The sequence below is a fragment of the Perna viridis genome, chromosome 15, assembly GCF_037379345.1.
Source record: "Perna viridis isolate PV_CMFRI_1.1 ecotype Kerala chromosome 15, ASM3737934v1, whole genome shotgun sequence".
In the NCBI taxonomy this organism is placed as follows: Eukaryota; Metazoa; Mollusca; class Bivalvia; order Mytilida; family Mytilidae; genus Perna; species Perna viridis.
In genome coordinates, this window is record NC_142459.1 from 18,665,675 (window position 1) to 18,785,752 (window position 120,078).

Here is a 120,078-nt window from a genome sequence, read left to right on the forward strand (position 1 = left end):
TATAACTTTTAAGTTCTTATGGATGCCGTCGAGGACTTTTCAAGAAAATAGATAAAACGAGAACAAAAAGACATTGATTCTCTGTCAGAGTGGTTAAAGGCCTTGGGGGCTTTAATTTTGAAACGAATGAAATATTTAAGCAGTTCAATGAGAGCTAAGGCTACATCGATTTACAAAGACCCGATGTAGCAAAGACATTGTTTACTATACATGACAAGCATGTAGTCGTACCAGCAGACATAGCTCAAAACAACATTGCTTATTGTCTGCAAAACATGTTATATCCAATGTTCATATCAGAGGTAGACGTAGACAATAATAGCAGTGATAAGACCTATACTGCTACCACACTCTCCAAGGAGCAGATTGTGGAAAACCATAAATCCATACAAACAACTTTTTATGGTTGGATCTGCAAAATGAACCACCAAAACTCTTTCAAAACTTTCAACTTCTATACTCACAATTGTCGAACAGGGTCTCCTGTCCTACCACAACACTAGTTACAGCGTAGTGGTATTAATTCAATGTGGATCCTGAAAAAAATATTCGAAAGATATTTTGGAGACTATCAGTTCAAGATTATTATCTGAATATATTAAAACCTATGATAATTACGGGGATTTGATACATCGCATCTACCCAAAACAACTTGAGATAATGGATACTACAGACACTGTGAAGTCAGCCTCATATCTTGACCTACACTTAGAAATCGATGGTAGAGGATAACTATTGACCAAACTTTACGACAAACGTGATTACTTTTCATTTAGGATTGTCAACTTTCCTTTCATTTGTGGCAACACCCCTTCGGCTCCTACGTACGGAGTGTTCGTATAACAACTCATACGCTATGCAAGAGCTTGCCGAAACTACTTTTTGTATCGCGCTAGAACTCTAACAAATAGACTTCCGGAACAAGGTTATGTTGCTACAAGATTGAAGTCATCACTACAGAAGTTGTATGGTCGTCATCATGAACTCGTGGATTGTTATGGTGTGTCCATCAGCACCATGAAATCTGATTTATTCAATGGGTCAAAGTTTTTTTTCCTCGTTTTTCTACCCCAGACTTGACTTTTTATGAGCAACTCGGCGGATGTTTCTAGAAAAGCAGAGGACGCTTACCCTACCGATGCACCTGGTCCATGCTCCAAAAATGCACCAAAACTTATTTCTTGAAGAGAAGTATTATAAAACTATATATCTATAACTATCATTAGAATAAATTATTAGTACATTATTCACGTAGAAATCAAAACCCTGATGTATTTGAAGTGGTTTTACCGAGCGTCTGATAAAGTGCCATTATAGTTTACCTATTTTATCACAATTATTTGTTAATTTTGATGAAAAAATGTACTGTAGCTACATCTCCCCCTTTTACATTTATTTTTCTTTGGGATTTGACACCACCCACATCCCCTCCCCCGCCGATCTGACCCTGAGTCATTACAATTGGAAGAGACTATATTATTGTATACCCTCTGAAATACTTTTTGCTTAGGTCAAATTAAAAAAAAAAAGATGTGCGTTTTCTAGTACCTTACTCACCCCTATTATTTCAGCTATATATAGAATAGCCTAATTTTTCAATATTAGAGGTCAGAATGTTTCTCCCATGGACACAATATAAAAAAGGTAAAAATAGATCCGTACTTGTTTACCTTTATGTTAAAGTTTAATACTGGAAACACACATATTTTGCTTGCCTTGATACAATTTACTTGTACATGTATTAAATGCAGTTAATATACACCCACCTTTTTTCTGGAAAGAGAGGGAAGATGGGTACTACTACCCAAAACTTAAGATAAGTAACGTGCATTTTGACTGATGACCGTATCAAAACAAATTACACGGATAAAAGCCACTTTGGAATATTTTATGCATACATTGTTTAAAAATAGAATATTTTGATTGCCCTAAACCGGCATATGTTTGGTATCTTTAAAATGATAGCACATGATTATAAAGAGTTCTTATCATATGTTTACCATGGAATTACCCAAAGTTCTTATAAATAAACATACAGCGGGACCATCTTTTACTGTATATAGATACATAGTCATTTTCTCCGTTGTAGTCTAGCATTTAACGAGCAAGTGTTCCATCTCACACGGTACAGAATGAGAAAATCATTGGCCCTGCTTCAGCCTCAGCTTAACTTACACCACCATCTAAGCAGTCTGAGGTATTGATCCTATACCCTTACTTTCTTAAACAAATTGAATGTGGCTTTAAAAATGACCTTTATATGTCTATTCTGATGCACGATATTGCATATACTATCAGCAACTTAAATTGTAGTTTCTCCATGTCTTCACCAAAGTAATAATAAGATAGCATTGCTTCGGTTTAATACTTTAAATACAAAGTAGGGGGTATATAGGGATCTCCCCGTCTGTCTATCGTGCCGTCCGTCCGTCTATCCATATTTCTTGGAAGCACATCTCGGACCTCCTAAATCATTCAAGGGAGTTTGATAAAAATGTTTGGAGAAATCCAAAGGGAGATAATTAAACTTATGGGTTATTTATTTAACTTCATTTGCGCGGGGCATTCTCTTTAATTTGTCTTATTATTTATCTTCTGAAGGTAACAAAAATATAAGAAAACTTCAAGAATAGTGTAATTTATTTTGGTATGGAGGCAGAAGGATTTAGTTTTGACAGTGTTGGGTACACGTGGAGACACAGTGACTCCACTCCCATATTCACATCTTTCTAGAGTGGAGACATTAAAACTAGTGTTGACACTAGTGTACATTTACAATGTGCATGTTTATCTATTTATGTAACATTAAATAAAATATTGAATATGTTTCCTTAGGCATTATGACCTTACTAACAATAGCATTGAAACATACAAAAATGTTGAATATGTAAAGTTACATGTATATTACAGCTTAATTAGTTCATTTACATACGTCGGCTCGGTGGAAAGTATTATATTGAATACATGGGAGTTAAAATTTCTGAAAGAGTGAACTAATATGAACGTGAGTAGCACACCAGTTTTGTAAATTACTAAAACCAATTTTAAGGCAATCAATCATAAGGTCTTGAAACAAAAGTTATTAGAAAAAAAAAACTTGCTTTGTCAGCATTGAGAGGTACATCAGCAATTTGTGTGTACACTAACCAACACAATGAAAAAATTGTGTCTAGAACTATACATTATCATGTACATGTATCTCAAAGCTTTATCAAATTACATATATTAACTTCTGTCTTTTGGGAACATGAGATGCCCCAAGACTTGTTAAGTCAAAATATGACCAGATATTGCTTTTGAAAAAGAAGCTGTAGAAGGATACTAAAGCAAGACTAATTAACTGTCAGGGGCGGATTACGGCGGTGGTGTGGCAGGCGTGCGCCTCTCCCTAAAATTTGCATAGAATGGGTTGTCAGTGGGAGATTTAGGCGGTTATAGTTTGAAACTTTAACTTCTCGCTTATTTTACCACAAAAGATATTTACAGTGCACCCACTCTAGAAGGATATTTTGAAAATTTAGCCTAATGAAAAGCTCCGCTCGGCAAAACTTTAACTATAACTCCCCATCCCCAATCTCAAATCCTGGATAAGCTCGTGACTGTGACCTTACATATTATACAGTTGAATAAATTATACATCTAGATCAAATTAAACATTAATCAGGGAATACCATGATCAAATTTTCAGTTTCCTTTCCTCACAAATGCATTGTCCAATGTAAATGCAAATTACCCTGAAATATCTTCAATTTGTTCTAAAACATATTTATATAATAAGAAACATCCAATTAGTTTTGACGGCCTGTACAGATATATTAATCAATGTTTCATTTTAAAAGAGAATACACCCCGTAAGTAGCCATTTTAATCAAGTCGACTAAACAGTTTGTATGGAGACAGATACTTTTATTAGCAGTCAAGGATCAGCTTGAATGAAAAATGAAATATCAAATCCTCGTTGTGACTCATCCAACACAATTCAGAAAAGATGTGCTGTAAAATCCTTTCAATGCATGGCTGCTGTGTGTGAAACCATTTGTCCAGGGAAGTGTGACATTTCAGAACAGTTCAAATCTATCATTTCAATGGCGCTACCCATCTACTCTATTGACAAAACAGGTCTTGTTTTGAAAGATACCAACAATGAAGCAGAGAAATGGACTCTGACTCTTCAAAACTTGTCAATCTTATCAAATATTTACACACAACTGCAAGTTTAAGAGGCTTGTCTTTTGAGAAGCAATAAATGGAATATATTCAGCATTTTGTTTGGAAACAAATTGGCAAGGTCTCTCTTTATCATTTGATCTTGACCGTCAACCTTGAACCTAGGAACATTAAACCTAATTGGAATATATACCATTTAAATTCAATACCTATTGATAATTTACAATTTAGGGAAAAGAAATTTTCAATATTTGAAACCTTGACTATGACCTTGACCCTTGACCTTGAACTTTATTTTTTTCTATTTTAACCTCCATATTGATAGTTCTTTCTCTTGGTAATTTTAATAAGAACACTCAAATCAATCTTGATCAATCAAATGTGAAAACTATTGACAAAAGTAATCATTATTCTTCACCAATTTTTAGAAAAATAATGGTCTCTTTCGTTTTATTTTTTTTTTTTCGGTTCGGATATAAAGAAAACCTTTTTCCCCATTGATTTCTTATTGATTTTGGTTTGGGTAATGATTAAGTATATTAAAAACATTGACGATTTTTTCCTATATCGGTGCTTTTTCAACTTTAACTCCTTAATAAAAACACTAAAATGGGAGGTTTTTTTATTTTTTTTTTGAAAATGAGAAAAGGGGGATGGGTAACATAACAGAAAACATATCAAGATGTATATTTCATGCGTATGTCTGAATAATTCGACTGATATTATTCTGATAAATGTTGATCCACCGCGTATAAGAATATGTTAAAAATCACCATGATTTTAGCAGTCAACTGAGTTTTTTTTCTGATCATCTACTTGCCACAATTTCAAGTCGTCTTTTATTACTTTATACCAACAAAGTATTGTCTTCCGTAAAATGTATGTCATACGATTTGTAATGAAATACATATAATCATCAGACTTTTATGGAAGCATAACATTATAAAAGAATTATAACTACATGATTTAATAAGTATTACTGAAGTTAGACAGAATCAATCAAGATAAAAATTAGTACTCAGACGTAATAACGTCGATTGTTTAAATTCAAATGATTCAAAATTAAGGCTTTGATTAAGAAACAAATCAAAATTTTAATTGTAATCAATATCTTTAAATTATCAGGATTATTTCTAACTTTTGACCAAGTAATGCTGTTTCTCAAACAAGAAATGGTACACCTTGATTCTTGGAAGGGATTCATCATACTTTGTAAAACATAATTCCAAATCATCTTCCAAAAATACAAAAGAAGATGTTTTAAAATGCTGCATTTTTTTATCGACAACATATTTGTCCACTGTGTTGGACGCGGTTTCAACAAACGCTCGGTATTCAAATGAAAACAAATTGTGCTCCTGTACTTGTTGACCTATTGTTGTACCTTTATGAGGCAGACTTTATGGCTGATCCGATCCCAAGGAAATAATATCGTTAAGCTAGATCTTATAGTATCACTTTCCGTTATATAGATGACGTATTATCTTTACACAATCATAATTTCGGGGATTTGACACAACGCATCTAACCCAAAGAACACAAGATAGAGGATACTACAGACACTGTGATGTCAGCTTCATATATGTCTACACTTATAGAGATCGATCGTAGAAGAAAACTATTGGCAAAACTTTCAGATTGCCAACTTTCCTTTCATTTTTGGCAACATCCCTTCAGCGCCTGCTTATGGAGTTTTCATATCAATACTCATACGTTATTTCAGACCTTGCCCTAACTACTCAGGCTTTTTACAATTAGACTTCCGGAACAGGATTATGTTGCTACAAGATTAAAGTCATCACTAAGTTGACTTCATCATGAACTCGAGGAACGTTACTGTTTATCCATCTGCACCATGCAAACTGAGTCTTCATATCCTCTTCCGTCTAATCCGTACTTCATTTTTTATGAGCAACTTTGCGGGTGTGTCTGGAAAAGCCGAGGACGCTTATCCTGCCGGTTCACTTGTTCCATGCTCCCAGTTGTAAATGGAGTCCGAGTTATTCATTTACTTTTTTTACTTTGTATGTATTATTTTTATTATTTTATTTTTGTGATTGTCTTTTTTTCCAAGTCTGGACTTTGTCCCTTGATTAGACTTTTTTATTTCCACTGGAATATTGCTTTCCGGGAATACTCTGTATTGAAGTCGTTTTTATACTTGAAAAAAATATCAAAAATTCAATTCAACATAAAAATAATACAAAAACAAAGAAGATAAAAGCAAAATAAAAAACAAACAAACAAAAATAAAATGCCAAACAGACGAATACAATTTTAGAACTAGTAGTGCAACTGTAAAGTTTTCAGGGAATGTGTTTTTAAGAACTTGAACACAATAAGTTAAACCTCTAGGAATGTTTTAGCGATATTCATTATCTTTGAATGCAAACAAGAGATATGGCTATTCAGCGGGGGAAAACAACTAAAAACAACACAAAACAAATGATGTTTTGGTTTCATTGATGAAATAGTTTGAAACAGTACAACATCATATAGAAGTTATCAGTGCAACTTTTTTTAAAAGTGTGTTATTGATAACTAAAACTTACTTAAACCACATAATATAGTAAAACAGGATTTTGTTGATTATAACAGAAAGTAAATTCTTATACATTACTTCTGTTTGTGCTTACGGCTCTTGATTGCTTACTTAAGTTTTGTTACAAAGAAATCATATTGATCACGAATCATTATTTTTCGCGGTTTCTGGCCACCGCGCAATTTGCAAAAAATATTACACCGCAAAAATTAGTACTGAATGATTTGAATGATATTATTCTAATAAATGTTGACCCACTGCGTAAACGAATATGCTCAAGATCATGATGATTTTAAGGGTTACAGTACCTGTATGGGATACATTTCCCATTTTATGGGGTATTGGGCAATTGGGCATGGGGAATAGGAATGTGGAATTAAGAATGAGGTATATGAATAGGGCAATTGGGAATGGGGCGAGGGAATAATTTTGATTGGTCAATCCAACAAATTGTTCTGCTTTTTTTTTCGCAAGCAACGTACCTATCATAGTTTTATGACAGCAATTAATTTGGTTTTTTTTTGGGTTTAAACAAGCTTGTTTCTAAATCATTTTTAATGATTACAGGTGTCGCAGTTCATGATTCATTGACATATTTTGAATATAATCCGAAAGTACATTTGTACATTATTTAATTTATGGCATTATATATTGACAGAGTAATTAAGGGAACCAAGATTATTGCGGTAATCAAAAGAATGTAATCCAGGGACAAAGACCAGACATGGAAAACAGACATACACAACAAAGAACATAAAGTAACTAAAATCATACATACAAAGTAATACAAGTAAATGAGCAACTCGGACTCCACTAAAAACTGAGAGCATGGATCAGGTGCACAGGTAGGGTAAGCGTCCTCTGCTTTTCTAGAAACACCCGCCGAGTTCCTCACAAAAAGTCAAGTCCGGGGTAGACAAACGAGGAATGTTTATACGATTTCTATCATTTTTGAAAATTTGTACTGAAATAATGTGTCGGAGACACTCGTATGATTTTAATATTAACAAATTAAACACATTGAGCAATAATAACAAGACCGTTTAAGAGAAAAAAAAATAAAATGCTAATTTTCTTTCAATTGGCAGAAATATGTCATTCGCCGCAACCTCGAAAGGGATAAAAAGGATAATGATATTGCCATTTTTGATATTTTAAACAAGAACTTTAGACCATTATTAAAATTAACATTGTTCCCATCCTTACAGTCTGCAGAACTATGTCATTTTTTTTGAAAAATTGAACTGATATCAATCTGTCACAGCCAAACATATGATGCTTAGTTTGACAATTTTAACAATTTAAACAACAATATAAGACCATTAAGGTAATTTCAAGTGTTTGTTATCATTCAATTTGTAAAAAAAATATCTCAATTTCAGGAATTTGGACTGAAATACGTGTATCACAGCCATCAACATAATAATGATATAGACAATTTTAACATTGTCTTTACAAAAAATGAAGACTAATAGGTATATTAGAAGTGTTTGCAAAAATATGTCATTTCGAAGATTTGTGAGTTTGGTTAATGCTTTTTTATGTAGCGGTCAAGGGAGTTTTTTTTAATTTGATCATTCTACTTTCAAAATTTAAAATCGTTTTTAATTACTTTATACCAACAAAGTATTGTCTTCCGTAAAATGTATGTCATACGATTTGTGATAAAAAAAAAAAATCATCAGATTTTTATGGAAGCATAAAATTATAAAAAAAAAGAATTATGAATACACGGTTTGATCATTATTACTGAAGTTAGTCAATATCAAACAAGATTAAAATTAGTACTATGACGTCATTACTTCGATTGTTACAGTATGCTATTCAAATGTTTCAAAACTAAATGAGGCTTTGATGAAGAGTCTAATCGAAATTTTGATTGTAATCGATTAATTCAAGTTATAACTTTTGACCAAGTTATGACATTTGGTCAGTTTTTGCTTCATTAATATCTGGCCCAAAAATTAAAAACAATCTTTAATATATTCGGTGACGATTATCTACCTACGCATCACCTTATTATCATATTTTATGCAAAAACAATCAAAATTTAATTGTCCAACTTTAAGATGTTGATATTTTATTGCATTCGGTTATTTTTATTTCCGTCTTGATAACGTATTGGCAATGGACCGTTTTTATTATTCAGAAGTGACAATACCATCCCATACCCCACCCTAAAAATAAATACACATAACTGAATAACTGTCAAAATCTTGTAACAGTGCAAAGGGGTATTAGATTTCGCTAAATGTATGAAAGGTTATTATTATCATGAGAAATAAACAACATACCCTATATTAAAAGTGTTTAGTTCTGTTATTTCGTCACGAAAAAGAAAAAAAAAGACATCGTCATTTCAAATGTTACAGTGATCTGAAATCATGACAAGGTTTTGACTATTTTCACGTTGTATAATGTTAGATTTTTTTTTTATTTTACACATGTTTGTCATGAATCCATTGGAAATTATCTTTCCATGTTTTTGATGATGACTTTTTCTTCCTTCGTAATACTGAAATATTCTAAAAGTCTTTAAACCGAAGGCCGTTCATGTAATGTTTGGGAGTCGAGAGATCAGTTCATACATGCATGAAGAACCGAACCTAGCTGTTCAATCCTTATAATTCAATCCGACAGTCAAAGTTACCCTCTGAGAGCCTCAGTCGGTTATATTGATACACTGTATTTATGTTTTCGCTTCAATACAAGCGCATTCCTTTGCACACGTATGGGAGCGCGAACGAATATTTACACATAATTGTCTACACAACGACAGTGAAGGCGGCATAGACGAAGTGATAGTTGGCATTGGAAAAATACGAGATGTGAACAATTCAACAAGAATATAATTATTAAGTAAATATAAGAAAGAAGGAAATTTACAAGAAGGTTTCTTCAAGGGTTTAGTCAGACTCAGTTATAAGTTTCTGTCCCCAAGCTGAAAATTTACTCTCTGTAAACAAACTTGACCGTTAAAATCATTGTGCATGTAATAAACTATTTTACGGCTATATAATGCCGTTCAGTACGTTGCCACCCTCTTTGGAAGTACACGGCCGCCATATTGCTTTCAAGTTGACTGGCGTTTATGCATTTATGAACGATCTGGCAAAGTTCATGCGTGTATGGACTTTCTGGCAACGACGTTCTCGACCAATCAAAAACGGCTATAAGCATGGAGAATCCCATGATTAGAATTATAATCATGAATGATGTTAAAAAAAGCTATTGTTTTATATATCAATGCACCCACAATATGTATTTTTTTTTCATTTCAAGCACTAAATTCGCACTTTTAAGGTTTCAAAATTTCTAATTTTAATCCATCTCACCAGTGATTGACATATTAAAAAAAACAACCATACTTAGATAAGTTTTTGCACATTCATAAATATATATTAAAAGTTTATAAAACATCTGAACTTGGTAATGGGTAAACAAATGAACCCCAGAACTTTTACGTGAACTATATAGGTGACAGAATAATACCCTAACATCTAAAATAAGCGTCGACATGAACAAGAAAATGGCGCGTATAGCAAGTACTAACGGTACATAATGCCATTATAGCATTTATATAAAAGCGAGTAGTAATTATTTTTTCTGCATTAGGATGTAAAACCGTATGCCTTATTCTTATGAAAGTCGAACATTAAAATGAACCGTATACTGACATAGTTTGTATTAATTATTTATCTCTCGGATCATTAAAGTATTGGCTTTTATTTTTAAATCAAGTTGATTTTCTCTACCTTAAAATATACATTTAATAATTTTCTTCTTTAAAAAGATGCACAATACTGTTGATTACGGAACAACAGCATAATTATCAAGCTTCAAACATTTGATTGTGATTAGAAAACAAATGGTCAACCCCCATCACCATGATGATACGACGATGTCTGTATGAAAGTACTACAACTACAAAAAAAAACAGTTTTCAGGTCTTAATTTAACTGGAAATGACTGAAAAACTAATAAAAGGTTAGTATTATCGGCTATTGGAAAATAAATAATACCGTTTTCCTTATACTGTAAAGGAGTTATTCATTTTTTTATACTTGCAATGCAACATTTCGATACTTACATATAGTATCACTATATTAAAACTTGAAAGAAAAACTAAAGAGGTGTATAAGTGTGTTACTGTGGATACAGATAAGAGGATAATGTTTTGCAGACATCGGTTTATGGCTTAATCACACAAGTACACTTGCTAGACTTGATATATAAATTTTCAATATGTGTTTCTACATTCAGACTTATTACGTATATTGCAATGTATGAATCACTACCTAGATGTATATTGGTTACTTTCAATTAAAATGTTTTAAAAATATATATATTTTGCAGTTCATAAGGAACAGTTGATTCCTCTTATAGATAGTTAGTCAATATCTGATTTATCCATGCTGACCATATATTTGCGCAGTTTGTGAGCACATTACTGTTACGATAAACACTGTAGTTCACGACAAGTCTAGAATATTAATTCTTTATCATATATAAAACCTTTACTTCTATTTTAAACTTTAAAATGTCACTCAGTCTGAGGCTTTATTTCCATATCATATTATTTTCTTCCATTGTGGTTATATGGTGGGGAATTGTTTTGTTTATGTATTAAATGCACTTCATAGGCTTAAGAATTGAAGTTTATTTGTTTTGTCGATATTTCTGATTTTGTGTAAACGAATGATCTTACTGATATCATTCCCATTGAATGTGAACAATATTAATATAGCGAAATTTATAACGTTAATGGTTTGTTATTGTTTTTATTATTATTATTATTTTTGTTCTGATAACTCGAAATGAATGAACCGTTGTATTTAATCAAAAGTGACCCCCCCCACCAAAAAAAAAAAAAACAAAACAAAACAAAACAAAACAAAAAAAACAAAACAAAACAAAACAAAACAAACAAACAAAAATAACCATATAAAACAAAAACAACAAACAAAATAAAAAAAAATATGAAAAAAACATTTGGAGGTACTTGTTTTTGTACAAAGGTTAATAACATCAGATTTACCTATCTAAATGTACGAGAGGTTATTACTATCATTGGTAATAAACACTGTATCTGGGGTGTTCATCTAAACATCAAAAATAATATGAGAACATTGTATGGTGTGTTAAAGCATTCTGTTTCTACCTCATAAAATTAGAATTATACCACATTATGTATATAAAAAAAATCTATTTGTACTTTTTAATCGTGCAATGATGACACGACGTAAGAAGGTGTTACATATTTAAAGGTGATGCGTTTTAATACAGTTAAAATTGTTTTATTCCTATCGAAAATGTAGTTAACAACAATTCATACTATAGTATTGATCACAATGCAATGTAAACATATAACATCAATGTGTTTTTTTTATCTTTGAGTTGAAGAAATGTTCTAAATAGTTAAAATTCTTAATGTTAAATTTTATGCAGTCATATAAACTTGTAAATGTCAGTTAAATATTGTAGACCATTGGCGATTAATTAATGAATTAGTGTAGACCTGTATATAATACATTATGTTTTTATTCGATAAACAGTTTTGTCTGTTTGTCACAAGGGTAGTACAGAGCTAGATTATGGCTAGATAGATGGCGAAGGCCGTGACGGACATATTAGTAATTATCCTACAAACTAAGTTATCTAGACATGATTCATTAATGTTAATGAAATAGAACAACAAATTATTTTAAACTTATTGATATTTAAACTGAGAAATTTGCAGTTTTTTGTAGTACGTTGAAGACGAATTTGTATATGTAGATATGTATATGCAAGGGATTGACAAATCCTCGAATACACCTTATCTTAGCAAGATAATAGTTCTGAAATACTAAGTAATGTTAGCGCAAATGTAAAGACTAGACAGGGAATAATGAATTGTTCGGTTATTTTGAAAGGTTTCATATGAATGCTCAAAAGAATGAGTCCAAATGTCTTTAATCAGAGATGATTTTAAAATGCTGTAAAACTATGAACAAAATGTCTACATTATACAAAACAAAAATGACCGAAATAAACTAAAGATGCTAACTAACTAGAACTGGAGAATATCACGGTATGTGTTTGTAAAAAATTAACACATCGTAAATTCAATTTCTGAGAATGTTTTATCGGTTTACATTGAAAGCAAATAGTAGATATAGTGTATCAAGGTATAACACTTATTATATGTCTGTGTCGTAATCATGGCTAATGCAGTTGTATTATGAAATCATAACTCCTTGTTTGACAATGTAAAACATTATCCTTATGTTAATCAAAACATCAAAGTATCAAAAATACACGCCTACATAATAATATGAAAGAAAAAACATTGGATATCACCAATTAACTTTTGTTTTCAGTTTCTTTAATCAGGTATTTTTTTACAATACAAAACCGTTAGAAAGTTATCAGTGGAGTTTATTTTAAAAGTGTGATTTGATAACCAAAACTTATATACAATACATAGTATAATATAATTTTCTTGCTTATAACGGAATGTAAACATTTGGACGTTTATGCTTACGGCTTTTTGTTTGCTTATCTAATCAATGTGACAAAGATGTTTTCATATGAATAGCATCACACAAATATTATGCAACACAAGTTATACATAGTCCAATACAATTGATATATTACTACCGAAAAAAATAGTGTTAGAATATTACAAATTTGAACGTAAAGATGATGTTCATATGCAATAAACAAAACAATGCAACACAAGTTGAGTATAGCCCGATAAATGTATTAAATGTATTAAATGAAATGTATTATCTCTAAAAGAAAATACAGCGTTAGAGTAATACAAATTTACAAATTAGAGCGTAAATATAAAGGTAGCGGTTGTATTAAAAGCACGGACAACAGAGTTTGGACTTGACTTGATTAGGAATCGGATCAGTAGTAGTTTTGTTGTCACCTTTGTATACTACAACCATGACATTACTACTGCTGGTGGAAATGTGGTTTCCCAGCACGGTAATGCAACTTGGTAGCTTTTTTTCTTATTTAAAGCATGAATGACAAAAGTCCAAACTCTGTCATCCGTGCTTTTGTATTAAAAGCACGGATGAGAAAGTTTGGACTTGACTTGATTATGAATCGAATTAGTGTTTGGTAATTTTGTTGTTAACCTTGTTTACTACAATCATGACAATAAATGTCGCGAATCAACGTAAAAACTTAATGAAGTATTTTTAAGATGCAAGAGGAGCATCTGGTTAAATTATGTCTTTCAAGGGCAATAAATTTATCAAGGAGTCAATTAACAATTAACTCAAGAAACCTTTGGTCTGACTGATCATAAGGATTATTTCAGTACTTGAAATTTGCCATCTATCTATCATAGTTTTCAAGATAAAGAAAAACAGAAAAAGGTAAGAAAAAAAGAGATGCCGTGATTTTCATCTTTCCAGGACAATAACCCTCACAAACAGTCGTATGACGACTTTGATCCGTGGAGACTTTTGTAGCCTCTATAATAAAGATCATTTCAGCTATTTCAAGAATTTGGCTGAACATTACAGTTCTAAGGATAAAATATGCGAAAGAAAAGCCGTTTGAGACTATGTTCTATTTTTAGTAACGAAGGTCATGTTTTTTGACGGATCAAAATTCTAAAAAGTTGTATTTTGATGCAGAGATTTTTAGGAAAAAAATTGTCAAGGTCTCTCTTTTACATTTGATCATGACCATCGACCTTGAACTTTGTGATTCATTCCAAGCATAGTAGAGGAACCTTAAACCTAATTGGCATATATACCATTTTAATTTAAGTCCTATTCATCAACTTTTTTTTTTTTGGGGGGGGGGTGTTTCTGTAAATATAGTAAAAAAAATATCCCACTGATTTTTTTTATTGGTTTTGGTTTGGGTAATGATTAAGTATTTAAAAAAAAACAATGACGATTTATTCCGATATGGATGCATGTTTAGCTTTAAATCCTTAATAAAAACAATAAGGATTTTTTTCTAAATTAAGAATAGGGGATAGGTTACATTACCGTCATGGTATCAAGTTATAAATTTAATCCTATACATTAATTTGTAATCATAAAGGTTTGGTTTTATAATGTTTGTAATATGATAATTATATTATTATTATATAATTCATAACGAATGATAGAAAAATGAAAAAAAAATAGTGTCTTTTTTCCCTGCATTTTGGCCCAAAATCAAAAAGGTCGGTTGCCATGGGAACCGTCATGATTTCCTTTCACAAATGCAGTCTTCTTAGTTATTATATGGTGGTAATAATCAATGCATTAAAGAATCATCAATTCTGAGACTACGCTTGTCCGTCCCCTATGTAAAATGTAAGGTCCTTACAGAGAATTGAACTGAAATGTTTTTTCGCTGTTAAAACAAGGTGAGTCATGGAAAACGTATTAAAAATGTCATCCTATTTGTACATGTAGCAATAGTATTCAAGTTTGGTCGGTAACTCTTGGTATACATTATTAAATTTATTGCAAATGTAATACTTCAATTCTTAAACAATACCCTGACTAAGAAAATTGTTACATAATCAGATACATGATCAATAAAATCATCTAAATCTAATATGGTTATCAAACATTGTGAAGTGGTGGAATTATAATTTGGATCATTTGTTTTTGACTTTTTATCGTGTTCTCGCCCTGTTTACTGTAATACAAGTAAGTTATAATTGACACACCTCGTAATGCTGTGATTGACCAATATGAAAATAAAAATATAAAGAATCAGATGATTAAAATAATCGTATGACATGTATATACTAATCAATTAATCACAAATAAAACAGATATTACAATTTCATAATGACGTAATGAAAATGTTCTGATTTGTTATTGTTCTTCATTTTTAGTTAAGAATATGAACTGTGCATCTACATGACTTTTCAAAAAATTATCATACTTTCTGGGTTAGAGAATGCACAGAGATTGGAGTTGAATTTTCTTTGTGAATCAATATAGACAACTCTAGAGCATCTGTTATTTTATGTCAATGAACCTTACGCTCTAATTAAAATGATATATTTCAGTTTTATTGATTCAAAACATAAATTCTCTTCATAGAGAGACAATCATTGTATTTTCACGATTGAACAAAATATATATATTGAAAACAAATATATGCATGTATTCGAAATATACTGCTGATGGCCTGTGCACAGATATTAATGTTTCATTTTAAAAGGGTATACACCCCGTAAGTAGTCATTTTGGTCAAGTCGACTAAACAGTATGTACGGAGACAGGTACTTTTATTAGCAGTCAAAGATCAGCTGTATTAGAGGAGAATCGATAGCATGAACTCATTTCTAGCCACGTATGGTTTTGCCACAGTAAATGAAAAATCTTGTTCTCGTTGAGACTCATCCAAAACAATTAAAAAAAAAAGGTGTGCTCCACAATCCTTGCAATGCATGGCTAATATGTGTGAAGCCATTTGTCCAGGGAAGTGTGGCATTTTAGAACAGTTCAAATCTACCATTTCAATGGTGTTACCTATCATAACTATTGACAAAGCAGGTCTTGTTTTGAAAGATACCAACGATGAAGCAGAGAAATGGACTCCGACTCTTCAAAACATGTCAATCTAATCAAATATTTACACATAACTGCAAGTGCAAGAAAGTTGACTTTTGAGAAGCAGTAAATGGAATGTATTCAGCATTTCGTTTGACCTATATGCAAGTGGTTTACAAGTCATTATTTCTTATGTGTAACTATGTTGTAGAATGGAAAATTACTCAAGATACGTACATGACAAAACTCGTACTTTGGTGAAGAGATTTTTGGAAAACAAATTGTCAAGGTCTTTTCTTAACTTTTGACTTTCACCGTCGACCTTGAACTTTGTGATTCATTCCAAAAATGATCTAGAAACCTTAAACCTAATTGGCAGATATACCATTTTAATTCAATACCTATTCATAAACTTAAAATTAATTGAAAAGAAATAATCAATAATTGAAACCTTGACTATGACCTTGACCTTTGAACTTTAAATTTATTTTTTTTCAATTTTAATCTCCATATTGAAAGTTTTTTCCTTTGACATTTTTATAAGAACAATCAAATCAATCTTCATCAATCAAATGTGTAAACTGTTGACAAAAGTAATCCGTATACTTCACCATTTTTTCAAAAAAAAAAAAAAAAATAATGGTCTCTTTGGTTTTTTTCTTTTGGGGGTTCGGAAAGAATAGGAAAAAATAACTTTTTACCCCACTGATTTTTTATTAAGTTTGGTTTGGATAATGATTAAGTGTTATCAAAAAAAAAAAACATTGACGATATTTTCCTAGGTTAGTCCATTTTTAGCTTTAAATCCTGAATAAAAAAAGATACTAAAAATGGGAGTTTTTCTTTTTTTTTTTTTAAATGAGAAAAATAGGATGGGTTACATTACCTTCATGGTATCAACATATAAATTTATTCCTATACATTTATTTGTAATGATAATGATAAAGTATTGCTTTAATTATGTTTGTAATGAGATTATTATATCATTAATGTCTAATATATAACAAATGATAGAAAATTGAAAAAAAATAGTGTCTTTATTTACTGCATTTTGGCCCAAAATCACTAAAGTGGTTTGCCATGGGAACCGTCATGATTTCTTTTACAAATGAAGTCTTCTAAGTTATTACATGGTTATAATCAATGTCTAAAAGAATCATCAATTCTGAGACTATGCATGTCTGAACCCTTATGTAAAATGTAAGGTCCTTATAGGGAATTGAACTTAAGTGTTAATCGCTGTTAAAATAAGGCGAGTTATAGTGAAAAAATGAACACAATCTTTCCATGAAAACTTTTTTAAAATGTCATCCTAATTGTTTATGTAGCAATGACATTCAATTTTGTTTAAAGTGTCAGTATAAATTATTATTTTTTTGGGAATGTATTGCTTCTATTCTGAAACAGTACGCTAAGGAACTTGTCACATAATCAAACACATATTCAGTCTTGAATAAAGTCATCTAAATAGAATATAGTTATCAGACATTGTGTAGAGGTGGAATTATAATTTAAATCATTTGGTGTTCAGTAAATGTGGACGTTTTATATAGTACTCGCCTGGTTTACTCGAATACAAGTCCTGTGATTTACCAATAGAAAATAAAAATAAAAAGAATCAGATGTTTCAAAAAAATCATGTGAAATGTAGAATAATAATAATTAATTAATCACAGATAAAACAGACATTAAAAGTTATAATGACGTAATGGAAAGGTTGTGATTTTTTTTTTTTTTTTTTTTTTGGTTTTAATTTTTAGGTAAGGCTATGAACTGTGCATCTACATGACGTTTCAAAAATAATTTAGAGTTGAATTTCATATGTGAATCAAAATATACAATTCTAGAGTATTTGTTATTAAATGTAAATTACGTCCTAATTAAAACTGATATATTTCAGTTATTTGTTTCAGACATAAATTCTCTTCATAGAGAGACATTCTTAATATTTTCACGAATGAACAATATATATATATTGAAATGGAAAGAAATATATTAATATATTCAATATATACTGCTGATTCGTGAAAAATATCAATTGTCTTCAATATAAAGATCGAATATGGTTAACTTATATTGCAGGATCTTCGTGTGAGGAAGACATTGAGCTACTTTATAAAGATACTAGATAAAAACATAAATGGAAATAAGTTCAGGTCGTATGATGCAGACTTGCAGCGACGATTGAAACAAATCGTTTTTAGACAAGTTATTATGTGGTTCTCCATAAAGCAACTCGGAAATTGCATTTTTTTCTGTATGTAAACAAACTCTAAGAAATGTATGACAAATTATTGAATTTTCAGTTGGGATGGACATTATGAGATGAAATGTGACTGTAAATAAAATGTTTAAAGACACAATCTGATAACCATGATTAATGTTATAACGAAATATTCATCCGTAAATAATCATGTAAATTCGTAATGTATACGTTTCATGCAAATGAATCTAATTAGAATGATCATTGTTTTATCACTGGGAGTATGTTAAATATGAGATGATTAATGTGGGTTAAGTTAATGTTCGTTTTTTGTTGTTTTTGTTTTTATTTATGAACATATTAATGTATTTTATATTTAATTTCAATTTCAAATGTCATATTTCATCTAAGGTTAAATAAAAGTTTAGATACGAAGCAGAAATAGTTTCTTAAATTGTATGTAGATCGTATGAAGGTAATCCATGAATATTGAAATCCAAACAATGCTTCTTACATGAATTTATTGAAATCGGGAAAAATATGAAAAAAGCAATTCATTATCAATAGAAAGTAAAAAATTCAGGAATTATAATTTCTTACTTTAATTCAGTTTCGCTTACTTTTTTTCAGTTTTTGACTAAGAGATCTTCATATTGTTAACAGATCGTGCGAGAATCATGGAATACAAGTATATAATAGTAAGAAAATTGCAATGTATTATTTCTAAAACAAAGTGAAATGTAATGGTATTACATTTTTACAAATTAGAACGAAAAGATAATGTTCATTTGCAGTGAATAGTTTAGTATTCTACAGTTTTATTGTTTGATACCCAAATAAAATTCAAATCCAAGTGATATACCTTTCCCTTATATACAAAAGTCAGGCATACAGTACGATAGATCCGTAAAATATCTTTTAAGTGACAGAAGTAAAGGTATTTATCTGTATTTATAACACGAAAAGAAATACTAATCAATATATTACCAGTACATATAATTATATAATATAATAATATAATATATAATTGTCATTTATCATCCTTGTTATTTTTTATCGTTTCATGTATGTATCATTTGGTCATCATCATTCTTGTACATTAGTAATGCGTTGTAATTTTTTTACCATTTTTATAAACTATACTAAACTTTGTACAACCACATAAAATTGCGTAAACTGTGCATCCGGTTATTTGTATATATAAAGCTTTCTTATATGTCGACAATTATTTTTATTATTATCATTATTATTTTTTAATGTTCATGTTGTTTATGAAACATTCAATTAATGATGTAGGTCTCAGAACTATTAAATTTGATGATAACAATCAGTTGTGAAATGAATTATTTAATATTACAATCGTTTTCCATATACTTTAAATGTGTTTTATTTCAATATTTTTATCACATGCAATGCAACATATTGACACTTGTAGCGTTCGTGTGGACAGTATTACTAAGTTGTAACTTGAAACAAAACAAAATGACAAGAAAAAATGTGTAACTGTAAAAGAAAATAATAATAAGCGGATAATTTTCTGCGTACATCACTTCGTAGCGTAATTACACAGTTACACAGTCACGACTTGATATAGAAATTGTGCAATCAAGGTTCATGCTTACTAGGTACATTGTCATGTAAGAATCACTCGCTAGATGTATTCTTGCTACTTTTATTTTAAATGTTATATATTTGTACAGTCCTTAAGGATACAACAGTTGTTTTTCCTTGGAGATAATCCATCAATATATGATTCATACATGCTGACCATGTAATCCGTTGTTGATGAATGAGGTTATCAACTTTACCCCAGCGACGTATTGCTATAAAATTTAAATTTTGGATAATAAACTTGGACAGTCAGTTATGGTAATAGCGTCAAAAGTGAATTGAATTGAGGATAAAGATTCACTATAGTATATTTAAGTATTATCTTACTACTACATCATAGCAGGAATGAGAACCACAAAATATTTAATGGTACAAAACAACATATACGTCATTTTGATCCTGATCATTTCTGACAATGCGTCGTTCGTTGTTTAAATGTTACAAAGTAGGACGCAGAAAATAAAAGCAGTGATAAGACATATACTGCCACTTTACTCTCTAAAGAAGAGACAGTGGTAAACAATAAATATGTGCTATCCTCTTTTGGTCTCTCTACCAAAGACTTTGTCAATAAAATCGAAACTTTAAAAGCAGAAAGAGATTGTCTGTTGGTATATTTCGATCTAACTAGTATGTATACTAATTTACAGTTCACAGAAATCTTAGACGCCGTTGAAGAAAGTATAAAACTAGAGTAGAATCAGATTACACTATACCACGCCCTTACCCAAAATCTATTCGAACTCGATTGAATTTCGTTTTGGAAAATAATTTCTTTGATTTAAAGAATAATATTACTGACAACTAACAAGAGGAAGAATGGGCTTTATATATGGCCCAGGAATTTGTTATATTACTGCATATAAAATTATTAAGCAAGTATTTAACAGATTTGAAAAAAAAAAGAATATTGTTTCATAGAAGATACAGAGATAACGCATTTGTTTAATTAAAAAGAGGATATTCAGAAAATTTGTATTTCCTGTTCTATTATTTTGTCATGAAGACAAAGAAAAAAAAAGACATGATTATTTTAAATATTTCAGTGATCTGAAATCACGACAAAGTTTCTTAGAGGTTGCAGAATGTGATGATTTTTAATTTATATGTATATGTCAAATATATGAAATTTAATGGTCTCTTCGTTTTTTTTTTCTTTTTCGGGGGCTCAGTAGGAATAGAAAAAAAAACACTTTTTACACCACTGAATTTTTTATTCATTTTTGTTTGGGTAATGATTAAGTATTTTAGAAACATTAAAGATTTTTCAGATATCGGTGCATTTTTAGCTTTAAATCTTTAATAAAAACACTAAAAATTTGAGGTTTTCTTTTTAAATTGAGAAAAGGGGTTTGGGTTTCATTACCGACATGGTATCAACATATAAATTTATTCCTATACATTAATTTGTAATGATAAAATATTGCTTTAATCATGTTTGTAATGAGACAATTATATCATTAATGTAGAATTTATAACCAATGATAGAAAATTGCAAAAAAATAGTGTATTTGTTCCTGCATTTTGGCCCAAAATCACATAGGTCGGTTGCCATGGGAACCGTCATGATTTCCTTATACAAATGAAGTCTTCTAAGTTATTACATGGTGGTAATAATCAATGTCTAAAAAATCATACATTCTGAGACTATGTATGTTTGACCCCCCATGTAAAATGTTAGGTCCTTACAGGGAATTGAACTTAAGTGTTATTCGCTGTTAAAACAAGGTGCGTCATGGTGACAAAAATACATAAATTGATTCCTCGAAAACTTGCGTCATGGTAAAATATATCCAAAAAATCTTTCCATGAAAACTGATTCAAAATGTCATCCTAATTGTAAGCAATGACATACCATTTTGTTTAAAGTGTCAGTAATATTTGGTATAAATTATTAAATTTAATGCAAATGTATTGCTTCTATTCTGAAACAGTACACTGAGTAAGGAACTTGTCACATAAACAAACACATGTCCAATAAAGTCGTCTGAATCTAATATAGTTATCATACACTGTGAAGAGGTGGAATTATAATTCAAATAATTTGGTGTTCAGTAAATGTAGATTTTTTATCGTATACGCGCCCTGTTTACTCTAATACAAGTTAGTTATATTTGACTTACGTTTGATTTCTGTGATTGACCAATATGAAAATAAAAATATAAAGAATCAGATGTTTAAAAAAATCGTATGACATGTATATAATAATCAATTAATGACAGATAAAACAGATATTACAATCTTATAATGACGTAATGGAAATGTTCTGATTTGTTATTGTTATTGTTCCTAATTATTAGTGAAGAATATGAACTGTGCATCTACATGACGTTTTAAACATTTATTATACTTTATGCGTTAGAGAATGCACAGAAATTTTAGAGGAACTTTATTTGTGAATCAATATAGACAACTCTAGAGCATCTGTTGTTCAACGTAAATGAACATTACGCTCTAATTAAAATGGTATATTTCAGTTTAATTGTTTCAAACATAAATTCTCCTGATAGAGAAATATTCATAATGTTTTCAACAATGAACAATATACAGATATTGAAAACAAATATATACATGTATTCGGAACATACTGCTGATGGTCTGTGCAGAGATATTAATCAATGTTTCATTTTAAAAGGGTATACACCCCGTAAGTAGGCATTTTGGTCAAGTCGACTAAACAGTATGTACGGAGACAGAAACTTTTATTAGCAGTCAAGAATCAGCTGTATTAGAGGAAAATCGATATTATGAACTCATTTCTAGCCACGTCTGGTGTTGCCACAGTTAATGCAAAATCTTATTCTCGTTGAGACTCATTCAAAAACAATTCAGAAAAGATGTGCTACAAAATCCTTGCAATGCATGGCAGCTGTGTGTGAAGCCATTTGTCCAAGGAAGTGTGACATTTTAGAACAGTTTAAATCCATCGTTTCAATTGTATTAATTATTTTATCTATTGACAAAACATGTCTTGTCTTGAAAGAAACCAACAATGAAGCAGAGAACCGGACTCCGACTCTTGAAAACTTGTCAATTTTATCAAATATTTACATACAATTGCAAGTGCAAGAGCGTTGTCTTTTGGGAAGCAGTAAATGGAATATATTCAGCATTTCGTTTGACATATATGCAAGTGGTTTATAAGTCGTTATTTCTGATTTGTAACTATGTTTTAGAAAGGAAAATTACTCAAGATACGTACATTACATCAATCGTATTTTGATGTAGAGATTTTTGGAAAAAAAAATTGTCAAGATCTCTCCTAAATATTTGACCTTGACCGTCGACCTTGAACTTTGTGATTCATTCCAAGCATGATCAGGGAACCTTAAACCTAATTGGAATATATACCATTTAAATTCAATACCTATTTATCAACTTACAATTTAGGGAAAAAATATCAATAATCAAAACCTTGGCTATGACCTTGACCTTTGAACGTGAACTTTAATTTTTATCTATTTTAATCTCCATATTGATAGTTTTTTTTCTCTCGACATTTTTGATAAGAACAATTAAATCAATCTAGGTCAATGAAATGTGAAAACTATTGACAAAAGTAATTCTTATTCTTCACCAATTAAAAAAAAAAAAAACGTCTCTTTGGGTTTTTTTTTACGGGGGTGTTTGGTAAGAATAGACAAAAAATATTTTTTTACCCCACTGATTTATTATTGATTTTGGTTTGGGTAATGATATTTTTTTTTAAAAACCATTGACGATTTATTCCTATAATGGTGCATTTTTAGGTTTAAATTCTTATTAAAAACACTAAAAATGGGAGTTTTTTTTTAAACTGAGAAAAGGGGGATGGGTTAAATTACCGTCATGGTATCAATATATAAATTTATTCCTATACATTAATTTGTAATGATAAAGTAATGCTTTAATCATGTTCGTAATAAGACTATTATAGCATTAATGTATAATTCATAACAAATGATAGACAATTGCAAAAAAAAGTGTATTTGTTTTCTGCATTTTGGTCCAAAATCACTAATGTCGGTTGTCATGATTTCCTTTTACAAATGAAGTCAAATTATTACATGGTAAAGGAATCATCAACATTGATACTATGCATGTCTGAACCCCTATGTAAAATATAAGGTCCTGACAAAGAATTGAACTTAAGTGTAATTCGCTGTTAAAACAAGTTGAGTCATAGTGAAAAAAATACACAAATTGATTCCTCCAAAACTTATTTAAAATGTAATCCTATTTGTACATGTAGCATTGACATTCACTTTTGTGTCAGTAATTCTTGGTATAAATTATTAATTGTTATTGTTTTTGGCTTTAATTTTTAGATAAGAATATGAACTGTGCATCTGCATGACTTTTCAAAAATAATTTAGAGTTGAATTTCATATGTGAATCAATATATACAATTCTAGAGTATATGTTATTAAATGTAAATTACGTCCTAATTAAAACTGATATATTTCAGTTTATTGATTCGGACATAAATTCTCTTCATAGAGAAACATTCATAATATTTTCACGAATGAACAATATATATATTGCAATGGATATATATATATATTTATATATTCGATATGTACTGTTGATTCGTGAAAATATCAATTGTTTCCAATATAACGATCGAATATGGTTAACTTATATAGCAGGATCTTCGTGTGAGGAAGACATTGAGCTACTTTATTAACATAAATGGAAATAAGTTCAGGTCGTATGATGCAGACTTGCAGCGACGATTGACACAAATCATTTTTAGACAAGTTATTATGTGGTTCTCCATAAAGCAACTCCGAAATTGCATTTTTTTCTCTGTGTAAACAAACTCTAAGAAATGTATGACAAATTATTGAATTTTCAGTTGGGATGAACATTATGAGATGAAATATACTTGTAAATAAAATGTTAAAAGAAACAATCTGATAACCATGATTAATGTTATAACGAAATATTCATGCGTAAATGATCATGTAAATTAAAACATAAAGATAATGTTCATTTGCAATGAATAGCAAAGTATTCTACATTTTTATTGTTTGATACCCCAATAAAATTCAAATCCAAATGATATACCTTTCACTTATATAAAAAAAGTCAGGCATACAGTACGATAGATCCGTAAAATATCACATAAGTGGCAGAAGTAAAGGCATTAATCTGTATTTATAACAAGAAAGAAATACTAATCAATATATTACCAGTACATATATATAATTGTCATTTATCATCCTTGTTATTTTTTATCGTTTCATGTATGTATCATTTGGTCATCATCATTCTTGTACATCAGTAATGCTTTGTATTTTTTTTGCATTTTTATAAACTATACTAAACTTCGTACAACCAGAAAAAACTGCGTAAAGTGTTCGTCCGGTTATATGTATATATAAAGCTTTCTAATATGTCGACAATTATTATTATTATTATTTTTAATGTTCATGTTGTTTATGAAACATTCAATAAATGATGTAGGTCTCAGAACTATTAAATTTGATGATAGCAATCAGTTGTGGAATGAATTATTTAAAATTACAATCGTTTTCCATATACTTTAAATGTGTTTTTTTTTCAATATTCTCATCACATGCAATGCAACATATTGACACTTGTAGCGTTCGTGTGGACAGTATTACTAAGTTGTAACTTGAAATAAACAAAAATGACAGGAAAAAATGTGTAACTGTAAAAAAAAATAATAATAAGTGGATGATTTTCGGCGTACATCACTTCCTTGCGTAATTACACAGTTACACAGTCACGACTTGATATAGAAATTGTGCAATCAAGGTTCATGCTTACTAGGTACATTGTCATGTAAGAATCACTCGCTAGATGTATTCTTGATACTTTCATTTTAAATGTTATATATTTATACAGTCCTTAAGGATAAAACAGTTGTTTTTCCTTGGAGATAATCAATCAATATATGATTCATACATGCTGACCATGTAATCCGTTGTTCATAAATGAGGTTATCAACTTTACCCCAGCGACGTATTGCTATATTTATTTAAATTTTGGATAATAAACTTGCACAGTCAGTTATGGTAATAGCGTCAAAAGTGAATTGAATTGAGGATAAAGATTCACTATAGTATATTTAAGTATTATCTTACTACTACATCAAAGCAGGAATGAAAAACACAAAATATTTAATGGTACAAAACAACATATACGTCGTTTTGATCCTTATCATTTCTGACAATGCGTCGTTCGTTGTTTAAATGTTACAAAGTAGGACGCAGAAAATAAAAGCAGTGATAAGACATATACTGCCACTTTACTGTCTAAAGAAGAGACAGTGGTAAACAATAAATATGTGCTATCCTCTTTTGGTCTCTCTACCAAAGACTTTGTCAACAAAATCGAAACTTTAAAAGCAGAAAGAGATTGTCTGTTGGTATATTTCGATCTAACTAGTATGTATACTAATTTACAGTTCACAGAAATCTTAGACGCCGTTGAAGAAAGTATAAAACTAGAGTAGAATCAGATTACACTATACCACGCCCTTACCCAAAATCTATTCGAACTCGATTGAATTTCGTTTTGGAAAATAATTTCTTTGATTTAAAGAATGATATTACCGACAACTAACAAGAGCAAGTATGGGCTCTATATATGGCCCAGGAATTTGTTATATTACTGCATATAAAATTATTAAGCAAGTATTTAACAGATTTGAAAAAAAAGAATATTGTTTTATAGAAGATACAGAGATAACGCATTTTTTTTTTAACGAAAAAGAGGATATTCAGAAAATTTGTACTTCCTGTTATGTTATTTTGTCATGAAGACAAAGAAAAAAAAAGACATGATTATTTTAAATATTTCAGTGATCTGAAATCACGACAAAGTTTCTTAGAGGTTGCAGAATGTGATGATTTTTAATTTATATGTATATGTCAAATATATGAAATGTAATGGTCTCTTCGTTTTTCTTCTTTTTCGGGGGCTCAGTAGCAATAGAAAAAAAAACCACTTTTTACACCACTGAATTTTTTATTCATTTTTGTTTTGGTAATGATTAAGTATTTTAGAAACATTAAAGATTTTTCGGATATCGGTGCATTTTTAGCTTTAAATCTTTAATAAAAACACTAAAAATTTGAGGTTTTCTTTTTAAATTGAGAAAAGGGGTTTGGGTTTCATTACCGACATGGTATCAACATATAAATTTATTCCTATACATTAATTTGTAATGATAAAATTTTGCTTTAATCATGTTTGTAATGAGACTATTATATCATTAATGTAGAATTTATAACCAATGATAGAAAATTGCAAAAACATAGTGTATTTGTTCCTGCATTTTTGCCCAAAATCACATAGGTCGGTTGCCATGGGAACCGTCATGATTTCCTTTTACAAATGAAGTCTTCTAAGTTATTACATGGTGGTAATAATCAATGTCTAAAAAATCATACATTCTGAGACTATGTATGTTTGACCCCCCATGTAAAATGTTAGGTCCTTACAGTGAATTGAACTTAAGTGTTATTCGCTGTTAAAACAAGGTGCGTCATGGTGAAATATATCCAAAAAATCTTTCCATGAAAACTTACTCAAAATGTCATCCTAATTGTAAGCAATGACATACCATTTTGTTTGAAGTGTCAGTAATATTTGGTATAAATTATTAAATTTAATGCAAATGTATTGCTTCTATTCTGAAACACTGACTAAGGAACTTGTCACATATACAAACACATGTTCAATAAAGTCGTCTGAATCTAATATAGTTACGCGCCCTGTTTACTATAATACAAGTTAGTTATATTTGACTTACCATATCTTTCTGTGATTGACCAATATGAAAATAAAAATATAAAGAATCAGATGTTTAAAAAAAATCATATGACATGCATATAATAATCTGAGTAAGGAACTTGTCACATAAACAAACACATGTCCAATAATGTCGTCTGAATCTAATATAGTTATCATACACTGTGAAGAGGTGGAATTATAATTCAAATAATTTGGTGTTCAGTAAATGTAGATTTTTTATCGTATACGCGCCCTGTTTACTCTAATACAAGTTAGTTATATTTGACTTACGTTTGATTTCTGTGATTGACCAATATGAAAATAAAAATATAAAGAATCAGATGTTTAAAAAAATCGTATGACATGTATATAATAATCAATTAATGACAGATAAAACAGATATTACAATCTTATAATGACGTAATGGAAGTGTTATGATTTGGTGTTGTTATTGTTCTTAATTATTAGTGAAGAATATGAACTGTACATGTGAATCAATATAGACAATTCTAGAGCATTTGTTATTCTACGTAAATGAACACTACGCTCTAATTGAAATGATATATTTCAGTTTTATTGATTCAAACATAAATTCTCCTGATAGAGAAACATTCATAACGTTTTCAACAATGAACAATATACAAATATATACATGTATTCGAAACATACTGCTGATGGTCTGTGCAGAGATATTAATCAATGTTTCATTTTAAAAGGAAATGTGACATTTAAGAACAGTTCAAATCTATCATTTCAATGGTGTTACCTATCATAACTATTGACAAAGCAGATTTTGTTTTGAAAGATACCAACGATAAAGCAGAGAAATGGACTCCGACTCTTCAAAACATGTCAAACTAATCAAATATTTACACACAACTCCAAGTGCAAGAAAGTTGACTTTTGAGAAGCAGTTAATGGAATATATTCAGCATTTCGTCTGACCTATATGCAAGTGGTTTACAAGTCATTATTTCTTATGTGGAACTATGTAGTAGAATGGAAAATTACTCAAGATACGTACATGAGAAAACTCGTACTTTGGTGTAGAGATTTTTGGAAAACAAATTGTCAAGGTGTCTTCTTAGATTTTGACTTTCACCGTCGACCTTGAACTTTGTGATTAATTCCAAAAATGATCTAGGAACCTTAAACCTAATTGGCAGATATACTATTTTAATTCAATACCTATTCATAAACTTAAAATTAATTGAAAAGAAACAATCAATAATTGAAACCTTGACTATGACCCTGACCTTTGAACTTTAAATTTATTTTTTCTATTTTAATCTCCATATTGATAGTTTTTTTTTTCTCTTGACATTTTTATAAGAACAATCAAATCAATGTTGATCAATCACATATGTAAACTATTGACAAAAGTAATCCTTATTCTTCAACAATTTTTCAAAAAAAAAATAATGGTCTCTTTTGTTTTTTTGTTTTTTTTTTTTTGGGGGGGGGGGGGTTCGGTAAGAATAGGAAAAAATAACTTTTTACCCCACTGATTTTTTATTAATTTTGGTTTGGATATGGATTAAGTGTTATAAAAAAACATTGACGATTTTTTCATAGGTTGGTCCATTTGTAGCTTTAAATCCTGAATAAAAAAAAGACACTAAAAATGGGATTTTTTTTTTTTTTTTTTTAAATGAGAAAAAGGGGATGGGTTACATTCCGTCATGGTATCAACATATGTATTGGAATACATCTATTTGTAATGATAATGATAAAGTATTGCTTTAATCATGTTTGAAATGAGATTATTATATCATTAATGTCTAATACATAACAATGATAAAAAATTGAAAAAAAATAGTGTCTTTATTTACTGCATTTTGGCCCAAAATCACTAGATATACAATATCTTCTAGACTTTAATTCAGTTTGTCCTTACGAATTCGCTTGCAATCACAAAAACGTTACCAACAAAATTCCCCCATATTTCAAAGACAAATCCATACCAATTATTTCATATTTTTATATTTCGCCCTTTGCATTCAAAATTTTCAATTATGAAAGGCTATTGGCAGAACCTCGAGGTTGGTGACTTCAAGGCTCAACCACATGACTGTTCTTGCAAAACCTTTCCATTCAAATATTGTCCTTCCTGTCACGTCGTTACGGGAGATTTAATCATCAGGCAAACCGAACCTTTGCGTAATATCCTTTCTAAAGGACCCAAGTGAACCACGCTCCATAAATTAGAATTATAACTTTTAAGTTCTTATGGATGCCGTCGAGGCCTTTTCAAGAAATAGATAAAACGAGAACAAGAACACATTGATTCTCTGTCAGAGTGGTTAAAGGCCCTAAGGGCTTTAATTTTGAAACGAATGAAAAATTTAAGTACTTCAATGAGTTCCAAGGCTACATCGGTTTTCAAAGACCTGAAGTAGCAAAGACATTGTCTACTATACATGACAAGTATGTAGTTGTTCCAGCAGACATAGCTAAAACAACATTGCTTTTTGTCCGCAAAACGTTTTATATCCAATGTTCATATCATAGGTAGACGTAGACAATAATATCAGTAATAAGACATATACTGCTATAACACTCTCCAAGGAGCAGATTGTGGAAAACCATAAATCCATACAAACAACGTTTCATGGTGGGATCTACAAAATGAACCATCAAACCTCTTTCAAAACTTTTAACTTCTATACTCACAACTGTCAAAGAGGGTCTGCAGTCCTACCACAACACTTACTCACGTAGTGGTATTAGTTCAATGTGGATCCTGAAAAATTCGAAAGATCTTTTGGAGACAATCAGTTCAAGACTTTTATCTGAATATATTAAAACCTATGATTTTTCAACACAATACTCAGTTGAAATCCCGACTTAAAAACATTATACATCGTTGTTTTTCCAAAAAAAATGGTACACCTAGATACAAATATATAGTTCTTGGTAGAGCTTCCTCATATTTTGTAAGAAATAATTCTAAATTATCTTCCAAATATACAGAAGAAGATGTTTACAAAATGCTGAAATTATAATCGACAACATAGTTGTCCAGTGTGGTGGGCGTGTTTTACAACAAACGATTGGCATTCCAATGGGAACAAATTATGCTCCTTTACTTGCTAAACTCTTCCTTAAAACTTATGAGGCTGACTTTATAGCTGACCTGATCCGAAAGAATATCGTTTGGCTAGATCCTTCAATCTCAGTTTCCGCTATATAGATGACGTATTATCTTTAAACAATCCTAATTTCGGGGATTTGATACATCGAATCTACCCAAAATAACTTGAGATAAAGGATACTACAGACACTGTAAAGTCAGCCTCATATCTTGACCTACACTTAGAAATCGATTGTAAAGGAAAACTATTGAACAGGTTTTTCGACAATCGTGGTGACTTTTCATTCAGAATTGTCAACTTTCCTTTCATCTGTGGCAACGTCCCTTCGGCATCTGCGTATGGAATGTTCATATTACAACTCATACGTTATGCCAGAGCTTGCCGAAACTACGCAGACTTCTTTGTATTGCGCTAGAACTGCAACAAATAGGCTTCTGGAACAGGGTTATGTTGCTACAAGATTGCAGTCATTACTACAAAAGTTTTATGGTCGTCATCATGAACTCGTGGATTGTTATGGTGTATCCATCAGCACCATGAAAACTGATTTATTCAATGGGTCATAGTTTTCCTTTCCTCGTTTTTCTATCACGGACTTGACTTTTTATGAGCAACTCGGCGGATGTTTCTAGAAAAACAGAGGACGCTTACCTTACCGGTGCACCTGGTCCATGCTCCCGGTTTTTAGTGGAGTCCGAGTTGGTCATTTGCTTTTGTTACTTTTTATGTATGATTTTAGTTACTGTATGTTCTTTGTTGTATATGTCTGTTTTCCATGTCTGGTCTTTGTCCCTGGATTACATTCTTTTGATTACCGCTATAACCTTGGTTCCCTTGATTACTCTTTCAATAAAATCATCTAACCTAATATAGTTATCAAACATTTTGAATAGGTGGAATTATAATTTCGACCATTTGGTTTTGACATTTTATCGTGTACCCGCCCTGTTTACTGTAATACAAGTTAGTTATATTTGACGTACCTGTCCTTCCTGTGATTGACAAATATGAAAATAAAAAATTAAAGTATCAGATGCTTCAAACAATCATGTGAAATGTAGAATAATATTAATAATCAATTAATCACAGATAAAACAGATATTACGATGTTATAATGACGTAATGGAAGTGTTCTGATTTGTTATTGTTATTGTTCTTAATGTTTAGTTAAGAATATGAACTGTGCATCTACATGACTTTTCTAAAATTTATCTTACTTGATGCATTAGAGATTGGAGTTGAAATTTATTTGTGAATCAATATAAACAACTGTTATTAAACGTAAATGAACATTACGCTTTAATTAAAATGATATATTTCAGTTTTATTGATTCTTCTCATGGAGAGACATTCATAATATTTTCACGAATGAACAATATATACATATATTGAAAACAAATATATACATGTATTCGGATTGTTTATAGGGGGTTCGGTAAGAATAGAAAAAAAAAACTTCTTAGCCCATAGATTTTTTATTGATTTTGGTTTGGGTCATTATTAAGTATTTAAAAAACATTGACGAATTTTTCCTATAGCGGTGCATATTTAGCTCTAAATCCTTTATAAAAAAACACTGAAAATGGGAGTTTTGCTTTTTTGGAAAATGAGAAAAGGGGGATGGGTTACATTACCGTCATGGTATCAACATATAAATTGATTCCTATACATTAATTTGTAATTATAAAGTATTGCTTTAAATATGTTTGTATTTGATCAATCAAATATGAAAACTATTCACCAATTTAAAAAAAAATAATGGTTTCTTTAAGTTTTTTTGGGGGTTGTTCGCTAACAATAGAAAGAAATAACTTTTTACCCCACTGATTTGTTATTGATTTTGGTTTAGGTAATGATTAAGTATTTAAAAAACATTGACGATTTTGTTCCTGTATTGGTGCATTTGTAGCTTTACATCCTTAATAAAACACTTAAATTTGAGTTTTTTTGACAATGAGAAAAGGGGGATGGGTTACATTACTGTCATGGTATCAACATATAAATTGATTCCTATACATTAATTTGTAATGAAAAAGTATTGCTTTAATCATGTTTGTAATAAGACTATTATATCATTAATATACAATTCACAAAAATTGATAGAAAATTGCAAACAAATAATGTCTTTTTTTCCTGCACTTTGGCTAACATCACTAAAGTCGGTTGCCATGGGAACCGTCATGATTTCCTTTTACAAATGCTGTCTTTTAAATTATTACATGTTGGATATAATCAATGTCTAAAATAATCATCAATTCTGAGACTATGCATGGCTGTCCCCTATATAAAATGTAAGGTCCTTATAGAGAAGATAACTTAAGTACATTTCGCAGTTAAAAGAAGTTGAGTCATGGTGAAAAAATACACAAAGTTTTTCCATGAAAACTTGTTTAAAATGTCATCCTAATTTTACATGTAGCAATAACATTCAATTTTGTTCAAGTGTCAGTAATTCTTGGTATAAATTATTAAATTTATTGCAAATGTAATGCTTCTATTATTAAACAGTACATTGACTAAGGAACTTGTTACATAATCAGATACATGTTCAATAAAATCATCTAAATCTAATATAGTTATCAAACATTGTGAAGAGGTGGAATTATAATTTGGATCATTTGGTTTTAACAATTTATCGTGTACTCGCCCTGTTTACTGTAATACAAGTAAGTTATATTTTACTTACTTCTTCCTTCTGTAATTGACCAATATGAAAATAAAAATATAAATAATCAGATGTTTAAAAAAAATCGTATGACATGTATATAATAATCAATTAATGACAGATAAAACAGATATTACAATTTTATAATGACGTAATGGAAGTGTTCTGATTTGTTATTGTTATTGTTCTTAATTATTAGTGAAGAAAATGAACTGTGCATCTACATGACGTTTTAAACATTTATTATACTTTATGCGTTAGAGAATGGACAGAAATTGGAGAGGAACTTTATTTGTGAATCAATATACACAACTTATAATAATAATTGGTAATAATCAATGTCTAAAAAATCATACATTCTGAGACTATGTATGTTTGACCCCCCATGTAAAATGTTAGGTCCTTACAGGGAATTGAACTTAAGTGTTATTCGCTGTTAAAACAAGGTGCGTCATGGTGAAAAAAATGCATAAATTGATTCCTCGAAAACTTGCGTCATGGTAAAATATATCCAAAAAATCTTTCCATGAAAACTTATTCAAAATGTCATCCTAATTGTAAGCAATGACATACCATTTTGTTTAAAGTGTCAGTAATATTTGGTATAAATTATTAAATTTAATGCAAATGTATTGCTTCTATTCTGAACCAGTACACTGAGTAAGGAACTTGTCACATAAACAAACACATGTCCAATAAAGTCGTCTGAATCTAATATAGTTATCATACACTGTGAAGAGGTGGAATTATAATTCAAATAATTTGGTGTTCAGTAAATGTAGATTTTTTATCGTATACGCGCCCTGTTTACTCTAATACAAGTTAGTTATATTTGACTTACTAATCTGTACTGTAATTGACCAATATGAAAATAAAAATATAAAGAATCAGATGTTTAAAAAAAACATATGAGATATATATAATAATCAATTAACCACAGATAAAACAGATATTACAATCTTATAATGACGTAATGAAAGTGTTATGTTTTGTTATTGTTCTTAATTATTAGTGAAGAATATAAACTGTGCATCTACATGACGTTGCAGAAAATTCACATACTTTATGCGTTAGAGAATGCACAGAGATTAGAGTTGAATTGTATATGTGAATCAGTAAAGACAACTCTAGAGCATGTGTTATTAAATGTAAATGAACATTACACTCTAATTAAAATGATATATTTCAGTTTTATCGATTCAAAACAGAAATTCTCCTCTTAGGGAGACATTCATAATATCTTCACGAATGAACAATATATATATTGAAAACAAATATATACATGTATTCGAAATATACTGCTGATGGCCTGTGCACAGATATTAATGTTTCATTTTAAAAGGGTATACACCCCGTAAGTAGCCATTTTGGTTATGTCGACTAAACAGTATGTACGGAGACAGATACTTTTATCAGCAGTCAAAGATCAGCTGTATTAGAGGAGAATCGATAGCATCAAATCATTTCTAGCCACGTCTGGTTTTGCCACAGTAAATGAGAAATTTATTTCTCGTTGAGACTCATCCAAATCAATTTAAAAAAAAGATGTGCTTCACAATCCTTGCAATGCATGGCTAATGTGTGTGAAGCCATTTGTCCAGGGAAGTGTGGGATTTTAGAACAGTTCAAATCTATCATTTCAATGGTGTTACCTATCATAACTATTGACAAAGCAGGTCTTGTTTTGAAAGATACCAACGATGAAGCAGAGAAATGGACTCTGGCTATTCAAAACATGTCAATCTAATCAAATATTTACACATAACTGCAAGTGCAAGAAAGTTGACTCTTGAGAAGCAGTAAATGAAATATATTCAGCATTTCGTTTGACGTATATGCTAGTGGTTTACAAGTAATTATTTCTTATGTGACACTATGTTGTAGAATGGAAAATTACTCAAGATACGTACATGACAAAAATCGTACTTTGGTGTAGAGATTTTTTGAAAAAAAATAATGTCAAGGTCTCTTCTTAACTTTTGACTTTGACCGTCCACCTTGAACTTTGTGATTCATTCCAAAAATGATCTAGGAACCTTAATCCTAATTGGCATATATACCATTTTAATTCAATAGCTACTTATAAACTTACAATTAAGTGAAATGGAATTATCAACAATAGAAACCTTGACTATGACCTTGACCTTTGAACTTCAAATTTCTTTTGTTCTATTTTAATCTCTAAATTGATAGTTTTTTCTCTTGACATTTTTATAAAAAACAATCAAATCAATCTTGATCAATCAAATGAGAAAACTATTAACAAAAGTAATCCTTATTCTTCACCAATTTTTCCAAAAAAAAAATAATGGTCTCTTTTGGTTTTTTTCTTTTGGGGGTTCGGTCAGAATAGGAAAAAATAACTTTTTATTCAACTGATTTTTAATTAATTTTAGTTTGGGTAATGATTAAGTGTTTTAAAAAAATATTGACGATTTTTTTCCTAGGTTGGTCCATTTTTAGCTTTTAATCCTGAATAAATAAAAAAAAAACACTAAAAATGGGAGTTTTTTTTAATGAGAAAAAGGGGATGGGTTACATTACCGTTATGGTATCAACATATAAATGTATTCCTTTACATTTATTTGTAATGATAATGATGAAGTTTTGCTTTAATCATGTTTGTAATGAAACTATAATATCATTAATGTATAATATATAACAAATGTTAGAAAATTGCAAAAAATAGTGTCTGTATTTACTGTATTTTGGCCCAAATTCACTAAAGTCGGTTGCCATGGGAACCGTCATGATTTCTTTTTACAAATGAAGTCTTCTAAGTTATTACATGGTGGTTATAATCAATGTCTAAAAGAATCATCAATTCTGAGACTATGCATGTCTGAACCCTTATGTAAAATGTAAGGTCCTTACAGAGAACTGAACTTTAGTGTTAATCACTGTTAAAATAAGGTGAGTCACGGTGAAAAAATGCACAAAATCTTTTCATGAAAACCTACTTAAAATGTCATCCTAATTGTTCATGTAGCAATGACATTGAATTTTGTTTAAAGTGTCAGTAATTCTTGGTGTAAATTATTAATTTTATTGGGAACGTATTGCTTCTTTCCGAAAAAGTACGCTGACTAGGGAACTTGTCACATAATCAAACACATATTCCGTCTTGAATAAAGTCATCTAAATCGAATATAGTTATCAGGTATTGTGTAGAGGTGGAATTATAATTTAAATCATTTGGTGTTCAGTAAATGTGGACTTTTTATATAGTACTCGCCTTGTTTACTCGAATACAAGTCCTGTGATTTACCAATAGAAAATAAAAATAAAAAGAATCAAATGTTTCAAAAAAATCATGTGAAATGTATAATAATAATAATCAATTAATCACAGATAAAACAGATATTAAAAATTATAATGACGTAATGGAAAGGTTGTGATTTATTTATTTATTTTATTTTGGTTTTAATTTTTAGGTACGGCTATTAACTGCGCATCTGCATTACGTTTCAAAAATAATTTAGAGTTTAAATTATAATGACGTAATGGAAATGTTGTGATATTTTTTTTTTTTTTGGTTTTAATTTTTAGGTAAGGGTATGAACTGTGCATCTACATGACGTTTCAAAAATAATTTAGAGTTGAATTTCATATGTGAATTAATATATACAATTCTAGAGTATTTGTTATTAAATGTAAATTACGTCATAATTAAAACTGATATATTTCAGTTATTTGTTTCAGACATAAATTCTCTTCATAGAGAGACATTCATAATATTTTCACGAATGAACAATATATATATATTGAAATGGAAAGAAATATATTAATATATTCGATATATACTGCTGATTCGTGAAAATATCAATTGTCTTCAATATAACGATCGAATATGGTTAACTTATATTGCAGGATCTTCGTGTGAGGAAGACATTGAGCTACTTTATAAAGATAATAGATAAAAACATAAATGGAAATAAGTTTAGGTCGTATGATGCAGACTTGCAGCGACGATTGAAACAAATCGTTTTTAGACAAGTTATTATGTGGTTCTCTATAAAGCAACTCGGAAGTTGTATTTTTTTCTCTATGTAAACAAACTATAAGAAATGTATGACACATTATGGAATTTTCAGTTGGGATGGACATTAGAGATGAAATATACATGTAAATAAAATGTTAAAAGACACGATGTGATAACCATGATTAATGTTATAACGAAATATTCATGCGTAAATGATTATGTAAATTCGTACTATTGCTTTCGATATACGTTTCATGCAAATGAATATAAATAGAAGGATCATTGTTTTATCACTAGGGAGTATGTTAAATATGAGACAATTAATGTGGGTTAAGTTAATGTTAGTTTCTTTTTTGTTGTTGTTTTTGTTTTTGTTTATGAACATATTAATGTAATTTATATTTAGTTTCGATTTCATATGTCATATTTCATATAAGGTTAAATAAAGGTTTAGATACGAAGTAGAAATAGTTTTTAAATTGTATGTAGATGGCATGAAAGTAATCGATTCATCTAAAAATATAAACAAAAACTTACTAGAATTGTAAAAATTTCAGGAATTATAATTTCTTACTTTAATTCAGTTTCGCTTACTTTTTTCGGTTTTTGACTAAGAGATCTTCATATTGTTAACAGATCGTGCGAGAATCATGGAACACAAGTATATAATAATAAGAAAATTGCAATGTATTATTTCTAAAACAAAGTGAAATGTAATGGTGTTACATTTTTACAAATTAGAACGTTAAGATAAAGTTCATTTGCAATGAATAGCAAAGTATTCTACAGTTCTATTGTTTAATACCCAAATAAAATTCAAATCCAAATGATATACCTTTCCCTTATATAAAAAAAAGTCAGGCATACATTACGATAGATCCCTAAAATATCACATAAGTGGCAGAGGTAAAGGTATTTATCTGTATTTATAACACAAAAGAAATACTAATCAATATATTACCAGTACAAACATATAATTGTCATTTATCATCCTTGTTATTTTTTATCGTTTCATGTATGTATCATTTGGTCATCATCATTCTTGTACATTAGTAATGCGTTGTATTTTTTTTTTTTTTTTTTCATTTTTATAAACTATACTAAACTTCGTACAACCAGAAAAAACTGCGTAAACTGTTCGTCCGGTTATATGTATATATAAAGCTTTCTAATATGTCGACAATTATTATTATTATTATTATTTTTTAATGTTCATGTTGTTTATGAAACATTCAATAAATGATGTAGGTCTCAGAACTATTAAATTTGATGATAACAATCAGTTGTGGAATGAATTATTTAAAATTACAATCGTTTTCCATATACTTTAAATGTATTTTTTTTCAATATTCTTATCACATGCAATGCAACATATTGACACTTGTAGCGTTCGTGTGGACAGTATTACAAAGTTGTAACTTGAAACAAAAAATGACAAGAAAAAAGGTGTAACTGTAAAAAAAAATAATAATGAGCGGATAATTTTCTGCGTACATCACTTCTTAGCGTAATTACACAGTTACACAGTCACGACTGGATAAAGAAATTTTGCAATCTAGGTTCATGTTTATTATGTATATTTTCATGTAAGAATCATTCGCTGGATGTGGTCTCCATAAAGCAACTCGGAAATTGCATTTGTTTCTCTATGTAAACAAACTCTAAGAAATGTTAGACAAATTATTGAATTTTCAGTTGGGATGGACATTATGAGATGAAATGTGCTTGTAAATAAAATGTTTAAAGACACAATCTGATAACCATGATTAATGTTATAACAAAATATTCATCCGTAAATAATCATGTAAATTCGTACTACTGCTTTCGATATACGTTTCATGCAAATGAATCTAATTAGAATGATCATTGTTTTATCACTGGGAGTATGTTAAATATGACAGAATTAATGTGGGTTAAGTTAATGTTCGTTTTTTTTTTGTTGTTTTTGTTTTTGTTTATGAACATATTAATGTCATTTATATTTAGTTTCGATTTCAAAGGTCATATTTCATCTAAGGTTAGATGAAGGATTAGATACGAAGCAGAAATAGTTTATTAAATTATATGTAGATCGTATGGAAGTAATCCATGCAAAAGCAAGAATGAAAAACATAACAAAATATTTAATGGTACAAAACAACATATACGTCGTTTTGATCCTTATCATTTCTGACAATGCGTCTTTCGTTGTTTAAATGTTACAAAGTAGGTCCAAGACGTAAAATATAATGTTATAAGCTATTAAGATTGAAGTGCATATTATAAAGCCTTTTTACACATCTTGAAATTAGGAAACAATCTTTTTATCGAATTGAAAAAAGTCACCTGTCAATTATTTGCAAGTTTTTTTTGTAAAGAAGGGCAACTTACTGTATAAACGACAAAATGACTGACACAATGACAGCTATTTATAAATGTATTTTTTTCTAGAGCTTGAGTAAATCAATTTATGAAAGAAAAGTATTCTTGTCAGAATTTTACTCTCCCTAAGATGATAGTATTGACCTTTGCAGCTACCAGCTTTACTTAAATGTAGTATTGCCAAATGCATCTCAAATTTAGGATTAGCAATGTGGACAGTCTAGAACGATAATAGCAACCCCATTCTCAAAATCTAAAATAAGCTATTGCTTTCTCCCGATTTTACACACAGATGTCACCCCTGTATTTTAATATGAGAACATGAAATGGTAGTTTAAAGTAATTTCATAAGAACAAAATTAAAATGAAAGAGTTCAGGAATTGAGTATTTATATCAAATAACATATCAAAAACATCGATTGGTCGTTATCCTTTCGATCAGTTCGTCAACATTTCGAGTGAATGTTACAAAGGAGTTAAAGGAGTTAAAATACATAAAATATAACGTTATTTGATATAATTTATTTAAGGTCACTTGTCAAACACTTACCAGTTATATGTCGTTACTTTTTTAGTAAAATAGAGCAATATACTGTTTGGATGACACAGTGATTGAGAAATGCCAACATATTGTTTTGATATAGAAATCAAGATAATGAGAGTAACCTATGTTTTATGAAACCTCGATAGCTCGAACTCCAAGGAACTATTGAAATTTGTTTTAGTTACCGGGAGTTCGAGAAATTAAAGTTCGTATATTTTCTTCGTGAAAATGTTTGACTTTTACGTTGGAAATTGCTTACTTTCTTGAGAGTTTTGTAAGTTATCGGACATGTTTAATTCGCTTCCAAAAGGTCATTTTGATTTGTGGACATTAAAAATGCATTGTTTCTTTTCAAAAACATTGTAACTCGTTGGTCAATATTTTTTCTTTTAATTTGCTTTTTATCTATTTTGCTGTGAAGCTTTCTTTATGCCGATTTCGAAACATTTAACTTTGGAACGAATGAAAGTTTTAAGTAGGCCAATGAGTGTCAATGCCAAATCATTTTTTCAAGGACCCCGATGTAGCAAAACTATTGTCTACTATACATGACAAATGTGTTGTCCTCTCAACAGGCAAAGCCCAAAACAGCATATTTTTTTTTTCTACAAAACGTATTACATCCAATGTATATTGTCAGAGGTAGACGCAGAAAATAATAGCAGTGATAAGACATATACTGCCACTATTCTCTCCAAGGAAGAGTCAGTGGAAAACAATAAATATGTGCTATCCTCTTTTGGTCTCTCTACCAAAGACGATGATTGTGATTCACCGTTTATGTACTGGATTCCTGAACTCCACAAAAATCTATACAAAACAACGTTACATTACTGGATCGGCAAAAATGTACCACTAAACCTCTTTCAAAACTTTTAACTTCCATGTTTAAAAGGGTCGCCAGTCCTACCACTACACTTGTTACTCCCGTAGTAGTATTAATTTGATATTGATCCTGAATTAATCGAAAGATCTTCTGGAGACCCTCAATGCAAGATTATTATGAGAATATAATAGAATAAAACTATGATTTTTCAAGACTGTATATTTCTATTCCCCATACTCGGTCAAAGTAGAAATCTCGACTTATAAACATTATAATCGTTGTTTCTCAAAAAAAGATGGTACATCTAGATTCAAATGTATAGTTCATGGTACAGATTCCTCATATCTTGTAAACAAATAATTCCAAGTCATCTTTCAAATATACAGTAGAAGATGTTTTCAAATGCTGGAAATTTTAATCGACAACATATTATTCAGTTTTGTGGACGTGTTTTTCAACAAACGGTCGGCATTCTAATTGGAACAAACTATACTCCTTTACTTGCTGACATATTCCTTCACGTGTATGTGGCTGACTTTATAGCTGATCTGATCCGAAAGAAAGAATATCGTTTAGCTATATCCTTTAAACTTAGTTTCAGCCATAAAGATGACATATTATTTTAAACAATTCTAGTTTCGAGGATTAGATACATCGCATCTACCCGGAAAAACTTGAGATACACGATTCAGCAGACACTGTGAAGTCAGTCTCACACCATGACCTAAACGTAAAGACCAATGGCAAAGAAAAACTCTTGATTAAACGTGACGACAAACCTGATGACTTTTCTTTCAGAATTGTCCATTTTCCTTTCATCTGTGGCAACTTCCCAACAGCAACTGCGTATAGAGTTTTCCAATCACAAGTAATTCGTTATGCTGTAACTACACAAACGTGTTTGTATTGCGCTAGACTTCTTGCAATTAAGTAAGCTTCTGGAACAGGCATATGTTGGTCCAAGGTTGAAGTCATCGATACAGAAGTCATATGGTCGTCATCATGAACTCCTGGATCGTCATGGTGTTTCCATCTGCACCATGAAAGCTGATTTAGCAATTTGTCAAAGTTTTCCTGTACTCTTTCGCATTACCCGGACTTGATTTTTTAATGAGCAGCTCGTCGGGTGTTTCTAGAAAAGTAAAGGACGCTTACCCTACCGATGCACGTATTCCATGCTCCCAGTTTTTTGGTGGAGTCCGAGTTGCTCATTAACGTTTGTTACTTTGTATGTATTGTTTAAGTTACTTGATATTCTTTGTTGTGTATGTCTGTTTTCCATGTCTAGTCCTTGTCTCTGGATTACATTCTTTTGATTTTCCATAGAATATTGGCTACTTTGACTACTCTTTTTGAAGTCGTTTGTATGCGTGAACAATATGTTTTTTAAGAACTTGAAAACAATATATTAAATTTCTAGAAATGTTTTAACGTTAATCATTCTCATTGAAAGCAAACAATAAATATACCACATCAACGTAAGAAAACCACTCGTGTGTTCGTTTCATTGATGAAATAGTTTTAAACGGTACAACAACATTCATAAGTAAATAGTGCAATTCATTGTAAAAGTTATTGATGACCATGACTTACTTAAACTACGAATGTTTGGTTGCTTGATCTTTGTTACAAAGTAAATAACTTTGATTCCGGATCACACGAAGACCATGCAACACAAGTTATACATAGGCCTATAAAATTGAAATGTATTATCCCTAAAAAATAAAATGTTAGTAAATAATTTATAAGTATAACTCATCATCATCAATATCTTAATTATCTCATATCACTTGATTATTATTATTCTCGTACATGAGTAATTTGTTGTTATTTATGTCATTTTTGTGGACGCGTTTTTCAACAAACGGTCGGCATTCTAATTGGAACAAGCTGTACTCCTTTACTTGCTGACATATTCCTTCAGGTGTATGTGGCCGACTTTATAGCTGATCTGATCCGACTGAAAGAATATCGTTTAGCTACATCCTTTTCATTTAATTTCCGCCATAAATATGACATTATTTTAAACAATTCTAGTTTCCAGGATTTGAGTCTCCTTCCTTTCGTACAAAAACCTCTTGGACTTCATCACATTAGAACCAAACTTTATTCTATACCTCTCACTTTACTGCACTCCCTTTACAAAACAAGTCTTGACACTCCTGTTTCTGACCCTACCTCATCATAATACAAACTTGTTGCCATCATTTTGGATATTGGTTTCCACAGACTCTTTAAACCATTTCTCCCACTACCGTTTGTCAACAAAGGTATAGATGCAATTAATGTGGCTAACATCCTCCATCACAAAAACGTTACCAACAAAATTCCCCCATATTTCAAAGACAAAACCATTCCAATTATTTCATATTCCTATACTTCACCCATCGCATCCAAAATTTTCAATTATAAAAAGCTATTGCAGAACCTCGAGATTGAGGACTTCAAGGCTAAACCACCTGACTTTTCTTGCAAAACCTCTCCATTCAAATATGGTCCTTCTGCTCACGTCGTTACGGGAGATTTAACCATTATCGAAAACAAATCTCTCCGTAATGTCCCAAGTACCGTGAAGCACGCTCCATAAATTGGAATTATAACTTTAAAGTTCTTATGAATACCGTCGAGGACTATGCAAGAAAATGGATAAAACGAGAACAAGAAGGCATTGATTCTCTATCAGATTGGTTAAATGCCGTGAGATCTTTAATTTTGAAACGAATGAAAGTTTTAGGTAGGTCAACGAGTGCCAAGGCTACATTAGTTTTCAAAGACCCCGATGTAGTAAAAACATTGTCTACTATACATGACACAAATGTTGTCGTACCAGCAGACAAATCCCAAAACAACATTGTTATTGTCTGCAAAATGTTCTATATCCAATGTTTATTATCAGAGGTAGACGTAGAAAATAATAGCAGTGACAATACCTATACTGCTACCACTCTTTCCATAGGAGAGATTGTGGAAAACCATAAATCTATGCTATCCTCTTTTCGTCTCTCTGCCAGTGGCGATGATTGGGGAAGATAATTGTGATTTACCGTCTATGTACTGGATTCCTAAACTTCACAAGAATCCATACAAACAACGTTTCATAGCTGGATCTGCAAAATGTACTACCAAATCTCTTTCAAAGCTTTTAACTTCTATACTAACAACTGTCAAAGAGGTTCTGCAGTCCTACCACAACACTTGTTACTCCCGTAATGGTATTAATTCAATGTGGATGCTAAAAAATCCGAAAGATCTTTCGGAGACAATCAGTTCAAGACTATTTTCTGAATATAATAGCATTAAATCCTATGATTTTTTCAACACTGTATACTTCTATTCCCCATACTCAGTTAAAATCCCGACTTAAAAACATTATACATCGTTGTTTTTCCAAAAAAGATGGTATGCCTAGATACAAATATATAGTTTTTGGTAAAGGTTCCTCATACTTTGTAAGAAATAATTCCAAATCATCTTCCAAATATACAGAGGAAGATGTTTACAAAATGCTGGAATTTTAAATCGACAACATATTTGTCCAGTGTGGTTGACGTGTTTTTCAACAAACGGTCGGAATCCCTATCGGGACAAATTGTGCTCCTTTAGTTGCTGACCTATTCGTTTACTCTTATGAGGCTGACTTTATAGCTGATCTGATCAAAAAGAAAGTATATCGTTTGGCTAGATCCTTCAATCTCAGTTTCCGCTATATAGATGACGTATTATCTTTAAACAATCCTAATTTCGGGGATTTGATACATCGCATCTACCCGAAACAACTTGAGATAAATGATACTACATACACTGTGAAGTCAGCCTCATATCTTGACTTACACTTAGAAATCGATGGTAAAGGATAACTATTGACCAAACTTTACGACAAACGTGATTACTTTTCATTCAGAATTGTCAACTTGCCTTTCATCTGTGGCAAAATCCCGTTGGCTCCTGCGTATGGAGTGTTCATATCACAACTCATACGTTATGCCAGAGCTTGCCGAAACTACGCACACTTTTTGTTTCGCGCTAGAACCCTAACAAATTGGCTTCTGGAACAGGGTTATGTTGCTACACGATTGAAGTCATCACTACAGAAGTTTTATGGTCGTCATCATGAACTCGTGAATCGTAATGGTGTATCCATCAGCACCATGCAAACTGATTTATTCAACAGGTCATAGTTTTCCTTTCCTCGTTTGTCTACCACGGACTTGACTTTTTATGAGCAACTCGGTGTTTCTAGAAAAGCAGAGGACGCTTGCCCTACCGATGGACCAGGTCCATGCTCCCAGTTTTTAGTGGAGTCCGAGTTGCTCATTTATTTTTGTTACTTTGTATGTATGATTTTAGTTACTTTATGTTCTTTGTTGTGTATGTCTGTTTTCCATGTCTGGTCTTTGTCCCTGGATTACATTCTTTTGATTACCGCTATAACCTCGGCTCCCTTGATTACTCTTCGATACTATACTACTATAAGCCGTATAAAACCAGATAAAACTTCGGAAACTGTCTGTACAGTTTATGTATTTCAGCTTCCAAATATGTCAACAATTATTGATATTCTTTTCAAATGTTCGTGTTGGTTTATAAAACATTCAAAAATTGTAGTGTCTCTCAAAACTATTCAATTTGTCAAAAAAAAAGAACATTAATTGTGACAACGCGTAAAAAATATGTTCAAGATCACGGTGATTTTAGGGCTTATATTTTTTTAACAATTTCATTTGTTGTTGGTGTTTAGGATATTAGGTTGGCGGATAATGAAGCTTTCTTTTTTGATCATTCAGCTATACAAAATTGAAATGGTGTTTTATTACTATAAAGTCACTTGGATTTTTTTCGCAAAATGTATCTTTTCCGATTTGTGATACAATGTAAAATACATGACATTAGTCATTAAGAAATATTTCAGATGTAATCTTCCTAAAAAGGCGATAAAAGCACGACGATCCGCATTTTTGACAGGAATAAATATAAAACATCGTTAAAAGAAGAAAAAGCAAATATAGATCAATTGCCACCATGCAGGCCTAAAAAACCACAAATAAACTGAAAGAATAAGCACATTTATCGATTTTTTTTCTGTTCCACATTGTAAAAAGAAAAAACAGTTACATAAGAGATAGTTTAGACTTTATCAACAACATCGAAACTTTAAAAGCAGATAGAGATTGTCTGTTGGTATATTTCGATCTAACTAGTATGTATACTAATTTACAGTTCACAGAAATCTTAGACGCAGTTGAAGAAAGCTACAAACCTATGGTAGAATCAGATTACACTATACAATGCCTTACCCAAAGTCTATTCGAACTCTATTGAATTTCGTTTTGGAAAATAATTTCTTCGAATTTAATGAAAACATGTTACTGTCAACTAAAAGGAGCAAGTATGTTGCCCAGGAATTTGTGATATTACTGCATATAAATTAAAAAGCAAGTGGTAAACAGATTTGAAACAAAAAAAATATTGTTCTATGGAAGGTACAGAGATAACGGATCTTTTTATATACAATGGACCACAGAATGAAATTGAGTGTTTTTTCGACATTGCGAACTCAATTCATCCATTGTTAAAATTTACTTTCAACATATCAAATTCTAAGGCAATATTCTTGGACACTTGCATCTAGAAATGTGAACGTTTTGAAATAGATGGGATATTTGATATACGCAGCTACATTATATTATAACCACCAAATAATACTCATCAATTCCTCCACTAATCTTCAATGCATCATAGAGGCATTTTATCGGGACTTATAAAAGGTGAAACTATCGGACAAATTAGAAACAACAGTAACATGGAAAAATTCGTCATGATTTTAAGATATTTTTTATCAAAAAGAGGATATTCAGAAAATTTTATCAACAACAACATGGAGTCTGCTGTATAAAACAGACGTTCTGAACTCTCTAGAAAAAAAGGAAAAGGACACTAATGGCATCCCATTTGGTTTTATTACAAAATACAACTTTTGCTTAAGACAAATCGGCAAACTTATTAAACAAGCATTGGAAAGTGTTACTGTTAAGGCAAGTTATACTATCGACAACAAAATACAACTTATAATCTTGGATCATTGTCTGGAATACGATAACTTCCTGTTAAAGCAAGTATATGTCAAAACGTCAAAGAAATATCATCAACAATAACGAGTTAACTTCCAATTACGGCAAGTTGCAACTTTCAACAACAATATTCGTGTTGCATCACTTGTCTCCAAAAACACATTCCTTAACCATATAAAATAAATCCAATCTTTCATTCAGTTTGCAACCGTTTACATCGAATTTCTTATCGCATATCGACCCGTCGTTCCTTTTATTCTTTCCTTCAAAAAGTGAAAGTCAAACTCCTTATATACTGTTCAACTCCAATTTTACACCAATTATGCACCAACTAGCACCCATTTCCAATAAATCAACAACAAAACAATTGAAAACTACTTAAAACAACATCCTACATAGGTAACATGATACTGTACTTCATCACCTTTCAATAGTAAACCACTTAAAATCATCATAAAGATAAACTTCTGGATATTAGACTAAGGGTACAATGACTAAATTAAACTATGCGTATCTAGACTTGTAACTTATTATCATGAAAATATACACCTCTACACTACTCTTGAGGCTGTCTTGATAGCTGATGCGATCCGAAAGAAAGAATAGCGTTAAGGATACTTTTTGAGAATCGGAGTCCGAGTTGATCATTTACTTTTGTTACTTTGTATGTATTATTTTAATTATTTTATGTATTACCGCTAGAATACGGCTTGCCGTGAATACCCTTTATTTGAAATCGTTTTTATACGTGAAAAATGTCAATGTTTTGGTTTCATAAAAACAGTACAACAACATACAGAAGTTATCACTGCAATTTAATTTTAAAAAGTGTGTTATTGGTGACGAAAACTTAAACTACTTCATATAGTAAAATAGAGTTTTATTGATTATAACAGAACGTTAACTTTTAGACATTACTTCGATTTGTGCTTACGGCTCTTATTTGCTTACTTGATTTTTGTTACAAAGAAATCATATTGATTACAGATTACACGAAGATGATGCAACACAAGTTATACATAGACCAATAAAATTGAAATGTATCACTGTAAACGTACTTATTTTACGGTCGCTATTTGTTTTTGCGGATTCTGTGAACATGATCGTGGATATCAATTTTCGAGGTTTCCAAAAATGATAAGCGTTATATTATGTTAACAATCAATTTTGCGTGTACTGTTTTTCGCGGTTTTCTGTCCACCGCGCAAATAGCTAAAATTAGTACATAGCGAAAATTAGTACGTTGACAGTATTCCTAAAATATAAAGTGGAAGAGAATTACAATGGGGACGTAAAGATGAAGTTCATTTGCAATAAATAGAAAAATGTTATATAGCTTAATTGTAAGATGCCCAAACAACAAACAAATCAATATATTACCTACAATTACATCTATACATGTGTCATATAACACTTTTGTTATCTTTGTCTTAATTCACTTGCTTGTCATCATGTAAGTTAATTTGTATAAGAAATTATAAAGTCCACGAAGTCTGCAGAAAAATGAAATAACAATATATAACGTCCGACTAACTTGATGGACGTTAGTCTAATCAGTGTTGGTCCAACGCGGAAAAGAATATATTCAACATCACGGTGAATTGTATTTTAACAATTTCAGGGGTTGTTGGTGTGTAAGATTTTAGCCGTCAATGAAGTTTTATTCAAAATTTAAAGTCGTGTTGTATTACTACAAAACCTCATGGATTTCTGTCCCGAAAAATATATCTCTTACGATTTGTGATACAATGTGAAATACATCTTGTAATTGTGCAAAGAAAGTAGATTTCGCAAAATGTATGAGAGGTTATTATTATCATCAATAATAAACACTATACCCTATATATGAGATGTCTATATAAACTTACCTGGACTCAGTTCTGTTATTTTGACATGAAAAAAGAAGAAGAAAAGACATGGTTATTTTAAATGATTTAGTGATCTGAAATCACGACAGAGTTTTTAAGACGTTGTAGAATGTTATAATTTAATTTTACTTTATACGTTTATGTCATTGATCCATTAGTTAAAATCCCGACTTAAATACATTATACATCGTTGTTTCTCAAAAAAGAGATGGTACACCTTGATACAAATATAGAGTTCTTGGAAGAGATTCCTCACACTTTTTAAAACATAATTCCAAATCATATTCAAAGAAAAACAAAATACAAAACAAATACAAAAATACAAAAACAAAGGATGTTTTCAAAATGCTGGAACTTTTGCTCTACCCTTATGAGGCAGACTTTATAGCTGATCCGACCCGAAAGAAATAATATCGTTAAGCTATATCTTTTAATATCATTGTCCGTTATATAGATGACGTATTATCGTTAAACAATCATAATTTGTGGTATTTGACACATCGCATCTAACCCAAAGAACTTTAGATAAAGGATACTACAGACATCGTGATGTTAGCTTCATATATAAGCCTACAATTAGAGATCGATGGTAGAAGAAAACTATTGGCAAAATTATGAGAAATGTCATTGTTTTATCATCTGTGGCAACATCCCGCCAACACCTGTATATGGAGTTTTCATATCACTACTCATACGTTATGTCAGAGATTGTCGTAACTATGTAATTATTTCTTATTAGAACAAAAAAATACTATAACTAGTAGTGGAACTGTAAAACTTTCAGGGAATATGTTTTTAACTTGAACACAATAAGTTAAGTTTCTAGGAATGTTTTAGCGATATTCATTCTCTTTGAATGCAAACAATAGATATAGCGAATCAGCGGGGGAAAAACAACAAAAAACAACAAAGAAAAAAAACAACTGATGTTTTTGTTGCATTGATGAAATAGTTTTAAACAGTACAACAACATACAGAATTTATCACTGCAACGTTTTTCAAAAGTGTGTTATTGATGAGTAAAACTTACTTAAACTACATAATATAGTAAAACAGAGTTGTTCTTGATTATAACAGAAAGTAAACTCTTAGACATTACTTCTGTTTGTGCTTACGGCTCTTGATCGCTTACTTGATTTTTGTAACAAAGAACTCAAATCATATTGATTACGAATACACGAAGATCACGCAACACATGTTGAACACAGTCCAATAAAATTGAAATGTATCACTGTAAAGGTACTTATTTTGCGGTTGCTATTTTTTTTGCGGATTTTGTGAACTTATTCGCGGATATCAATTTTCACGGTTTCAAATAAATGATTAGCGTTATATAGTGTCAAAAATCAATTTTACCTGTACTATTTGTCGCGGTTTTCTGGCCACCGCGCAATTTGCGAAAATTATTACAGCGCAAAAATTAGTACCGAATGATTTTAATGATATTATTCTAATAAACGTTGACCCAATGAGTAAAAGAATATGCTCAAGATCATGATGATTTTAAGGGTATCAGTACCTGAATGGGATACACTTCCAATTTTATGGAGGTGGGGCAATTGGACATTGGGAATGGGAATGTGGAAATGGGAATGAATAGGGCATTTGGGAATGGGGCAAGGGAATAATTTTGATTGGTCAATCGAACACATTGTTCTGCTTTTTTCCGCAAGCAACATACCCATCATAGTTTTCTGACAGCAATTATTTTTTTTAGTTTGTGTCAGAGTAATTTTTAATGATTACAGGTGTCGCAGTTCATTATTCATTGACACAGTTTGAATATAAACCGAAAGTACATGTGTACATTATTTAATTTATGGTATTATATATTGAAAATGGTCGCGCTCATACGATTTCTATCATTTTTTTAAAATGTGTACTGAAATAACGTGTCGGAGATTTTAATATCGACAAATTGAACACATTGAACAATAATTACAAGACCGTTTAAAAGAAAAAAAAGGATAAAATGTTACTTCCCTTTCAATGGGCAGAAGTATGTATTTGCCGCAGCCTCGAAAAGGATAAAAAGGATAATGATATTGCCATTTTTAATATTTTAAATAAGAATTTTAGACCATTATTAAAATTAAAATTGTTCGCATCCTTACAGTCTGCAGAAATATGTAATTTTTTTTAAGAAATTGAACTGACATCAATCTGTCACAGCCAAACATATGATGCTTAGTTTTAACAATTTAAACACTAATATAAGACCATTAAGGTAATTTCAAGTGTTTGTAATCATTTAATTTGTAAAAAAACTCATTTTCAAGCATTTGGTCTGAAGTACGTGCATCACAGCCATAAACATAATGATGATATAGACAACTTTAACATTTTTTTTACAAAAATGAAAGTCTAATAAGTATATTAAACGTGTTCTCAAAAATATGTCATTTCGAAGATTTTTTACTGAAATATGAGTTTCGCAAACACCAACCAGATACTAATGTTACCATCTTTAGTATTTTAAACAATAATTTTGGACCATTATTAGAATTAAAATTGTTCGCACTCTTACAATTTGCAGAAATATGTCATTTTTGAGAGAAATTTGATTGCAATTAATGTGTCAAGGTCACACACATGATACTTTTTGACAATTTTTACATTTTAAACAATAATATAAGACCATTAAGGATATTTCAAGTATTTGCAATCACACAATTTGCAAAAATATCTCATTTTCAAGAATTTGGTGTGAAATAAATGTGTTACAGCCATCAACAAAAACCTCATCTGAATAATTTTAACATTTTTAAGAATAATTTTAGAAATTAAATATATTCACAATTGATACATACATCAATAGTTTTAAGAATATTTTGCATAATTGCTTCTCATGCAGCTCGGAGTTGCGAAAATACATGTAAAAACAATGCAAATATCGCGTGATATCGGTAATTCTCGAACACGCCGGCGAGATTCTAAAATGAATATTGATTGCACAAAAATTTCTGCACTTTCTGCATCTTAATGCATTATATGTTTGATAAAGCATTTATTTTTCTTTTTCTTTTCGGAATGGCCGGTGGAAAAGGCTTTCGACAACAGAAAATAATCCTATGCAATGAGGGATGGGGTAAACGGGAATGGGGCAATCGGGGACGGGGTTATTGGTATATGGGTCAATGGGGCTATCGGGAATGGGGTATGAGGCAAGGGAGAATTGGGCAATGGGGATGGGGTAAGTGGGTAGTTTATCCCATACAGGGACTGTATAGGTGTTTTTTTAAACAATAACAGGGATTGTTTGGTTAATTCTTTTTTTTCTTATTTTGCGGTCAACGGATTTTTTTTTATTTTGATCATTCTACTTTCAAAATTTAAAATCGTTTTTTATTACTTGATACCAACAAAGTATTTTCTTCCGTAAAATGTATGTCATACGATTTGTGATAAAAACATCAAATCATCAGACTTTTTAAATGTTACAGTGATCTGAAATCATGACAGGGGTTTTGACTATTTTCACGTTGTATACTGTTAGAATTTCTTTTTTTATTTTACACACTTTTGTCATGAATCCATTGGAAATTATCTTTCCATATTTTCGATGATGACTTTTTCTTACTTCGTAATACTGAAATATTCTAAAAGTCTTTAAGCCGAAGGCCGTTCATGTAATGTTTGGGAGTGGAGAGATCCGTTCATACATGCATGAAGGACCGAAAATAGCTGTTCAATCCTTATAATTCTATCCGACAGTCAGTTACCCTCCGAGAGCCTCAGTCGGTTATATTGATACACTGTGTTCATGTTTTCGCTTCAATACAAGCGCATTCCTTTGCATACGTATGGGAGCCTGAACGAATATTTACACATAATTGTCTACACAACGAAGTGATAGTTGGCATTGAAAAAACAATTCAACAGGAATATAATTATTAAGTAAATACAAGAAAGAAGGAAATTTACAAGAAGGTTTCTTCAAGGGTTCAATCACACACAGTTATAAGTTTCTGTCCCCAAGCTGAACATTACTCTCTGTAAACAAACTTGACCGGTAAATTCATTGTGCATGCAATAAACTATTTTACGGCTATATTATGCCGTTCAGAGCGTTGCTACCCTCCTTGGAACTACACGGCCGCCATATTGCTTTCAAGTTGACTGGCGTTCATGCATTTATGAACGATCTGGCAAAGTTCATGCGTGTATGAACTTTCTGGCAACGACGTTCTCGACCAATCAAAAACGGCTATAAGCATGGAGAATCTCATGGTTAGAATAATAATCATGAACGATGTTAAAAAAAGTTTTTATTTTAGAATTCAATGTATCCATAATATATTCCTTATCTGAACGGAGAAATTTCAAAATTTCTAATTTTATTCCATCTCACCAGTGATTGACATATCAAAAAAAAAAAACAATTGTACTTAGAATTGTTTTTGCACATTCATAAATATATATTAGGAGTTTGTAAAGTATCTGACATTGGTAATGGGTAAACAAATGAACCCAGAACTTTTACGTGAACTATATATGTGACAGAATAATACCCTAACATCTAAAATAAGCTTCGACATGAACAAAAAATGGCGTGTATAGGAAGTACTAACGGCACATAATGCCGTTATAGCATTTATATAAAAAACGAGTAGTAATTATTTTCCTGCATTAAGTTGTCAACTCGTATACCTTATTCTTATGAAAGAAAGTCGAACATTCAAAGGAACCGTATACTGACATAGTTTGTATTAATCATTTATCTCTCGGATCATTAAAGTATTGGCTTTTATTTTTAAATCAAGTTGATTTTTTCTACCTTAAAATATACATTTTATATTTTTTGAAAAAGATACATATTACTGTTTATTACGGAACAACATCATAATTATCAACCTTCAAACATTTGATTGTGATTAGAAAACAAATGATTAACCCCTATCGCCATGATGATTCGACGATTTCTGGATGAAAGTACTACAACAACAAAACAAAAAGTTTTCAGGTCTTAATTTAACATGAGATGACTGAAAAAATAATAAAAGGTTAGTATTATCGGCTATTGGAAAATAAATAATACTGTTTTTCCTATACTGTAAAGGGATGATTCATTTTTGATACTTGCAATGCAACATTTTGACACTTACATATAGTATCAATATGTTAAAACTTGAAAGGAATACTCAAAAGGAGAATAAGTGTGTTCCTGTGAAAGTAGATAAGTGGATAATTTTCTGCGGACATCAGTTTGTTTTTTGAAGGAGTGTCATCGTTCTGTTAAAGATGATTTTATTACTATTGTTGTTGGGACCTTACAATTATTGAAGACATGTTGTCATCTTTGTAAGTATTCACCTATATAAGGGGTTATACAACGATGCATTTATTGCGATTTACTATTTGTGTTCCTTCTTCTAGTACGTTGAAACAAAATTACATATGAACGTACAAATAAAATATTGTGAATGCACCTAATTATAGAGAAGACAATCTCCAGAATTACTTTGTAATTTGCACTGATCACATTATGGTTAGGACGAGAGAGGGATTAATTGTTTTCAAACAATTATCGGAAGGTCACATATGAATGTTCTGATGAATATACTGGACGGACCTGGAAACTAGTTCACAATAAAAAATACCGTGATCATAATTTACTAGAACTGTAACACTCTCAAGGTAAGTGTTTGTAAAACGTTTAACAGAATTGATTTAATTTCAAAGAATGTGTAATGGTTAATGTTTAAATTTAATGCAAAACATAGATGTAGCGTATCGAGGTCCAAACCTTTTGTTTGTTCTTTTTGCTTTAAATGGTAAAAAAAATAACATGCATGGCTATTTTAAGTAGTAATCTGAAAACATGACTCCGTGTTTCACGTAAAACATTGGCATTTTTGCTTATTATCAATGGATTGTTGCGATACATGTTTAAGAAATAATTTTATCTTAGTTTCAATAATCAAGTGGAAAAATATAAAAGTACGCAATGTAATAAATTTAAAAGAGTAATCAAGGAAACCAAGGTTATAGCGGTAATCAATAGAATGTAATCCAGGAACAAAGACCAGACATGGAAACAGACATACACAACAAAGAACATATTGTAACTGCAATCATACATACAAAGTAACAAAAGCAAATGAGCAACTCGGACTCCACTAAAAACTGGGAGCATGGACCAGGTGCACCGGTAGGGTAAGCGTCCTCCGCTTTTCTAGAAACACCCAGCAAAGAACATATGCTAACTAAAATCATAAATACAAGGTAGCAAACGCAAATGAGCAACTAGGACGCCACTAAAAAGTAGGAGCATGGACCAGATGCAACGGTAGGGTAAGTGTACTTTGTTTTTCTAGAAACACCAGCGGAGTTGCTCATAAAAAGTCAAGTCAGGGGTAGACAAACGAGGAAAGGAAAACTATGACTCGTTGAAGAAATCAGTTTTCCTGGTGCTAATGGATACACCATAACGATCCACGAGTTCATGATAACGACCATAAAACTTCTGTAGTGATGACTTCAATCTTGTAGCAACATGACCCTGTTCCAGAAGCCTATTTGTTCTAGCGCGATATAAAAAGTCTGCGTAGTTTCGGAAAGCTCTGGCATAACGTAAGAGTTGTGATATGAACACTCCATACGCAGGAACGAGTGTTTAATTGATGACCAAAACAAACTTGAACTGTAATATCTAGTATAATATAGTTTTCTTTATCATAACAGAATGGTGTTAAGTAAAGGTTGACTTTTTTTTCGTGTACTCGCTATAGTTGATATTCTTATGAAAGTTTTTTTTTTCTTCTATTATTTATCTTCCATTAAGCCATATCACTTCTATTTTTTGTTTAGGAAAACAGGCCTTTTGTTCCCTTCCATTAATTATTTTGATTATGCGTGACCTCTTAAAAAATTCAAGCTACAATATTATGTATGTAACCAGTGCATCATATCGGCATGTATTTTCCAATTGATTGTAAAGGCGTACGACGCCAGCGAGTTGTGGAGTGGATGCGGGATCCCCTTATAGTCCAGCATAAGCTACAAGAATGCAAATTGTCCAGCATACTTGTTATTCATAATTGGACTGAAAAAAAGTTTTCAATATATCTGCACCGAAATATCAATAATAATAATAATAATAATAAATTCCAAACTAAATTAATGGAATATATTGGGAAAAAATAGCATGTAAACGTGGAGAAAAAGTTCTAAAAATCTTACTTTCAAAAAAACTTATCTGACTGTGTATTGAAATATCGACGTCCTGTTTTATTATTTACAAGAAATTAATGTATCTCTAACTAGAAATCAATGAGATTAAAATCATCTCCGTTGGTCCGGTTAATTGAAAGAAAGAGTAATCAAGGGAACCAATGTTATAAATGTAATCAAAAGAATGTAATCCAGGGACAAAGAACATATAGCAACTGCAATCATACAAAGTAAAAAAAGCAAACGACTCCACTAATAATTCGGAGCATGGACCAGGTGCACCGGTAGGGTAAGCGTCCTTTGTTTTTCTAGAAACACTCGCCGAGTTCATCATAAAAAAACAAGTGTGGGGTAAATCAGTTTTCATGGCAAGGATGAATACACCGTAACGATCCACGAGTTCATGATGACGACTATAAAATTTTGTAGTGATGACTTCAATCTTGTAGCAACATAAACCTGAATATACACTATTTATCTTAAATAAAACAAAAAAAATAATGGATAGATAATAAATATTTTGTTCTTTATATCATAAGATATGATAAAGTCTTGTACAAAATAATGGACCTTAATTTCAAAGTTTAAGGCGGGAGATCATCATCAACGGTACGCAATACTTCGCATCAAACTTTACCTATTCACTTCACAAATATCGGCAACCAATCGCATCAGGGAAAGTAACATGGCTGACAGAAATCAATTGTTAAACATCAGTGTCTAAGTTCAATGTCAAAGGTAACTAATATCGATGCTGCGCGAAACATTGATTTGACGGGATCTATTCATATGCCAAGTTTTGAAGCCTTCCTTAAAAGGCAAAAACTTTAAAGCCCGGACAACGAAAATATATCCAATAATCTAACTTCAATGTTAAAGTATAAGATTGAAGGTTATCATCCATGATTCACAACATGTATTCTTGAAGTAATATATACACATTCCAAAAGTAAAGCTATGAAGCAAATTACAGCCATGACAGAATTTTGTTTAACCACAAGGTCAACGTTTAAGGTCCAAGGTCATCATCTGTGACTATGAGGTTATATATTCACATGCAAAATAATTAAAAAGCCCATTTCATAAGACAAATAAGCGACAACCTGGATAAGAAAAAAATATAATATTTTGTCACAGACGTACGGACAGAATGTTTACTATAGAGCAAGGTCCTAATAAATTGTCCCTATTTAGATATTGTGTGAATCCCGGTCTTATATAATTTGTTATGGTGATTAGGACATGAAGAAAAAGAAAGTTATGGGGTTTCGGGTTAAACAAATCTCACAATTCAACAGACCGCTTGGAATTGAATAGTTATTTTTAAATTATCAAATCTCACGAATCATATATCATTATTTACAATAAAAAACTTAATTACCTTGTTTTGCACGATTGACATATTTTAGATATATTTTCAAATGTTAAATAAGTATTTATGCAGTGTATGATGCCTTTTTGAAGTCATTTTATTGTATTGAGTGCAAAAGTAAGTAACATAGAAAGTCTGCCTTCTAAGAATGACTTGAAGAGGAAATAAATATAAAATTATACAGTGAAGTTATTTAATAGTTGCGTATCTTCGACGAAAGCAAATGTTTTACATTTACTTACCATAATAAGCTTCCTCTTCACCTACAAAAATAGGAGTTTATATCAGTATTTATTCTAAAGCAGATTCATGTCGTGTCATGCATTTTTGAAATATAATTTGATGGCCTGTCATTTGCGTCATATTTATATTCCGTTTCGCCCTGATCTTTGTCGCCTATTGAATGTAAAGTCGTTTCTTTGAATATATTAGTTTGTTAAATATTTTGTTTGGTACGTTCCAACTAAAAACGTTGTTTTCCTTATCTTTCGTTTTTCATATGTATTGTTTTTCGGTTAACTGCAGTGTGTATGTTATGTTGTTATATTTTCCTTATTTGTGTAATGAGGTTTCTACAAAGCTAAACGAAGATTATTATTTTGCCAATATTCATATACATAAATTAAATCTGTACTAATAAAGTGGAGTTATTTACTAGTGGCGTATCTTTGACGAGAGCAAATGTTCTAAAAAAATAACATTTAAATTTGCAAACGTAAGGAACATTCGTGTTTGATTTTACCGCTCTGTTATTTAACAGACTGTTTTTGATATTTCTTTTTTTTCTACCGTACGTTGGAAGAGTGATCAAGGGAACCAAGGTTATAGCGGTAATCAAAAGAATGTCATCCAGGGACAAGGACCAGACATTGAAAACAGACATACCCAGCAAAGAACATATGCTAACTAAAATCATAAATACAAGGTAGCAAACGCAAATGAGCAACTAGGACGCCACTAAAAAGTAGGAGCATGGACCAGATGCAACGGTAGGGTAAGTGTACTTTGTTTTTCTAGAAACACCAGCGGAGTTGCTCATAAAAAGTCAAGTCCGGATAGACAAACGAGGAAAGGAAAACTATGACTCGTTGAAAAAATCAGTTTTCATGGTGCAGATGGATACACCAAAACGATCCACGAGTTCATGATGACGACCATAAAACTTCTGTAGTGATGACTGCAATCTTGTAGCAAAATAACCCTGTTCCAGAAGCCTATTTGTTAGAGTTCTAGCGCGATACAAAAAGTCTGCGTAGTTTCGACAAGCTCTGTCATAACGTAAGAGTTGTGATATGAACACTCCATACGCAGTTGCTGAAGGGATGTTGCTAAAGATGAAAAGAAAGTTGACAATTTTGAATGAAAAGTCATCATGTTTGTCGTAAAGTTTGATCGATAGTTTTTCTTCACCATCGATTTCTAAGTGTAGGTCAATATCTGAGGCTGACTTAACAGTGTCTGTAGTATCCTTTATCTTAAGTTCATTGGGGTAGATACGATGTATCAAATCCCCGAAATTAGGATTGTTTAAATATAATACGTCATCTATATAGCGGAAACTGAGATTAAAGGATCTAGCTAAATGATATTCTTTCTTTCAGATCAGATCAGCTATAAATTCAGCCTCATAAGAGATAAGGAAAAGGTCAGCAAGTTACGGAGCACAATTTGTTCCTATTGGAATGCCGACCGTTTGTTGAAAAACACGTCCACAACACTGGACAAATATGTTGTCGATTAAAAATTCCAGCATTTGATAAAGATCTTCCTCTGTATATTTGGAAGATGATTTGGAATTATTTCTTACGAAGTATGAGGAATATCTACCAAGAACTATATATTTGTATCTAGGTGTACCATATTTTCTGGAAAAAAACGACGATTTATAATGTTTTTAGGTCGGAATTTTAACTGAGTATGGGGAATAGAAGTATACAGTGTTGATAAATCGTAGGTTTTAATGCTATTATATTCTGATTATAGTCTTGAACTGATTGTCTCCGAAAATCTCGAAGTTTTTAGGATCCACAATGAATTAATATCACTACGGGAGTAACACGCATTGTGGCAGGACTGTAGACCCTCTTTGACAGTTGTGAGTATAGAAGTTAAAGGTTTTGAAATAGGTTTGGTGGTACATTTTGCTGATTCAGCTATGAAACTTTGATTGTATGGATTCTTTTGGAGCTTAAGAATCCAGTACATAGACGGTAAATCACAATCATCGTCCCTGGTAGAGAGACCAAATGAGGATTGCACAAATTTATGGTTTTCCAAAATCTCTTCTTTGTATAGTGTGGTAGCAGTATAAGTCTTATCACTGCTATTATATTCTACGTCTACCTCTGATAATAAAGTATGGATGCAAAAGATTTTGCAGACAAAAACAATGTTGTTTTGTGCTTTGTATGCTGGCGCAACAACATATTTGTCATGTATAGTAGACAATGTCTTTGCTACATCGGGACCTACTTAAAACTTTCATTCGCTTCAAAATTAAAGACCTCACGGCCTTTAACCACTCTGACAGAGAATCAGTCTTCGCGGTCTTGTTTGATTCATTTTCTTGCATAGTCCTCGACGACATCCATTCGAACAATACAGTTATAATTCCAATTTATGGAGCGTGGTTCACGATAATTGGGACCTTTAGAAAGGATAATACCTAGAAATTCGTTTTCGATGTTTCGATGATGTAACGACGTGACCAGAAGGACCATATTTGAATGGAGAATTTTTGCAAGAACAGTCAGGTGGTTTAGCCTTGAATTCCTCAATCTCGAGGTTCTGCAACTGCCTTTTATAATTGACAATTTGGATGCAATGGGTGAAATATAAGAATACGAAATAATTGGTATAGATTTGTCTTTGAAATATGCGGGAGTTTTGTAGGTAACGTTTTTTTTGTAATGGAGGATGTTAGCCAAACTAATTGCATCTATATCTTTGTTGACAAACGGCACTGGAAGAAATGATCGTTTTTCTTCATCCTGACTTTTCACACACACAAGTTTAAAGAGTTGTGGAAACCAATATCCAAAATGATGGCAACAAGTCTGTATAATGATGAGGTGGGGTCATAAACAGGAGTGTCAGGACTTGTAAAGGGAGTGTAGTAAATTGAGAGGTACAGAATAAAGTTTGGTTCTAATGTGATGAAGTCCAAGATGTTTTTATATGAAAGGAAGTAGACCATCTATGGAGACATCATGTAACTTAGGTGACGTATAGTGGCGATGGCCATGACTCCTTTCCCGTCTTGGATTTTTCTCAAATAAATTGACCACAAGTATGCTACTGATATATTTGTTTGAAAGGTTTCCTACACTTTTGATGATGTCATTGCATCCCTAAGGTATTGCAGTACCTAGTCTGCCTATCCAGTACTCCTTTCTTTCCATACGATGGTTTTTACTTAGAATGGAACTGTTCGTATGATGGTAATATTTTTTAATACGAACTTTTTATAGAGAGGATTGAATGATTGTGTTGATTAAAGTGTTGAGAAACTGTCGGGAATTTTGTGGTGTACATTCCCGGTCGATGACCGCACATTCTTTTGTTTAATGGTTATTGCCTTTCTCCGACATATACTAAACCACATAAATTGCATTCTAATCCATATATTAAGTTTGTAAGTTTGTTGATTTGCAAATTAAGTCATCTTGATTTCTTGCATGGACAGTTTAATGTATTCCATGGATGAAATACTTTGGTTGAAAGTGAAAAGCTACTTTTCTTGAAATAGTACATTAACTTACTAGTAAAATCGTCCTCTTCATCTACAAAAAAAAATATCACTTTATATCAGTTATTTTTCTAAAGCGGTTTTATATCAAGTCATGCATTTTTCAAATAGAATATTATAGCCTCTCATTTGCATCATATTTATACTCTGTAGCTCCCTGGTCTATTTCGCCTATTGAATATAAAGTCGTTTGTTCAAATATTAGTTTGCTACATATTTGTGTTGGTAGGTTCTTGGTAAATTTGTAATCTGAACAGATTTGTATACGTCTTGTATGTTTATAATTAATTTACATGAATCACTGTCAGTGAACCACAAAACAAAAACAAATCTGTGAAACATGGGCGTTTCTAAAGATGAATTTAAACTATAATTATGTCAGGTCTTGTTTTCCTTATCTTCCGTTCTTTATATGTATTTCTTTCAGTTAACTGCATTGTGTATGTTATGTTGTTTTTTTTCCTTTTTGTATAATCAGGTTTCTACAAAACCAAACGAAGATTATTATCCTGCCAATATTCGTATACGACATGATTACAAATATTTAAATGTTTCCATTTTTAATAAAGTATCGATTACACTGTATGCTATATCTTTATTTACTTCTTATGTACGTCGGACGATAATTTTACCGGGGTATTTATATAGACCAATAAGTGATTATAGCAACACCAAAACAAAAATCACCGACAAAGGACAAAAGAAAACAATAAAATATTAATGACCATAAATAGTGAAATAGAAAGCCAGCACCTTGGTCCTAAATCATAATAAATACTTTCCTCACCTTGCTTTTCCGCCATCTTCTAAATTGTATTTAACCACAGTTTAGGAATTGTATCCACGAATCTGAAAGTAGTTCATAATTTATGAATAAATCAAAATGCCAGACATGACACGATCATCCAAGTGATTTTAATAACCGATTATTTCTTCTAAATTCCGATTATTCATAGTTGGATAGTTTTATGGATTATCATTTTGAAGTAAAGACTGTCTTGTAAATAATGTCGAAACTTGTGATAAGTTGTCAATCTTAAATATGAGTTTGTCAGGTTCCTCGGAAACACTAAAAAGAGGCGAAATCATTAAATGGCTAAAAGGTTCTACAGTGCACCCCTCCACTCCACGATTATTGCCATGTACCTTTATACTTCTCATTTACAAATCAATTTGTCGCCATGCAATTACCCCCCCCCCGCCCCCTCTTTGAAAAAAACCTATTTCTGTACCCAACTGAGTCAAAAAGATACTAAATTTTCCAATTGTTCGATGGTCTAACTCATCTTTTGACATAAAAAATGAAGTATTTTAATAATATAGGTATAATCATAACATCCAGTGTCTCAGCTCTTCAATGGAAATATGAAAGGTACAAATCAGAACAGTGCAATAAACGAACTCAATTTAGAAGCGTAAATATGTGTGTAAATTTTCTTAGTTGTCATAAACAATATATTTGAAAGAAAATACGAATCAAGTATAAGTGTTTTTCGAGATTTAGCAGCGAAATCCGCTAAATAAGTTTAAGTGTGAACAACAAACAAAAAGTTTTCGTAAATTTTTCAATCAAAATATGTGTTTCAGTCAACAGACATCCTCTTGAACTGCCACTGTTTTTATGCAAAAATACAACAGTCAAAAATAGACACTCTTTACAACGGTTACACTGTAACATGCTTTAGTATTATACGACATGTAAAATACCTTTACCTTTATTGGCATTTTGTCATTTTAGTACTGGGACTCTGGTTGAAACTGAAACGCACCAGAGAGTATGTAGATCCAATGTACACATGTGGTATTTCACAATTTAAGACATGTCTTAAGACATCTTTGTTAAACAGGCCCTAGGCATCTTAATTATTTGATATATTGGTATTTTGAAACTGTGTAAAGTGATCACATGCTTAAACCAAGAAGAACTTTTAGTTAAAAAAAAATAAATACTGATATAGCCTGGTTTAGACAATTTTAACTTTCATGAAGCCCATGCTTTTAGTAATTGAAAACAGTTGATTTAAGAGAAAAAGACAGTGTCTTGCAAAAAGAGTTTTGTTAGAAGAAGGGGTAATACTTTGTAAATGACGTTAAGTTGGTTGTTGTATGTGTATTTTGTTATGGAAGCTTTATTCTAAAACATCGATAAATATCCCAAAACAAAAAATGTAAGAAAATAAAATATAACAATAAAAACAATAATTAAATAAATTGATTGATTAATTGATTGATTGTTGTTGCTTAATGCCATTTCGGCGACCAGGACCATATCAAGGCAAGAACATCTAAATAAGGAAAATCAAGATCAAAGTATCTTCATAAAATCATGAAATTAATACAAAATGCTATTTACACATAGAAAGGTACGTAAAAGGTCAATCTAAGACATGAATTCCACTAAGAAATATTACTTCGATAAAACATTTAAAATTTTAGAAAATCAAGGAAGGTATAAAATTTAGATTTTATTAAATAAACCGATGTCCCGTAAGAAATCGATAATGTTTTGACATAAAACGGTCTTGAACAAATCAAGCATTTTCTCACAATCAAAATAACTTTGCCAGGTGTTGGTAAAATCCACACAATCTAGAAGAACATGTTTGATAGAGAAATGACAATCACATGGGATACACTCAGGTCGAGAATCACTAATAAGCAAATGGCCATGTGTAGATCTAGAATGTCCAATGCGACATCTAGTCATGACCACTTGCTCTTTGCGATTGCCCGATCCGGATTGATGAAGGCCTAGATCGGGTTTTACGGAATGGAGTTTGTTGTGTTCAAGACCGTCTCATCGGTCCTGCCACATCTTAAAAATATATGTCCTTATTAAAGGTTTAAAATCGGTGTAAGGCAAACTAACATCCATTATTATTTCATTTAATGCCTTCTTGGCAACCTTGTGTACAACTGAATTCCCCTGAATACCAACATGACTGGGTATCCAGAGAAAAACAATTTCTTTATCGAATTCCCGAAGTTTATGAATAAAATATAAAATTTGTAAAATAAGAGTGTTTTTCAGTTAATGACCCTTAATTGCCAACAGACAGCTCAAAGAGTCAGAGCAAATAATAAACGGTGAAAGATTAGATTGAGTAGTGAATTTCAGTTGCAGTTCTGTCACCATGAACAGAAGCACATGCAACGCTATCGCCATCTCGTTTGAGCCATCTGTATACACCTTCGAAAAATCGGGAAAATGTGGTTTAATTTCAGAAAATTTTGTTGGAAAAAAAATGGATTGGTATCAGATTTTTTATATTCACGCAGATCAAAAATGAAAGAAGGGTGTGGAAGCTCCCATGGAGGGCATTTCGAAGTAACAACAGGTGTCACTGCATTGGTCTCCAGATGAATTGCTTCCAATTGAGGTTTTATTCGGATTCCAAAAGGAGGTGTCTTGCTTTCATATTTTCGATAAATATCGACATAAATAGGATTAATGACACAGTCGTTGGCAAGGCCATAAGTTTACTTATATATTGAAGAACTAATTTAAAACGTCTATCTCCAAGGGATGGTTCGTTTGCTTCGGAATTAAGGCTCTCAATAGGAGAGGTTCTGAATACACCAAGGCAAAGTCGCAACCCCTGGTGGTGAACAGCGTCTACAATTTGAAGGTAAGATTTTTGGCGGACCCATTAACAATAGATCCATAGTCAAGTTTAGACTTCACTAAAGATCTATATAAATTTAATAAAATTGAGGTATCGTACCCCAATCGGTACTGGATACCATTTTTAAAATATCTAGTGCCTTAAGACACCTACATTTAAGTAATTTGATATGGGGAAGAAAAGAAAGTTTACTATCAAAAAGTAAACCGAGGAATTTTGTTTCTTCTACTATTTTGATTTTATTACCATAAGGAAAATGATCTGGGTCCGGATGCAGCCATCGTTTTCGACAAAAGTGCATACCAACAGTTTTAGATGTAGAAGATTTAAACCCAATCTCTAAAGCCCATTTCTAAATTCTTTTGAGGCAAAGTTGTAACTGCCTTTCAATATTACTCATAATTTGTCCCCTGTGGCAGATCAAAAAGTCGTCTACATACAAGGAACCGTCAATAATGTCCTTCAAAACTTGGGCTAAACTATTAATTTTAATACTGAAGAGAGTGACAGAAAGAATACTTCCCTGAGGAACTCCCATGTCATGTTCCTTCTCCTCAGAAAAAAAGTGGAATTTACCCTTACATTTAAATGACGATCTAAAAAAAATTGGACAAGAACAGAGGAAGTCTTCCTTTCAACCCCATATCAAATATACCTTTTAAAATACCATATTTCCGCGTCGTGCCATAGGCTTTTTCTAAATCGTGTTCGTTCTTTTTGCGTTACTGTCCCAATCACAATTCCCCATTGCATATTTCTTATCAAATATTAACAATACAATTGTAAAAATATAGTTGAAATGGTTGAAAAGTTTACCATTTCTTCAACTTTTCTGTTTTGCACCTTCGTATTCTTAGGTTTAATGACAAATCCAGTATATGCAAGGTTGGTAGCTATTTATATCGGGTCTACATTGTGCACCATCGTTTGTATACTCTTTTTTTAGATGGGACTTATCATGGCATACCAGTGTCCGTCCGTATAACATTGTTAATGGTCAAGATAATATACAAAAAGAGAATAGTGGAAGCTGGAGACGATTTTGGCTGTTTTGGATTTGTCTATTGGTATTTAGTAGCGTTCTTGTTACTATATCATTGATCTACATTCCCGAAAATGAAGTTGTGCAAAAATCAAAGGAGTATGTAATGTATGGTTTCTTTACGATTTTAGGGTTGATATTATTGACTATCTGTCTTAAATTGGTATGGAATTATATAGTTTCAGGAAATGAGACAGACTCTGTGCATGAAATGAATTCCAGGAGACAGGGAGTACAGAGCGACGAATCCTATAAGTCACCTAATACTAGTTCGATTGCTAAAAATGGGACATCCTATAACAGAGAAGAAATGCCGTATAATCAAGGTCCAGAATCACGGCGAGTACTATTGAGCACTTTGAAGGGACAAGCGGAGAAGTATGCTTACGGAATGCGGTTGTTTATACAACGGGACTTTCACCGTTTTAAAGAAAAGATGGAAGAGAGATTTGGACATACAGCTATGAAAGAACGCTATGCTGCTGAGGCGAAACTCAGAAAAAGACGGCTTAATGAATCTTTTAGGGATTTTGGTCAAGCGATCAAAGATTTATAGAGGAAAGCGTATCCCGAAAATCCTGAAATAGTTGAAGAAAATGTTATTAAGTCATTCCTTCACGAATGTGGTCAATCTGAAGAATTCCGACTTGCTGTAAAGAGGACAGGGCCAAAAACTGTAGACGAAGCAGTGGTAAACGCAATGCAAGAGGAATGTCTGCGAGCTGGAGAGAAGAATCTAGCTGAAGAAAATAAACCCATCCGGAGTTCACTATATGAAATAGAGGACAGGGCAGGTAAATCATACGTAGATACTAGAAGAGATGAAAATGAGAAATATTTTGAGCAATATAGCTCCAGAGAATTTCCACGGAAAACTGCTTTTAGTCCCCAAGCGCGTTCTTATAACCACCTTTTATGGCTTGGAAGAAACATGCTTGGAATCGTAATAAGAATTTCCATAAACAGGAAGATAATAATAAAGGGTCGAAAGCACAAAATTTAGAAAAAAAGAAAGATGGACGCTGCTGACCAATTGTCAATGAATTATAACAGGCCTAAAGAAAAATTCAAACTAAGATACAATGTGAGGAAAATGAGTAAACACGATAAAAGTGAGTCCAGAACACCAGCCGTAATTGTGGAGCTCCTGTGATTCTAGGCACCACTAATTCCGCGATTAAAGTGACAAATAAAGGCAGCATGATTGTACAAGGACAAATAGAGGGCGTTTAAATGAATTGGAAAATTGATATTGTGGCAAAAAACACATTCATTACTAGCGAGGCTTCTTAAGCGATGATAGATAAACCTGTACTACAGCCTGTTGAAACTTGTAATGTGACTGCAAGTGGGCAGAAAATGAATTGCCTAGGGAAAGCTTTGATGACCTTAATTTTTAGAGATCAAGCTTTTGAACATGAAGTTATTGAAGACGGAGTTGACAATAACTTGATAGGAGAAGATTTTATTTCAAAATATCGTTGTAAATGGGAACATGATGAATCTGCTTTTAATATAAAGGGTTGTCGTTTACCTTTAGAAGCGACATATAATAATCGGGCATCCGGGCGCGTCATTGCTTTAGAAACAGTATTAGTCCCAACCGGACATGAAGCTGTCATCAAGTCAGGTTTTCTAAACGGACTAAAATTGCAGGAAAAGTTTACTTTGTTGGTATTTTGACACCAGAGAAGCTATTTTTAGAAAAGCTGGCATTGGCATTAGCAAAGACCTTAATAGATGTGTCAAACGAGGTGATTTTCACTAGAGTATATAATCCTGGACCTCGTGATGTAACAGTATATAAAAATACTCACATGTCAATTCTTACATCGATTAGCAGAATTGGCCCTTTCTTGGACCTTGAGAGCAAATCGGATAAGCAGAACCACATTATTAAAGTCTCAGAAGACCAAAATGTTGTCCCCGAACATCTCAAAATAGTGTATAGCAATGGCTCAAAACATTTGAACAAGGATCAAATTTGTATATTTTGTAAACTTTTATGTAAGCACCAAAATTGTTTCGTAAGACCAGGTCAGGTCGGGCGAACAAACTTGGGTGTACATAAAATTATGCTTAAAGATGAGACACCATAGGAAACCTCCACGGCGGATCCCTATATATAAGCACCAGGCTTTGGAAGAAGAAATTTAGAAACTGGAAGAACAAGGGCTTATAGAAAAATCTATGAGTCCTTGGTCATCACAAATTGTAATGGTACAAAAGAAAACGGGATATGGAGAATATGTGTTGATTATAGGAAGCTAAATGAAAAGACGATAAAAAATGCGTATCCGTTGATCATCATTGATGGAAACCTTGACGTCCTAGATGATGCAGATTGGTTTACGTCACTGGACTTGGATATGGTATACCACCAAGTTCCAATTTTGTAAGTTCAGCAGATTGTCCGAAAATATGTAAAGGAATGTCAAATCTGTGGTGAACTCAAGGATCCCACAAGGAAGAAAAGACACAAATCACAGACTTTTGTTGTTGGTACACCTTTCGAAAGAATAGCCACAGACATAGCAGACCCCGTTCGCATTACTGAAGGCAGAAATAAATATATTTTAGTTATAGGATAATATTTTTCAAACCTGACTGAGGTATATGCTATTCCGGATATACAACAATAGCTAATGTGCTGGTTAGATCATGGGTAAATATATTTGAATTCCCACTTCATATATATTCAGACCAAGGGCGGCAGTACGAAAGCATTATCTTGGCAGAAATATGTGATTTACTTGACATAAATACGACAAGAACCACACCGTTTAACCCAAGTTCAGATGGTATGATTGAGCGAATCGTAGTATAAATGAAATGCTTTGCAAATACATAAAATCACATCAAAGAGATTGGGACCAGTATCTAGATTTGTTCGTAATGGGTAATGGCATATAATTCAATACCACATGAAAGCAAGGCAGTCAGTGCACATAAAATTGTGTATGGCAGGAATATGAGCTTTCCACTAGAGATTATAACAGAACCACTTGAAGACCCAAATGAAGAAAAGAAGTATACATCGGAATATGTGAAATAACTAGAAGAAACATTAAGAAATATACACGAATTGCCCGTTATAATTAAAAAGTTTCAGCTGAAAGACAAACAAATCTGTACAATGCCAATGTGAAATCCATGCAACATGAATTGGAGATATGGTGTGGAAGAACCTGAAGAAAAATGTACCTGGACTTAAATTAAAAATTGCCCGTCATTGGACTGGACCGTGGGTGATAATTGAAAAAACTGAGTGATGTGTTATTAAAAATACAACATTCAAAGAACTCAACTCTGGTTGTAATCAATGGTGAAAATTTAAAAAAATTCTAAAGGAACAAAGACGGCAAAGTGGTTTAAACAACAACAACAAAAACAAATCCCTCTCCAATTACCAGATATTACGCAGTTTTCAAGAAATGAAGAACAAGTCCCCTTAGATTTAGATAATAGTAGAAAAGAAGATGAAGAAAACAAACATGACACAGAAACTGAGGATCTAGAATTAAATAACTTTAATCATTCTCCAAAAATTAGAATTGATAATGAACAAACAGAAGCCGATCTGCGTCATCCGGGTCAGTGACCGATAGGTGATAACGATAGCCGGAGTGCGGATCCTACCCGGAGTCCGGGACAATTATGTAATGCGCGGGAAAGTTGCGCAACACAATCGTAAACAAAAGGTCATTACAAGATCAGGCAGAGTAATAAGAAAACTTGGGAGATTTATAAATGCTTTAATCGAAAAATAAAAGATAACATATATGTGCGATGATTGTGGCCAAGTTTACGCAAATCGAAGAAACTTAAAAAGACAACAGAATCAAGTGCACAATGGCATAGTGAAGTATGTCAGATGTCCAGTTCGGGGCTGTTATTGCTATTTCTTTTGCAGAGAATATTTAATTCTTCATTTAAGATGTACCGACAAACAATGGTCAGGAGATGCAAAAGGAACCTCTAAAAACGTGAAATAAAAAAAAACAGGATTAAGACAAAACTTTCGAGGTGAAGAAGAGGACAGGAAAAGTAAAAACACTGATCTCAATTCCTTCCAAAAAGACATTATGGAAATAGACTATGCGGAGACGTATGAAGAACTTTTGGAGAGTCTAAAAGTAATGTCTGACTATAAAGATGTGCAAAATAAAAATGTGATACCATATGAAGACAAACCGTCTACCTCCGGAGTCGATAAAACAAAATTGAGGACTGTAATTCAGTGGAAGTGGACGAAATATGCATAAGTGATCAAGAAAGTAACACCAGTGTGTCCAATGAAAACGAACACGAAGAATATACAGAAACTTTGGAAACAATAATCGTAACCCTAGTAAGTACAAGACTCTTCCATGGACAAAATTTAATTTCCGAAAGGAGTCACCACCAATTCGAATCTTCTATACACTTTTATCCAAGAAGTTTAGATTGGAGTAGTTTTTCAAGAGATATTCAAGAGAAAATTGGGAGACTTGCAAGAGAACAACACTGGAGAGCAGTTAATGCAGTGGTAATTGATGAAGATGAGGATTAATGACTATATATGACTCCTTGTGTGTACTAACTTGTATGTATAAACTGGACATTTATATGTTATAAATTATCTAAATGTTTTTTCTACATGTATTTTATTATAATTTTCTTTTTCTGAACCCTTTTAAAGTTTGTGTTTTGAATGAAAAAAAAATGATGAATTTCTGAATTTGGTGTTATAAATCCTTTGTTTATGGTGTTTTATGACCCTTATAAGTTTATTACTGAAAATACATGTGAATATGTGTGTTTTCTTAAAGTCGTTTAGTTTTCTTTTAAATATATACAATTCATGTATGTGTATATAGTGCTATATGTGTGTTACGTTTTAAGTGGATGCATTAAACCCTTTGGCTGGTGTTTATAACTGTCATTTACATGTTCTATGAAATTAAAAAAAAAATTCTTTTTGGATAAGAAGATAGTGCTAGTATGAAAGTTCAAAATTAACATTTTAGAGTTGCTTTTTTTTAGTTAATGAAAAATACATTTATCAATGTAAAAATGTGTGTACAGATGGTTATTTGACATTTGTTTTGTTTTACATCATATATGCTCAAGAGTTGTGTTCATGTTTTGTTTGAGAGTGGCATGAGAGAAAATGAAGTGTTGTTATGTCTCGTATGAAATATAACACAGAAAACTCAGGGAAAATGTATGATTTTATTGTAACGTTTTTCCATTGCTATTCCAAGACTATTGTAATGTTTTGTACTTTTTATATACATTTTTCAATCAGTTTAGTGCATAATAGTTGTTAGTTGATACTTCATATATCTTTTTATTGAACAATGGAGGTTCAATGTTAAGAGGGGGGCTGTGAAATGATTTTTGATAAATAATCATATGTATATTTTTGTTACTATTATATTTACTAGTTTAATGACATATTTTGATAACACGTTACATAAGATAATTACAATAGGTCTAAGTATCAATGAAGAGCCATTATCCAAGATCTGGTGCCCTGCTGAGCCCTACTAATGGTGCCCTAGTGCCCTGATAACAGATATTGTGTTTTGCATTAGATTCATTACCATATTGTTACTATTTTTATGTTCTCATAGGGCGATTTTGGGGGATATAAAAGGGGGAGTGAGAATGAAAGGGAAAGGGAGAGAAGACAAAAAGAACATTATGAAAGAGTACAGATGAACTTAGAGTGTAAGTACTTAGAGTGAGTGGAAGTCTTATATACATATTATAAATTGTTAACTGTTACTTTTCTTTAATATAAAGTTGATTTAATGTACGACTTCTTGTTTATTTCATTTAAATATATTGAGACTTCACTGAGAATACAATTTTCTGGGAACACAGACTCTGCATTCCTATTTTTGTAACCTTGAATTTCCAGAGCTACCTTTTAGTTTGACTAGAATTTCTTGAAAGAGTGTCACTTGGCGTCTGTCTGTCTGTCAGCTAATTTGGTCAGTGTCACTTGTATTCGTTGTCAGTATACGTATATAGTATATAGGGTAACGACCGTTAGTTCATTCGAACTCATAAGAGGCTTGTTGTCGCAACTCATCTTCTTTTATTACGTTACAATTTACTATATATGATTATCATTTTATTCAAACACAACATTAAATCCCATGGAGAAAATACACCATAGGAGAAATAAAAATTTTCATGGGAGAAAAAAAAAACGTGTACAGGAGAGAAGATATGCATGACGATCCTCTGTCGACAAATAATAGGTTTTTTGTAACTGTTTTAAAAAAGTTTCAAAATCAACGTTGCGTTTTAAAAGAAGAATTTAGTGGAAGAATAGACGAGAAAAAAAAGTAACATTGATTAAAACGGGATAAAAAACGGCGGAGGAAAACCCTAAAGATGAAGATCAACTTGACCGAGAACATTTTCTGCGTATCATCAATGCATTTACGTTCTACGGGTAAATTTTGGTAATATGCGCGAGGTTCATAAGTTCTCCTTACGGTTACCACCCTATGAATAAAAGGCTGTTTGAACAGTTTCTGTCTTCAGTGAGGAGTCGGAAATACCATTCTTATGACACCATGTCAGAAAAAACAAACACACAAAAAAACTAAAGCATTTCAGATATACAGATTCCGCACAATCAAGACGACTTCACGCTAAATACAATATTGCTACAGATAAGAAATTTCGTAACCATACAGCCATTACCATAGGATTGAACAGCTATTTTCATAATTGTCTGCAAAACGATAGTGAAGGGGGCATGGACGAAGTGATAGTTGGCACTGAAAATACGAGATGTAAACAATTCAACAGGAATAGCATTATAATAAAATTAACAGGAAATACAACTGCAACAAGAAAGAAATAAAATTACAACAAGGTTTTTTTCAAGGGTTCAGTCAGACTCGGTTATAAGTTTCTTTCCCCGAGATGAAAATTACTCTCTGTAAACAAACTTGATCAGTAAATTTAATTTGCATGTAGTAAACTATTCTTACGGCTATATTATGCCATTCAGTTCGTTGCCACCCTCTTTCGAACTACACGGCTGCCATATTCGTCTCAAGCTGACTGGCGTTCGTGCATGTATGAATGATCTGGCGAAGACCATGCACGAATGAACTTTCTGGCAATAACGTTCTCGACCAATCAAAAACGGTTATAAGTATGAAGAATCTCTTGATTAGAATTATAGGTTTGTTAACCTAGTCTGACACTCCTTGAAACGTTCATGTTTCCCATTTTAGTGTTTGCACATGGTTTATCGTTCGTTAACACATCGTTTTGCGTTGGTTTAAACACACGCTAGGAGTGTTTGTTTAAACGCACGATACAACCTTTTGTTTAAACGCAAAATGCAAGCATTTATTTAAACACACGATAGAAGCTTTCGTTTACTCTTGTACTTTGATTATTTCCTTGATTCAACTGTTATGTTCGTATTATTTGCTATTTTTGTATTTTCATTAATTTATTTCCGATTTTTACTTTCCTAATTAATATTTGTTAATATTATTTTTTTTCATCGTTAGTCCATCGTGTGTTTAAATGCATGCTATGAGCGTTTGTCTATCGTGCATTTAAACGCACCCTAGATTACCTACAATCTATCATAAAATTGCCAGAGATTTTGTGTGACGACTTTCTCAACATTCTTTCCTATAAATTAAATAATATCTTTCAAGGTTTTCAAATATTTTATCAATACCATTAACACATGATATTTACAAAAGAATCAACAATATGAATTATACATTTAGTTCACAATAGTAATGCTTGGTATGGTATAATATAGGTTTTGTTTTGTTTAAATGTTTACAAATGGCATGCAAATTAATCCTATTTTGGCCGATCTGCTTCCTTCTTCAAATATGTGAACAAGAGTAACGTTCTGGCACCCCTACCATTGATTTCAGTACATAAATACTGAATTAATTATGTTTACAGTTTTCAATCAGTGTATGTCTGTAACCTCAAGACTTGGTATTATAGCCTGCTTTCTGATTTGAGTACATTTAGTCCTTTTACACTAACAATTCTAAAAATAGACAACTATGTGCGAGGTTCATCAAGGCCACAGTGTTCTAGGATTTTTGTTTAGGTTAACTTTCCAATACTTTGATACTTTCTATATTTTATTAAATAAAAAGTTTTCAAATTTTATTCATTAAAAACAATAGAAATCATTCAGCTTATTTAAACCTTATTGATTTTGTTGAGGGTGATAATCGCGAATCTGACCGACCCCAGAATCGTTTACCCACACGTTTCAATACCTGACACATTGAACCCCTGGATATTACCAATCAAAACATTGTATTACTCTTCTGCCTTTCTTTTTCTTTCTTCAGCTATCTTTTCATTAGTTTTAAATTTATCGAAAACTTTTCCATTTTCGAATATTCCCTCCCACTGAAGTTTTTCATGTACTTTACAGTTACAAAATAAGTACTCCATTTCTGAACTCAAATTTTCAAAATAAAATTATATTTCAACAGATTCATCATTATGCAATAAGAAAATGTTTATCTAATTCAGAAACATACAGAGCGATGGAAATAAAGAAAACAAACTGAAAAAATATGTCAAATATTTGAATTGAGGATATTTTTAGATTACACTTCATCACCCAATCTGCAAAAAAGTTGAAGTCGCGACATATACCATTAATATAAAATTTGCCATTAATAATTAGTTTTTCAACAAATTTCTGTAACACTTTGCAGTTAGACTTAGAAACGAATAAGCTTTCCACAGATGAATCTTTTATTTGAGTTTCAAAATAAGCCAATCAAATAGGTACGAGATCGTAAGTCATTCCGGTAGCAAGTCGTTTCGCCCCGATTACCTGTTCGCCCCGCGTTGTTTCGCGCCGGGTCGTTTCGCCCCGATAAGTGAGTCCTTTCGCCCCCATTATATGTTACTCTTTTCATTAATAAAATATCACATTATTTATAAAATTATTTATAAAATATCATATATTTTAAAAATATATATACTTCAATTTAATGCTTTTAATTATCATCCACTTTCTTTTGTTATATTGAGATCGTAATATCAAATTGATTCATTAGTTTTATTATAAATTGTTATTATTTTAATTGGCTTGGTAATTTGAAATAACAATTACGATATTATTTAACAATAACCAAGCTGCCTTCAATCGACATGTCATAATAACAATATAACTGGTCTTAAGCAACAATTGTAAATATAATTTAATTAGTCGTTAATTGATTGAGTGGGAGATTGATTAAAATGTTTTATTTACAAGGTGTGAATTATTGGTAATTAAAGTAAAATTCATATTGAATTTGTTATCACAACAATATTGATAAATAGGTAATGACATGATTAATATATGCTATCATTTGCAGTCAAGTCCTTAGCCTGGAAGCTGAGTTCAGTTAATCAAAATAAATTCCAAAACTTGTGTTTTCCTGAGCCATGTCAAAGCCTAACGATTCAGAAGTATATATTGTGTATATTGTGTGTATTTGTACACAGCAACACATTTTTTTAAAATTTTTACTCACTGCAGATTGATTCCGCATACTTTGCAAGGAAATTTATAACCGGGGCGAAAAGGGACGACGTGTTCCTATAATGTTATTCACGTGGATTTTGAAGTTTTTATTCATTACTTTCAACGTAATATGCGATTGTACCTCTCTTAATTATTTGATTAAACACCTCCCTAGGGATCAAACTGGACCGGACATGCATGGTAAAATATTTTAACGATATTTTGTAAGCATGCTGTATGTCATATGAACTTGAAATATGCAGTGATCTAATGTAAGTGTTATGGCTGCTATGGAAATAATGTTTTCTTTTTGAGAATTTTCATTTGACAGCCCATTTAGAGGTATTGGGCAATTAAATGTGATTAACTGAAAATGATTTAATGCTCATTAATCTGTATTAATTTTATAAAAATGACTCTTCAAAAAATATTCTTTTGAGCCTTTCTTGGTGTATTTATCAAGAGGAAGATGTTTACAAAATGCTGGAATCTTTAAACGACAACATATTTGTTCAGTGTGGTGGACGGGTTTTTCAACAAATGTTCGGTATTCCAATGGGAACAAATAGTGCTCCTTGACATGCTGACCTATTCCTTCACTCTTATGAGGATGACTTTATAGCTGATCCGATCCGAAAGAAAAAAATATCGTTTGGCTAGATCCTTTAATCTCAGTTCCCGCTATATAGATGACATATTATCTTTTAATAATCCTAATTTCGGTGATTTGTTACATCGCATTTACCTCCAAAAGAACATGAGATAAAGGATACTACAGACACTGTGAAGTCAGCCTCATATCTTGACCTACACTTGGAAATCGATGGTAAAGGAAAACTATTGACCAAACTTTACGACGAACGTGATGACTTTTCTTTCAGAATTGTCAACTTTCCTTTCATCTGTGGCAATATCCCTTCAGAACATGCGTATGTGGTGTTCATATCACAACTGATGCGTTATGCCAGAGCTTGCCTAAACTACTCAGACTTTTTATATCGCGCTAAAACTCTAACAAATAGGCTTCTGGAACAAGGTTATGTTGCTACAAGATTGAAGTCATCACTACAAAAGTTTTATGGTCGTCATTATGAGCTCGTGGATCGTTATGCTGTATCCGTCTGCACTATGAGGGCTTATTTTATTCTTCGCGTCATAGTTTTCATATCCTCGTTTTTCTACCCAGGACGTGTTTTTTTATGAGCCACTCGGTGGGTCTTTCTAGAAAAGCAGAGGATGCTTATCCTACCGGTGCACCTGGCCCATGCTTCAAGTTGTAAGTGGAGTCCGAGTTACTCATTTGCTTTTGTTACCTCGAATGTATGCTTTCAGTAACTTCATGTTCTTTGTTGTGTATGTCTGTTTTCCATGTCTGGTCTTTGTCCCTTGATTACATTCTTTTAATTACCGCTATAACTATGGTTCCCTTGATTTCTCTTTGAAAAGGGTAACAATCGAAAACCAATTGATAATCTTTGTCTAGAGACTAAATGGGGCTTAGATAATGAAAGCATTTAAGCTGTACATTTACAATACTAACCCGCCATAACCAAATGTGTATCAAGCTTTCGTTTAACTTTTTTAAGCTATTATTTTTGCCATATTCGCTATGTTCGGAGAATTGCGTAAGAAAACAGGTCACTTAATTCAATGTCCGATATTTTTCATGTAATCTCATTCCATCAAAGTTGAAAACGCGAAAAATAAGGACTGCAAATATTAAATGTAAGTATTCATAAAACACCCACAAAAATTTCCCCCTGCTCGTTATGAAGTTGAAGTATTTTAATAGGGTAACAATCAGCAACAAATTGGATCACTTGATATCTAAGGTATGAAATCGCGCACCGTGGCCAAAATATTAGCGGTCATGGTTGTCTAGACATTCAAAATGAAAATTTGCAATAACGTTTGCTTCTTATTACTGTAAGCGTATTAGACAGCTTCTGTATAAATGATGTATAGTTATAATCGACAAAATATCGATACTAGCTAGATTGAAACTGTCCACCATAGCTAAAATGTAAGCGCTCAAGATATTAGCCTTCACTCCTGCCGCTCTTAAAAGAAGTGCATCAGGTATCCAAATTAAAACGGTTACATCAATTGAAATGAGTTTTAATCGGCTAAAAATCAAAAATCGGTACCTAAATATCGAAAATACTCATAGGGTCTCAAAGGTTTGCAGTCAGTACAATTTAGATATTCGAATTACACATTTGCATTTGGTCCCATAAAGAAAGTATATCAAGCAGCCATTTTATAGACATTGTAGTATTTATAAAAATAACAATCGAAAATCAATCGATAATCGCTCCCTAGAGATAATTTTTTTTCATTGGGGCTCAAGTATTGGACATTTAAACATTCGAATTGTACATATACAATGAAATATGTCCCCTAACCTGATGTTAATCAAGGAGCCATTAGATAACAGGTTGTAGCACTTACGCTGAGCAACAAATAACAACCAATTGATTCTCGATACCTAAACATTGAAAGCGCTCATCAGAGTTCAAATATCAGCGATCAGATATTCAACTTCAATAATAAGGTATTTGAAAAATGATTCATATTGAATATACAAGTACCTAAATACACAGATATATGTTTGGTTATGGATAGCTCAATAATATTATCGTCGTCTTTTTGTTCCTGAAGTTTGGATCTCCGAAAGTTCAAAAAGTTCGATTTTTGTTTCCCCATATATATTATATTACCTCCATTTAGACAGTGTTTTGAATCAATGCATTAACGTATTTCAACGTATTAAATTGCAAAATGCGTCGAAATTGCATTAATAGAGTAATTGTAAGTATATCCTAAACCCGCCACATACATTTTGTTCTTGTTTCTAGCCAGAAACTTACAATCCTTGATACTTGATATTTTGTTCGTCCGTATGAAATACTTAAAAAATTCGGAGAACTCTATTCACACAGAAAAATTTAAAGGCCACACAATGAATAGGTATTTGCAAAAGATAACATCAAGTGTTATGTATAGATTTACTCAAAATATAAATCTGTCATTAACTGTTTCTTCCATTTACTGTATGTAGTTTAAATGCTAATTCATGAAATTTAAAGGCAGTTGTAATTGCTATAATATACTCCCTCTATTCTTATGAATATCATTAATGAATTAAGAGACGTATGATTGGTTACAACATTGTCATGGTATAAACTTTAAATGTATCTTACGCCATTCCCCCATTCCCCATTTCAAATTAAAATTTCCCCATGCTCCGTAGAAAAATCCCCCATAGAATCCCAATTGCATATTTTTAAGTTATTCAGCATTTAAACTGTTATTTCAAAATAAATTTAATATATTGTTCATATCAATTAAGTTTTTTAAAACTAATTTTATCCTTCAACATTCAAACCCCCCTCCCCATTTGCATCCCTCCATTTCCTTATGAAAGTTGTAATTGTTTCCAATGGAAGTGACCAAGAACATGCAAAACTTAACAAAAAACTTTAAAATCATAATAAATACATTGACATTTTTTCTTATGATATACGGATCGAAATCGGAGAACTCCATTCACACAGAAATATTTAAAGGCCGCCCTGTGAATAGGTGTTGACGAAAAATTGGTTTTAATTATTATTGATAGATCTATTGAAATTATAAATCTGTCAATATTTGTTTTTGCCTTTCTCTCTATTAATTTCCACCACTAGGTAAAAGGACACATGCTGCATATCTATAACTATGGTTACAGACACAATTAATTTATTCATTTTCGATAAAGTACACATATAATCAAATGGTATAACAAGAACAAAACAAAAATAAAATAATACAAAACAAAACTAACTTAACTGTATCGTGGGAATCTTTGACACTAGATTTCAATATTTGTTTCCTTTGTTCCACAGTGAATAAGAGTACTTTTCATACAAATACTTTCCATCAATACTTTTAACTTACAGGTCGCATTTGAATAGTGTTATGAACAAAGATTTAAATGTCCCTACTAAAAATATTTTTACATGATATGTGATCATATAATTTAGTCAAACCCCAGTGTTTATATTTGTTATGTCATCTATCATTGTTTGAAATATCATCTTAATGAACTAATTCAGTGATGATCAAAAATGAGCCCTGAATACATAAACAGGTAAATTATTCTATAACACTGGAATCATTGGTTTGAAATTAATAAAACAATTTCAGCCGATTCCATAGATAAAAGGCTCATAACGCCACATGTGCCACCTTTGATACAATCAGTTTATTCTGCCAATTGCACATCCTGAAAATGTAATTTCCATTTTTAGCATGCTTCGTTTTCAATTGCAAAATCAGTGTTCCTTTTACATTGGAACGAAAATACGTTGTCAGGAATCATTGTTTCAAACATTCGAATATATTTATGCATATGATGAAATACTACAAAATTCTGAAGGGCTGTCCGAAATGGTCAGACAATGTTTACCGAAATACAGCTGCTATTTTGTCGTCAGAGAAAAATATTTCCATATTTATTAGAACTTGTTTAAATCAGATTAAATTTTAAAATTTTGTAATAATAAACGATGTTGTATATTTTATTTTTTGCTTCTGAGCCAGACATTTGAAGACTAAATTCTAGACTGAAGACGATATTGGGTAATTCAATTGTAGTCGTTTAAATGATAGGAACATAAAAAAATATATAGAACAAAATTAAATTTGTATTTGTTAATTATCTGTAGTCGTCCGTTTATTTTTCACATATTTTTTTCTTGATGAAACACATCAACCAAATAAGGCGAATACATTCAACCTTAGGTTCTACACAAAACTTGTTTATTCGCAGGTGCTTGATAAAAAAAAAACGAAAAAAACATGACCATTTGTAAAATCATTGTATGTGGTCAAAACTACATGATATGACCTTTAACAATCACGGGTAGGTTTTTTTTATATCCTTGACTAGTCCTATAAGTCTATTTTGGACAGTATCTCCTTTCGGCATCACATTACATCTCTGATATTATTTGCATTGACCATTAACCAGAATTTTATTAAAGAAATCACAGAAATGAATTACACAATATTTTTGATATTTTGAGGTTCTACATTATATAAGATTACATGAAAGTACCTATGACCACAAAGCTGTTAAAGTAATATAGATTTAGAGAATGGTCTCCCCTTAGGTGTCCTATTTTTTTTTTTTTTTTGTTCGTTGTGTTTTTGTTTTTGTACCCATTCCCCACTGTACATTTCTTATCAAATATTTGAATTATGAATTTTTTTTAAACTGCTATTTAAAATTTATTATTTCATATAAATGTTTATTTAAAAAGTAATGTCGCCATCCTCAACATTCAAAATTACCCCCAAAACACTATCTCCATCCGCCATTCCCCAACCCGGTTCCAAATTTCCCCTTATACCAAACAATGACGGGTGTTCAATATTCAAGTTGAACACATGAATAAAGCGTTTTCAATGTGCCCAGAAGGACACCAGATATGTCTCCGAATATTATTTTGACGTTAAAATAAAGTAATTTCATAATGTCCCGTCTTTAATCGCTAATTTCAAGGAAACAATGGGAAAATACGTTACATTCTCCCATGGCGTTCACAAGAGTAAATACGTCTATCAGGCTTTTACAATGTTTCTTCTGAACTTCTATTTGTGATTCTATCAATAACATGCAAGTACCATGTACTATGCATTTAGATATCACAGTACCTTTCTCTTTCGGTATTTTTAATGCTAAAAAGCATCTGTTTTATTAAGTTTTTTAAGATGAACATAACTCAAATAATTAGTAAAATCACAGGTTGAATATGGGTACTATTATATTCAGCACTTTACTGTTTTCAGATAGGAAGCTTTATTACATTTACTATATAAAAGTTTGGTATGCGTATCGGAGATCAAACGGATATTATTTACTTTTAGTTCTTTTTGACAGATTGATAGTTTTAAATGCAATTTTACATTTGTATGTAAGTCGTTCGTTACAACCGGTTTTCTCTCGGGCTCTTATAATTATTTTGTTTCTATTTATATCTTTGGAATCAAAGGTAATATGAACAACTCGTTTGTTATTTATATTCAATAAACCGAATGTCCAATTCTGTTCTAATATAATTTAAAACACATAAAGAAAAAAAGACTTACCTATTACAGCCCAGACATACCTCAAATAAGTGTGCGATCTTTTGTTATATGATTGAATTCAATACATTTTTAGATAAATAGAGAATCACGTGGATTATTTTTAAAAGGAATGTGTTTTGGCATACACATTTTAACCATTCAGGTGTTCAAAATCGGTCATACAATGAATTCATATTATTGTATTACAAAAAGAAAAGACATTTTGTGGATACAATGTGCATGCATTCGCATATGGTCATTACTGCATGACATTGCCTTTAACAAGGACGGGTATGTATTGTGTTATTTTATCCCTTTGATATTGTGGTAATAATTCAATGTGACAATCAGTACAAGACTATTATCAAAATATAATAGCATTTAAACCTATGAACATTATACATCGTTGTTTTTCCCAAAACACGGTACACCTATATACAAATATATTTGTCCATGGGCCATGCACCCCCCCCCCCCGAACAACCTCATGGTGATTTTTAGGTACCTGTAAACCACCCATTACTGAATCACTTTGTTGCCAAAGAATATTCTCGGTTTCTTTTTCAGTATAAGCCTATATTTGACCCCACTGGGTCAAAAATCCAAGATTTTGGTGACTTAATTGGTTGAGTGTAGTAGCCTTCCTATGATTACATGTGTAGTATTATCACAATTTATACTTCTGGGGTTCTTTTGATGATATTTGGCGATTTTTGTAGTCAGAATTTATCAAAAAATGCGAAAAATGGGATTTTCGCTTTTTTCGGTCAAAAGTCACATAAATTCGACTCTACAAGTTATTACTCAAATAAAACGTCTCAAATTTGGTATCAGTCAATAGTTATTTTATTTTCATACATAAATAAACCACGAAAAACTAATTTTCAAGAAAGAATTTTCAAATAATGCTAACAATATCACCCCTTCCCCTAGAAAACTGGTCTCAGTATCAAACAGAATTCTCATTCACAACATACTGACACCGTATAACTCATATTTTAGGCATTCATAATTAAGATAATGATGTACCTAACATATCTGATCAATTCAGGCACTCAAATTTTCTTTTTGGAGTGACATTACTATAAGTAACATGAAAGGCGGTCTGTATTGTAATGGCAAATGCCTAAACTATTCTATGAATACCAAATTGTTTCAAAATCTCTATTTTTTGCCGATATTCACAAAAAGTCAAGTTCAGACCCCCTTTTAGCCTTAACACAAGGGACCCTCTTGGTAATCTTCTTATTGATACAGCCAATTGCACAAAGTTCTTGTTTACACAAAGGTAAAATAGAGTCAGAATGTTGAATTTTTTTTTTATTATTTTAATGAAAAAAGACATCTTAGTTGCAAAAAAATGCTGATTTTCAGTCACATTTGGTACCCTGGGAACGTATAAATGTACTCGGAATTTATAAAAGGAGAAATATCTCACAAACACAGATAGATATTTTGCAAGATCTGTAAATAACATACACCGTAAACATCAAAGTTTCTACTTACTTCACACTCTATTGAAGAAAATTCACTTTTATATCATTATCACCACTAGTTTATAAGCCACATTAGAATTTGAGTGGAAGTTCCATTAGAAATGGTCATTTATGAGATGAAAAATGTTTTATTTGTCAGGTTTAACAATTAATCAAACAAATGGCTGTAGTACAGTATTTTTTGAGCAGTTAAAGTAGAATAAATTGAAAATGCAAAAAACATTTCGGTTTTTACATGTTTATAATTCAACAATTTAATTCACCCTATGTATTTGTTTTATAGTTGTCTTGAGAAAACTTTTCATAATAACATTTGCAATCCATTGGTCATCTTTTAATCTATAAAAAAAAAACATTGCTAATTTCCTAATTAAGTAAACATACGTCATAAAAGTAAAAATTGAGGCCTTGCATTACTTTATTTCATTTAAAGTTGTTCCATCTAGTACAAAACATGACATATTGTCGTTTGAAAGCTTCTAGTTTCACATACTAAAAATCTCACTTTCCAATGAAACTTTTAGATGACTTTAAATGTTGTTTTGTTATAACTGTGTTCAATTTCCAACTTAAAAATTCAATATCTCTGTCCTTCTGCTTTCCTGTGAATTTTTGTACAAAACTGATACATGACAGGTATATCAAAGATATTCGCACACATACACTTTGCCAAAATATGTCATTTTTGAGAAATTGGGCTTAAATTAATGTGTCGCTGCCATAGATATGATGCTTATTTTGACAATTTTAACATTTTAAACAATAATATAAGACCATAAAGGTAATTTCAAGTGTTAACACTCATTTAATTTGCAAAAATATCTCATTTTCTAGAATTTGGTTTGAAATATATGTATCATAGCCTGATATTGACAATTGAAATCGCTCACCAGGGCTCAAATGTCGGCGATCAGGGCTGTTTATACATTCGTGTAGTATATTTGCAATGACGCTTCCCTTCAACTGGAAGTATTTCAAGCAGCTACTACGTATGGGTTGAAGTACTTGAATAGAGTAACTATGATCAAGCAATTGTTTTCCGATACCTAGATATTGAAATTGCTCACTGGGGCTCATTTTGGCTGACAGGGCCGTTTAGATATTCGGATTTTATATTTGCAATGGCTGTTCTGTCCATTGTTTTGTAAGTGTATCAATCAGGTACAATAAAGGGGTTCAGTACTTGAAATGGGTGATAATCGAAAACCAATTGATAATCGTTGTCTAGAGACTGGATGTGGGTAAGATAATAACATTCAGGGTCGTGAGGATATTCAACCTGTACATTTGCAATTTTAATGCGATTTTCCCCTTAACCTGATGTGTATCAAGCAATGTGACGACTCTATTCGCTATACTGCTCCGTCGGATCAAATTGATACAGGAAGATATATAAAAGTATATAAACGGCTGAAAAATTCCAAGCGATGTTACAACTGTCAGATTTGCGATACAAATTTTTGGTCGTTCCTTTCGCTGGCCGGGTCATTCCTCCTATATATATATATATATATATATATACACTAGAAAGACACATAACTCTGACCAATTTGTTCTTTGATTTTTTTTAGAGGATCACAGATTAAATAATTGGTGAATTCGTAGATTTACAAAGGAAGCTTTACTGCATCTACTGAACGAAAGTGCGGCGTATCAGAGGTCAAACAAATATTATTATTTTTTTATTTCTTCTTGTTAAATTTCAGTTAATAGTATGTCGTTCTTTACACTCTTTTAACTATACTGTATCTGAATATACTTTGGAATCAGTAGTAATATGAACTACTTGATCGTTGTTTATATTCAGCAAAAGCGGAGTGCCCAAATTTTGCTCTAATATACTTTGAAACACACGAATATAAAGGAAAAAGACTTACCTGTTATGTCCCATATATACACAAAATTAGAGTGCGATCTTTTGTGATTTGACTGAATTCAATGCATTTTTAAAGGTAAATATAAAATTACGTTCGATTATTTTTAAAAGGACTGTGTTTTTGATAACAAATTTGAACCATCCAGGTGTTTAAAATCTGTCATACAACAAATTCATATTCTTTTATTATCAAAAACCAGACTATACACTTACTCGTTTCTTTTCATTCATTTACATACTTACTCATCTTCTTCTCATAAAATGCACTGTATATCCATTTAATATATCGTATTGAACTTGCACCTTATAGTCACTATATATTTCTATATAACTTACCGTATTTTGTGATCTTGTGTTTACCCCCCTCTCATTGTGTGTACAGGTACCATCCAGGTATCTGTTAATTATGGGTATCGGAATTGAACAATACCGTATGGGAGTGGGTTTTTCAATTTAACAATGAAACACAATAGACATAGGCCTTTGACATAGCTTGATGTAAACTGTATATATCTGTTCGCCATATTTAAGATTAACTCCCTACCATATTTGTTTGTTACTGTTAATTATCAAATCAGATGATATTCATTTTAATAACTCTGTGCAAAATGAGAAACAAGTTTTGTATTTCGAAGAACCATTGTGGTTATATTCTTAAGACAAATATGTTGTTGTTGATAATTGAGATGTTACTCCTTATATCTGGATTGGAATTCAATCCAGGCCCTCCTGTTAACGTTGATGATAAATTATCGGAGGACGGAAGTTCAATTTCTGATAGTGAGTTCTCATATTTTTCATATATTTATGATTTGTTGTCAAATTCGGTTTCGTTTCTACATTTAAATTTACAGAGTTTATGACCTAAGATAGACCTAATATTAGCCCAACATAGTGGGATAGATATATTGCCGTTTACTGAAACATGGTTGAAACCATCTGATGTGGATGACAACAGAATGATTCATTATCAAAAACCATTTCGTAGGGACAGAGAGGGGAGTCATAGAGGGGTGGGGTCAAAGGTATATATCAAGGACACTGTCAGTGCCACCAGATTTTCCGACTTTGAATTGCCTGTCCTAGATGTAATATGGATACAACTAAAGCAACGTGATAAGAAGGTTTTATATGGGACTTTTTATATCCCGTCTCAAAGTAATAATGCGGTATGGAGTAGGATAGAAAGTTCTGTAGAGTCTGCCGTAAGTGATGATTTTTGTGATATTGTAAAATTAACCGGTGATTTTAATGATAAGCCAGGTGAACCTTACTCACGAATAAGTTGTATTTGTGCTACGTATAGTTTGGAGCAATTGATAAATAATCCAACAGAATTTATTGAGAATTTATCGTCAGTCATAAATTTAATTGTCACTAGCTGTATTGATTTTGTTCCTTATTCTGCGGTGGTACCTCTTTTATTAGACCAGGTTAGGTATCATTGTCCTGTAATTGGGATATTAAATTCTCATAAACCCACCAACAGTTCATTCCAGCGTAGAATATGGCTGTATGACAGAGGGGATTATGATAATTATCGTCAAATATAATCAAATACCGATTACTGAGGGGGGACCCCAGATGGTTGACGAAATATCTACGAAGACTGAACCGTAAAAAGAGACTATGCACTACAAAGCGCGACGTACGAATAGTGAAGGTGATTGGGCCAAGTTTAGACGTGTAAGAAACGTTGTTACTTTACAAGTACGGAAAGTTCAACAGAGCTACCAAGCTCAGCTAGTAGATAAGCTAAAAAATAACCACCCGTCTACGAAGTCTTGGTGACAGATATGTAACCGAATTTCAGGCATGATACAACGGAAAGTTGGTATACCTCCTTTTCAAATAAATGGTAATCACCGATGATACTGCCAAAGCGGGTGAACTTAATTAGTATTTCGTCTTACAAACGGAACTAGACGACTCTAACACGTATCTTCCTCATCCTATCATAGGTGAAAATGAGATTAACGAATGTGTAAGAAGTGAATCCGAGGCTTCCGGCCCTGACCTTATTAGCATTACACTTCTGAAGGCCGCATATTCCGAACTGAAGAGTCCCTTATGTAGACCTTTCAAACTCTCTCTCGAAGTCTCTCTTTCTATCTATGTGGAAAAGAGCGAATGTGACGCCAGTATCTAAGAGCGGAAATGCGCGAGAAGTTAAACAATATCGGCCTATTTCATTACTTAGTATAATTTCAAAATTTATGGAACGTTGCGATTATAAGCATGTACATCATTTTCTGAGAGATAATCGGATTATAACTCAATACCAATCTGGATTCACTCGTGGTAACTCAGCTATCAACCAACTACTAAATATAAAGTTCATTCGGTCAAGCTTTGGATAACAGTAAGGACATTCGCGTTGTTTTCTGCGATATCTCCAAGGACTTTGACCGTGTTTGGCATAGAGGCTTACAACAGTACGGTATAACAGGACGTCTTTTGCGATGGTTTAGTAGTTGTATGTCGGACTGACACCAGCGAGTTGTTATAAACGGTTGCTTTTCTAGTTGGAAAAAAGAGAGAGCTGGAGTTTCGGAAAGATCTATATTCGGCCCTTTAGTATTTCTTGTTTTTATAAATGGCATCGTCAACGACATCGATGCTTGTATTATATTATTTGCCGACGACACTAGTCTTTATGTCATAGAAGAGACGCCAGATATTGCAGCTCGATTATTGAATAGTGATATGGGAAAAAAATCATCAAGAGGCTACGCGATGGTTGGTTCGATTTAATCTTCATAAGATGGAAGCGATGATGATAACACATAAACATGCAAGACAAAACCACCCTCTTTTAGAGTCCAAATAGAAGTCATGCGAATTGTTAGAGGTGGTACCAAATTAATATCGCTGGACGAGCTATATCGCGAAACCGGTTGGGTAAAACCCTCCGATAGGAGAAAAAACATAAACTTGTGATGATGTATAGGATGGTGAATGGTGATACCCTCGAGTATTTGAGTACCCTGGTGCCAAATGCGCGGGCTATCATCCATGACCACTTAAACCGCCAATCACATAACTTAACCGAGTTACGTACTAGGACGTCATTATATTCCAATTATTTTCTGCCGTCCACTATCAAAATGTGGAGCGACCTTCCATTCACCACTCGTGATAATAGGTCTTTTAATATATTCAAAACGCGTATTAATATTTCGAATGATCGTAAAGAACCTGTGTACTATAATATTGGTAGTAAATCCGGTCAGGCCTCGCACGCCAGATTGCGCATGGACAGCAGCACTCTCAATGAGCATCTGTACAGGCAAAGTCTGGTGGCTAGTCGGAACTGTATCTGCGGACAAAGAGAAACAAACAGCCAGTTTTTACTTGAATGTAACAGTTACTCAGAGATTCGACGAAACACTATACATACTTTGAATTTCCATATCGATATTGACATTCTTCTCAAAGGGTCTGATGCTCTAACTTTAAATAGAACAAAATGCAGATTTATTTTTAAAGGTGCAAACTTACATTTTAAAAAAGTAAACGATTTGTCAATGCTTAATTTGTGTTTAACATATATCTCTTAGTATTGTGTGTTATCTTCTGTGTATTTCAACTCCTCAATATCCCTTTTGTATACTTTCCTATCTATCCCTCTTCAATTTCGATACATATTCTTTATTCAATCCTTACATCTCCAATATATAGTTGCATCAAAGATACATAATTATATAAGAGCATGCTATTATTGTCTTAAGATAGTACATCGTTTACTTGGGGACGGATTAGCATAAGCTTCAGCTTGTTTCCGAATCCTTGTGTTGTATTATAATATCGTCATAACATACATGTATATAGATGTATTCTTTGAAATAAAATATGTTTAAACTAAAAATAACAGACATATTGTACAAACAATGTACATGTATTAGTGTGGGGTCATAACTGCATGACATTACCTCTAACAATGGCGGGTAGGGTATTTAATATCCTTTGACTACTATTATAAGTCTGGCCGGGTCGGGGTCTCCTTTTCAGTATCAGACTAAAATTCTGATATTAATGGCATTGACCATAAACAAAATATTATCAAAGAAATTTCTGGAATGAGTTATCATAATGTTTATGATATTTAGAAGTTCTACAAGGGTTACATGTAGATAGTGATAGTTTTTATCACTAAAAAGCTGCTAGAGTGATACCGAGTTTGAGAATGATCTCCCCTTTGGTGTCCTATAATTGTTGTTCGTTGTTTTTGCGTTACTGTCCCAATCCCGATTCCCCATTGCATATTTCTTATCAAATATTTACAATACGATTGTAAAATTATAGTTTAAATGGTTGAATAGTTTACCATTTTTTTTTACTTTTCTTTTTTGTACATTCGTATCCCTAGGTCGTTTTAAAACCATCAGTAAAGATCAATATATTTTGTGTTTGTTTACAAATTGCCCCCCCCCCCCGCCCCTTCCCTTTATTTGTGTGTCAATGAATGCCTTCAGCTCAGACAGAGTTGTCAGTCTTAGTGGTCGTGAATGAATTACTTAGAACAATTTATGTAAAAATCATACTGTTATAGTTAAATTATTTACATTTATATGGGCAATATATATTTTTGATTTTCAGTAAAATGTTTTTAGTGTCAAATCATGTAGTACTACTGATAATTTTGCATATCAAAATATTGCATAATACTGTTTGATATGTTCACATTGAATTTAAAAGTATTGTTAATAAATCCGTTTAGACGACCAGGATTACTACATCGTGACTTGTTGTTTAAATGACTAAAGGAGACGGACATATTTCCATGATATAGAATGAAGCATTCTGACGTATCTGAACGTAGATGTGTATGATTGCATGATGTCATACTCTTTACTGATTAAATTACTGTTCTGTGTTTCAGGTCTTATGTAGAGGAAGAAAAACTTTGGAATTAACTCGCCATACCACGGACATATTTGTGATAAAGTTCTATGTCTGAATAAATGTAGAAGTTAAATATATATTTATGAATGAATTTTAGCCCGGTCAATGACTATATTGTGATGACAAGTATTATTTGACAGACCCTGTGATATGAATCTTGGTGTAATCAAGAGACTTATTTTAAAGCAACCATTAAAAAATCTTTTTAAAACCTACAAGAGTTAATTTTAAAAGAAAAATAATCTAGTTGACTTTATGTTTTATTTTAAAAATCTCCAGTTGTTGAAGTACTGTTAGGAAACCACTGACACCAATCGAAGTCGACACGTACAATTTCATGAGACAATAACACGTTCATGTTATTCAATGCCTTGGAAAGTGTAATTTACTGAGTTCCGGGGGAAACACTAATGCAGAAAGCACCTAATAAAACTTACATATATACTATGTATATGCATGCATATATGTATATATATGCATCATTTAACCTGTGAACTCTTCAATGATTTTTTATTTCATGTTGACTTTCTGATTACATCTTTAGTTTGTATTTGATTGTTTAAGGTATTTGCATTACATCTTAATGAGGAAATAAAGACACAAATGAATAACAAAGGAAAAGAGCCTGTTTATACTATACAAACCGAAACAAAAATGTGCTCACCAAAAAAAATTGAAAAATCTAGTAGTCTTCAAGATGTACACCTAAAACTGTTAGCATATCCTTGACAAGTTCTCAATAAAAATGTCGTTGATTTTTACCCATATTGGTCCCGTTAAAGCCGAAATACCTGAATCATGGAATTCAGAGGTTGGATATAGCTTTATTCAGACTATATAATACTTACTATTAGGAATATAAAGTCCATTTCTTATTGGGTTAAACAGACAACTGAGGTCCAAAATGAGTGTAAAATTATTTCTTTTTTTTTAAACTTGAAGCTCAAATAATTGGATGTTTATATAAACAAAATAAATGAATGAAATGTGATGCGGGGGACGTTTGAGAACTCCTGCATCCAAATACATTCCATTCATTTAGTTTACGTATATAATCGTCCAATTTTTAATTCAATGCCAGACTGTAACAACTGAAAGAACAAAATCACTTTGGGAAGTATATACAAAAAAAATCAAATATTTGAACGACCAAGCATGAAAAATAACCATTTTGGGAAGTATGTAAAAAAAAAAAAAAATATTTAAACGACCAGGCATGAAAAATAGGAATATTGACAGCTGTCTTTTAGAAACATTTACCATATGTATTGATTAAAATAAAATCCTCATTCAAGTAAAGAAGCATGAAATGTATATTTATAACCAGTCTATGTCACATGCTTTTAGAACGGCGAATTTTTTGTCTATACTACCCCGTCAGATAGTAATGATAAAGTACTTTAGTCCAAGTTAAGTAAAAAGGTCCGTTTCAGAAATGGTATAACTAAATACCCAAAGTCTTCCACACCTTTTGTTATGGGTTTCTCTCCCCTATACTATAATACCCCTGTTAAAATGGAAAACGAAACGGCGGAGGAAAATCCTAAAGATGAAGATCAACTTGAACGAGAACATTTTCTGCGTATCATCAATGCATTTAAGTTTTACAGGTAAATTGTGGTCATATGCGCGAGGTTCAACAGTTCTCCTTACGTTTACCACCCTATGGCTTGAAGGCTGTTCGAACAGTTCCGTCTTCAATGAAGCCATTCCTACTTACTCCAACATACATGTATGACACCAGGTCAGAAAAAAAAAACTATTTTAAAACAAACACAAATGGTATGTTAAACTAGTCTTATCTAATTGTGGGATATTTCCTGCAATCCATCACAAAATTGAAGAAGATTTTGTGTGACGACTTTATCAACATTTTTTGTTTTGTAAGAGATGTTTACTTATACGGATTTCCCATATTTTCTATGAATTTTGTCTACAAATAGGCTCTACGATTGTGAATATATCCATAGTACCTTTGTTAAAATTTCAGAAAGTTCAGGATTTTACAGATTATTTCCATAGAATACTGTGAAAAATACGGATTGCCATCAAGTAGTATAAACAGATCTGTTTTGTTATCAGTTGAATAATGTCGAGGTTTTCAAATATTTAATCAATACCATAAATACATGATATTTACAAATGAATCAACTAAATGAATTATACATTTAGTGCACAGTAGTGATGCTTGGTATGGCATAAAATATATTTTGTCCTGTTCCAATGTTCACCAATGGCATGTCAATTAATTTGGTTTTGGCAGACCTGATTCTTTCTTTTGAAATGTGAAAAAAAGTAGCGAAAAACTTTTTGGCACCCCTACCATTGCTTTCATCACATAAATACTGAATGGATTATGTTGACAGTTTTCAATCAGTTTACGTCTGTAACCTCAAGGCTTGGTACAATAGCTCGCTTTATGACTTGGGTGCATTTAGTCCTTTTACATTAAAATTTCTAAAAATAGACAATTATGTGCAAGGTTCATCAAGGCCGCAGTGTTCTAGGATTTTCGTTTAGGTCAACTTTCCAAGGGAAAGTCCAGGACCTGTATTAAGAGGTGAGATAAACCATAGTTCTGATACATAATGGTATCTTTTTATTTCATTTAATACATGAACAAATTGAATAAACACTCAAAGTTTATTTGTCTTCCAGTTCATTTCAAATCATTTGAATTCTCCCACCAATTATGCTTTTATTATAAAATACACTCATTTCCAACACCAATCACACCTTCAGATTTTGTCACTGATACAAATCAAAGAACTTTAGGTAGAATACATGGATCTCCATGGATCAAAATGAACACATGACTCACTCTCCAGTTGGACACATTTTCATAGTGTCACATGTCCTTTCACACAGAAAATAAATTGCCAATGAAAGTATGATAAGGTTAAATGAGACATATTTAATAGCACAAGCTTCAGCATAGAAATTTATAATCAACAATTATGGTAAATCTTTCTATCTGTACTGCCCAACTCAGTTATACTAAGGGGAAGTTTTCCCTTCCCTATAGGCTTGACCATAGGTCCACAGCTCTAGAGAAATTAAAATGACTAGTACTGTAGGTGTGGTCAATTTGTTGGTGCCATTCAAAAATTTTTTTTTATAATTTAACCACAATAACTAAGACTGTCAGATGTCGTTTTCGTCCAAATCTGTGACGCAAATTTTAATACATGAGGCATATCAAATGAACACAAGGCACAAGAAAAGTATCACATGGCGCAGCATCATACAAAAAGAGGTCATTGAGAACCCTGAAAATATAGTTCAAGTATTTCCAAAAAGACAATTATCTGTTCATATTTACCATGCGTGGACTAAATGCAACCTTTTTGATTGCGAAATATGCATGAAAATACGAATCCAGGTTGTTGTATTCCATTTACGATTTCATATTATAATGATAATGATTGCTACTGTTCTGCAGCTTTTATTACAAGAACCAAAATAATGTCGATTGAAAAAATCATGTTGAATCTTGAGTAAAAACACACAAATTCGTTTGTGAAACTTTCTTAAAAAAAGAATTTGGGATCTACTCATGATAAATATTATTCAAAAAAAAAAAATAAACTACAGGCATATTTTACTTGCCCATGGACAGCTAACATCTCTTTTTAAACTTCCTCAACCCTAAAAAGTACTTTCCATAGGTAACAGGAAATGGTAATCTTAGAACACTGAAGGGAATTGTTTTTATATGGGAGTATCAATTAAAGGTTTGAAATCGTTAAACAAAACTTACTTGAAACCTACTTTAAAAAGTATAAAATAAGGTAAAATAAGAAATGTCTCGGAGTCAACTAGAAGCATTTGAAGTGGTTGAAAATAACCGGCTGAAAAAAAGTTATCAAGGTCCCTGTCTCGTCCTAGTTTGGACAACTTATAATAACTTATTACTCACAATGTTTGCTGACTGGATTAAGGACTTATTTGCAATTCTTATGTACTCATTATCTGGAAGTCTTTGGTGAGTGCAAAACGAAAGTGAAAGTAGGGAAAATGGCTATTTATAGTTCAAGACTACTTTTCTGTTAAATTTGTATTTTCCTTTATTTCTGGGATGGCCATTCAATTATTAAAACTATCTGAAATTAAAAAGTCACCAGACTGTTTTCACAAGTCTGTCACTCTATTCAAAATTGTTGATACAACAATTAATACATTCAAAGGATTTTATTTATGATTATTTTAGTAATTATCAATTTAAAAGTGCAGAATTTGAAATCAAAAGATTGCATTATTACTTAAAAAAATATGAATCAGTATTTAGACTACATAATATCTCTCCTTGGACATAGCTTTAGATAAAAAATAATATATCAACAAAAGCTTAACATGTACAAAATAATAAAAAAAAATATAATTTATCAAATTTAATGAGGTGACTATTAAAGGTCTCTATCCAGACTGGAGTGCTCCGAATTAACAGTGGATATACATCTGAGAAAAAGAAACAGAATAGGTGGAATCTCGGTGTTAAACACTGACTTTGTTGGTGTAACACCAAGTTTCACTCAGGACAGACTTACATGTAAGTGTTAGAAAACCATTCCTTTCTGAGTGTAGTGTACAGTTCAGCATGCAGCAGTCTGATACATACCTGGTATCCAATTGCATTTACTGCTTATTGTCAACTAGAGTATATAGTGGCAACTCTTTAGTTGTACCTGTGTACAATGATGTTTAGGGGTCAGCTTCAGCCTGTCCTGTGCTATGAGGATTTCCTCGTTGTTATATATAAGTTACACGTGGGCACAGCCTTCAACCGAGGATTGTACATATTTCTTGCATTGTTAAGTCATTGAATCATTGACCTGTATTTTTAATTACAGCTCTTCCACAGGGACAATTCGGTAAATCACTGCTTTCAATATAACAGACCTATAATGGGATTGAAAATAATTCTGAAACCCTGATTTTTCAATTTTGTTCTCTTTTCTCCTATACATGTATCTGGGTTACTAAAAAAAGATTTAGAAAAAAATTCAGGCATTCCAGTATATTTTGAGGGTCTGATATAATGATATAATAAATTAAAATACTGAACTTTTGCAGGTTTCTCCATGAGCTGTTTTATCATTGGTTGGTCGGGGGGTGGGGGCATCATGGTTAAAATATTCTCTGCCATGGTTGAAAAATCAGTGCAATGGTTAAATTGTCATTTGCCATGTTATTTGCCTTTAATTATTTAATGCCTGACTCAGATTATATAAACCTGTTGATCAAGTCAATTTTATGACTGAAGCCAGTCTGAAGATAGTCATGATCATGACATTGCCAATAAGATTCCTAATTAGTTACCTTACAAATTGATATTAAGGAAAGTGTCAATCAGACGGAAATAGTTATATTTAAAACATATCTTACGTCATTTAACATTATAAAACTGCGATCAGATCAGTCAACAGTCCTTGATCCGTCAGCAATCAATCAGTCAAAGTCATCGATCCGTGAAATCACTGTGTGGATTGGTTCAAGGACTGTAGCCCTTTGTAAATTCCATTTTGGTGAAGCTACAAAGATTTCATTAAAAGCAACAAAGCAATCCTAATTTTGATTCACACTTAGCAACATGTAATAACCTTAACATTTTTGCAAGTACCTTGAGGTGGTGTATATTCATGAAATGCTGGATTATCATTTGAACAGGATGAATCTATTATTATTAATTTAATCAGAGTTCAAAACATTTTTTTTTTTGGTCAGAAATGAACATTAGATTTCTGAACTTTTGATCTTGGTTGATTTTACAGTTACACTTTAACAATTGGATTTGAACCTATTTAGAAGTTAAGAAAATAACTAAAAAATAATTTGTAAATTTAACATCTACTAATAGGGGTTGTTATGCAGTCGTGATAAGCCCCCTTAGTAAGGGTAATTTTTTTTTAATCTTCATGTACATGCATGTATAAAATTTAAACCATATATGTATACATGTAAATGATTTATGTACATGTAGCTCAAATAAAATAATAAAGTACATTTTTCAATTGAAATTCTCATATTTTATTACATGTATTTTATTGGCAACAGTATATTCTCTGTCATCTGGTTACATTTAAGTTAAAGAGATATATATGCCAATTACAAAGTTTTTTTGTTTTTGTGAAACGTTTTTTTCCTTACAAAAATAAAATTTTACAAGCTACAAATGTTACAACCTCTTGTGTCAGTCCCAGTAAGAATCAGGCAGTAGGTGAAACGTGGTATGAAAAAAAAAACATCATTTTGATAGTGTAATATGATGATTTTCACAATCAGAATCAAGGGAAACGGACACGGTTTTCTGAATCATGCTGGACCATTGAGTTACAATTTAATTGAAATACACTGAAAGAACATTTCAAGGGTAGATAACTCTGTCAAAAACCTCATTTTTCTAACATTCTATTGAACAATTTCTGAGCAGTCAGTGATGCAGAGACGAAATAATGGTCTTTTCAAATAGAGAAACTATCCTTGAGTGAAATTACATTGTCAGATCTAGGGGGGAGGGGGAGGGGGTTGACATGCATGTTTCTGATTTTTCCTGTTTTTACTGATTCTTATAAATACAATGTACACTTAAACCATGAACAGGATGTATCAGGTTGGCAGAGATATTCAGAGATACTGAATGAAAATTATTTTGTCCAGGGTCATTACAATACCAGTCAGAAAATTAGCTCTTGCTTTCTTGGCAAGTGCTTATTTTAAAATAAGCAATAGCTAAATGACATGTTTACTTGCTAATGACAAGTTGTGACTGAAATGAATTGTGATCTATGTTCTTCTGCAAGCAGATTGGCATATCAAAGGAGGAAGGAGAAGAATACCTTCAATATCTAAGCTATTTCTAAACTTGTTATCTTAACCTATTTTCAGGACACATTCAACCAAGAGGGTTAAGAATGCTGCAGATTCATTCCAAAGTCTCTCGGATGCTCATAAAAAGATGTTGCCTGGATACCAAGATAATTTGACCAAGATACAGAACTGTGTTGATCATAATTATGAAATAATAAAACTTATCATCAAAGATGCTGAATACATGTTTGAGAACAAACCACATGATGTTGATGGTGTGAGTATTATTACATGTATATGTTCAGGTGAAGATTCAGGATTTCAAGCTAAAAGTGACAGAATAATGGGATAATTTACTGGAAAGAGTGAATATCCAAAATATAATCATGGGTGTCAAAGATTGTACTATTTAAAAAAATGAGTACTGCCTACGAGTCAAATCTTCAAGCGTTTCTGTCATGAGTTGTTATATTTTGGTTATTAGTGATTACCAATTGATTGCATGTACATGTATATATTTTCTTGATAATTTACTGCCATTTTCAACTTGAATTAAAAATTTTGTGATTGGATTGTTGTGATGGAGAAAGTCATAAAGTGAAATTACATTGTGAATTATCAAAATACTGTATACATGTGGATGTGTATGTAACCCAGGGAATTTTCCTTAAATACTGCTACATGTATTTACATAATAGAGTAAAAGGCTGTGAAGCAATGCTAGAATTTTTTGGTTAGGAGAATTTGTGGAGATCAATATATTAAGCTACTGAAGCTGTTTCACTCATTTTAGAGTGAAGGGTAAGCCCCCTATACTCTCTCATTGGATAAATCTGTGCTTAATACTTGAGAACAAAACTCTATGGTGTGGTGGGTATGCTTATTGCTGTTAATTAGGCTTTATTTCTCCATATGAATACATTCCTCAACCCATTGTGGAAGTATAAAATCTTTTCAGTTGTGTATTAGGAATATTTTCAATCATTTCATCACTAGAGGTTGTAGAATTTAATAAATATGCAGGGTACCAGATTAGGGTTTTTGAAGCTTTTGGAGGTTTCAGTTGGTAAAATACAAATGACAATTCACTCCCCACAAATTGAAGTCTGCTTTCCAAACTTACCAAATCCTTTCATAAGGTTTTCACTTATCAAAGGGGAAATAGAACAAGCATGTATTAAACAGTTTAAAAACAGGGTTTTAGCTAGGATTTTGAGGGCTTTAGTCAGTTTTGTGTAGAGCACGAACAACATATTATGGACAACAGAATTTGTTAATAGTAAATAGTGTCATGAACTAAAGACATATATACATGCTTAATATATTTATTTTAAGTTTACAGATACACACATAACAACAAATACAATAAATGTTACATAATACAATAAAATAGTTACTATCAGAAAAATAGATTTTTAACATCATGACAAAGCTTTAATGCTTTCAGTCTAAAAATAGCTACTATTTGTCAAAAGCTACTATTATGGTATGATCTGACACTCAACTAATACGATAAAATCCTCCTGTCCTTTGCCAAACACCACACTTCAAAAGCCCTCTTAAACCTAAAGCTCCTCAAATCAGAAGGATGGAGACAGATATTCAGAAGAGAATTGACTGATGAAACCTTGCGTCTGTTCCTAAGATAGGTCTTGATGAGATTGTACCTACTAAAACCCCTCTCACAGTCAACAGAAGGTAAAGCAAAAGCTAGTCCTAGACAGATACAGAGGAGCCTGGCCACATTGAGATAGTCAGCAGCAAAGGACTCCTTAGATAAGAGAGACGATAGTCAGCAGCAAAGGACTCCTTAGATAAGAGAGAAGATAGTCAGCAGCAAAGGACTCCTTAGATAAGAGAGAAGATAAAGCACTGTCCATCCTGACACCTATAAAGCTTGTCAAAACCTGTCTAAACTATTTAGTAAACATCAGCCACTCCTCCCTAAAATGGACCTCACTAATGATAGCTTTGTTAACACCTTTATCCTGACCAAAATGCCTACAATGAAAATCTACTTGCTCCTTGCCATTAATTTAAACAACTCTCCCACCCTATAATTGTACTTTGTTTGGTTTACAGGAAAGTGGAATCCTAGAACACATCATACATGGGTCAAACTTCATAGAAATTCCAGTTGGTTTACTGCAAAAGTTCTATTTGAATGCAATGTTTGTACATTAACAAGTCTTTTTCTGTATCAGTGTCATGGGAAGAATATAACTTTTCACAATATGATTTTACAAATTAACATTGCATTGTTTTTAAGGTGACTGGAAACGATTTACCCTAAACCGAGTAATTTCCACAAAGTGCTAATTTTGGCGGATTTTAAGGGTCTGTCTTAAAACGTCAAAATGAATTCTGCAAAATATTTACTCTTAGATTAAGGTACATGACAAATTTTCGCCAAAATTAGAATTACCAATATTTTTAGCATACTTTTTTGTTTCAAAATCGTCAAATTTTTCACCCATCAAAGTTACACACTATACAATAATTTAGATTAAAATGGCGCTTTTTCTAAGTTTTTGGTTGCACATGCTGCAGTATTTATGAGAAAGTCATTGGCCTGAAGTTGGGATGAGGCATAAAGAACTAATTTTCCTTTTCAAAAAGTAGACATCATGCCATTTATCATTTTTTCCAAGTTTGTGAAAGATATTTTTATCAGATGGATCCACCAAGGATATTCCAAATATTTGTAAAATTACCAGCCAAACAGTTTCAGGTTCAGTGTGGAAGGCAGTGTTTTATCATAATCACTTCAGCCAGAAGAGTTGTTGTGATCAAATAACATTGGTGTCTTTGAAACGTTTTATATAGGCAGCATTTATGGCAATTTCTTAAGCTTCATTAGATAGTGATGTAGCGTTATGCCTTGATAAATATTTCTAAAGTGCTTATTATACATGGAGGCAACAACATTACACTAACTTGACACAACATACAGATTTACTCTAACATGTACATGTAGTAGAAATGAAAAGTTATGACAGATTTTATCTGAGGCCTTTAGAAATATATAGATCTATTAAATGAATTGCTCCTTTTTATAATTTATCTGTTATTGTTTTGTTAGGAAGAGGAGAATGGCAATAAAGTACCTCCTACACAATTTGATATGGACAAAGTACGGACAACTATGAAACAGTTTGTGCGAGACTGGAGTGCCGATGGACAACTGGAAAGAGATGCATGTTATACACCAGTTATAATGGAAATATGTGATAAATTTCCAAAGGACAAATGGTATGACAAACAACACTGTAATGTGTGAAAATGTAAGAAAAAGGTGATATACGGAATTAATGTGAAAGTACTTTAATTTGTGGATACCAATTTTCGTGGTTTAGGGAAGATATACTAGTTCGTGGATTCTTGAATTCGTGGTTTTGAGGATTTCAGTATACCAGTACACATCAGTGGGATTCTCCTTTTCTTTGGGAATAAATTTTGTGGTTTGGCCTACCCACGAAAACCACGAAAACTGGTACCCCACGAACAGTAGTACTTTCACAGTAGCACTGCATTGATAGTTTTTTGAAAATGTTTCATCTAAAATGCATTTTTGAAATGCATTAATTATGCATTTTCTAAATTGATTTAGTTTGAAATGTTTTCAAAAATGTATTAAACTGTGTATACATGACATCTTGAATGATTTGTTTTAAACAGGTGCTTTCTATGTATAAAAAATGCTTTATTGTCATGTGTATCTTTCAATTCAAGATCAATGTAATATGTTTTTGAAACATTTCGAAAACAATTTAAAACTTCCGTGTGAAAGCAAGGATTTTCTGAAACATTTCAAACTTAAACAGTTTTCTAAAATGTAATTATGATTGAACACAGCCTTTAATTTAGCTGTAATTTCCATTCTACTAAAGGTAGTTATGACTACCCTAACTGTTAAGGAATTAGAGGACAACGACAAGTATTATTTATAACTACATGTACATGTACAAACATGACATAGGTCATACATGTAGGTCATATGAATTCTAATTTCATGATAACTTTCATTTAAATTTAATTTAAAAGTTGCTCTTTTTGGTATTCTTTTGACATGCTGATTTTAACCCTATATGAAGTCCAGTATTTAGCTCCCCTGGCTGATTTGGCGTCCATCATTGTTGTTTTTGTCCGTTGTCGTTAACACTTCTTCAAATTTCTTCTCCTCTGATACTTTTTGACCAATTAGAACCAACCTTGGTATGAGTGTTGCTTGGTTTATCCTGCATAGAAATGAAGCGGGCTATTACTTTAAATAGAACAAAGGGGTCAGAAGTTTTATCTCATATATCTCCAAATCTGTTAGGTTTAGGCAAATCTTTCAATTGCCTGAATAATCTTTTTTATTAGGTATTATGCAGCTGATGTTAATAATGTTTTGTAAACTAGATAATTTAAAGTACTATTATAAAATGAAATAAAGCACATGTATAGTAACCAGGTAACTGATAAAGTGAGAATCGTTTTCTGTTTTTCTTCACAAATCACCATTAAAAGGAGTAATGACCTTTGTTTTAGAGTGTGACTTCATCATGTGATATAAACTGTGATAAAGTATGTATCAAAAACAAAATTTGTTCTTTTAAGATTAATGTGTATAATTAGTAATCATATACATGATATAATTTCAGTAAGTATGTACATGTACAGTTCCTAAACCACTTATGAAATGTGTATATATGTAATTCCTTATTCTAACTAGTAATTATGCATACATATTTTTCCCACAGTTTTTTTCTACAAATTTACTTATTTAAATTTAGTAAATGTGTAGAAAATTATGAAGTACTTGGTGCCAAATACTAAATAAATGATCTTTATACAAAAATTATTATTTATTTGACTTATTTTTTTTTCTTTGCAAATTACAGAATTCAGTGTTTGTTTATCTCTGAAGTTTTCAGTGGATTATTAATAGATTATTGAACCATAATGAATTGTTATGTAATGTTATATATACAAAGTGTTTGTTGAATAATGTCATCATGCAAAATCTCCTGCCATTTTGAAATGGATTGCAGGAGATCTTCTGTAAAGAGGTTACAATAGGTTAACAGTTACCATGGTTATGTCTTTGATATACTAATTCTGACAATATTTTTTAGATTTTTTTCTGACCCAGTCACCATAGTTTTGCTTTTTACCCTTTGACCTTAAAGACGCTCTTCTATGGAAACGCAAGTCACCTGATTGCAATACTGTTTCCCGATTGGCAAAATACTGATAACTTAGTGACATTCGAAAAAATCTGTATCGAAAATTGAAATTGCGTGCCATGTGTTATTTTCTTGAATGAAATGTAGAAACTTATGTTTGACTTTGGTTATGGTTGAATGATTTTTACAGAACTTACTGTCCTTGGACTTAGAACATTTCAGTGAATTTAAAGTTTTCTGTTCTTTTTTTTGTAATGTTTTTTACCAATTGATTTTATCTTTTGTATGAGAAGTTACAGATTGAGTTTGACACAGGTTATGGTTATCTTTTAACACAGGGGAATACTTTTATTCTGTTTCATTTTACAGTGATCCTTCTGCTGTGTCTGTTCTGGTTCCTGGAGCTGGGCTTGGTAGACTCGCATATGAAATAGCTAGACAAGGATACAGTTGCCAGGGAAACGAATGGAGTTTGTTTATGTTAATGGCTTCTAATTTTATTCTCAACAAGTAAGATTGGTTATAGGTTAAATACTATTCTGTGTAAGAATAAGGTGGCACATAATTTGTCTTTATTTGGTCTCTTTTGCCTAAAATACAATCACTACATGTAGAAAATAAACATTGAGCTTTTAAAATTTATCCTGGAACATATGTGAGTTGTACATTTTTGACTGCTTAATACAAAGAAAATATTTTGGCAATTTTTTCATAGTGCATTTCTGCTAAATTTGATCCATCAATATCTGAGAATGGCAAATTTTACAAACACTTCGATTTTTATTTTGAATGATTCTAGTGGAAATCAAAAAAATGTAATCCAGGAACAAAGACCAGACATGGAAAACAGACACACACAACAAAGAACATAAAATAACCAAAGTAATATGTTCAAAGTAACAAAAGTAAATGAGCAACTTGGACTTCACTAAAAACTGGGGGCCTGGACCCAGTGCATCAGTAGGGTAAGCGTCCTCTGCTTTTCTAGAAACACCCACTGAGTTGCTCATAAAAAGTCAAGTCTAGGGTAGTTTTCCATCCTTGATTTCACTATAGACAGCCTTTGATTTGTGTACAGGTAGTCAAAGTTTCAGCTGATCAGGTACAGTACCTGAACCCATCCGTGCAACAAAAATTGTGATCGGTTATCGATCACCGATCAGTTTCCGGTCAGTCATCGATTTGTCAAACTGATTCATTCAACCAGTAATTGCATCTGCCATTTCAGATGTAATTCAGTGAATGCCTTTACCTTGTATCCATGGATTCATCAATGGACCAATCATATTTATACAGAGGATCAGACTGCCAGCTGTAAATTTCCAGACATCAACCCAGCAGAGCTTCCACCTAACTCCAACTTCTCCATGGCTGCAGGTGATTTCATGGAGATCTATACTGATCCAGGTAAATAATTATAAGAAAGTAGGTTTGCAGATGGGAATTACCTTGTGATAATTCACTGGGCATTATTATGAGCTAATGCCCTCCTGACATTTTAACACATATTAATGTATACCAGATTACCATGTTTTAACCAATAAAAATAGGATATCTTCTCTTACAAGACAGAAGTAACAATGATATAGTAACAGGTGTTTTAGAGTAAAAAATTTAACAGATTTTGGGAACTAGCTTTGTGTCAAGGGTCCAGAAATTTTGACAGCCCATACAGGTCATCTTATCAAACTTCAGCAGATGTTTGTTTCAGTCTTGCTCAAATCGTAAAACTTTTAATAAAAAACTTGTTCATGTACATGAAGTTATTTTAAGATAAATATTGGAATTTATGTTATTTCATCACATACTCTGTCTTTTATAAACTATCTGAATGAGTGAAAGAGATTGGTTTCGACCACAGGCGGACGTTCCAACATGGAAACAAAACATTGTACCTCTCAAACTTTTTTATCACATTGGCCAACCGGCAAAAACTTCCGATTGATGAAAAAAAAGTTGATTATTTATAAAAGAAAATCTCAAATGCATTCTGTTTATTGATTAAAATGGGCTGTTGACTTCTGCATGAAAAAGATTCCATCTACAAATTAATAATAACAAACTACTACTGATTCGTAGTCTCAGCTCCATATGCGCTTTCCTTACCTCTTAAAGATTGTCAGGAAAATGATCTCTGGACATCTCAATATTTTTCTTAATAAAGCAAGTAATAAGTGTATGAAAATTATCCGAGTCACATCAATTAATTCGTTTACACGGTGGGGCTGCACATGTACCGCTAATTCAATTATGCAATCAACTAATCAGTTACAGGTAAATCACAGTTGCAGGTGGCTGAACATTGGCTAAATTTGACACGCACCCATCAATTAATTTCCAATAAACAATTAGGAGACAGGTAGACAGGATGTTTATACACAAATAAAACCACACAGACTGAACTTTATAAGAATTGATATTTTTTATGTCTGATATTAGAAAATGGTTGTCAGACATATGCGAAATTTGTCGGTCAATGACCGGCATTTTTGACCACTTCTGGACCCATGTTTGGTGTACATGTCATATGTATTATAGTATAAATATTTATAGTATAGATAATCATGGTTTTCATACATGTATATGAATGTTATTTCAAGTCTATTGTAATGACCATCTTTATGTACATGTAGCAATAACCTGCTGACTGGACCTCCCTGTGTTGTGTATTGTATATATATGTAAAATGAATCTTTATAGAAGTAACTGCCTAGGTGATCTCGAGGTAGCATCCTTGTCTGAAGTCTCGGAGGCCATTAGTTCAAAGCCTGGCCAATTGAAACCTAAAATGAGCAGCCGCTGCTTTCTCATCAAGCACACAGCATATAGGAGATAGAGTAACAACTGGTTGGCTCAGAGAAACCGTCACATGAAATAAGAAATGTAAAACAAATAATTCTTTTTAAGCAGAAATTAAAAATCTTCCAAAAGTGACAATAGGCCAAAGAATAATTCTACTGTATTTACATGTACAGTCAAACCTCGTTAAGTCTAAGTCAGCAGGTCCATGCAGCAATGTTCAAGTTATCATAACATACTACTTTGTTTGACTCCCAATCAGAAGTATAGTCAGACCTTGTGTTCTACCTTTTTACAATGAAATTTCAAATTCACTAGCAAAACGAATGTAGTTGTTGAAATACACTTACTATTGTCTGTTCGATGTATCACTAAGTAGTCAGATACCATTACAATTTATCCGTAAAAAAATTATCAAAACGTCTAATATCACTGTTAGTGTGAATTCCAACATGTAATTTATAAAATTTGTTTCTTTTCACTTCACAATTTTAAATTAACTAAATACACAAATCAAGCCGTAGAGTGTCAACAAATTAATTTTAAAAGCCACGCTAATCGTTGCTAAAACATACTTCAATCATGGTCTATGATAAGGCAATCAGTTTTTCCAACTAATTAGTTGACTTCGAGATCAGGGTTAATTAACCTCAAAGTCCTATCCAAGGGACTGATTGATAACTTCGGTTAACTCAAGGTTTAGATTCATCCGAGGTAAAATTGTATTGGAGTAGGGGGAGTTTTGCTGGGACTTTGTAATTAGTTCGAGTTATCCTAGATTCTGACTAATCCGAGTTTGACAAATCTAGGTTCGACTGTACTATAATGTAGAATGATAACTTTGTTGGCATGCATTTATGTATTATTTACTAGTATGTATTGCGACATTGAAATTAATCATATATTTTTGTTTTTGTGTGAGGGCCTCAGAGAAGATTAATTATAAACTTGCTGTGTAACCTCTTGAAATAAAGTACTATTATTATTATTATTATAGAAGAATGTGTCCAATTTGGATGACTTGCGGACAAGTGCCAATACTGATGTAAACAAGCACAGTAAAGATCTAGATCAACTTGTTAGATTAGTACGAAGCATAAATCTTTTCAACATTCTCGTCCTGATGTGCATGAAATATCTGTCATAAGAATTAAAACTAATCCATTGATATAAGCACCACCTTTCAGAGATAAAGATTAGGAAATACAAGCTGGTAGCCCAGACCATATTTTTTGTTAAAATTTTCTATATGTCCAACTTACACAAAAGTTTGGTAGTCAGCTTAAAATCTTGTAGCCATTGGCTACTGGGCGACTGCCAATTTTTATCCCTGCCTTTCTTTTGTGACCATATTATTGCTTTCTGTTGCAAAGTCATCTTACATGCTTAAATCATATATCCCTGTCTTTTTATCAGAAGTTCATGGCATAATTCTATATTTATGAAAAAGAAGACTTAAAACTGGGCCATCTGATACTCATTGATATGGCAAAATGGTGGTCGTATGTACTGACACCCTGACATGATAATGTCGATTTTTTCCCTGATCATGCAAAGGGAGGTAATTCAAACTACAATATTTTGGTACAAACTGTAATAAGACTTGTAAAAAAAAATGTGTTTATGATAACATCATGATGAAATTAGGTAGGGTAGATAGAAAGTTTATATTATTTTATTTTTTTTTTACATTAAGTTAATAGTAGGCCACCTTTTATTTAAACAGTCCTTGTGAAATGACAACAAAAAAAAGTTATGGAAGGCACAAACTTACAGGTAGGGTTAGGTTACCCTAAACAAACCATTATTTATTTAAGCCCAATAAATTTGCAATATTCAATTCCTTTCACAACCATGTTTTTTTTTTATTTCTATTTTAGATACATTTGATTGTGTTGCCACGGTTTTCTTCATTGATACTGCTCATTGTATAATATCATATATGGAGACAATATTCAACATACTAAAACCTGGAGGATACTGGATTAATTTAGGTACGAATCAATTTATTTAAACATTGATGTACAGGCTGAACTAAGAATCATGTGGAGGGTGATCAAATATGATTTTTTTTTACATTTAAATCTGAAATCTAGATTTTACTGTTCCATGGAGTATCCTGCATAGAACTGATGTGGAGATTTTTGATTTTGCAGTCAGCTTTTGATGTCCATATCAAATTGCAGAATTTGTTTAAATTGACATTCATCATTGTTTACATGAATCATATTAAGCATAGCCCAACATGTACAAAAACTATTTCAGTTACAACTGTCTATTCTTCATTATACTTTCACACTACAATATCCCCTTAAAAAATGATCATTTATACCCAAAACAACCTCTGTACCCTCAAATTCGAAAGATCGGGGGGAACATGGACACCAAGATGCAAAAAAGAGTGGGCATGCTTGTCAATAATTTCAAAGTTTTGAAAATGTTTCGTGTAATAAAAATAACTCCCAATTATATTGAGCCATTTTGAGGATAAAATGGTCTGTGAAAAGGTTGTTTCATGAGTTGGAGAAAGCAAATCTTCCATTACAAGGTTAGCAGTTGAATATCATAATTATTATACCACTGCAAACAAAGGAATCACTGTCTGAGAGTCTGTTCACATTTCATGTAAACACAAGTCCTAAACTGCTGAAGGGATTATAATGAAATTTTATAGGAAGGTTCGGCATCAAATGAAGATGTGTATAAAGGAATATAGTCTGGAGGAGCACTCAAAATGGAGGTACTCCAACTTATCGGTTTTACGTGTGGAAATCATGTGCATGCAACTCTTCTCAACCACTCAAGGATTTTGATGAAATTTTATAAGAAGGTTGGTCATCATATGTAGATGTGCATGAAGGAATAAAGTTATTTTTGGAGCACACAGAAGGGAGATAATCCAACTTCATGGTTTAACATGTTAATACTTAGTAAGTGCATTCTTCCTGCTCAAGGGATTTTTATGAAATTTAATAGGAAGGTTGGGCATTATTTGTAGATATGAATGAAGGAATACAGTTACTGTTAGAGCACACAAAAAAGGAGATAATCAATTTTATGGTTTCACATTTTTAAATATAATGCAATGTAAGTGCAACTTCTTTTAAATCACTCAAGTGGTTTCAATGGAATTCATTAGATAGCACACTAAAAATATTACAATGTATTTATGAAGTTTTTAATATTGTATCCACACAACTGTTCAGGGTTCACTTACTGCAGTTGTATCATTCTGCACTCCATAAAGCTCTTTATTTATATATAGTATACAGCGGATAATTTGAATGGAAGAAAAGGGAAATAAAAACATACCCAATTTCTTAAATTATGACATCACATTATTACTTTTAAAGCAATGTCTTATGGTCTGGCAGTTATATCAAAGTCAGAAAAACAGATAAACGATAAAATTCTTATCAGTAATATATTTAGATGTGCATGAAGGAATAAGTTACTGTCTTAAGACCCCAAAGGGAGATAATTGAACTTAAATACATGGTAAACTGCAGTAGATAGAAGTGGTTTTCTGTTTGTGAGCTTACTGTTTTTTTTTTTTTTACAATGAAATTTAAAGGCTGAAACAATGTGATTTTTGGATTGAGAAACACTAAGCTAGATCCTTTATCCTGTAATCATTGTATTCATAAACAAATATGATTTGTTGAATACAGTTTTGTTGTACTTTGTGTTCATGTAAATTTATTTCCCATAATTTTTAGCAACATCTATAATTATCTTAGATTACTATAAGCTGGGGATTACCCAGTCATTAATATTAGCGTATTTTTAAAAATAATTCAGCCTGTATGTGTACTAACTGGACGATATTGAAAAAACTCACCTTGTTTGTATTTAATAATTTTCACCAATACTTTAACTATACTCAATTCAAACCCATTTTTGATTTATTCACAATTTTCTTCAGCTGATCTTTTTTCGAGGCAGAGTTGTCTTTCTTTTTATTTGAATATTATAGGTAATAACATACTTGTGTAAACATTATAAAAAACTTAGTAAAAAATTATCATACTCCTTGTATTACAGTGTGACAAAGGGGCCAAGTTATAGTATGTTTCCATGCCTCCACGGCCTTGCTTATCTTCGTTACCTCAATTCTATCAGAATTTTTGATCATAGATTGCTCCTATTTCTTTACAGGACCTCTTTTATACCATTATTCTGACATTCCAAATGAAGTGTCTATAGAACTCTCCTTTGAAGAATTAAAAAAGGTTGTAAAGCAGGTTGGATTTATTCTAGAGGTAAGCTGTGGTCAGACGAGATTTATTTCAGAGGTAAATCATAGTCAGACATGATTTATTTTAGAGGTATTAAAATTTTGTCAGTCATGATGTATTTTAGAGGGAAATCATGGTCAGGCATGATTTATTTTACAGGTAATTTGTGGTCAGACGGTTAATTTCAGAGGTAAATCATGGTCAGGTATGATTTATTTTCGAGGTAATTTGTTGTCAGACGGTTAATTTCAGAGGTAAATCATGGTCAGGCATGATTTATTTTAGAGGTAATTTGTGGTCATACGGTTAATTTCAGAGGTAAATTATGGTCAGGCATGATTTATTTTAGAGGTAATTTGTTGTCATACGGTTAATTTCAGAGGTAAATTATGGTCAGGCATGATTTATTTTAGAGGTAATTTGTTGTCAGACGGTTAATTTCAGAGGTAAATTATGGTCAGGCATGATTTATTTTACAGGTAATTTGTTGTCAGACGGTTAATTTCAGAGGTAAATTTATGGTCAGGCATGATTTAGTTTAGAGGTAATTTGTTGTCAGACAATATTTTATTTAGTGGTAAGTCATGGTCCGAACTGACTAATTTCAGAGGTAAGCTGTAGTCAGACGTACATTTTAGAGATAAATTGTTGTCACACACGATTTATTTTAGAGGTAAGTTGTTGTCAGACACGATTTATGATAGTGGTAAATCGTGGTCAGACATGATTTTTTTTAGAGGTAAGCTGTGGTCAGACATCATTTATTTTAGAGGTGAAGCAGTTTCAGGTATGATTAAATTCAGAGGTAAGTTGTGGTCAGACATGATTTATTTTAGAGGTAAATCATGGTCTCACATGATTAATTTCAGTGGTAAGTTGTGGTCAGACATGATTTATTTTTGCAAGTTTTCATATAAAAAGGGTTACATCTGTAAAACATCTTTATCATAAATTCCGATATAATGTTGAAAATTTACACATCCATAAAATTTCTGTAACATTACTTCCTTTTTTAATGGATAATGAATGATCATATCCTTAATTTTAAAAAAGCATTCCTTAGATATATGAGTTATTTGATAGTGAAAGTTTTTAGAAAACAGTTTGATTGATATTAAAATTTGAAACTGATTTTATAGTGGTTAAAGAATGGAACAAATAATTGTTGCATGATAGTAACCCACTCCTTGAAACGTTCATGTATCCATTTAAGCATCATTTATCATGCAATTAAAGCATTACTGAAATGTTTGTGTGAACATACTTTAGGAGTGTTTATTTAAAAGCATGATACAAGCCTTCGTTTATGTTTGTACATTCATTATTTTCTTATCTCGACCATTATTTTGATATTGTTAGCCATTATTATATTTTGTTCTTTAATTAGTTCTATTTTCTATTTTTTCTTTCTCATTATTTGTTAATACAAACATTTTTCATGGTTCAGTCATACTCCTGGAATCATTTCTTTATCATGCGTTCATTATCATGCCTAAAAATGTGCAGTAGAAGCGTTCCTTTGAAATTCATGATAGAAGTGTTGGTAAATCGTGCATTTTTTGTTTGGTAAATATTAAGTGTGCATTTGGTTATTGTACTTGCTGGAAACCTAAATATCCCAAGGAGTGTATAATGTTTATGACCTATTCTCCAGAATTTAGGCTTGTCGTTTGTATAGTGCCTCTGTTTTTTTTTTTAATGGATTACCTTCAAACTTTATTGGGTGAATGGTAACAATAAAATCTTGGACAGGATTGATTTTCACAGAAATTGGTCAACAGGACTACTTATTGTTTCAGTAAAGCTTTTTGAAGGAATGTGCATGTGTGTTTTTTTGATATTGCAAGTGTGCTTACTAAGCTTATTTTATTTATTATTTATTTTTTTACAGAAAGAAGAAACTGATGTCACATCAACTTATACCCAGAACCCTAAATCAATGTTGAGGTATGAATATCGAAGTGTCTTCTTCACAGCAAGAAAACCATTATCGTGACAGGACAGTGTTTATTATAATGATTTTATATTTGAACAGTTTAATGCGCAGCTACATTTATTATGCCTGTTGTTACAAGAAGAACACTATTGTCAACATTTAATTCTCCACTCTTTACAGTGGAGATGATTGGAGTTGAGTCTCAGTGTCTCCACCCAATACAGTGGATTCACCATTTAAAAATTTGAATTGAGTTATTTATTTTGACTATGTACATAGATCTATATATTTAAAAATTTTAACAGCTTAATATCATTTCAGATTTGGTACAGAAAAAAATAATTAAAAACATATTGAAATGAAGCAATTACATCTCAATTTTTAATTTAGTGGATACACAGAGAAAGTAGTGACTCCACTGTGGAGAGTGCAGGATTTAATTCCGAGCATTGCATTTGAGGCTAAAGGTAGATGTCTTGCCAACTGAAATAGGAATCAGATAGGGTCAGGAAAATGGATTTAAAATTAAGATATGCAGTTTATTAACAAAGACAAATTTTAAAAAAAACACTTACAATATCTTTATTTGGTGCACTTGATTATTTATTTATTTTATTTTTATTTTTTTTATAGACAGCCGTTATGTCGTCCCTTTTTTCAGTGACTGAACAAATGTAAGAAATATGTAGAAGTTTAATGCTTGGTTGTAGGCTGTGCTTAACTCATATTACTTAGGTTGATGGAAGTGTACTATGGTTTTCTGTAGATCTTTATCTCCTATTGTATAGAAATTCAAAAATGGGATTTGAAAATCATTGTTAAATGGTCGCATCAAGTTAATTCTTCATGTTCTTTTTTAAAAGCAACTTAAAAGTTAGGGTACAAGTAGTGACAGAAGCAGATGTGAAAATATTCAGAAATCTGAATTGTTTAAAAAGATATAAGAATCAAATAATTATGGTAGGACCTTTTTGAGATGAAACAGATGGGGACAAGAATCTACAACTTATTTTGATGTTGCTTAATGTCATTCTTGTTAGAAGCAGTGAATCATTTATGTATTTTTTATTTTATTTTTGTCGTTGTATTGTAATGAAACTTTAACATTGAAAAAAGATGGATATCTAAAGAAGGTGCTTTAGTGCAGCTATTTATTTTAAGTTACAGGAAATGTCATGATTTCAGTTGATGCTAAGTCACTACCTGAAAGCCTTGGTTTTTTTTCTATTTTCTCTGCTAGTAACAACATTCTGATTTGAAATGAATTATAAAACACCCAGGTTATTATCTTTGTGGCATCTTAGATGTACATATTGTTATGATGCATATGCACTATTCATTAAAAATGCAGATAAAGAAATGTTGCTTAGTTATACATGACAGGAAATTGATACAGACACCACCCATGCTAAAGTGATTTATGATGAGAAAAATTCATCCAACAATGTCTCTTCACATATACATATTTTTTTTTTACCTTACAATCATCTTTTCTGTGTTCAGTTCTGCATTTTTAAGAAAACAATACATTTACCTTATACCAATATTGATTAGTGCTAATCCATGTAATGTCTATATTAGAACGTGGGCCGAGATAACCCGTGGTGCACTCAGCCCACCCCTCAACTTATCAGCTAAGATAAGATTTTCAGCTACCCTTATACCTCTCATTTTCAAAACCATTTTGTCGCCAAATAATAAACTGAAGCATTTTTGGTTGTTTGGCTACTTCTTGTACCTCATTGAGGCAAAAATCCATATTTTTTATCTTTTATTTTATTCTTTGAAATTCTCTTTTCTACAGGACGAAGTAAATGGACATATATAGGTATCAATATGTATTTACTTTCTTTACAGCTGCCACAAATTGATTCGTGAACGGGAGGCTTAAAGGTACCTGAAAATCACCATGCAATTAATGATTTGGGGGGGGGGCGTGCATGTTGGACCCCAAGCCCATAGACTACGTAGTTTTTTTTATCTCAAAAGTATGAAAATCTAAGACTTGTGTCGTCTATTATTGTTCCTGAATAAGAAATCAAAGACAAGTGATTTCTGTGTGTTTTTGACATGGATTGTTATCCCTTGTCAGGTTTTTTTAGGACTGCTACTTAGATTGTATTTGGAATCATTAAACCAGATGTTTTCGCTTGAACAGAATAAGAAAATGAAAAAAAAAATGTGTTTAACACATCTGTCTGAATGTAGACTCATTTGAGAAAAAAATATATACTTGTGTTATTGATAGACACAGTATGTTTTCGTCAAACATATCATACACACTAACACTTTTACATTTCACTGAATTACATGTTTTCAAATATTTGGGCATTCTACCAAAATATCTATACTCGCGGAAATACCCATACTCGCATTTACGCATTACAAGTCAATAAACCCAATGCAACTACTCTATTTTATTATGGTCAGCACTATGCGTACACACAGTGAAAACTCTCAAGATCATTAACCAACATAAAAAAAAAACTATAAAAAAAATTGATTGGGAATTTTTATGGTCCTGGTTATCGAGAATCTCAAACGACAGTCCCTTACAATGATTTGGTTATTGGCTGCTGTTAGAAGTGTCAAAACCAACGGATGTTGGTGACAGAGTGCAACCCTTGTGATCTCTGACCACAGAACTCCGTATGTATATATGTGTCTTACTAGCGGCTAGGTTCTCTGTTGAAGTTTGTACCTACTTCCAGACCCCATGATTCCAATACTCGCCTCTGAGAGACGCCAACCGAACACATAAATCTAACAAAATGAATTTGGGATATAGGTCTTGAGGGTGTAATCTAATATTATTAGATGGGATATACGTGTGCGATAGGGGTTGGAGGGTGCAGAATGGGGTATTTGATAAAGCCCTGAGATTTGGAATATATATGGTATTCAATTTATGTTGAAGATATTTGATGATATAGGTGCGATTGGCAAGTTATTCAGTTTTTTATTTTCTAATTTTGTTGGGTTGAATATACATGTAGGTCTCCAATAGTTCTGTGAGTACGTCTGATGGGTTGGATATATAGTATGCTACCTTGGTTGAGATATTGGATGTACAATATAGGTATATGATATGAGATAAAGTTTAGAGAAATAAAGAATTCCACTTAAAATTATTGATATTTCCAATTCGATGTATGCTACACACGTGTTTTAATAAGTAACAACCAAACTTGTGAAGATAGCAAGATCTAAATTCACAAATGAGTTGCATACAAGTACTACAATCCAAAAATCTCAAAACCTGGTGTAAAATATGATATTTGTGCACATGCTTTGTGTAAGTTCATCCATTTTCATCTATATTTTCTTCTGAATAATAATATTTAATTTTAAGTTAGAATATGGCTGTCCAGCCCCGTGATAAATACATTTTAGTAAATCCGTATTTTTATGGTGTCGGAACGTGTTGTACATAATTTATGTTGTTGGTGATTGGAGTGCGTAAAAGAGGGCGCAATAAAAAATAAAATCGAGAAGTTGAAAATAGTATTTCGTTGAATATTAACTCGCTTTACAAGTTCCCCGAGTTGAAGCCAACTCTGTAACATGGTGGAGAACCTGAAAAACGATGTATTTTGGAGTATCAACTGTTTGTGATGATAGAAAAGCCATGATTCTTGGATGTAAGATGGCTGCCAGCTGTTGTGGAGTGAAGAAACAAAAGCTCAACAATTCCATGCCTGCTGTATGCTGTAATGGGTCAGCCGTCCATCCGAATCACCACAAAAATGGCTATACTGTTTCATGTGTAGATATGTGTAATTTCTGTTTTGACGTTCTTTTGACGGACTTGACTTTTTATGAGCAACTCAGCGGGTGTTTCTAGAAAAGCAGAGGACGCTTACCCTACCGGTGCACCTGGTCCATGCTCCCAGTTTTTAGTGGAGTCCGAGTTGCTCATTTACTTTTGTTACTTTGTATGTATGATTTTAGTTACTTTATGTTCTTTGTTGTGTATGTCTGTTCTCCATATCTGGTCTTTGTCCCTGTATTACATTTTTTTGATTACCGCTATAACCTTGGTCCCCTTGATTACTCTTTCAACTACCCTACCATAATAACTAATCAAGTTTATTTAATTGGATATGGAGGGATATCGAGAAACTTATGAAAATAGTATACCCATTAATTGTCGATACTTAACTCGACGTTTATGACATAATGGGTGTCATATTTTCAATATATCTAGCTTGCTAGTTGTCTGAAGTTATTGACCACATACAACGAGGCAATTAGATAAACATTTCGAAATAATAATTTGTCTTTCTTTGATTGGCAATATTGTTGTCTGGCCGGTTCTCCAGGAAGAAATAAACCACATCCAATCGTTAGGTTCCAATATTTATTGCAGTTATATGGATAAACAAAAAGACCCTGCAATAACAATACATAAATCCATAAGACTTGGGTAAAGAAAGATAATCCTGATAACATAAATAAATTATATCAGTCAATTAATTAAAATAATATAATAACATTACACCTTCTATAGGCAATATGATATAATGCATTTTCTTAGGAAAATGTATTTGTCTATTGCGCATTAATCTCCTGTACAATATTCCACATCTATATATGTTATAAACACAATGACATGCAAAAATTAATTTAGCATGCAATATCTAAATAAGCAACAAAAATCAGTTAAAAATAAGCTGAATAATTACTGACTGAAACCAAATATTTCCAAGCAAGCAAATAATATTAGTCAAGCAAATTTCAGAGAAAAATGAAACACTTCCTGACCTCACACTTAGGTGCAAAGGTCAGTTACCCAGCATATCAACTCATTACAATACTCTGTGCAATAACATCAGCAGTGTCATGGTTACATCTGAATACAAAATTACAATAATTACTATTGTGCTTCAAAATACGCACAATTACATGTAACGCATAACACAAATAAAACACTTACTAAATCAACTTTATAAAATTTATGTTTTATCAAAATAATATTTTGATCATTTAGACTTTATATTTCTTACTGATTTATATTATCTCATTTATCATGTTATTTAACTTTATTCTTATAATGTTTTATAGTTTTATAAGTTTAAAAGTCAGTCATCCATCCATTGAGCTCAAACCACTCAAAATGTTATTTTTGGGACAATTAGCAAGATTATTACTAATAAATACCTTTTAAAGTAGAAGGAGTTAATAATCGTGACATAGGCATAAAGTAGACAATCAGACTTCCATCAAAATTAATATTCCACAATATTCCAATAGTTTTTACTGAGTTACAAAAATGTCTGCCATCTGAGATTTTAAATGTACAGAGAGTGACATCAAGAACAAAAGGATATTCCTCCAAAAGTGAATGTGACTTTCTACCAATTAAATATCTAATAATTCAAATAATCAAAACTATTGGAATTCCAAATAAGGTTACAATCCAGGGTCATATTCATGAACTTATGTCATATACTTAATTTAAATATAAAAATATAAACAAAAGGTAACTAACTAATTTTATTTCCGAATGAGTTCTGATTATTCAATAAAGATCAAGTCAAATTATGATTTCAAATAATATTTTATTAATAAATCTCATCTTAAATCATGTGAATTCTGAAAATAAAGTTGGTATTTCACAAAATTACAAAATAAACACATTATTTTTTTTTATTAATTTTTAAAATATTTGTATCTGGAAAGCTTTATTTTAGACAGAAAATAAATTCAATGTTGATTTTTATAGTCTGCACCATATATTATTAAACTTTTAATACGTTTAAAAACCATAGCCGTGTTGTTTAGCTTACCTGTTGAGGATACGTTTCGTACTTTTCTCTATAAGAGTTTATGGACAAATGGCGTGACAAAAAGTAAATGAAATGCGCGTAAAAGCTACATATAAACAATAAATACCAGTTTTGTAGTTTTGGTTCATTTCCTGGTTAATTTGGTTATGGAAATACGATAATTGCTCGAGTTTGGTAGTCGTCAACATGCCATCATTTTTTAGTTCAGATTCTCTAGCTAGTGTCTGGTTATATAATTCCAGAAGTCCTGACCTCAAGCAGCTTGGTTATTTGCTAAAAGGCATTCAATTGTTCAGGGTGTTAGTTTCCGTCTGGAGTGTGTGAATTGCTTGTCCTTGGTCTATAGCTTTCACCTGTTTTAAGTCGCTTATTTCTGCCTTGGTTGCGATAAGATTATTTGAAACATTTTTCAATTCAATTCCAATTTAGTATTCTCTTCTTCCAAAATTGTGTTCTTATTTTTAAAAATCAAGCAACGACTGCGTGATGGCTTGTAATTCATCACCGAACTTCTGTTTCATAGAATTCATTACTATTTCCGTGTCCTGTATCCGGTTTAGACAATCAACACACGTCCTGTTCTCATCATGGTTAGTATTAAAACTAGATATTTTTGTTTTAAACTCTTGATGAAATTGTACAATGTACACCTCAAGTTGTTGTCGTGCTCGTTTCTCTTCTTGAATCATATCAATTACAGTAATATAGTGCTTATCTGTAAGTCATAATTTAGGCGCTGGCATTGAACCTTCAAGAAGATAGCCTTGGCAGACTTGTATTCCAAGAAGGAAAACCAACCCGAAAAACTCCATTGTAAGACACCATAATGGCTGTTTTCAGCTGAACATGATCTATTTTTTATCAATGTAAATCATCAATTCTACATCTAGTAACATAAATTCATTATCAAGTAGTGATTTCGTCCGAAAATGGGTTCAAATACAAATGTATAAATTGCATTGGCTGTATCTGGTGTTATGTAGCTATGTTAGTAAGACTCCGAACCGCGATTGGGGGCAGACGTTCGATGGTTTGTTATGACTACACTGAAATGTGATTCTTAAAAGTGATTATTGACTGCTAATATAATAACAACGCCGAAATATGTGTGCATCTCTGCTGAAATGTTCGGTTCCAAAGTAGATTTATTTTTGTTGATACCATAAATAAACGAAGACCTTATATTTTTTAATTAAGGAAAAATGATTGTGCAGGTATGATACATACATGTTTGTATATAACATCATATATCGTGTATCGCATATAATTATTGTATCGTACGTCGTTAGATTAGAGAATTTACATGATCTACATTGTAAGAACTGCATTTCTTATAAATTGAAAATAATGACCGTTTTATTGTTACTTTAAAAACCTATTTATCAATGTGTTTACCTTTTATCGTCTCATTACACAAGTGGATGGATATCATTTTCGTATCATCAGCGATAATTTGGACTGTATATTAACGAAAAACATTATGCTACGAAAAGAACTGGCAAGCACTTTTCTGTGCAAACGCCCTTTTATCAGCGAAGCGCATAAACTTTAAAATTGTTTTCACACGAAGGCAGGTTATCTAAGATGGAGTGTCATAATTGTGACACCTCAAACAAACGTTTATGCAAACAAACTCAACTCTGTGTGTCAATATTCAAGTATAAAAAAAATATACATGTGAACAAAATTGTTATAAAATATATAAATATATGGTAAAAAAAACAAGCAACTAATTTTCATCTGTCTCGCCTGATTTTTGGAAAAGCAGTTTTTTGAAGGTATTTGTTTTCATGGCAACCTATTTACTATGATATTTTAGGCTTTGCCGTCGAGGGACAAGCTATTTTACTTAAATAAAAGAAAGTTTACTGGATGATCATGCACCTCTATTTTGTTATATTACTGATGTCTCGACCAACGGGAATATTCCATACCTTCTGTACCACACACTGTGCGTCTCGTAAAAAGGGACAAAATCACTTCCTAACTTCATACGCAATTTCCGTTTCACGTCACTTCCGGAAGTTTTTAGCCAGTCACGTTTCAGAGCATCCTTTTGTATAGGACGTCACTAATGCCCCGTCTCTTTATCTAAATACTTTGATTCAAGTTAAAATATTAAAAGTGTATGTTATACGTCATTTGTTGTCAGCCACCATTGAAATACATAGATAGAACTGCAAACGAAAAGATAAATGTCACTAGTAAAATTTGTGTTGAAGGAAAGATTACTGTAGCGCATGAGTGTGCTATAACAACCGTCATAAGATTACGTGTGACTAAGTTATAGCCTGTTTTCTGGCAGCTTTTTTTTTTTTTTTTTTTTTTTTTTTTTGTTCATACTGGAGGATTAACTTCTGGACAATATTCAAATGGAAGAGTAAAAAAAGCCCGTATAACAAATAGCAAAATTAATATGGGGGAAACAATCGCAATTGTCCTGAAATATTAAGACGTTTTTGATGAAAATGGTGAATTAAACTAGGTTTTTTCACGCTTATTCTCTCATGCACTTTCTGCGTCCGTAATGCAAGTTTTTGCATGTCTTCGAATACAGAAAAATACAAAGCACATGTAAAGACATTCTATAAAAGATAAACTTATAATATTGGACAAGTGAAATCTGAAACGTAAATTCATCCCCTTTCATTTGTTTTGGCTTTTTGTTTGTTTGTTTGTTTGTTTGTGTTTGTTTTGTTTTTTTGTTTTGTTTTGTTTTTTGTTTTTGTTTTTGTTTTCTTAATAACTATCTGATAAACTTGAAAAATTCCTTATATGCCGATGAATTATTCTGATGCACTATCAAAATTCCAAAATGACTTTGGGCAGAATTATCCGACTTTGTAAAGATACATATGAACTGCAAAATATTTTTTTTTATATTAACCATTTGGTTTTTGGTTTTGGTTTTGGTTTTGGTTTTTTGTTTGTTTTTGTTTTGTTCTGTATTTTTTTGTTTTTTGTTTTTTTTTCTTACTGGTATCTTTTTTGTTATATATTTTTTGTTATCATTTTGTTATTTTGTTATCATTATTTTTATTTGTACTGTTTTGATTTTAATTAGTTTTGCAACCCAGCTCTTATTGTTTTAATTTGTTTCGTTTTTCTTAAAGTTTCAGTTTACAGGTTCCCAAAAATGAGAAAAACTAATAAGTTATTCTGATTTTGATGCCACACTGCTGACTTTGTTGACCATTCCTATCTTGAAAAATGCAATGGTTCGATTTAAATTTAATCATAGAAATTGTTTTCCAAAATTGGCTTGGTTTT

At 31.8% G+C, this 120,078-nt stretch overlaps 2 protein-coding genes and 2 long non-coding RNA genes across 8 annotated transcripts; 2 read left to right on the forward strand and 2 right to left on the reverse strand.

Annotated features, from left to right (window-relative positions):
- Positions 1–37,665: 37,665 nt before the first annotated feature.
- On the reverse strand, positions 37,666–85,595 carry LOC148597318 (uncharacterized). 5 transcript variants are annotated; one of them, XR_015918967.1, is made up of 6 exons: positions 85,500–85,595; positions 62,271–62,332; positions 61,497–61,517; positions 57,978–57,998; positions 49,191–49,202; positions 37,666–47,585 (listed from the first exon to the last, which is right to left on the reverse strand). It is a non-coding gene; the product is annotated as an uncharacterized LOC148597318 (long non-coding RNA). The 5 variants fall into 5 exon arrangements; XR_015918966.1 differs by lacking the exon at positions 85,500–85,595 and adding an exon at positions 85,165–85,313; XR_015918969.1 differs by lacking the exon at positions 85,500–85,595 and adding an exon at positions 83,551–83,697.
- LOC148597319 (uncharacterized) lies at positions 81,924–90,274 on the forward strand. Its single transcript, XR_015918970.1, has 3 exons — positions 81,924–82,082; positions 84,859–84,946; positions 90,046–90,274. It is a non-coding gene; the product is annotated as an uncharacterized LOC148597319 (long non-coding RNA).
- Positions 90,275–91,552: 1,278 nt separating this feature from the next.
- Positions 91,553–112,379, forward strand: LOC148597320 (protein-L-histidine N-pros-methyltransferase CARNMT1-like). Its single transcript, XM_088563283.1, has 8 exons — positions 91,553–91,678; positions 96,954–97,152; positions 99,958–100,127; positions 102,416–102,556; positions 103,275–103,453; positions 106,726–106,839; positions 109,004–109,107; positions 110,975–112,379. The coding sequence occupies exons 1-8, from the start codon at positions 91,584–91,586 to the stop codon at positions 111,077–111,079; spliced, it is 1,107 nt and encodes a 368-aa protein (XP_088419409.1). The 5' UTR covers positions 91,553–91,583; the 3' UTR covers positions 111,080–112,379.
- A 4,713-nt stretch (positions 112,380–117,092) lies between these two features.
- On the reverse strand, positions 117,093–117,530 carry LOC148597321 (uncharacterized; the record flags this gene model as incomplete). Its single annotated transcript, XM_088563017.1, has 2 exons — positions 117,093–117,185; positions 117,342–117,530. Coding segments are annotated over 2 exons (282 nt in total), but the record flags the coding sequence as incomplete, so codon positions are not given.
- Between the last annotated feature and the right edge of the window lie 2,548 nt (positions 117,531–120,078).

Bases quoted from the DNA above. Each gene is read 5' to 3' on its own strand.
- LOC148597320 (XM_088563283.1), top strand. From the start codon at position 91,584: ATGGAAAACGAAACGGCGGAGGAAAATCCTAAAGATGAAGATCAACTT. The intron at 102,557-103,274 runs GTAAGATTGGTT...CTGCCATTTCAG, and splicing joins TCTAATTTTATTCTCAACAA to ATGTAATTCAGTGAATGCCT. The intron at 109,108-110,974 runs GTAAGCTGTGGT...ATTTTTTTACAG, and splicing joins AGGTTGGATTTATTCTAGAG to AAAGAAGAAACTGATGTCAC.